This window comes from Lagenorhynchus albirostris, chromosome 3 (genome assembly GCF_949774975.1).
Source record: "Lagenorhynchus albirostris chromosome 3, mLagAlb1.1, whole genome shotgun sequence".
Classification (NCBI taxonomy): domain Eukaryota; kingdom Metazoa; phylum Chordata; class Mammalia; order Artiodactyla; family Delphinidae; genus Lagenorhynchus; species Lagenorhynchus albirostris.
The window spans coordinates 153,526,174-153,670,352 of record NC_083097.1 but is presented as its reverse complement, the minus strand read 5'-3'; the positions used below and the strand labels follow the sequence as shown (position 1 = coordinate 153,670,352).

Genomic DNA, 144,179 nt, shown 5'->3' with positions numbered 1-144,179 from the left:
GCAAATTTAATTTTTATCTGCATATTCTATGATGAAAATGAGTTACTTTTGTATTAAGAAATTATTTTACAAACACATATGTAGATTGTAGCAGTTTATTATTTAAAAACCACACATTAGAAGCATTTAAAATATTCAAGACTTGGGTTAAGTAATTATGATATAAATACAATAAACCTTTACGTGGTCATTAAAATTGTGCTTGCAAAAAATTTTTTAAAAGTTTTTAGCAGCACAGAAAAAATTTTTAAAGTTTTTAACAACACAGGAAAATCCTTATAAAATAAAAAATTAGGTATAATTTCATTTACACATTAAAATTTGGCTCCAATTGCAATGTGTGGAGGGTGGGGGTTTTCCCCACACCACCAAGCAATTCTCTGACAGCAACTGGGCGTCCTACAATTCAATTCAATTCTGAAACTATCTACCTGGAAATAGATTCCACAGTTTAAGAGCTCAGTCCCTCCAAACTACCCTCTGCTTCAGATGCCAGTTCCCAGTCTAGGTTGTTACCAGTACTTCTGACTGATTGGCTGCCATGCCACTTGTTGCAATGACCCCCTCCTTGGGCTGGATTAATTTGCTAGAAGGGTTCACAGAACTCAGTAAACTTGTTTACTCACTAGACTACGAGGTTATTACAAAGGATTTTAAAAGATACAAATCAACAGCCAATGAAGAGATACACAGGGGAGGTCCCAAATGAAGGAGCTTCTGTCTCCATAGAACTCAGCATGGTCACGCAGGAAAGTGTTCTGGTTCACTAACCTGGAAAAAGAGGAGACAGGCACAGAGGAGTAGGTGATATGAACATGGAGGCAGATATTGGAGTCACATGGCCACAAGCCAAGGAAGATATCATCAACCAACAGTTAGAAGAAGCAAAGAATGGATTCTCTTCTAGAACCTCAGAGGGGAGTGGGCCCTGTTTGGCCTTGGTTTTGGTTTTCTGGCCTGCAGAACTGCAAGAGAATAAATATCTCTTGTTTGTGGCAATTTGTCACAGCAGCCCTGGAAACTAATACATCTTCAGAGAGACACAACTGTTGGCAGGTAATCCTGCCCAGGCCTTCTCAGTCCAGAAGTCAGACCCCAGGCAGACTGATGAGAAGTTTTATTTTATTTATTTTATTCAAACCCCTCACCTTTTGGGTTTTTATGAAGGCATCATTACATAGGCATAGTTGATTAAACATTGGCTACTGGTGACTGATTCAACCTTCAGTCCCTCTTCCCTCCCTGGAAATCAGGAGTTGGGACTTAAAGTTCCAGCCCTCTTCCAGTTGGGTCCCTTGGCAACCAGCTCCCATCATTAGGTGCTTTCCAAAAGTCACCTCATTAACATAAACACAGTTGAGATGGAAAGGTACTTGTTATGAATAACAAGAAACCCATTTCAGCTTTATGAATCTGTTTTCAGGAACTGAGGACCAGAAGTCAAATATTTTAACAAAAGATGCTCCCATTGCTCTTATCATTCAGAAAATTCCAAGGGCTTTGGGAGCTGTGAGCCAGCAACCATGGACAAATATACTTTGATCATCATCTGAATGACCAAATACATATTTCTTATAAATCACAGTATTGAACATATGAAGTCAGTTGGACTCAATTTACGTAATCAAATCAACAGAGTTGAGGCCACAAATACCAAATGTCTGGCATGCAGTACACACTCTACCAGTATTGTGTCAATTAATCCGTTTCTCCAGCCAAATCAATTAACTGGTCTGGGCAATTGGTTTGTGGGAGGCTGGATTTGACTGGGGGAGGCTGATTAGGTCATCTGATTGGGGTTTGAAATGCCAATTTGTTAGATTACCTGTATTTGATTGCCTTTGTTTGAACATTTTGAGTGGTTCATGCAAATTGTGGTTAGACAGAAATGTTAGTTTATATGTGCCTAGGAACATACACTGAAAGAAATCCACCAAAGGGTAATAGTGGTTATCTCTGGATGATGAGATTGTGATAATTATATTTTATTTTTTATACTTGTCATAGATACTATTTTGTTCCTACATTTTTACTCTCTTTTGCCTGTGAGATGTCTCTGCCCATTGACTGTGACTCTACAGTGCTTCCCTCTAGGACAAGCATACTACCCAGCCCCACTGACATTGAACATGACATTGACTTGCTCAACCAATGGAGTGTGGGCACAAGTGACTTGTACAATGTCAGAGTAGAAACTTTAAAAGCCATTGTGTGGTTTGGCCAGATCTGTTTTTCTTGCTATGAGAAGAGCATGTCCCAATGAGACTGATCCTTCAGCCTGCATCCTGGAATGAAGATACACAGAACAGAGCCTGCTGACCCACTGCCAATATAAAACATGAGTGAGAAATATTGATAAATCTTTGTTACTGTAAGCCACTGAGATTTGGGGGATCATTTGTTACTGTAGCATATCTCAGTGAAAGCTGACTAATTCTTTCTACAAGTAATATGCATGAGATTTATAATCAGTTTCTAAAGTTATTAAAATACATATTACTCTCTAGGTATTTAGTGTTTTATTCTAAATCTTTTTATCTGTCCAGAGTCTGTGTTATGAAAAAAAGCCTTGGATAGTCTCACTAAATTAGAGTTTGACGATGACAGGGGTCTGAAATTTATCTGAGAATAATTCAAGTAAAGTAAAAGTTGTTCTGAGATCTTCTGCCAGCCTGACCCTCTGAGGATGCTCAGAAGGAGTCTGCTGGCCCTGAGTGGAGCTGAAGATGGTCAAGAAGCAAGACATAGGTATTAGAGGTTGGCATTATTTCTGCTTGCCCAGTACCCTCCCCACTTCTGGTAAAAATGCCCTTGTTTTTCCACAAGGAAGCAGCCCTCCTCTACAGTCAGCCCCAGAGGTCTGATGGGCTGACCCACTTCCCCCACTTCAGGGCTGAGTGTGTAACCTAGACCTGGCCAGTCAGAGCAGTGAGACCTCCTGGCCTTGGCAACTGGCTCAGGGAGTCATATAGCCCTCAGCAAGCTGTAATACTATGTGTTTAAAAACCACTTTATTCTCCTCCTGTGCCAGCTCTGGCCAGTGGAATACGGGCAGAAGTGATGGATGCCACTTTTAGGCCTGCACCCTAACACATCTCTCACATGGGATATTCTCTCTTTTGCCTTTCCCTGATAACCATAAAGTCTCACATTGAAAATGGTCACAAAATGGGAGGAGCCTGGACACCTTGGTGACTTAGAGCAAAGCCCCCATCCCTCAAACATGTTGGACTATAATATAAATAAGGAGTGACTTCAGGATTTACATGTTACCATGGCAAAGTCTAGCCTACTCTGACAAATATATGACCCAAACCCAGGCCAGACTATTAGAATTAGAGTCAGCTCTAAGGACTCTAGCTTGGAAAGAGTTACTCTCTTTTTCCTGGAATTGCTAAGCTACTATAGGATCTAAACCTGGAATGCTAAGCCCATCATTCATTCATTCATTCCACAAGTTTTTCTTGAACCCCTAAAATACTCCTGGCACCAGTCTAGTCTCATAAGCCAGGGCTACACAGTGGGGAACAGCAAGTCTGAGAATGAGGCTAACAGAAAAAAGCCAAGCTGAGAAACAGAGCATTGATTTAGACTGCTGGATCCACCCATATCGGTAACTACTTGCACTCTTTTTCTTAAACCATTTTTAGTGGGGTTTCTGACACTTGCATGTAATAAGTCATAACTAATTCAAGGGTAGTCCTGAAAAGAAAGCAATGTCACAGGTCTGTGTTGTCATCCAGATGGGCTCTTAGAGATAGGGTGCAGATATCGGCCCAGACAGAGCTTGCCAGAGCAGTCCGGTGGGCACACAAATGATATGGTGTGCAGGACTGGGCATGCCCTGGGTCACTGGAACACAGCCTCAAGGATGGGGGAGGGAAGAGCAGCCCTGGCACCGAAACTGCACCAAGATTTGCTATGACGCCCAGCCAGTGTTCCGACTGCTCAGGTCAGTTCCGCCAGCACTGACCTTGCTCCTGACCTCAGGCTTTCAGGCTGCTCTTTCCTGGGCTATGACTGACTGTGGGCTTGGATTTGACAAAAATCTGCAAGTCAAAACTGGAAGGGACAAAAATAAAAGTCAATTCAATTGCATCTAGCACATGCTTATAGTGCTCCTACTGTATTCCATTTTCATTACTGGTTTGGAAAAACTGTCTTAAACACTTTCTGCATGTTAAGGACTTTATCCTTTCTCCCTCCCTCCCTCCCTCCCTTCCTTCCTTCCTTCCTTTTTTCCTTTCTTCCTTCTTTCCTTTCTGCCTTTATTTTATTCAACAGTAACTGTACATAATCTCAGCCAGGCCCTGTGCTCTGTAGTGATCACTGAAAGATCAGTGGGACATAGGGGCCCTGGATTCACAGAAAGTGTGCTAGTTGTTAATGCTGTTTACTAAATATTTTTAGCTCTTCATCTTCTGGGCAGATGGTAGGGTCACACTTCCTCCCCTCCTTGTTTGAGTAGGTTTGAATGACTAATGAGTCAGACAAATGAGTTTGTGAATTTAATTGCTTATGCAGGATCTGCTAAAGCTCTTCTTCCCACTGTTATGGTGACTATTAATATTTCAAATGATGCCTGCTTCTTCAGTCTGAGTCATGGAGACAGAAAATACGGAGCAGAACCCATACATAACCCATTATAAACATGTAACATGAGAAAGAAATAAACTTTTGTTGTTATAATTCACTAAGAGTTTAGGGTTCTTTGTTATTTCAGCATGGCCTTCCCTATCCTGACTGATACACACATTTGCCAAAGTATGTAACATTGAGTAACATTCATGACAGAGATACTTCCATAGGGTAGCTCCATAGCTATACCAAGAATACCTCCTCAGAAACACTGGGTTCCTCCCTGGTTATAAGTCTTCTCTCCTGCTAGGGCCTCTGCCTGCATGCTTTTGCTCTTCCCACAGCAGATTGCAACTGACTTCTCATCAGTCTGCCTGGGGTCTGACTTCTGGACTGAGAAGGCCTGGGCAGGATTACCTGCCAACAGTTGGGTCTCTCTGAAGATGTATTAGTTTCCAGGGCTGCTGTGACAAATTGCCACAAACAAGAGATATTTATTCTCTTGCAGTTCTGCAGGCCAGAAAACCAAAACCAAGGCCAAACAGGGCCCACTCCCCTCTGAGGTTCTAGAAGAGAATCCATTCTTTGCTTCTTCTAACTGTTGGTTGATGATATCTTCCTTGGCTTGTGGCCATGTGACTCCAATATCTGCCTCCATGTTCATATCACCTACTCCTCTGTGCCTGTCTCCTCTTCTGTGTGTCTCTTATAAGGTCGTTTGTCATTGGACTTAGGGCCCACCCAGATAATCCAGAATGAGCTCCTCATCTCATGATCCTTAACTTAATTACGTCTGCAAAGACTCTTTTATCCAAATGAGGTCACATGCACAGGTTCTAGGGGTTTGGTCATAGACATATCTTTTGGGGGTCCACCAGTAAAACCCTACATGTGTCCCTAATCCCAAAGAGCAGGGTAAGGGAATGTCAGAGCCTAAAACAATGACTCTTTTGTTTGGTTTTTACATTTTTATTTTAACGGAATGTTTAGGCAATATAAAATAGACAGTGAAAAGTAAAATAAGCAAAGCCTCAGGACTCTATTGCTTGAAAGGACATGGGCCAGCATCTGCACTAGTTCTCTTCTTTCCACCTGAGTAGACGTGGTGTCCAGGGCTGGAATGAGAATGTTCACATTATCAGGGTGCTGTCTTTTCCCCCCAACAGTACTTCATGTGAACTCTCCATCTGTCCAAATAGTCCAAAACTTATGCCTTAGAAATGATTCTGACTACTGAATGTGAGTTCATTATTACCTGGGTTATTTTAAGAGTGCTTAATGATTTTTTTTTCTAATTTTACAAGCAATAATGCTCATTAGAGAAATGTTGGAAATGACCAAAAAGTGTATAAAAAACCTCCCCAAATACTACCATCCAGAATTAATTGGTAAGATTTTGTTAAATATCCTCTCAGTATTTACTCCAACCATATATTTGTTGCACTTTATTCCCAAACCAGATTGGGGACATAGGTTCTGGTGAAGATGGAATAAGCACACTATCCTACCCCTCCACTAAATGCAATGAAAACTTTGGACAGAATGAGTGGAGCAGCTTGAGGACTATGAAAAACAAATGAGATGCCCAGTTTCCAGCCTGGAATGTAAGGAGCTTGGAAGCCATCACTCCACCCAAATGGCAAAAAGTTAAACAAACTGAAAAATCAACAAGTCTTCTTAGATCTGTCAGAGAAATGAGGTAATAGGGCAAACCACTGTCCCCCAAATTAGACAGACAGACAGGTTGATACACAATCACAAATTACCAGAGTAGAAACTGCAGAGCAGAAACCTACAGAGGAACCAGCTCCTGAACTACAAATGACAAGTTGGAAGCACCGTGTGGACAAGTCTGAGAGTTAAAAGCTCCAGGCAAACCAGTCTTGCAGGGTGGGGGGGGGTTACCCATACTTTTGTGAGTTTTACCTCCAGGAGCTCTACTAGATTCTCACAGTGAATATCAGAGAAAAGTCCCCTTGCGCTTCCTGCAGAGAGAGGGAAAAGTAACCATTTTAAAATATGCCAGAACTCTCTGTTCTTCTTAAAAGGCCTGTCCTCAAGTATAATTATTTTGCCAGAGCCTTACCTATTGGAGTTATCTGACTGACCTGGGGGAAGGAAAATACTTATTTTCATCTCCCTTTAAGCCTTCTACCTGGGGGAAGAGAAATACCCAATTCTATTCCTCTCTAGTCATTCTGTCCTACCTAAGGCAGTGAAAAACTGAGAAGGACTTGTGAAGTTCACAGTCCAGTGGCACAGGCTCACTTAAAGACTGAGACCTAATCATAAGACTATGAAACACTTCCCTCTCCCCTCACACATTACTACCACATTATTAAAGGCCTATTTACCAGAATCTCTTTTACCTAGTCCATCATGTCTGGCTTTCAACAAAAAAGATTACAAGGCATACTAAAAGGCAAAAACACAGTTTGAAGAGATCAGACCCATACTCAGATATGGCAGAACAAGCATCAGACCCATACTCAGATATGGCAGAGATATTGATATTATCATACTGAGAATTTAAAGCAATTATGATTAATATGCTAAGGACTTAAATGGAAAAAGAGGACAACATGCAAGAACAGGTAGGCAATGTAAGCAGAGAGATGGAAATTCTAAGAAAGGGTAAAAAAGAAATGCTTGTGATGGAAATTGCTGTAACAATAATGAATGATTTTGATGAGCTCATCTGTAGACTGGATGTAACTGAAGAAGGTATCTCTGAGCTTGAGAATATGTCAATAGAAACTTCAAAAACTGAAAAGCAAAGAGATAAAATACTGAAAAAAATGGAACATAAAATTCAAGAACTGTGGTACAAACCATAAGAGGTGTAACATATATGTAGTGAGAATACCCAGAGAGCGGTCAAGATGTTAGAATAGGAGGACCTGGGGTTCACTTCCCCACAAATACATCAAGAATACATTTACAAGTGGAACAATTCACACAGAGCACCTGCTGAACACTAGCAGAGGACCAGACACCTAAAAGGACAAGAAAAGATCCCTGCATAACTGTGTAGGACAAAGGAGAGAAAAAGAAAAAAGGAAACAGGATGGGACCCGCCCCCCTGTAGGGCAGCTGAAGGAGAGGAGAAGTTACCGCAGATGGGGAAGCCCCCTCACTGGAGGTGCAATACGCTGAAATGGCAGGGGGTGGTGGTGGAGGGGCCTTCAGGGGCTATTGGAAGAAAGTGCAGTGGCTCGTCTGTGGCAGGCAGGAAAGAGTGAGACTTGCATGGACGGTCTGTACCAGAGCCCTGTGTGCCCCAGCCTGAGACAGGTGTCTGCCAATGCAAGTCGGGGTTGGTTGGGTGCTGAAGCGTGGGGTTAGGAGAGTGGACCCAGGGAGAGGACTGCTGTCGGCTGCGTGGAGATAGCCTGAGGGGATGGGACTGAAGAGTTCTGCAGGTAGGAATGCTCCTGGAGGAAGCGTGGACTGCCTTGGAAGTGAGGCGCCATTGTTGAGTGGCGTGCAAGGGGCGGGGCCACCATTGTGGCCACTCTCCCCACACGCCAGCCCCTGCTTCCAAGGGCACTGGGAGAAATTCGAAACAGAGCGAGTGTGCGCCCCAGTCATAGGCACCTTATCCCCCTCCTGCTTGAGCAAGCACGTGCGCCCCAATTGGTTGCCACCTCTGGCCCCTCCCACCTAAGCAAGGAAGTGTACCTCAGTCAGTTGCTCCCTTCGCCACCTCTCACCTGGGTGGGGAGCAGACGCTTGAGGGTGGTCCACACGCAGAGGTGGGGCCAAAACCAGGTAGTGTAGGGGATGGTACTGGAAGCAGGAATGTGTTGTGAGATTACTTAGAGGTAGGAGCTCAAAAAACCATCTGATTCCATAAAATTATGTATGAACTCCTGGACTCACCTCTGATCTGTACATGTACACACATGAATCTGACTCTAAACAGCAAATCTATAGCTTTGAGATCTGAACCATATAGTAGACCACCATCCAGGTCCCAGATTAGCCACTGGGTGGTGCATATATAGGATAGGTATAAATACACTGCAAAAGCCTTGAAAACTGAACTGAGATTAGAACCACAACCCTCAGAACACTGCTAAAACAAACAAACAAATAAAAACCAACAACATTCTCTACAGCATTTAAAAAAGACTTAGAGTCCCATAATGTAATATTCAAAATATCCTGGAGACAAAAGTATTTGACATATGAAGAACTAGGAAAATATTGACATTAACTCACACAGGACAATATAATCAACAGACTCCATCCCAGAGGTGACACAGATGCTGCTCCAAGAAAACTTTAAAGCAATGATCATATTCATGCTCCAGGAGGTAAGGGCGAACAACTTTTGAAATGGATGGAAAGAAAGTCTCAGTGGATAAATAAAAGATACTAAAAAGAACTAAGTGGAAATTTTAGCTTTGGAAAATGCATTAGCCAAAATAAAGAAGTTCCCTGATTAGAAAAGGAGCCACTGAACCTGAAGATAGATCAGTAAAATTTATCCAAAATGAACAACAGAGGAAAAAATGTAGAAAAAATGAATAGAGTCTCCAGAACTTATGAAGAAATATCAAAAGGTCTAACATTTATGTCATCACAGTCCCAAAAGGAGAGGAGAAACAATGTAGAAAAAATATTTGAAAAATAATGGCTGAAAACTCCCCAAGTTTGGCAAAAAAAAAAAAAAAAAAAAAAAATCAAGAAGCTAAGTGAATCCCAGACAGGAAAAACTTAAAGAAATTCACACCCAGATACATTATAATCAAACAGCTGAAAACTTATGTAGGGAAATATGTAGAGAAATATGTACATATACACACTAGCTGAGAGAAATAAAAATTCAAATGACTGCAGATTTTACATTAGAAACCATGGAACACAGAAGGTCATGGAAAGAATATTTTTATGCTGTTAAAGAGGCTGTCAACATTGAATTTCAGATCCAGCAAAAATATCCTTTAGGAATGAGTTGAAATAAAGACATTATCAGAGGAAAGAAAATTAAGATAATTTGTTGCCAGCACTAAAACAATTGCTGAAAGAATTTCTTCAGGCAGAAGAAAAATGAAATGAAAATGAAACCTGGAAAATCAGAAATAAAGTAAGAGTAACAGAAATGGTAAATACCTGGGTAAATATAATAGGCTTTTCTCTTAGTTTCTTTAAAATATGTTTGATGTTAAAAGTAAAAATTATAGTATTGCCTGATGGGGTTTCAATGTATGTAGATGTAGATGTAATACATAAGACTACAATGTAAAGGGAGAAGGTATGGTGAAGTTTTCTATATTTTACTTGAATTTAAAATATTAATTCTGGGCTTCCCTGGTGGTGCAGTAGTTAAGAATCTGCCTGCCAGTGCAGGGGACACAGTTTCGATCCCTGGTCCAGGAAGATCCCACATGCTGCAGAGCAACTAAGCCCATGCACCACAACTACTGAGCATGCACTCTAGAGCCTGCGAGCCACAACTACTGAGCCCATGTGCCACAACTACTGAAGCCCATGCACCTAGAACCTGTGCTCCTCAACAAGAGAAGCCACCGCAGTGTGAAGCCTGCACACCACAACAAAGAGTAGCACCTGCTCTCCACAACTAGAGAAAGCCCGAGTGTAGCAATGAAAACCCAACAACGAAGACCCAATGCAGCCAAAAATAAATAAAAATAGATAAAAAATAAATACATTTTTTAAAAAGAAAAAAATTACTTTAAAAAATTAAAAAATAAAATATTGATTCTGAGTAGACTGTGAAAAGCTAATTATATGTATCATAATCCCTAGAGTTACCACTAAAAAATCTATACAAAGACATATATAAGATAAATTAAATAAATATATTAAAATGGAATACTAAACATTTTCCAAATAATCCAAAAGATGGCATCTTTAGGCCAAAACCTCACTGTCTTAATTACTGAAGCTTTGGTATAAATCTACAAAACAGGGTTAGCTCTTCAACTTTGTTCTTTCCCAAAGTTGTTTTGACTATTCTAGGTCCTTTGCATTTCCATATGAATTTTAGAATCAGCTAGTTGATTTCCACAAAGATGTCTCCTAGAATTATGAACGAGATTGCACTGAATCCCTAGACCAACTTTGGGAGAATTGACATATGACAATATAGAGTCTTCCAATCCATGAACAAAGTATAGCTCTCCATTTATTTTATTTACATATTCTTTAATTTTCAGAAATATTTATTAGCAGAGTCAATATATAGGTTTTTCACATCTTTTTTCAGATGTCATATTTTAATACCATTTTAAATATTTGTTTTCAACTTTAATATCTGATTTTTCAATCCTAGTATGTAGAAACATAATTGATTTTTGTATATTGACTTTGAATTCTGCAACCTTGCTAAACTCATAAGTTCTGGTAGCTAGTAATTTTATATATTTCATCAGATTTTCATAGGGGATCATGTCATCTGTGAATAAAGTCAGTTTTTCTTCTTGTTTCCCAATTTAGATGACTTTTATTCCTTTTTCATGCCTTATTGAACTGCTTAGAATCTCCAGTACAATTTTGACTCTTGAGTGTGAACATTCTTTTCTTGTTTCTGATCATAGGGGGAAAGCATTCAATCTTTCACTATTACTATGATGTTAGCTGGAGGTTTTTCATTGAGTTAAGGAAGTTCTCCACTGTTCCTAGTTTGCTGAGATAGTTCTTATCAGGAATGGATGTTGGATTTTGTCAAATGCTTTTTCTCCATTTATCGAAATGATCATATGGTTTTTCTTTTTCAGTTTCTTAATATGTTGTAGTAGTTTCCCAATATGGTGTCCTAGTTTCCCAGGGTTTCTATAACAAATTACCACAAACTTGGTGGCTTAGAAACACGGAAATTTATTCTCTTACAGTAATGCAGTCTAGAAGTCTGAAATCAAGGTGCCAGCAGAGTCATACTCACACTGTAGGCTCTAGGGAAGGATGCTTCCTTGTGTCTTCTAGCTTCTCAAGGCTCCAGTAGTTCATTGTGTAGTGGCTGGATAGCTCCAATCTCAGCACACCTCTATCTTCACATAGCCTTCTACATGTTTGTTATGTGTGACCTCTCTTCTCTTCTTATAAAGATACCAGTCATTGGATTTAGGGCTCACCCTAAACCCAGGAGGATTTTGTTTCAAGTCCCTTAACTAATTACATCTGCAAAGTATTTCCAAATAAGGTCACATTCTGAATTTCTGAGTGGACATGAATTTTAGGAGACAATATTTCAACTCACTACATGTGATCAAATACATTGTTTGATTTTTGAATGTTGAATCAAACTTACAATTCAACACCCATTTATGATAAAAACCCTGCAGAACATAGGCATAGAGGGAACTTTCCTCAACATAATAAAGGCCATATATGACAAACCCACAGCCAACATCATCCTCAATGGTGAAAAACTGAAAGCATTTCCACTAAGATCAGGAACAATACAAGGTTGCCCACTCTCACCACTCTTATTCAACATAGTTTTGGAAGTTTTAGCCACGACAATCAGAGAAGAAAAGAAAAGAAAAGGAATCCAAATCAGAAAAGAAGTAAAGCTGTCACTGTTTGCAGATGACATGATACTACACATAGAGAATCCTAAAGATGCTACCAGACAACTACTAGAGCTAATCAATGAATTTGGTAAAGTAGCAGGATACAAAATTAATGCACAGAAATCTCTGGCATTCCTATACACTAATGATGAAGAATCTGAAAGTGAAATTAAGAAAACACTCCCACTTACCATTGCAACAAAAAGAATAAAATATCTAGGAATAAACCTACCTAAGGAGAAAAAAGACCTGTATGCAGAAAATTATAAGACACTGTTGAAAGAAATTAATGATACAAATAGATGGAGAGATATACCATGTTCTTGGATTGGAAGAATCAATATTGTGAAAATGACTCTACTACCCAAAACAATCTACAGATTCAATGCAATCCCTATCAAAGGGCTACTGGCATTTTTCACAGAACTAGAACAAAAAATTTCACAATTTGTATGAAAACACAAAAGACCCCGAATAGCCAAAGCAATCTTGAGAACGAAAAACGGAGCTGGAGGAATCAGGTTCCCAGACTTCAGACTATACTACAAAGCTATCAAGACAGTATGGTACTGGCACAAAAACAGAAAGATAGATCAACAGAACAGGATAGAAAGCCCAGAGATAAACCCACGCACATATGGTCACCTTATCTTTGATAAAGGAGGCAGGAATGTACAGTGGAGAAAGGACAGCCTATTCAATAAGTGGTGCTGGGAAAAATGGACAGCTACTTGTAAAAGTATGAGATTAGAACACTCCCTAACACCATACACAAAAATAAGCTCAAAATGGATTAAAGACCTAAATGTAAGGCCAGACACTATCAAACTCTTAGAGGAAAACATAGGAAGAACACTCTATGACATAAATCACAGCAAGATCCTGTTTGACCCACCTCCTAGAGAAATGGAAATAAAAACAAAAATAAACAAATGAGACCTAATGAAACTTAAAAGCTTTTGCACAGCAAAGGAAACCATAAACAAGACCAAAAGACAACCCTCAGAATGGGAGAAAATATTTGCAAATGAAGCAACTGACAAAGGATTAATCACCAAAATTTACAAGCAGCTCATGCAGCTCAATAACAAAAAAACAAAAAACCCAATCCAAAAATGGGCAGAAGACCTAAATAGACATTTCTCCAAAGAAGATATACAGATTGTCAACAAACACATGAAAGAATGCTCAACATCATTAATCATCAGAGAAATGCAAATCAAAACTACAATGAGATATCATCTCACACCAGTCAGAATGGCCATCATCAAAAAATCTACAAACAATAAATGCTGGAGAGGGTATGGAGAAAAGGGAACCCTCTTGCACTGCTGGTGTGAATAGGTACAGCCACTATGGAGAACAGTATGGAGGTTCCTTAAAAATCTACAAATAGAACTACCATATGACCCAGCAATCCCACTACTGGGCATATACCCTGAGAAAACCATAATTCAAAGAGTCATGCACCAAAATGTTCATTGCAGCTCTATTTACAATAGCCCGGAGATGGAAACAACCTAAGTGTCCATCAACAGATGAATGGATAAAGAAGATGTGGCACATATATACAATGGAATATTACTCAGCCATAAAAAGGAACAAAATTGAGTTATTTGTGGTGAGGTGGTTGGACCTAGAGTCTGTCATACAGAGTGAAGTAAGTCAGAAAGAGAGAGACAAATACTGTATGTTAACACATATATATGGAATCTAAGGGGAAAAAAATGCCATGAAGAACCTAGTGATAAGATGGGAATAAAGACACAGACCTACTAGAGAGTGGACTTGAGGATATGGGGAGGGGGAAGGGTAAGCTGTGACAAAGTGAGAGAGTGGCGTCGGCATTTATAAGCTACCAAACGTAAAATAGATAGCTAGTGGGAAGCAGCCGCATAGCACAGGGATATCGACTCGGTGCTTTGTGACCACCTAGAGGGGTGGGATAGGGAGGGTGGGAGGGAGGGAGACGCAAGAGGGAAGGGATATTGGAACATATGTATATGTATATACAAAGTTTCTGCTTTATTATAAAGCAGAAACTAACACACTATTGTAAAGCAATTATACTCCAATAAAGATGTAAAAAAAAAAAACAAAAAAAACTTACCTTCTTGGGCTAAACCCCAAGAAGGCTAAACCCCCCATTGGTCATGATGTGTTAATATTTTATTGTTAAATTGGATTTGCTAAACTTTTGTTTAAGAATCTTGCATCTATATTGATAAGGAATTTTAGTCTGGAGTTTTCTTTTCTTGCAACGTCTTTGCCTGGTTTTGATATCAGGATAATACTGGTCTAATGAAGTAGTTGGGAAACAGTCTCTTCATTTCAATTTTATGGAAGCGCTTGTATAGAATTGCGATGACTTCTTTCTTAAATGTTTGCCATAATTCCCCAGTGAAACCATGTGGGCCTGCAGTTTTCTTTGTGGGAACTACAAATTTAATTTCTTTAATGAATATAGTGCTATTTGGATTATCTATTTTTTCTTGAGTTAGCTTTGGTAGTTTGTGGCTTTCAAGGAATTTGTGTATTTCATCTAGGTTTTCAAATTTATAGACATAAATTTTTTTCATAATATTCATTTATTACTCTTCAAATACCTGTAGAAATCACTGATGATGTAAGCTCTCTCATTTCTGTTATTAGTATTTGAGTCCCCTCTTCCATTCTAATCAGTTTGGCTAGAAATTTATTAACTTTATTCCTCTGATCTATTGTTATTTTTTCACTTTATTGATTTCCCTTTGATCTTTATTATAACCTTTCTTTTTATTTTTGTTTAATTTGCTCTCCCTTTTCTAGTTTCCTCTTAAGTACTGCTCTACCTGCATCCCACAAGTTTTGATATGTTGTGCTTTCATTTTTATTCAGTTTTCAAAATCCTTTCTAATCTTCCTTTTGATTTATTCTTTCACATATGGGTTATTTAGAATTGTTCTATTGAGTTTCCAAATAGTTGGAGATTTCCCAGATATCTTTCTATCGTTGAATTCTAATTTAATTCCATTGTGGTCAGAGAACATGGTTTGTATAACTTAAATCCTTTTAAATTTATGAAGACATGAATCTCAAGGGTATTATATTGAATGAAGTTACACTCAAAAGGTTACAAACTATACCAAAACCAGACAAAGATGTCACAAAGAAAGAAAATTACAGGCCAATATCACTGATGAACATAGATGCAAAAATTCTCAACAAAGTACTATCAAACAGAATCTAACAGCACATTAGAAGGATCATGCACTATGATCAAGTGGGGTTTATCCCAGGAATGCAAGGATTCTTCAGTATATGCAAATCAATCAACGTGATACACCATATTAACAAATTGAAGGAGAAAAACCATATGATCATCTCAATAGATGCAGAGAAAGTTTTCAACAAAATTCAACACCCATTTATGATAAAAACCTGTGGAGAACAGTATGGAGGTTCCTTAAAAAACTAAAAATAGAACTACCACATGATCCAGCAATCCCACTACTGGGCATATACCCTGAGAAAACCAAAATTCAAAAAGAGTCATGTACCAAAATGTTCATTGCAGCTCTCTTTACAATAGCCAGGACATGGAAGCAACCTAAGTGCCCATGAACAGATGAATGGATAAAGGAGATGTGGCACATATATACAATGGAATATTACTCAGCCATAAAAAGGAATGAAACTGAGTTATTTGTAGTAAGGTGGATGGACCTAGAGACTGTCATACAGAGTGAAGTAAATCAGAAAGAGAAAAACAAATACCGTATGTTAACACATATACGTGGAATCTAAAAAAAGAAAAAAATATTGGTCAGAAGAACCTACGGGGGGAAAGGATACAGGGAGGGGGAACGGTAAGATGGGATAAAGTGAGAGAGTGGCATGGACATATATAAACTACCAAACGTAAAATAGATAGCTAGTGGGAAGCAGCCGCATAGCACAGGGAGATCAGCTCGGTGCTTTGTGACCACCTAGAGGGGTGGGATAGGAAGGGTGGGAGGGAGGGAGGTGCAAGAGGGAAGAGGTATGGGGACATATGTAGATGTATAACTGATACACTTTGTTATAAAGCAAAAACCAACACAACATTGTAAAGCAATTATACTCCAATAAAGATGTTAAAAAAAAGAAAAAGGATACAAACTGTAATGATTCATTTATATAACATTCTGGAAAAGACAAAACCATAGGAAGAGAGAACAGATCAGTGGTGGCCAGTAGTTAAGTACAGGGGCTGGGTTTTCTACAAGGGGGGTGGTGTGGGGGTGTTTTTTTGGCGTGACAAAACTATTCTCTATTCTAATTGTGCTTACGGCCAGACTTCCCCAAAGCTGGAAGCTGAACTTCCTCCTCCAATTACCTAGACATTAAACATGTCCTTATTTGACCCCTATGTGTGGGACTTGGCTGGGCAGTGTGGGGAACAAAGGAGGCCTATGCCCTGCTGCTTGTGGGGCATCAAACATGATTAAGTAGAGAAGCAAGGCATAAACACCACAGTATCCCAGTCTGATGTACCAAAGCCATGACTCTACATTCCATAGCTTGTGTTGATCTTTGACCTGAGACTTGTGGTGCAGAACCCCTGTCAAGCCGCTCTCAGGTAAAATTTTTCCAATTCTGTAATTTCTCAACCACCTCATGTTTTAAAACCAGTGCATTCATAGTTCTTCTCCCACCCTTCGGCCAGGGTGGCATCTAACTTCTAGGGTGCAGAGGTGATGGAGAGGAACTGATTTCAAGATGCCTACTGCAGTAGCCACTTTGGTTCCTCAGCCTTGGTGCCTTCTGCAGCTTTTGGGCCGCCCACACTCCCACACTGACCCAGCCACATCCCGCTTCATTTGGTGCTGCTCACACAGGCCTACCTACCCCCTAATCCCTCCTGGAGCCCAAGAACTCTGAGTAGTTGCCCACATGTCTCCCTAGAGGCTGCACTCAGGCCCAGAGCGCTTGCTGCTCTCTGGTCTGCAGTTCTAGACTTGACCTTCTTGGTGGACTCCCAGGTCCTTGGACTCGTCTGGGAAGCAAGACCAGGTGTCCTCTCTCTCAGTTCTGGCCCAGCCTGTGCTCTGGGTAGCCCCCTGGGAGGTAGGGGAAGTTGAAATCAGGGTCCCTTCTCAGAGGCTCATACCAGCTGGTCTCAACTATACTTGCCTACATCCCCAGGAGGCTCCATACCTGCCTGGGAGACCTGGCCTCCTCAGCATCCTGCCCATTAAGGGCTCACACTCTGCTTTGGAATTGAACATCTTCTGTCTTTTGTAACTGAAGGCCTTGCTCTAAGAACCATGGATGATCCTAGCCATTGTTTTGAGAAGTCCCGCAGTAAGTACCTGACAGCCCTGTGACTTCATTTGGTCATTTCTCCAGAAAACACCCACCTCAGAAGGCCATGAAGATAGACAGCTGCAGCACTGCCTGAACAAGAGATAGGCAGGGAGCAGGAAATACAGAGGAAAAAAATCCCAGTTATTCTGCCAAAGTGGTTTTGGAGACAATCGGTCAGAAATAGGTTTGAATACCTTACCTACTTCCTAACTTTGTGACCCCGGCAGCTTCCTAATCCTTAATCCTTGGACACCATCAGGGCCAGTCTGCAGTGAGAAGCAGTAGCACGTGGCCATCAGAGCCCAGCAGAGGAGAGGGACTCTACACGATGAAGGACTGCCCAGGTTTAGGGACCTGTGGGGTCAGACCATCTGCCGAGGAGCCATGTGACTTTTGAAAAGGCCCCATTCCTGGTGTGAGCCTGTTTCCTAATCTGTAATACAGGATAACAATACATAACTCACAGGGTCACTGTACAAATCAAAAGAGATCATGTAAGCAGAGTGCACCTGGCAGCATCATCAGCATATCACTCCTGCCCTGATGATGACGGTGATGATGGTGATATTGACAATGACAATGACATTGATGATGTGATGATGAGAGCAATAACAATGATGGAGATGGTGACAGTGATGATGACCAAAGGGATCTGATGGGCCAGGGGTGAGAGACTCCTGAAACCTAAGAGGCTGAGACAGAGGGATCCTCCTTGTCCTGATATGAACCCCCTGTGTCACAACCTTGAAAATCTCTGGCGAAAGGAGGCAAATGAATAATCCTCATTGCTTCTTGGAACAGAGGTGTGTGTCTGGTTAGAGACCCATTACCAGGGCGACCTGGGCTCCCTCCTTGGGCTTATCTGGGACGTGATCGGTGCTGTGTTTGTCTAGTGGGCACAGCCTGACTGAACCCTGGTGTAGGGAACAGACCCTGGGCAGATAGTTGGGGCCACTGGGAGGATCTCTGACTCTAGACTGGGCAGTCTGGTTCAGACCCCCAAGGTGGCAGGGAACTACTTTAAACACTTTTGAACAATGTGTTTATTTGTGCATTAAAGAGAACATTTTAAATTCAACTTCTATACAACTTACTATACACAGGTATGTACAAACAGAGAGGATGGGCATTCTCATGTCCTGGATCTGTCTTGATGCCACCTCCCTCACCCTTGCAGCCCAGATGAGGATCTGAAGCAGCTCCTCACCCTGTCCCACCTGGGCCACGGGGAGTCCCTCTGTGTGTGACAGGACCTCCCTGCACAGCTACAGGAATTTGCTGAGCTGTTAGTGTTCCACAGAGGCTATGTTCCTCATGCCCTTTCTTCCCTCTCCCACCTCCCTCCCCAAACAGGCATCCATTTCTAACCATATGATATCTAACCTTTCTTACCTTTCTCTCCACGTTCTATAATCAGACACACACCCAGGTTTTTTGTTTTTTTAATTAATTAATTAAATTAATTAATTAATTATTTTTACATCTTTATTGGAGTATAATTGCTTTACAATGTTGTGTTAGTTTCTGCTGTATAACAAAGTGAATCAGCTATACATATACATATATCCCCATATCTCCTCCTTCTTGCGCCTCCCTCCCAGTCTCCCTGTCCCACCCCTCTAGGTGGTCACAAAGCACGGAGCTGATCTCCCTGTGCTATGCGGCTGCTTCCCACTATCTATTTAACTTTTGGTAGTGTATATATGTCCATGTGACTCTCTCACTTTGTCCCAGCTTACCCTTTCCCCTCCCTGTGTCCTCAAGTCCATATTCTACATCTGTGCCTTTATTCCTGTCCTTCCCCTATGTTCGTCAGAACTTTTTTTTTTTTTTTTAGATTCCATATATATGTGTTAGCATATGGTATTTGTTTTTCTCTTTCTGATTTACTTCACTCTGTATGAGAGTCTCTAAGTCCATCCACCTCAGTACAAATAACTCAATTTCTTTTCTTTTTATGGCTGAGTAATATTTCATTGTATATATGTGCTACATCTTCTTTATCCATTCATCTGTTGATGGACACTTAGATTGTTTCCATGTCCTGGCTACTGTAAATACTGCTGCAATGAACATTGAGGTACATGACTTTTTTTTTTTTAACATCTTTATTGTGGTATAATTGCTTTACAATGGTGTGTTAGTTTCTGCTTTATAACAAAGTGAATCAGTTATACATATACATATGTTCCCATATCTCTTCCCTCTTGTGTCTCCCTCCCACCCACCCTCCAAATCCCACCCCTCCAGGCGGTCACAAAGCACCGAGCCGATATCCCTGTGCCATGCGGCTGTTTCCCACTAGCTATCTACCTTACGTTTGTTAGTGTATATATGTCCATGCCTCTCTCTCGCCCTGTCACAGCTCACCTTTCCCCCTCCCCATATCCTCAAGTCCGTTCTCCAGAAGGTCTGTGTCTTTATTCCTGTCTTACCCCTAGGTTCTTCATGACATTTTTTTTCTTAAATTCCATATATATGTGTTAGCATACGGTATTTGTCTTTTTCTTTCTGACTTACTTCACTCTGTATGACAGACTCTAGGTCTATTCACCTTATTACAAATAGCTCAATTTCGTTTCTTTTTATGGCTGAGTAATATTCCATTGTATATATGTGCCACATCTTCTTTATCCATTCATCCTATGGTGGGCGCTTAGGTTGTTTCCATCTCTGGGCTATTGTAAATAGAGCTGCAATGAACATTTTGGTACATGACTCTTTTTGAATTTTGGTTTTCTCAGGGTATATGCCCAGTAGTGGGATTGCTGGGTCATATGGTGGTTCTATTTTTAGTTTTTTAAGGATCTTCCATACTGTTCTCCATAGTGGCTTTATAAATTTACATTCCCACCAACGGTGCAAGAGGGTTGCCTTTTCTCTACACCCGCTCCAGCATTTATTGTTTGTAGATTTTTTGATGATGGCCATTCTGACTGGTGTGAGATGATATCGCTTTGTAGTTTTGACTTGCGTTTCTCGAATGATTAGTGATGTTGAGCATCTTTCATGTGTTTGTTGGCAATCTGTATATCTTCTTTGGAGAAATGTCTGTTTAGGTCTTCTGCCCATTTATGGATTGGGTTGTTTGTTTGATATTGAGCTGCATGAGCTGCTTGTATATTTTGGAGATGAAACTTTGTCAGTTGCTTCATTTGCAAATATTTTCTCCCATTCTGAGGGTTGTCTTTTCATCTTGTTTATTCTCTCCTTTGCTGTGCAAAAGCCTCTAAGTTTCATTAGGTCCCATTTGTTTATTTTTTATTTCCATTTCTCTAGGAGGTGGGTCAAAAAAGATCTTACTGATTTATGTTATAAAGTGCTCTGCCTGTGTTTCCCTCTAAGAGTTTGATGGTGTCTGGCCTTACATTTAGGTCTTTAATCCATTTTGAGTTTATTTTTGTGTATGGTGTTAGGGAGTGTTCTAATTTCATTCTTTTACATGTAGCTGTCCGGTTTTCCTAACACCACTTATTGAAGAGGCTGTCTTTTCTCCACTGTATATTCTTGCCTCCTTTATCAAAGATAAGATGACCATATGTGCATGGATTTATCTCTGGGCTTTCTATCCTGTTCCACTGATCTATATTTCTGTTTTTGTGCCAGTACCATACTGTCTTGATTACTGTATCTTTGTAATATAGTCTGAAATCAGGGAGCAGGATTCCCCCAGCTCCGTTTTTCTTTCTCAAGATTGTTTTGGCTATTCGGGGTCTTTTGTGTTTCCATACAAATTGTGAAATTTTTTGCTCTAGTTCTATGAAAAATGCCATTGGTAGTTTGATAGGGATTGCATTGAATTTGTAGATTGCTTTGGGTAGTATAGTCATTTTCACAATGTTGATTCTTCCAACCCAAGAACTTGGTAAATCTCTCCATCTCTTTGTATCATCTTTAATTTCTTTCATTAGTGTCTTGTAGTTTTCTGCATACAGGTCTTTTTTCTCCTTAGGTAGGTTTATTCCTAGATATTTTATTCTTTTTGTTGTAATAGTAATTGGGAGTGTTTTCTTAATTTCACTTTCAGATTTTTCATCATTAGTGTATAGGAATGCAAGAGATTTCTGTGCCTTAATTTTGTATCCTGCTACTTTACCAAATTCATTGATTAGCTCTAGTAGGTGTCTGGTAGCATCTTTAGGATTCTCAAACAGTGACAGTTTTACTTTTTCTTTTCCAATTTAGATTCCTTTTTCTTCTCTGATTACTGTGGCTAAAACTTCCAAAACTATGTTGGATAATAGTGGTGAGAGTGGGCAACCTTGTCTTGTTCCTGATCTTAGTGGATATGGTTTCAGTTTTTCACCATTGAGAATGATGTTGGCTGTGAGTTTGTCATATAAGGTCTTTATTATGTTGAGGTAAGTTCCCTCTATGCCTACTTCTGCAGGGTTTTTATCATAAATGGGTGTTGAATTTGGTCAAAAGCTTTCTCTGCATCTATTGAGATGATCATATGGCTTTTCTGCTTCAATTTGTTAATATTGTGAATCACATTGATTGATACGCGTATACTGAAGAATCCTTGCATTCCTGTGATAAACCCCACTTGATCATGGTGTATGATCCTTTTAACGTGATGCTGGGTTCTGTTTGGTAGTATTTTGTTGAGGATTTTTGCATCTATGTTCATCCGTGATATTGGCCTGTAGTTTTCTTTTTCGTGACATCTTTGTCTGGTTTGGGTATCAGGGTGATAGTGGACTCATAGAATGAATTTGAGAGTGTTCCTCCCTCTGCTATATTTTGGAAGAGTTTGAGATGATAGGTGTTAGCTCTTTTCTAAATGTTTGATAGAATTTGCCTGTGAAGCCATCTGGTCCTGGGCTTTTGTTTGTTGGAAGATTGGTTTTTTTATAAATTTATTTATTTAGTTAGGTATTTTTGGCTGTGTTGGGTCTTCGTTTCTGTGTGAGAGCTTTTTCCAGTTGCGGCAAGAGGGGGCCACTCTTCATGGTGGTGTGCGGGTCTCTCACTGTCGCAGCCTCTCGTTGCGGAGCACAGTCTCCAGATGCGCAGGCTCAGTAGTTGTGGCTCAGAGGCCCAGCTCCTCTGCGGCATGTGGGATCCTCCCAGACCAGGGCTCAAACCCGTGTCCACTGCATTGGCAGCCAGAATCTCAACCACTGCACCACCAGGGAAGCCCCTGTTGGAAGATTTTTTTGTTTGGTTTGGTTTTATTTTTTTGTGGTACGTGGGCCTCTCACTGTGTGGCCTCTCCCATTGCGGATCACAGGCTCTGGACGCGCAGGCTCAGAGGCCATGGCTCACGGGCCCAGCCGCTCCGCAGCATGTGGAATCTTCCCAGACTGGGGGACGAACCTGTGTCCCCTGCATCAACAGGCGGACTCTCAACCACTGTGCCACCAGGGAAGCCCTGTTAGAAGATTTTTAATCACAGTTTCAACTTCAGTGCTTGTGATTGGTCTGTTTATATTTTCTATTTCTTCCTGGTTCAGTGTCGAAAGGTTGTGCTTTTCTAAGAATTTGTCCATTTCTTCCAGTTGTCCATTTTATTTGAATATAGTAGCTTGTAGTAATCTCTCATGATCCTTTGTATTTCTGCAGTGTCATTTGTTACTTCTCCTTTTCATTTCTAATTCTGTTGATTTGAGTCTTTTCCCCTTTTTTCTTGATGAGTCTGGCTAATGGTTTGTCAACTTTATCTTCTCAAAGAACAAGCTTTTAGTTTTATTGAACTTTGCTACTGTTTCCTTCATTTCTTTATTTCTGATCTGATTTTTATGATTTCTCTCCTTCTGCTAACTTTGGGGGGTTTTTTGTTCTTCTTTCTCTAATTGCTTTAGTTGTAAGGTGAGGTTGTTTGTTTGAGATGTTTCTTGTTTCTTGAAGTAGGATTGTGTTGCTATAAACTTCCCTCTTAGAACTGCTGCATCCCATAGGTTTTGGGTCATCGAGATTTCATTGTCATTTGTTTCTAGGTATTTTTTGAGTTCCTCTTTGATTTCTTCAGTGATCTCTTTGTTATTTAGTAGTGTATTGCTTAGCCTCCATGTGTTTGTATTTTTTACAGTTTTTTTCCTGTAATTGATTTCTAGTCTCATAGTGTTGTGGTCAGAAAAGATACTTGATATGATTTCAATTTTCTTAAATTTACTAGGGCTTGATTTGTGATCCAAGATGTGATGTATCCTGGAGAATGTTCCATGAGCACTTGAGAAGAAAGTTTATTCAGTTGTTTTTGGATGGAATGTCCTGTAAATATCAATTAAGTCCATTTCATTTAATGTGTCATTTAAAGCTTGTGTTTCCTTATTTATTTTCATTTTGGATGATCTGTCTTTTGGTGAAAGTGGGGTGTTAAAGTCCCCTAATATGATGTGTTACTGTTGATTTCCCCTTTTATGGCTGTTAGCATTTGCCTTATGTATTGAGGTGCTCCTATGTTGGGTGCATAAATATTTACAATTGTTATATCTTCTTCTTGGATTGGTCTCTTGATCATTATGTAGTGTCCTTCTTTGTCTCTTGTAATAGTCTTTATTTTAAAGTCTATATTGTCTGATATGGGACTTGCTACTCCAGCCTTCTTCTGATTTCCATTTACATGGAATATCATTTTCCATCCCCCCACTTTCAGTCTGTATGTGTCCCTAGGTCTGAAGTGGGTCTCTTGTAGACAGCATATATATGGGTCTTGTTTTTGTGTCCATTCAGCCAGTCTATGTCTTTTAGTTGGAGCATTTAATCCATTTACATTTAAGGTAATTATCAATATGTATCTTCCTATTACCATTTTCTTAATTTGGGGGGGTTTGTTTCTGTAGGTCTTTTCCTTCTCTTGTGTTTCCTGCCTAGAGAAGTTCCTTTAGCATTTGTTGTAAGGCTGGTTTGGTGGTGCTGAATTCTCTTAGCTTTTGCTTTTCTGTAAATGTTTTAATTTCTCCATTGAATCTGAAAGATATCCTTGCTGGGCAGAGTAATCTTGGCTGTAGGTTTTTCCCTTTCATCACTTTAAATATGTCCTGCCACTCCCTTCTGGCTTACAGAGTTTCTGCTGAAAGATCAGCTGTTAACCTTATGGGGAATTCCCTTGTATGTTATTTGTTACTTTTCCCTTGCTGCTTTTAATATTTTTTCTTTGTATTTAATTTTTCATAGTTTAATTAATATGTGTCTTGGCATGTTTCTCCTTCGATTTATCCTGTATAAGACTCTCTGTGCTTCCTGGACTTGATTTACTATTTCGTTTCGCATATTAGGGAAGTCTTCAACTATAATCTCTTGAAATATTTTCTCAGTCACTTTCTTTTTCTCTTCTTCTTCTGGGACCCCTATAATTTGAATGCTGGTGCATTTAATGTTGTCCCAGAGGTCTCTGAGACTGTCTTCAATTCTTTTCATTCTTTTTTCTTTATTCTGTTCTGTGGTAGTTATTTTCACTATTTTATCTTCCAGGTCACTTATCCGTTCTTCTGCCTCAGTTGTTCTGCTGTTGCTTCCTTCTAAAGAATTTTGAATTTCATTTATTGTGTTGTCCATCATTGTTTGTTTGCTCTTTAGTTCTTCTAGGTCCTTGTTAAGCGTTTCTTGTATTTTCTCCATTCTATTTCCAAGATTTTGGATCATCTTTACTATCATTACTCTGAATTCTTTTTCAGGTAGACTGCTTATTTCCTCTTCATTTGTTTGGTCTGGTGGGTTTTTACTTTGATCCTTCATCTGCTGTGTGCTTCTCTGTCTTCTCATTTTGCTTAACTTACTGTGTTTGGGGTCTCCTTTTCACAGGCTGCAGGTTTGTAGTTCCTGTTGTTTTTGGTGTCTGCCTCCAGTGGGTAAGTTTTGTTCGGTGGCTGTGTAGGCTTCCTGATGGAGGGGACAGGTGCCTGTATTCTTGTGGATGAGACTGGATCTTGTGTTTCTGGTGGGCAGGACTGCGTCTGGTGGTGTGTTTTGGGGTGTCTGTGAGCTTATTATGATTTTAGGTATCCTGTCTGCTAATGGGTGGGGTTGTGTTCCTGTCTTGCTAGTTGTTTGGCATGGGGTGTACAGCACTGGAGTTTGCTGGTTGTTGAGTGGAGCTGGGTCTTAGCATTGGGGCGGAGATCTCTGGGAGAGCTCTCACTAATTCCTATTACGTGGGGGTGGGAGGTCTCTGGTGGTCCAATGTCCTGAATTCGGCTCTCCCACCTCAGATGCTCAGGCCTGACAGCTGGCTGAAGGCATCAAGACCCTTTTGGGAAGTTTGAGGTCTTTGGCTAGTGTTCAGTAGGTGTTCTGTAGGAGTTGTTCTACATGTAGATGTATTTTTGATGTATTTGTGGGGAGGAAGGTTATCTCCACATCTTACTCCTCCACCATATTGAAGGTCTTACTCACCCAGGGTTTTTTGTTGTTTCTTTTGTTTTGTTCACTTTACAAAAGTGGGATATTGCATTTCCTTCTCTGTGTCCTGCTTTTCTCATGGAAAAGTTTACCATAGAAGTCCCTCCAAGTAAATTGTCTTGAATTTAATTCATTTTTCTAAGCTGCTTAACCTTCCATGAAATAGTTGTGCCACACATTACTGTATCTCTTCCTTATCGACAAGCAATCTCTTTTTTCCCACTGCTTGTGTTATACTAATTGGCAAATGAAGGTGGGGGGGGCTGTGGTGGTGGAAGGTGCTGGAGGGAGAAGGTAGAGTTGATGAAGCTGGAGTTGTTGTTGGTGATTACGTTTCCATGTGCCAGGGACTGTATGGGGTCAGTCGCATGTCTCGTGTGTCACCTAGGATGAGCCCAAACTAGGATACAGAGCACAGCTGTCAGCTGAATTGCTGGCCAGGGGCCTTGTGCACTTATTTGCATGGGTGGCTGTCTTATTTGCACTTTTCTTAGTTTCTGGGGTTGCAGAGGCTTGGCGTGAGAGAAGGGTGCAGATGGAGGGAGTGGAGGATGTAGGAGGTACAGGTCTTTGGGGTTCCTGTGGGGAGAGGCAGAGGCTGAGTCTTCAAGAGACATTTTGTGAGAACTAAAGTGCGTGCTTTTCAGGTTACAGGTACCCAGTGAGGCAAGACAGGAATCGAAACAGGAGGCTGCAAACACATCAGTCACTGAAGACACGGGGGCCATAGTACCTGTGGGAACTGCTAGTGAGGGCTTGGGAGAGAGTGTCACTCAGCAGTCACAGGCTCAAACATGTAAGATGCCCCTGGAGGCCCCCAGAAATGCAGAGGACCAGGGCTGGTGTTTCCATACATGGGAGCCAGGCTTGCTTGGTGGGAAGGCTAAGGGGCAGTGTACAGAGTGGTGGGATGGCTGGAACCAGGGCTAGGCAGGAGCAGGAGCCAGGCCAGCTGGAGTAGGTAGCTTCAGCAGGGCACTGGGCTGTCTGTTCTCTCCTTAAACCCACAGGATTCAAAAAAAAAGAAAGAAAGAAAACCCACAAGATTCACAGCCCAGGAGGGCTGCTCCGATTGGCCATGCCTGCCTGGCCCTTGCTCCTCGAGGCCACGGCAGGCTGGGCCCATGATCAAAGGTGCCACTAAGACCCATGGGGCATGGTGATTCCCCAAGTGAAAGTGGAGTACCATGACTTGAAGCAGGAGGAATTGACACTGGGGCACCTGTACTTCATTATGTCCACTTTACAGATGGGGATATTGAGGCACTGAGACGGGGAGCCATTTACCAAAGTTTGCTGTCTCATTTGGTTTCCCCAGAAACAGACTCTGAGACAAGGATTTGTGTACTAGTGTTAATAGTTAACTGAGTGCTGCAGTAGGTTATTTGGGTGCAAGTTTGTGGGAAGCACTCTGAGGGAGTGAGGAAGGGAGAAACATCCATAAACAGTGTGTTAATGAGCAGGCTACTGCTGGGGCTCAGTCCCCTGGGGACCTTCCAGACACTTGGAGGCACACTCTTTGAGAGGTCCCACTGAGCGGCAAGGAGGCTGGGACACTGACACCCCCACTCTCATCCTGGGGGGGGGGTCACTTCCTCAACATCTCAGGCCTGCCCTACCCAGAGGCGGAGATATGTCTGGAATAATCAAATGACCTCATAGACCGAGACCTGGGCGTGCCATGTGACCTTAGGATAGGCCTTGGCTGTGGACAGGGCACCCACTGGCAGTGTCTGTACAGTTCCATTCCTGGAAAGGGGCGGACCAGGGGATGCAAGCGACAGCAATCAGCCTTACTCTGTTATCATGCCCTACTTCCCGCCTCATATCGAAGTATTTTATATATATCATGTAGTTGCTGGTGGGGGCCAGTTGGCACCTCCTCTCTGCAGGGCAGTTTAACAATGGGCCACTTTAGATGTGAGGAACAGATGTCCCCCCACAAGACTCAAGCCACAGGAGTGAACGGAAACCAAATTTCAGTGTCAAAGTTGTCAGAGGGCCTGAGAAGATGCTGAGCACCTGGGCTCTCTCTTCTTTTTTACTTTGCAGCTTCATTTGGTCAGTTAGTCCTGCCCCAGCCCTCCAGAGCCGCAGGAGCACCCACTTCAAGCTGCGGTCCAGGGTCCAGAGCATGAATCAGGAAGGAAGGTACCTTCTTGTGAGGGAGGAAATCTCTCCCCAGGCTCTGCCTCCAACGGGTGTCCCTGAGGCCAGATCTGGGTCTGTTCTGACCAAGGTGGTGGTGTTGGCTTGGGGTTGGTAGCACCTCCTTACACCCTGGCCACAACCTCGATGTGCACTGGACCTGGAAGAGTGACCCTAGACCGGGCCTGTGGCAGCCAATGCACCAGTGTCCCCAGCCCAGGGTTAGAGTCACCTCGAGACTTCTCCATGGCACAGGTGGACTGGGGAGCCCTTCCCAGCACACACTCAGCCAGAGTCTAGACCTCTCAGTCCCCAGTGTCCTTATCCTTGGGAGGAAAGCCAGGGAGAGAAGGCCTAGGGCAAGAGCCCCAGCCACTATGCAGGAGGGCCTGCTGCAGGCCTGGACAGGTGTTGGGAGCCTGGCACGTGTCCTTGTTTGCATTTCCCAGTGCTCGGGGTGCTAACCAGGGTCTGGGGTCCAGGGAGCTGTCCATCCTGGTTTCCTCTACCCCTGGAGCATCCCCAGTCCTGGCAGCCTCTATGCTGAGGTAACAGCAGCTACCACGAAATCTCTGAGCAGCTTGCCATTTATATTGTTAAATTAATTTTAAATACTCAGGTAATACATGAATACATTTTTCTTATGCAAATGAAATTATTTCAGTAAAGCCAAGACACCTTGACCACTTGCCCCTTGCCGAATCTCAGGCCCCAGGTAACACTGTTTGGATTTGCTGACTCTCCTTGCTGGTCTTCCCTATGCATTTACAGACGCGTGCATCCACCTGTAGCATATGCAAGCATCTCTGTGTGTATGTTATAAATAGCATAATCTGTTCCTATTTTTCTGCAGCTTGATTTTTTCAACATCAACCGTCTTGTCGAGTGGAGTATATGTTAGTGCATGCTTCTCTGCCGTTCATCTAATGGCTGCTGTACTCCCCAGTATGACCGACTGGCTGGTGGAGTGTTTCTCCTACTGATGGATATTTGGGGTCTGGGTAAGATTCTGCAGTTCCCTTCCTTGGGTTAGATGGTTTCTCCTCCATTATTGTAGGGCATCTCTAAACCCCTTTGGCTCCTTCTTCGCTACCTGCTCCATGGCTGGTTCCTCCACTGCCTTGCCGCAACTTTTATCTCTGTGCCAGCGAGCCCACATCTCCACCTCCAGTGGGAACCTTATCTGGCCACCTCTACTGGACTGCCTCCGGGCATAGCTGCCAACACACTAGCCTCTACATTTCATAAGGGACAGTGGCCAATAAACAATTGTTGAGCCAGACACTGTTGGTCATGCTGTGTCCTTCTAGAAGAAATTTTTTTTTTTTTTTTTTTTTTTTTTTGCGGTACGCGGGCCTCTCACTGTTGTGGCCTCTCCTGTTGTGGAGCACTGGCTCTGGACGCACAGGCTCAGCGGCCATGGCTCACGGGCCCAGCCGCTCCGCAGCATGTGGGATCTTCCTGGACCAGGGCACGAACCCGTGTCCCCTGCATCGGCAGGTGGACTCTCAACCACTGCGCCACCAGGGAAGCCCTAGAAGAAATTTTTAAGGGCAGCCTTAGGGGGGCATGTTTACACACCGAAGGTTTCCTCGATCGCCACTGTGGAGGGCAGCCAATGCCAGGGCCAGCTGTGATACATGACCCAGCCTGCACCTCAAGGAGGAGCCTTGCAGAAAGCAAGAAACCTGGGTCACATCCTGCCCTGCCTCTTCCCAGCTCTGGGCCCCCTTGCCAGTCAGGACCATATCTGAGCCTTGAGGGGGAGATAAAGATTCCAGTTAAATGACACTGCAAGGCAGCCCAGACAAATTGGGAAGGAGGGGACACTCTAGAGGATGACTCATCTGGCTCATGCAGTAAATCAAAGGCAAGAAAAGCAAAAGGGTGAGGAGCACTATAGATTAAAAGAAATTAAGAATTATAACATCCAAATATCCTGTATGGTCTTTGTGTGAGATCTTTTCTTCCCAAAAGAAAAGAGACTTTATTTCTGAGGCAACAGGGAAATATGATCGTGGATTGGGCATTAAATGACACCAAAGGCTTCTTGATTACTTAGTGTCATAATGGTATTTATGTAGGAAAATGTCCTTATGAGGTATATAGGGGATTTTAGGATTTTAGTTATTTTCTGTAAGATGTCTAATTACCAGTGGCCTCTTTATTCATCCATAGTGTAAGAATATTACAAGAAGCAATTTTTATTTCTAAAAATGGAAGAATAAAGCTGTTTGCAAAAAAATTGAAAAATTAAATAAGAATCAAAGTCAGTAATACCGTAGTGAAACCAAGTATATTCATTTACTGATAGTGAGAGTGTACAAGCATATGGGAAGATAATTTGGCAATAAGCAGCAAGAGCCGTAAAAATGTTTGTTCATATCCTCTAGCCCAAGAATCTCACTTCTGGGAATTTACTCTGATGAAATAATCCAAAAGAGGGGGAACCTCTCACAGCAAGGCGTGGCTGTTTGACTTACATACTTTGGCTTGATGGCGTTGGAAAGCAAAGTGCTAAGAACTGTGTCGCAACTTGGAGGCCTGAGCAATGCACTGTGATTACAGCCACACGAAGGCACGTGTGCCTGGGGTCCATGGCAGCAGAGAGCCAGGAGAGTGAGAGTGCTGCCACGTCTGGGGAAGGGGCAGCCCTGCTGGGAAGCAGGAGCTGGAGGTTTTTCCAAGCTGGTACCATGCTGTCTTGGCCACAAATATAACTTCCTTGGAAATGGATTGTGAGCCTGGAGTGGCTTGTGATTATTCCCTTGTTGAGAATCCAGCACAGCGACTTTCAATAGGGCAAAGCTGGGCTTTCAGGGGTACTGGGAAGCCCTGTCCTTGCCCCATTTCTCCCAAGAGCCCTTCTCCGCCAGTCTTGGAACTCTGACAGGCCTTCCCCACTAGGGTGAGATTGTCAGACCCTCTCCTGAAATCTTGGGTGGAAAAGGAGGGGAGGAGTGAGGGCCCATAGAGGGGAGAGGGAACAGAATAAAGTAGACTTACTGGTTTAGGTCCTTGGCACAAGTTATCCTGCTACCTCAAAACCTTAGAATGAGGCATGGCATAAAATCTCTCTTCACCATTTCTTCACCATAGTCTACAGTAGATATTATTATCCTCATGTCAAATGGGAAACATGAGGATACAGAGGAAACATGAGTCCACAGTAGATATTATTATCCCCAGATGGGGATACAGATGAGGAAACTGAGGCTCCAAAAGATTGGTAATTTCACTAAGTTTACTGGTTTCATGTGTAAAGCTGAGATGCTAACCCAGATCTGTGTCTTTGGGGTCAGGCTCTGGGGAGCAGGCACTGAAGATAAACAGACATGAAGAACCAGCCCTCACCAGGTTGTCTCTCTCTACGGTGTCCTCTGGGACTTCTAGAACAGGAAACTGAGGCCAAACCCTTACAGGCGTGCACAGGTGACTGCACTTCTAGCTTCCTCGATTCTTACCCCATAATCTGATTTCAAACCCTACTGTCAGGGTTCTGGGCCCTTATGTCCCATTTAAGTATGGATTTAAGGCTTACAGAGCTTTCTGCTGATCACACTTGTCATCTCTGAGGGTCTCAGAGAGGAGACTTAAGAGATGGGTCATGTACAGGGTCTTCCACAAGGAAGTGGAGGAACAAGGACTTGAGCCCTGACTACTGATCATGGAAGGGACGTATCATAAGATAGATTCGTATTTTACTTTTATTAAAAATTGTGGTAAAATACACAAAAATTTACCATTTAAGCCATTTTAAAGCATACATTTCAGTAGCAATAAGTATATTTATAATGTTCACCCATCACTACTATCTAGTTCCAGAACTTTTTCATCATCTCAAATGAAAACCCCACACCCATTAACAGTCACTTCCCATTCTTCCCTGGCTCCAGCCACTGGAAACCATTAATCACTTTCACCTGACAACCACTAATCTGCTTTCTATCTCTATGGATTTGCCTATTGTGGATTTTTCATTAAAATGGATTACAATATGTCATCCTTTGTATCTGGCTTCTTGCAGTTAGCATAATGTTTTTCAGGTTCATCCAAGTTGTAGCAAGTGTCAGCAATTCATTCTTTTTTTAGATGAATAATATTCCATTGTATTCATAAACTGCCTTTTGTTTATCCATTCATCTGTTGGCAGACATTAGGTTATTTACCCATTTGGGCCATATTGAATAATGCTGCTATAAACATTAGTGTACAAGTATTTACTTGAGTACCTGTTTTCAACTTTTTTGGGTATATACATAGGAGTGGAATTGCTGGGCCATATTACTGTATGACATTTAACTTTTTGCGGAACCACCAAACTGTTTTCCACAGTGACCGCATCATTTTCCAATTTCTCCACATACTCGCCAGCACTTGTTATTTTCTGTTGTTATTATTATTATTGCCATCCTAGTGGATGTGAAGTGGCATCTCATTGTGGTTTTGATTTGCATTTTCCTAATGATTAGGGATGTTGAGCATATTTTCATGTGTTTCTTGGCCATTTGTATACCTTCTTCTTCTTTGGAGAAATGTCTATTCAAGTCCTTTGTTCATTTTTAATTTTTTTTTTTTTTTTTTTTTTTTTTGCGGTACGCAGGCCTCTCACCACTGTGGTCTTTCCCATTGCGGAGTACAGGCTCCAGGAGCGCAGGCTCAGCAGCCATGGCTCATGGGCCCAGCCACTCTGCAGCATGTGGGATCTTCCCAGACCGGGGCACGAACCCATGTCCCCTGCATCGGCAGGTGGACTCTCAACCACTGCGCCACCAGGGAAGCCCCTTTGTTCATTTTTAAAATTGGATTGTTTGTCCTTTTTGTTGAGTTATAAGAGTGCTTTATATATTCTGGATATTAGACCTTTATCAGATATATGAATTGTAATATTTTCTTCTGTGGGTTGTCTTTTCACTCTCTTTTTTAAAAATTAATTTCTAAATTGAGGTTTAATTGAAAATTAAGAATTTTCTATACTTAAGATGATTAATTTAGATACAATTTGATGATTTGATATACACTGGGAAATAATCACCACATTCAAGCTAACATATCCATCTCTTCAGATAGCTAGCATTGTGTGTGTGTGTGTGTGTGTGTCTGTGTCTGTGTGTGGTGAGAACACTTAAGATCTAACCTCTCAGCAAATTTCAAGTATACAATCAAGTGTTGTTAATATGGTCACATTGTTATACTTTAGAACTTTAGTACTTATATATCTTGCATAACTAATATTTTGTACTCCTTGACCAACCATCTCCCCATTTCCTCATCCCCCATCTCCTGACAACTACCATTTTATTCTCTGCTTCTATGAGTTCAACTATTTTAGATTCTACATGTAAGTGAGATCATGCAGTATTTGTCTTTATATCTGGATTATTGCACTTAGAGTAATATCCTCCAGGTTCATTCATGTTTCTATGTTGTCACAAATCACAAGATTTCCTTCTTTTTTACGGCTTGAATAATATTCCATGTGAGACATATATATATATAGGTATCTGTATGTGTATATATATATATATATCTCACATTTTCTTTATCCATTCACTTGTTGATAGACATTTAGGTTGTTTCCATAACTTGGCTTCTGTGAATAATACTGAAATGGACATGGCAGTGCAGATATCTCTTTGAAATTCTGATTTCATTTCTTTTGTATATATACTCAAAATTGAAAGATTGCTGGATCATAAGGTAGTTCTATTTTTAATTTTTTGAGGAACTTCGTAATGTTTTCTATTAAGGCCATACCAACTTATGTTCCCACCAAAAGTGCACAGGGGTTCCCTTTTCTCCACATTCTCACCAACACTCGTTATCTTTCATCTCTCTGATAATAGCCATTCAACAGATATAAGGTGATAACTCATTGTGGTTTTGATTTGCTTTTCTCTAATGACTAGTGAAGCTGAACATCTTTTCATATACCTGTTGGCCATTTTTATGTCTTATTTTGAGAATGTCTATTCACATCCTTTGTCCATCTTTCAATTGAGTTATTTGGTTTTTTGTTATTGAGTTGTTCATGTTCCTTTTTTATTTTGCGTATTAACCCCTTATTAGAAATATGGTTTGCAAATATTTTCTCCCATTCCATGGATTGCTTTTTCATTCTGTTGATTGTTTCCTTTGCTGGGCAGAAGCTTTCTGGTTTGATGAAATCACACTTTCTTTTTGGTTTGGTTGCCTGTGTTTTTGGTGTCATTTTCCAAAAAATCATTGCCTAGACCAATGTCAAGAAGCTTTTCCTCTATGTTTTCTTCTAGTAGTTTTATGGTTTCAGGTCTTACGTTTAAGTTTTTAATCCATTTGGGCTTGACTTTTTGTGTATGGAGTGATATAACTATCCAACTTCATTATTCTGCATGTGGATATCCAGTTTTCCCAACACTACTTATTTAAGAAATTATCATTTTCCCATTTTGTATTCTTGGTACCCTAGTCAAAGATCAATTGACTGTAAATGTTTAGACTTATTTCTGGGCTATCTATTCTTTTCGTGGTCTATATGTCTGTTTTTAATGCCAGCATCATACTGTTTTGATTATTGTAGCTTTATCACATATTTTGAAATGGGGAATTGTGGTGCCTCCAGCTTTGTTCTTTTTGCTCAAGATTGCTTTGGCTATTCATGGTCTTTTGTGGTTCCATATGAATTTTAGGATTTTTTTTTCTATTTCTGTAAAGAATGCCATTAGGATTTTGATAGGGATTGCATTGAATTTCTAGATTGCTTTTGGTAGTATCACAATCTTAACAATATTGTCTTCTAACTCATGAGCACAAGTTGTCTTTCCATTTATTTATGTTTTTTTTAATTTATTTCAGCAATGTTTAGTAGTTTTCAGTGTGCAAGTCTTAAACCTCCTTGATTAAATTTATTCATAAGTATTTTATTCTTTTTGATGCTATTGTAAATAAAATTATTTTTCTTAACTTCCTTCTCAGATTGTTCAGGCTAGTATACAGACATGCAACTAGTCTTTGTGTGTTTTTGTTTGGGGGTGTTTTGTATCCTGCAACTTTACTGAGGTTTTTTTTTTCTTTAGTCCTAGCATGTTTTTTTTTCTTGATTCTTCAGGATTTTCTACACTTAAGATAGTGTTATCTGTGAATAGAGAGAGTTTTACTTCTTTTCCAACTGCATATCTTTTTTTCTTTTTCTTGCCTCATTTCTCTTGCTAGAACTTCTAGTATAATGTTGACTAAGGCAGCAAAAACAAGTTCCTTGGTCTTGTTCCAGATCTTTGGGATCAGTTCTCTGTTGAATATGTTGTTAGCTGTTGGGTCTCCATATATGGCTTTTATCAATTTGAGAAAGTTCCTTTCTCTTCCTAGTCTTTTGTACTACTGTACGGTCAGCATTTTTTACCATGAAAAGGTGTTACATTTTATCAAACACCTTTTCTGCATCAATAGAGATGGTCATTTTATCCTTTATCCTATTAATATGGTGTATTGTATTGATTTTCATACAGAACCATTCCTGGGACAAATCCTGCTTGATCATGGTGTAAAACCCTCTTAATAGCTGCTGAATTTGGTTTACTAGTACTTTGTTGAGGATTTTTGCATCTGTTTTCATAAGAAATATTGGTGTGTACTTTTCTTTTTATATCTTTATCTGGCTTTGGTATCAGTGTAATGCTGCCCTTATATAATGAGTTCAAAGTGTTCCCTTCTCTTCTATTTTTTTGGAAGAGTTTGAGAAGTGGTGTTAATTCTTCTCTAAATGATCAGTGGAATTTACCAGTGAAGACACCTGGTCCTGAACTTTTCTTTGCTGGGTGGTTTTTAAGTATTAATTCAATCTCTTTACTTGTTATAGGTCTATTCAGATTTTTAATTTCTTCTTTAGTCAGTTGTTTGTGTTTCTAGGAATTTGTCCATTTCATCTAATTTGTTGGCATACATAGTATTCATGGTACGTAGTATTCTTCTATAATCTCTTAAATTTCTGTAATGTTGGTAGTAATGTTCTCACTTTTATTTCTGATTTTAATAATCAGCGTCTTTGTTTTTCTTAGCTAATTTAGCTACAGGTTTGTCAATTTTGTTAACCTTTTCAAAGAAACAACTTTTGGTTTTGTTGATTTTCTATGTTGTTTTTGTATCTTCTGTTTCATTTCACTTCACCCTAATCTTTATTATTTCCTTCCTTCCACTATCTTTAGTTTTACTTTGTTTCTTTTCTCACTTCCTAAGGTTGAATGTTAGGTTATTGATTTGAGACCTTCTTTTTCTAATGTAGGTTTCTTTTCAGCTATAAATTTCCCTCTGAGCAGTGCCTTTACTGCATCTCATAAGTTTTGGTATTTTGTGTTTTCATTTTTATTTATCTCAAAGTATTTTCTAATCTCCTTGGTAATGTCTTCTTTAACTTATTGCTTAAGAGCATGTTGTTTACTTTCCACATATTTGTGAATTTTCCTTCTGTTATAGATTTCTAGTTTCATTCCATGTGGACATTCTCTGTCCTAGAGAATGTTCCATGTGCACTTGAGAATACTGTATTCTGCTGTCATTATATGGACTGTTATGTATATTTTCTCCTTGGTCTAGTTGGTTAATACTATTGTTTAAGTATAGTTGACCCTTGAACAATACAGGGGTTGGGGCACCAACCTTCCACACAGTTGAAAATCCACATATAATTTTACAGCCAGCCCTCTGTATCTGCAGTTCCACATCAGGGATTCAACCAACTGCAGATCATGTAGTACTGTAGTATGCATTTAGTGAAAAAAAATCCACATATAAGTGGACCCATGCAGTTCAAACTGAGGTTGTTCAAGGGTTAACTGTATGCTATTTATTTATTGATCTTCTGTCTCATGTTTCTATCATTATTGAAAGAGGTGTATTGAGGTCTCCAACTATTATTGTAGAACTATCTATTTTCCCTTCAATTCTGTCAATTTTTGTTTGGTATGTTTGGGGGCTTTATTGTTAGATGCATATGTGTTTATAACTGTTATATCTTTTTATTTTTACAATTTTTATTGGGGTATAGTTGATCCACAATGCTGTGTTAGTTTCAGGTGTAGAGCAAAGTGAATCAGTTATACATATACATATATCCACTCTTTTTTTTAGATCCTTTTCCCATATAGGCCATTACAGAGTATTGAGTAGAGTTCCCTGTGCTATACTATAGGTTCTTATTAGTTACCTATTTTATATATAGTAATGTATATATGTCAATGCCAACATCCCAATTTATCCCCCAACCCTTATCCTCTGGTAACCATAGTTTGTTTTCTGCATCTGTGACTACTTCTGTTTTGTAACTAAGTTCATTTTTACCCTCTTTTTAGATTCCAAATATAAGTGATATCATATGATATTTGTCTTTCTGTGTCTTACTTCACTAAGTATGATAATTTCTAGGTCCATCCATGTTGCTGCAAATGGCATTATTTTGTTCTTTTTTGTGGCTGAGTAATATTCCATTGTACCCACCTTCTTTACCCATTTTTCTGTTGATGGACATTTAGGTTGCTTCCATGTCCTGATTATTATAAATAGTGCCGTGGTGAACATTGGGGTACATGTATCTCTTTGAATTATGGTTTTCTCTGGGTATATGCTTAAAGGTGACATTGCTGGGTCATCTGGTAGTCCTATTTTTAGTTTTTTAAGGAACCTCCATACTGTTCTCCATAGTGACTGTACCAATTTACATTCCAACCAACAGTGTAGGAAGGTTCCCTTTTCTCCACACCCTCTCCAGCATTTATTGTTTGTAGCATTTTTGATGATGGCCCATCTGACCAGTGTGAGGTGATATCTCATTGTAGTTTTGATTTGCATTTCTCTAATAATTCTCTAATATTAGAGATGTTGAGCATCTTTTTATGTGCTTTTTGGCCATGTATGTCTTCTTTGGTGAAATGTTTATTTAGAGCTTCTGCATTTTTTGATTGAGTTATTTTTCTGATATTGATCTGCATGAGTTGTTTGTATATTTTGGTGATTAATCCCTTGCAAATATTTTCTCACATTCTGAGGGTTGTCTTTTTGTTTTGCTTACATTTCTATCATTATTGAAAATGGTGTATTGAAATCTCCAACTATTATTGTATTGTATTTTTATTTATACAGTATGCCTGAGAGCTTTATTGTTAGGTGCATAGGTGTTTATAATTGTTATATCTTTTTGGATAGATTTAAACTTTTAGCAGTATATAATGCCATTCTCTGTCTCATGTAAAATTTTTTTACTTAAAGTCTATTTTTTCTGATATTAGTAGAGTCACTTCAGTTTTCCTTTGGTTATTATTTGCATGGAATATCTCTTTCTATCCTTTCACTTTCAATTTTTATGTGTGTCTTTGGATCTAAAGTGAGTCTTTTGTAGACAACGTATAGATAGATCACTTTTTTAAAAAATCCATTCTGCTACCTCTACCTTTTAATTTGAGAGTTTAATTCATTTACATTTAAAGTAATAACGATAAGGAAGAACTTAATGTTGCCATTTTTCTGTTTATTTCCTTATGTCATACCTTTTTTGTTCCTCAATTCCTCCAATACTGCCTTCTCTTGTGCTTTATTGATGTTTTGTAGTCTACTATTGATTCCCTTTTTATTTCCTTTTCCGTACACCATGTAGTTAATTTTCTTAGTGGCTGCTTTGGGGATTACAATTAACATGTTAAAGTTATAACAACCTAGTTTTAATTAATACCAACTTCTTTTCAACAGAATACAGAAACTCTGCTCCTGTATATGTCCATCCCTCCCCTTTTATTATTTATTTATTGTCACAAATTGCATCTTTATACATGTGTGCTCACTTACATAGATTTATAACCATTGTTTTATGTATTTGTATTTTGAATCATATAGGGAAAAAAAGAGGAGATGCAAACAAAAAGTACAAATATACTACCTTTTATATTTACCTATGTAGTTACCTTTACCAGTGTTTTTTATTTCTTCATATGACTTTGACTTACTGCTTATGTCTTTTCATTTCAGTTAAAAGAATTCCATTTAGCATTTCTTGTAGGACAGTTCTACTACCAATGAACTCCCTCAGCTTTCCTTTATCTAGGAACGTTTTCTTTCATTTTTAAACTATATTTTTCTAGATAAAAAATTCTTGGTTGACAGTTTTTCTTTTCTTTCAGCATTTTAAATATGCCAACCTTCTGGTCTCCATGGTTTCTAATGGGAAATAACCTATTAATCTTATTGAGGTTCCATTATATGTGACTAGTCACTTCTGTCTTGCTACTTTCAAGAGTCTCTCTTTGTCTTTGTTTTTCAACATTTTCATTATGTGTGTCAGTGTGGATCTCTGAGTTTATCCCACTTGGAATTTGTTGAGTTTCACAGGTGTGTAGATTTACATGTTTTTATTAAATTTGGTAAGTTTCTAGCCATTATTTCCTCAAATATTCTTTTTGCTCCTTACTCTCTCTTCTTCTGAGACTTCTATGATGCATATGTTGGTATGCTTTATGGTGTCCCATAGATCTCTTAGGATCTGTTAATTTTTCTTCATTCTGTTTTCTTTCTAATTGTAAGACATTTAGTTTATTTGAACTATTTTTAAGTTCTCTTATTATTCTTCTGTTAGCTCAAATTTGCTTGGTCCCCACTAGTAAATTTTTCATTTTAGGTTTTGTGCTTTTCATCTCTAAGTCCATTTGGGCTGCCATAACAGAATATCATAGACTGGATGGCTTTTTTTTTTTTTAAGCATTGACTAATTTAATCCTCGGTGCCACATCCACGGTGGCATTAGTACTTTTGTTTTAAATTAATTTATTTATTTTTGCTGTGTTGGGTCTTCGTTTCTGTGCGAGGGCTTTCTCTAGTTGTGACAAGCAGGGGCCACTCTTTATCACGGTGCGCTGGCCTCTCACTATCATGGCCTCTCTTGTTGCGGAGCACAGGCTCCAGGTGCACAGGCTTAGTAGTTGTGACTCATAGGCCTAGTTGCTCTGCAGCATGTGGGATCCTCCCAGACCAGGGCTCCAACCCGTGTTCCCTGCATTAGCAGGCAGATTCTCAACCACTGCACCACCAGGGAAGCCCCTGGATGGCTTTTAAACAAAAAAAATTTAGGAGGAATTCCCTGGCAGTCCAGTGGGTAGGACTCCGTACTTCCATTGCAGGGGGTATGGGTTCGATCCCTGGTGGGGGAACTAACATCCCACAAGCCACGCAGCACAGCCAAAAACAAACGAACAAACAAAATGTACTTCTCACAGTTCTGGAGGGTGGAAGTCTGAGAGCAAGGTGTCAGCAGATTTGGTGTCTGATGAGAGCCCACTTTTTGTTTCACAGACTACCATCTTTTCACTATACCCTCACATGGTGGAAGGGGCAAGCAAGCTCTCCAAGGTCTCTTTTATAAAGGCAGTAATCCCATTCATGAGGGCACTCCTTTTCCTCAAAAGTTCCACCTCACATTGGGGATTAGGTTTCAACACGAATTTTGGGGGGACAAAAACATTGAGTCTAAAGCAATCTCTAAAATTTCTATTTGGTTCCTTTTTATATTTTCTATTTCTTTATCAATATTCTCTATTTGTTGAGACATCCTTCTCCTGGTTTCCATTCACTCTTTGTCCATAGTTTCCTTCTTTTTTTATTTTCCTTTGAGTATAGTTATGACAGTTAAATTAGTATTTTTCTAGTAATTCCAATATGTATGCTTCCTCAGGGACACTTTCTGTTAATTTTTTTTCTTGTTAATAGGCCATAGTTTTTGGTTTTTTGAATGACTCATTTTTTTTGTTGTTGTTTAAAAAAGTGGGCATTTAAAATACTATGCTGTGGTAATCTGGAAATCAGATTCTACCTCTTCATCAGGATTTTTTGTTGTTGCTTGCTGTGAGTTTCAGCTGCTTGTTTGTTTAGTGACTTTTTAAAACTACTTTTGTAAAAACTGTATTCTTTGTTATGTGTGGCCTCTCAAGTCTCTGTTTCTTTAAGTTAGGCATCAGCTAGTGGTTCAGTAGAAATTTTTTCAGATGCCTTGAGCTGAGAGAGAGAGAGAGAGAGAGAGAAAGAGACAGAGAGAAGAAAAAAGAACAAAATACTGTTCAGGTCTTTGCAGATTGTCTCTGTGTTGAGGCACCCTGTCAATGCTTAGCAAGGTCATTTACAACTTCATCTTGGCCTTCACTTCATGCTTTTGTGAAGCCTAAGGTCATCAAGAGGTAAAAGCTTAGGGTCTTCTCAGGAATTTTCTAAGCACAAATCTTTCCTTGGGTATACACAAGGTTTTTTAGGTCCCTCATTATATGTGGGAGCTTTTCAAAGCCCTTATTCTTCAGAGTATCTCATCTTCCAACTTTTCTTCCCAGGTTTCTGGCATGTCTATTGTTTGCCCCAATTGTTATTTTCTTCCTCAGGTGATAGCAACTTGGTTCACTTGCCTTTCAATGTTTTTGATGAATATCCTCAATGCAGCCACTTCTCCACCCAGAGAGTTTGAAGTTGGCAAAACAAAGGCAAGTCCCTTGCATTTGTCCTTCAGGGAACCTCATAGATACGTCAAAACAGGCAAACATACATCCTTGGGAACAGGGTTCACTCTGTTCCTGGATACCACACTGGGAATGCGGACTGCTGTTTTCAACTACTGCCACTCCAAGGAGGGAATTGGGAAAGGGTATGTTAAACTGCCACAAAGCTCTCCCATAATGTTTCAGTGGCCTTTCCTTTGGTTAGGTTTTTTCTTGGTTGCTGTAAATATTTGACTATTTTCTAGAGTTCTGATAAGGTTGCTTTTAGAAATTTTTGCCAAGTTTTTTCAGTGTTTTGGGGGAGGAATGGACCCCCAGAATTTCCTACTCTACCATTTTCTGTAATGCCACCCATATCTTACTTTTTAAGAAACTGTCAAACTTATTTCCAAAATTATTACACCATTTGACATTCCTACCAACAGTTTTGAGAGTTCTAGTGTCTCCATATCTCAGCCAACACTTGGTATGGTCAGTCTTTTTAATTCTAGCCATTTGTTCAGATTGTCTCCTATTCACCCTGTTGGCAAGGGAGGGAATCCCACCTCAAATAGCATGAGCTGGCCGAACACATGACAACTAACACTGGACAGATGAGACAGACAACAGTTTATTAGTCACATATACTCATAGCTCAGGGGAAGAGGACGTCATATGCCATGCAGGGCCACATGGGGCCTGCACTCAGGAGCAGAGTGAACCAGCAGGGGCTGTGGGACACAGGATTTGTAGTGACAAGAGGGTGGACTGACCCTTTGCTCCTGTGGGAGGCTGTGATTGGCTTGTTTGAATAACTTCATGGGCTAGCAGAGAGATGAAACCGCTTAGGCTGTGGACTGGGTGGAGTGTAGCTGGTCTAGCTGATAGAGGAGCTAGCTGGGTGGGGAGCTTTTCCCTCTGGATGGGGGCATGTCTGACAAGAGCAGGGAATTCACAGTTAGGCCTTTTGGTTCCCATGAGGCTCAAAGATGTCAAGTCCTTATAATACACCATTCAGTTAGGTGAGTGTTGGCATCACATCATAACTTTAATTTGCATTTTCCTAATGACTGATGAGGTTGAGCAACTGTTCACATGCTTATTTGGCACCCATATATTTCTTCTGGTGTAATGACTGACTGAATAGATCAACTCATTTTCCTACACATGAACAAGGTATATGCTTCCATTTAGTTAGATCTTTTAAATTTTTTGTCAGCAATGTATTGTTGTTTTCAGTGTACAGGTGTCATGCATCTTTTGTTTGATTTATTTGTATTTCACTTTTTTGTTGCCATTAAAAATGTTCCTTTAAAATCTTCAATTTCTCACTATGGAGGTTCTAGCCAGTTCCTTAAGGCAAGAGAAAGAAATAAAACCAATCCAGATTGGAAGAGAAGAAGTAAAAGTCTTTATTCAGAGACCACATGATTGTCTATCTATGTAAAATCTGGTAGAATCTATAAAAAAGCTACTGGAACTAATAAATGAATTTAACAAGGTTGTGGGATACAAGATCCAAATACAAAAGTCAATTTTATTCCTATATATTAGCAATGAACTATTGCAGATTAACATATTAATTCTCCTAAAATTAACCTTTAGATTCAATGCAATCTCAATTAAAATCCAGCAAGCTGGGAGTTCCCTGGTGGTGCAGTGGATAAGACTCCACGCTCCCAATGTAGGGGGCCTGGGTTCGATCCCTGGTCAGGGAACTAGATCTCACATGCACACCGCAACTAAGAGTTCATTTGCCACAACTAAGGAGCCCACATGCCACAACTAAGACCTGGCTCAACGAAATAAATAAATAAACTTTTTTTTTAAATCCAGCAGGGCTTTTTTGTAGAAATTGACAATTTAAAAAATTGTAAAATTTAGGTAAATATTAAAATCACACAAAATAGTCAAAATAACTTTGGTAAAGAAGAACAAAATTAGAATACTATCACTACCTGATTTTAATACTAGTTACAAAGCTATATAATCAAAATTGTGTGGTATTTGCATATAGAGAAATAGACCAATGGAACATAATAGGGTTGAGAAATTAGACTCACACATGTATGGAGAACTAATTTTTGACAAATATGTGAAGGCAATTCAGTGAAAAAAGGATAGTTTTTTTCAACAAATGTTTCTGGAAAAATGGGATGTTCATATTGGGAAGAAAAAAGCCCTCAACATATACCTCACATCTTACACATAAATTAACAAAAAATGGATCTGAGACTAAATGTAGAATGCATAAGTATAAAACTTCTACAAGAAAACACAAGAGAAAATATTTGTGACCTTGAGTTAGGCCTAAGGCTGAGTAATTAACTATTTTCCAGTTTTATATATTATAAATTAACCTAGGTTTTTAGTTAAAAATGCTAGCTTGACACACACATTAGACCTCTGCTCCATATAAACATCCCACTAAAATAAAAATAAGCAGGCTTTCAAAAATGCAAAGAATAGCAAATTAAACTCAAAGAACATAGGAGGAGGAAATAATACTGATAGGAGAAAAAATGAATGAATATAAAAGAAGCATACACATAGTGAGAATTTAGAAACCGAAAATATTAGCTATTAGAAGATTATGACATTTATAAACACCTAGAGAGATTGATTAAGAAAAAAAAGAAGACACAAATAACAAGTAACGAAAAAGGGAATGCTACAACATATTCTTTTTTATAAATAAAAATCATGTATATTTAAGGTATACAATATGATGTTTTGATATATAAATCATAGTGAAATGATTACTACAGTTAAGCTAATTAACACATTCTTCTCCTCACAGGGTTACCCGTGTGTGTGTGTGTGTGTGTGTGTGTGTGTGTGTGTGTGGTGAAAGCACCTGAAATTTACTCTCTTAGCAATTTTTCAGTATTCAATACAGTATGATTAACTATAATGTGCATACTTGATTTATTTATCTTACTTAACTGTAACTTTGTACTCTTTGACCAACATCTCATTTCCCCCACCACCGCCCTGCTTCTGGTAACTACTATTCTCTCTGCTTCTATATATTCAACAGTTTTAGATTCCACATGTCAGTGATGTCATGCAATATTTGTCTTTTTGTGTCTGGCTTATTTCACTTACCATAATGTCCTCCAGGTTCATCCACATTGTCACAAACGGCAGGATCTCATATTCTTTAGACATTAAAAATATCATAAGATGTTATGTAAAACTTTACGACAATAAATTTGAAAATCTAGATACAATAGATTCCTGAAAAAAGCACAACCGAAAATAAGTTGTGCTAAGTACAACTTAGCAAAATGGAAAGAATAAAGAATAAATAGAAAGAATGAATAGAAAGAATAGAAAGAATAAATAGAAAATATGAAGAGTTTAAATATTAAAGTGATTTAATCTATAATTTAAGACCTTCCTACAAAACATTGCAGGCCTAGTTGGCTTCACTGGTGAATTGTCCCACACATTTAAGGAAGAAACTGCAATCATCTCACTTAACTCTTCCAGAGAAAAAGAGGGAACATTTTCATAAGAAAAGGTTACAGCAGGTCTGGACCTCTTCTTCAGAGAAGTAAGCCTGCCTGGGAAAATGGCCTCAGTTGCCTTCCTCAGAGCATTGTTTCCTTGAAAGCATATGGAGTGTAGATACAGGTAGAATGCCGCTGTGCACCAAGAATTGATGACGGGCCCTGATTACTGCGGATCTTCAGTCTGTGTGACTGTGTCCGGATCAGGAGACCTGTGAATTGGCATGGAGGCCAAGGGCCCAAGTGACTGGAGGGAAACCAAGGCAGTGGCTTCTCTGTGTTGAAGTGTGATAGATTTGTATCGTGTCGAGTTAGCCAAACTAAAACTGTTTCCCAGAATTTCCATCCCTGCATAGTTCCAGGTTATCATGGGTCTTGTCTTGTTCTTCATGCACCGACCTCAGCTTGGAAGCCCTGGGCAGCTGGCACACTCTGCTTTTGGCAGAGATGGAGGTGGGCTGCAAGGACTAACAGGAGGGAGGAGAACCTGGGGCCCTGAGCCAAGGCCCTGCCCTGCACTCAAGATAAGAATCGACAGAGCTAAGGGGAGAGGGTGACAAAGGGGGCCACCCCATCCAGCTGTTGTGCAAGAAGAAAGGAATGTCTCTGGTCAAATTTCAGGGCTAATGGGAACTGTTTTCTGGTCCTGGCTCAGCCCCAGCAGGCCCCCTCCTCACTGGCCCAGAAGATCTGAAGTATGGAAGGTAAGAGAAGCATTTCTCATTGTCAGGGAGAAGACATTCTCACCCCAGTTTACAGACAAGAAAACTGGAACTCAAGGAGTCAATAAAGCAGCCAAAGGACCAGGCAGGTGGGAGCAGGCTGGAAGCAGCCCAGGGTTGCTAACTGCTGACACTGGGCTGTGGAAGGAGGAGCTGGATGGGCTCATGCTAGGAAAGGGCAAACCTCTGCAGCAGTTGTAATTACTGACCTGGAGAACAGGAGGTCTGAGAGTCGGGAAGGCCGACAGGAGTCAGGGGCACAGAAGCCAAGGTGAGCTTGGGCCAGCAGGGTCAGAGCTGTGCTGTGGACTGACCCAAAGGGCATGGTCAGGTCAGGAGGCAGGGCATCGGAGTGGCCCAGGAGTATCACCTGGATCCCACTCAGAGGCCTCTGGGGCTTCCTGGGCCCGACATGGTCACCCAGTGTTTGAGGTCCTCTGTGTTCACATCCCTGAACCCCTCCAGTCATTCCCATGATTCTGCCTTTATAGGTCAGTCTCTTCTCTCTCCATAAGCACAGTTCCATCTCATCTCACAATTGACCCCGCCTGAAATAGTCTGTACTTACAAACTACAGCTTACTAAAACCCTGAGCTTCTGTCCCCTACTTCCAGCTTTATCTCAGGAAGGGCTTCCAGGGATCATTTCCTGACCACTCCTACCACAGGAACCTGGAATTTCTCTGGATCCTGGAACATGTCAGTGAATCACTCAACACTGGCAGAAAAACTAGTGTATGCTGGGCACTCATGGAGAAAAGAGCACCCACCATCCTCACTTCTTGGAGCTGACAGTTGTGGGGGAGACAGACAAGCAGGGGAAGGAGCAAATATACCATGGCAACTTTGACATGGTGATGAAGGGAATGATCAGTGTGCTGAGAATGGAGATGAGAGCTGAGGCCTCTCTGAGGTGGGGAGGTGGGGAAGGAGCCTGCTACAGAAATCTGCTGGCATTCCTGAGTGGGCCTGAGATGCAGCAGGAAGGTAGGAGGCTGGTGCTGCTTGTTGAGGGGAGAGGTCCAGGCAGAGTGGGACAGGTTGCATGTGCTGAGGACCTGGTAGCACATTTGGGCTTTGTTCTTAGATCAATAGGAAACCACGGGTAGACTCCTGGGAAATGTGTAGGAACCATTTGCGTTTGGGAAACTTACTCTGGCTGCTGGGAGTGGGGAGAATGGGAGAGGTTAAGACTGGATCCTGGGACATACCTGAGGCCATGGCAGTCGTCTGGTAAAGATGACGTTCTTGGACCAGGGTGGTGGTGGTGGGAATAAGAAGCAAATGGATTTGGGGAAATCCTTCGGTGCTACCCACCCTTCCAGACGGATTTCATCTGCACTCAGGACTTAGCCATCACAGGTATGCTCCCAGTTCCCACACCCTGCACCTCTTGCCAGATCCGGACCTACTCCCAGGATCCTCCCAGACACTACACCCAGGCGTCCTCAGGCACCCCTGAATCCCATAGGGCCAAATGAAACTTACATAATCTTCCCCCACCCCCAACCCCCTGCTCACTGCTGGCTCCTGCTTCTCCTCTTGCATCCTCTATCAGGGTGATGTCACAAAAGCCAGAAAACTAGTCAGCACTCTAGACCAGGGCTTTCAGACTTTAAGGTACACATAAATCACCTAAATACAGGTTCTGATTCAGCAGTTCTGGGAGGCCCCAAATTCTGCATTTCTGACAAATCCCCAATGCTATTGGTCCTCGGAGCCCAGTTGGAAGAGGGTGGCTTTTGGTCTTCCCTCTCCCTCATCTCCCCCTCCACATTCTGAATACTTCCTGAATCTGTCCCCTCTCCCCTTCTCCTACCACACCTGTGTTCAGGTCCCATGGTCTTTAACCTGGATTGTTTCAGCACCTCCTGACCAGTCTTCCTTTGGTTCATGTTGCTAAGTAGTGTTCCTAGGAGAAATCAAATGTTCCATGAGAAGTATTACTTATCCAGGCGCCTTGGCCACAGTTGCCAACAGGGTTATGACCAAGGTCAGGCTGCTGTCCAAGATGCTCCTTACCACTCATGCTGTACAAGCCTGGAGGATGTGCACAAGGCGGAGTCCTGGAGGGACTATCAAGATCAAAGCCAGGAAATGGACTCTAATGGGGTCATCCCATCAACCCTCTGACAGTGGGCCTGAAGGTCCTGAGCCAAAGCAAGAGAGAGCCTTTTTTGTTTTTTCCATTTTTTGGGTTTTTTCAGTGTGGAAATTTAATTTATTTCCCTCCCAAGTAGCCAGAATATACATACCCTCTTAGCTCTGAGAAATGTGATAATGAAAATACCAACAGGATCGATCATACATTAAAAAAAAGAAAGAAAAGTACATACTGCACAGGAAACATCCCTCAGTCCACCCTAACCTAGTAGTGCAAGTTAATGGTATGTTTCTGGCATTGTCACCTTTCACTTGATTTATAATAATTTTACAGGACATATTTAAAGCAAAGATTTTTATTTTATTTTTTAACCTTAGCAGATTTTTTTAAAAAGAGGTTATATTAAATGACAATACATTCTGTTTTTTTTCTTTTTTTATTAATTTTTAGTGGAGTATAGTTTCTTTACAATGTTGTATTAGTTTCTGCTGTGCAGCAAAGTGAATCAGTTATACATATACATATATCCACTCTTTTTATTTTATTTATTTATTTATTTATTTTTTGCGGTACGCGGGCCTCTCACCGTTGTGGCCTCTCCTGTTGCGGAGCACAGGCTCCAGACGCACAGGTTCAGCGGCCATGGCTCACGGGCCTAGCCGCTCCGCGGCACGTGGGATCCTCCCGGACCGGGGCACGAACCCGTGTCCCCTGCATCTGCAGGCGGACTCTCAACCACTGTGCCACCAGGAAAGCCCTATTTCTTTCCTTTTTATGGCTGAGTAATATTCCATTGTATATATGTACCACATCTTCTTTATCCATTCCTCTGTAAATGACAATACATTTTGAATCGGGGTAAGAAAAAAATTTAAAACTGCAAACTTCTATCAGTTTACTCAAAATAAAAATACACATAGAATTATGGAAATATAGGTTGACTATTTCCACTATGTAAATTTTGAAAGGCTTGCAAATTATTTTTCAAGTTTTTTTTTTTTACATCTTTATTGGAGTATAATTGTTTTACAATGGTGTGTTAGTTTCTGCTTTATAACAAAGTGAATCAGCTATACATGTACATATATCCCCATCTCTCCTCCCTCTTGCGTCTCCCTCCCACCCTCCCTAATTTTTCAAGTTTTTAAAGTACATCTTAATCCCTCAGTAAAGTATACCTATATTTGCTGGGTGCTAGTTTCTGGGAGGGAAACCACCCCACGTGCTCAATCAGTGGGTTTCAGATTTTCGTAGTGTGGACTAAAATCACTTGTTAAAATACAGATGCCCTAGCCCCCAAAAAGATTCTGATTCTGTCTCCCTTGGGGAGTTAGTATTTTAAAAGAAAAAAACAAAAGCAATTCAGGAGATGCAGATGCCCACCCAACTTTGGTGCTGGCTGCTCTTCTTCACTGATGTCAATGGCCCCACCTGGCGGTCTTAGGGTGAGTTACACGCGCTCCTAAAGGGAGGTTACCAGTGAGTCCCCTTCTTGGACATGGGATAGGCTCGTTACACACAGTATCTCTTCTAATTTTCCCCAAAACTCCTTACATGTGATATCCTCATCCTGTTTCACTGATGGGGAAAATAAGACTCAGAGAATAGAGGTGACTAGCCTTATCGTGATGATCCTTTTGCACTATCTACAAATATCATTATGTTGTACACCTGAAACTAATATAATGTTATTTGCTAATTATACCTCAATAAAAGAAAAGGGAAAAAAAGGAAAGAGAGTGTTGACAGTTAAAGATTTCCACAGAGGATTCGGGAGTGTGTGAATTGGGCTGCAGCAGAACCTCCTGGGACCCTCAAGCCCACCCAACCCAGGGGGAGTTCGGGAGCTTAGCTGTCTGTGGGGCCCAATAGTACCAGGCTGGCCAAGGCTGGGGCACCTGCCCTCTCCCAGGACAAAGTCAGCTCTGTGGTGGCAGCTGCCAGCCAGCAAGCCCTGTGCACAATATACTGGTTGTTTCTTCCCTGTACATGCGAACGGAAGAACAGGAGCCACCTGGCACTTGAGGAAAAACTAATTAGAATCCTCATATTGCATTTTTTATCCTCACCTAAAAGATGTCCACAACTTGCTTTTTTCTCTCGGTGTGGTTTTTGAGATTTACTCATTGTAAATAAATCAAGTAATTAAGTTTTTCAAAATGCCTTTGTATGCACGTTTCACAATTTATTGAATGACATTTAGGTTGATTTGGTTTTGCTTTGTTTTGGTTTCTGCAATTACAAATAATGCTTAATAGCCCTGTGACTTTGGAAAGTTACTTTGAACCTCTCTGGGCTTCTGTTTACAGAAGCTAGGCTTATAGCTACTTATCTGTAAAATGGGGGTAGCAGTAGGTTTGTGATTAGGATTAAATGAATTCATAAATGTAAACAATGTGTCTCAATCAAGGGCAATTTTGTACCCAGGGAAAATTTGGCAACGTCTGGAGACATTTTTGGTTGTCACAACTTGGGGAAGGAGGCTGCAGCTGTTACTGGAATCTGGTAGGTAGAGGCCAGGGATGCTGCTAAACATCCTACATTGCACAAGACAGCTCCCATGCACAAAGAATTATCCAGCGCAAAATGTCAGTATCACCAAAGTTGAGAAACCCTGGAATAGTGCATGGCGCAAAATAAGCACTCAGTGAATATTAGTTATTTTTCAAGAGTGGCAGTGAAAATTCTTTTTCTTATTTTCTATATACAAGCATGAGTCTCTCTCACAGAAACAATCACTGCCTACAAGTACTCACGGAACACTTACCAAAATTGTTTTACTCAGCCATAAGGAGCACCTCAGTAAATTTTAAAATACAGCAATTGTGCAGAGTACTTTCTTACCAAGAAGCAATAATTGAGAATATAATTACAAAAAGAGAGCTTCTTCCTGCCCCACCCTTATTCTCTCATACCTACTAGAATTCCAAAGCCACCAGAATTTTATTTTTTGTTTGTTTGTTTGTTTTGCGGTACGCGGGCCTCTCACCGCTGCGGCCTCTCCCGTCGCGGAGCACTGGCTCCGGATGCGCAGGCTCAGTGGCCATGGCCCACGGGCCCAGCTGCTCCGCGGCATGTGGGATCTTCCCGGACCGGGGCACGAACCCGCGTCCCCTGCATCGGCAGGCGGACTCTCAACCACTGTGTCACCAGGGAAGCCCCGCCACCAGAATTTTAAAATTTAACAAGTAACTATTTTTTAAAAGGAGTAACATAGAGTGAAATATTAATTTATAAAGTAATATTAATAATAATATTATATATTAAAAGATATAGAGTACAACCAAAGGAAAACACAGGAAAAAAACCCACAACAATCTTATGAAATTTTATAAAATCCAGAAAATTTAAAACAAATGAGGTAAGCATTCACTCTAGAAAGAAAATAAATAATAAAATAAATACCAAGAGTAAGAGGAGGAAATTAATAAAAATTTAAAAAGAAATCAATGAAATAAGAAACAAAAATAGCCCCAATAAATAACTATTTTTTGAATGCCAGTAAAATAGACAAAACTCTGACAAATGCACCTTTAAGGGGGAAGAAGCTAGAAACAGAAATGAGCAATATTGGGAAAGAATATGACCTTAGATTTATAGGAGATTATAACTGTAAGAATTCTGTTTGGATAGAGTACTGTCTGTATGTATTTGATTTCACTGCCATGAAAACCACAATAAAGGGATGAAAAGAGGTAAATAAACCCACAAAAAGAAAAGGGGGAGAATTGAGAGGGAAAAACATCAATAAAAATTTGGAAGCTAGAAAGCAGATATTTGAATCATAATTGACTTACATTCCAGATAATCAAAACAATAAGCCAGGAGTGAGGAAAGCTGAGAAACTTGATTAAAACCTCAAACTAGATTAAAACCCTGTACCACAACATGGACCATGTGATCCACCAGCAGCTGCAGATCAGCAAAGCCCCTTGGTTACACCAGCTTCCACGCCACAACCAGTGCACAGATGATGGTGATATCTGCTTGCAGCAGCAGCAAAGTCTTGGTGTGTCCTGGATAACACTCTACAACCAGGGACTAGTTGGCCCTGCAATGGCACCACCAGGAAAAAAGCTATGCCTCCCTGCCCTTCACCTGGTGGCCTAAGGTGACCCAGGTCCAGTATCTTCTGTTGTAGACACCCAGAAATAGCAGGTAAACCCAGTAAGCACCTCCTGCCCCCACAGACGGCACCAGCCAGTGCTGAGCAGGAGCCCAGCAGTACCAGAAGAACAAAGCTGACCAGAATGCATGGCAGGGCTCAGAAAACTAAACTGTCATTGGAACTAAAGTCTACAAAAGTAGACAGAACCCACAGACAAACCTGGTGACTGCCTGATAGCATGGAAGATTGAATGGGACTGAGAGTTCCCTCACATAACAACCCAAATGGAAGGGTGCTATAGAAAGTCACTTGTCATACCAAGAGGCAGGAAAACCACTATCCAAATGAGAAAAGATAATCAAGTGAGGCCAATACTGAGATGAATCAGATGTTGGAATTATCTGACAAGGATTTGAAAGCAGCTGGCATAAAAAAATGCTTCAACAATCCATCACAAATTGTCTGGAAACACATGAAAAAATAGAAAGTTTCAGCAAAGAAAAAAGTTATTAAAAAAGAATCAAATGAAAATTGTAGAACTGAAAAATGCAACATCCAAAATTTAAAAACTCACTGAATAGACACAACAGTAGAGTGGAGATGACAGAAGATAGAATTAGTGAACTTGAAGACAATCTGAACAACAGAGACTAGACTGAAAAAGTAATGAACAGAGACTCAGGGACCTGTGGGTCTATATTAAAGGATCCATATAATCAAGTTTCCAGAGGAGAGGAGGAAGATGTGGGACCAAAAAGGCATTCAAAGAAACAATAGCTGAAAATTTCCCAAACTTTGTGAAAGACATAAACCTCCAGATTCAAGAATCAGAGAGAATCCAAAATATGAGAAACCCAAAGAAATCTACACCAAGACACATCATAATTATACTTCTGAAAACTAAAAACAGAGGAAAAAATCTTGAAAACAGCTAAAGTGAAATAATGTACTACCTACAAAGGAACAGCAATTCAAATGACAGTGGATTTCTCCTCTGAAACCATGGGGGCCAGAAGGAAGTGGCACAAAATTTTTCAAGTGATGAATGAAAAACTGTCAGCTCTGAAGCATAAATTTGGTGATACTGTCCTTCAGAAAATAGGAGGAAATAAAGACATTCTCAGATAAAGAACATCTAACAGAATTTACTGCCAGCAGGCCTATCCTTAAAGAATGGCTAAAAAGAGCTCTCCAGAAAGAAAGGAAATGATGACAGAAGAGAGCCCTCAGAAAGGAAAGAAGAACAATAAAGAACAATAAAATTAGTAAACAGAAGTAAGCACAATAGATTATCCTTCACCTCATGAGTTTCCTTTATTATATTTTATGGATGAAGCAAAAGTTATAGCACCACTGGGTGTTATAACTTTTAATATATCAACAGTTGCTTTAAATGTAAATCGTCTAAATACACCAATTAAAAGATAGAGCTTTGGGAAAAAAGACAGATATTTGGAAGAGTAGATTAAAAAATAATAACGCAACTATATGTTGTTTATAAGAAATTCATTTCAAACATGATGACAGAGGTAGGTTCAAAGAAAAAGGATGGAAAAAATAGTATCTCCAAGCCCAGACATTCTCTCATTGGAGTATTTTACGAAACATTCAAATAATTAATAACTGATTTTAATCTATTTCAGAAAATAGGAGAGGAAGGACACTTCCCAACTATTTTTATGAGCCTGTATTATTCTGATCCCAACATCAGAAAAGATAGCACAAAAAAGAAAACTACAGACCAATATCCCTCATGAATTTAGATGCAAAAGTCCTCAAGAAAAATTTAGCAAATTAAATACAAAAACATATAAAAAGACGATACACCACAACTAAGTGGGATTTTTTTCCAGTTATAAAAGTTGGTTAAATATTCAAAAATCAAGGATGAAGGTCATATGATTATTCCAATTTATGCAGGAAAAACATTTGACTAAATTCAACTACCTAACCATTCATGGTAAAAATTCTCTGGAATAAAAGGGGATTTAACCTCACAAAGAGCATCTACAAAATCAATAGCTAACATCATACTTAATGGCATGACCTTTCCTCTAAGACTGAAAAAACAAGGCAACGATGTCTGCTTTCACCACTCTTAATCAACATAATACTGGAATTTCTAAACACTGTGACAAGGCAAGAAAAGGCAAAAAAAAAAAAAAGTCATACAGATTGGAAAGAAAGAAATAAAACTGTCTCTACTTGCAGACAACATGATTGTCTATGTTGCAAAATTCCAAGGAATGTATAAAAATCATCTAGAATAAGTGAGCTCAGTAAGATGGCAGGATACAAAGTTACCATGAAAAAGTACTTCTATATACTGATGACACACAAGTGGAAGCCAAAATTAAAAATACCATTTAGAATTGCTCCAAAGAAATGAAATACTTAGGTATAAATCTAACAAAACATGCACAAGATCAGTATGGTAAAATTTATAAAATGCTGATGAAAGAAATCAGTGAAGACATAAATAATTGAAGATATATACCTTGTTCAACATTTGAAAGATTCAACACAGCAAAGATGCTAATTCTCCCCAAACTGATCTACAGATTTACCACAATCTCTATCAAGATCTTAACAAACTTTATTTTTATAGATACAGAAAGCCTTATTCAAAATTTTAGATGGAAAAGGAAAGGCCCTACAATAGCCAAAACAAAGTTTAAAAAGAAAAGTAGGAGTAATCATTCTTTGAGATGTTAAGCTTTTACTATTAGCTACAGTAATAAAAACCGTATAATATTGGCAGAGGGATAGTCATATAGATTAATTGAACAGATAGAAAATGAAGAAACAGACCTACACAAATATGTTCATTGATTTTTAAACAAAGGAACAAAGCATTTCAAAGAGAGAGAGATGAGCCTTTCAGTAAGTGGTGCTGGAGCAAGTAGGTACTCACAGCAAAAACAAAAAACCTTGAACTAATCCTCCAATTTTATACAAATTTTAACTCAAAATGGACCATGGACCACGAAAAATGTAAACCTTCTAGGAAAAAAATAGGAGAAGACCTATTCAAGACCTAGATTAGGCAAAGAGTTCTTACCTGAAAGCATGATCCATAAAAGGAAAATTTGATTAATTGGACCTCATAAAATTTAAAACTTTTGTTGAGAAATTGACCCTATTAATGAATATGAAAAGACACATTACAGACTGGAAGAAAATATCTGCAAATCACATATTTAACAAAGGACTTGTATCTAGAATATACAAAGAACTCCTCAAACCCAACATTAAAAAGACAATCCAATTTTTAAAATAGGCAAAAGAAATGTGTAGACATTTTATCAAAGATAAAGATATATGAGATATACAGTTGGAAAATAAGCACATGAAAAGATGTTCAACATCATTAGAAAAATGCCAAATAAAACTATGATGAGGGCTTCCCTGGTGGCGCAGTGGTTGAGAGTCCGCCTGCCGATGCAGGGGACGCGGGTTCGTGCCCCGGTCCGGGAAGATCCCACGTGCCGCGGAGCGGCTGGGCCCGTGAGCCATGGCCGCTGAGCCTGCACGTCCGGAGCCTGTGCTCTGCAACAGGAGAGGCCACAACAGTGAGAGGCCCGCGTACCGCAAAAAAAAACCCCAAAAAACCCCAAAAAACTATAATGAGACATCATTACATACCATTGAGAATGACAGAAATAAAAATAGTAATAACACAAATAATGGTGAGGATGTGGAGAAACTGGGTCCATCATACATTACTGGTGGGAATGTAAAATAATACAGTGTAATATAATTTTTAAAAATGCTGTCTTGACCCAGTTTTGAGGCCCTGGCTAGAGGTTGGTCAGTTCTCCTTCTTGAGCAGCCAATTAAGCCCATACTCCCAACTATTGAGTTTACTGGGCTTTCATTCATACTATTAGACACTATACACCTGCCCTAATCACCCCAAGGCCGGGTACCATACAACCAAGGACAGACCCTATGCCCCAGGGCTGACTGAAATTACTCAAATTATCCAGTGCTAAACCTGCTTACCTTGCCTGAACCATTCCTTCCTGCAGAAACCACAATAAATATGTTTGCCCACAATTCCCCCGTCCCTCTGCCTCCTAACTGACCCTAGTACTTCCTTGTGTGGCCCTGTGTGAAGTGCTCTGTTCTCTCCTATTGAACTTTGATTAACCATTTTTTCTCTCTTGACCTGTGTCTGGCCTCACCATATCCCACTCAAGGTAATATGATTAAAACATACAGGTACTCTGGAAAATAGTTTGGCAGTTTTTATTAAACTAAAAATGAAATTACCATATGAACAGCAATTAGTCTCTTGGGCTTTTAGCATAGAGAAATGAAAACTTGTTTTTATGCAGAAACTTCCACATGAATGTTCTAGCAGCTTTATTCATAATAGCACCAAAATAGAAATGACCCTAATGTCTTTCAACTGACGAATGTTTAAAGAAACTATGGCACATCCATACCATGGAATGCTATTCAGCAATAAAAAGGATGGAACTATTGATAACATGCAACATCTCAGATGAACATAATGGAAATTATACTGCACTAATCTCAAGAGGATACATACTGCATAATTCTATTTATATAACATATGTAAAAGAACATAATTACAGAGATTAGTGGCTAACCAGGCCAGGGCTGGCTGTGGAGGGGAGGATGTGACTGTAAAGGGGAGCACAACGGAGACTTGAAGTGATGGTACGGTTAAGTATCTTGATTACAGTGTTGGTTCCCTGAAGCTACACATGTGACAAAGTTGCATACAGCTACACATGCACACGCATGCATGCACACATATGCGCACGAGTGCATATACTAACTGGTGAAATCTGAATAAACTCAATGGTTTGTACCTAATGTCAGTTTTCTGGGTTTGATATTGTTCCGTAGTTTTGCAGGATGTAAATATCAGGGGTGGTAGGGTGAAGGGTGCATGGGACCCCCTGCACATTTCTTTGCAACTTCATGTGAATCTATAATTATTTCAAAATGAAAAGTTTTTTTTAAGGGGAAAGGGGACTCCTGTGAAGAAAAAAAAAAAAAAACTTCAAAATCTTCAAAGGTCTCAGAAATTGGCATCAGCTACAGCTGCATCTGAAATTTATACTTTTTTTTTAAGTGTAGGGGAGGATAAAATCAAGAAGGACGGGAGAAAGCACTTTGAGAGGAAATTAGACCTCAGATTCTCTCCCTCCCTCTGCTTAGCCAGGTGTCTGCCCCTCCCTACTCGGAGGGTTTGTTTTCTGTTGAGAGTAAAGCAGAGGGTTTTCTAGATATTTATTCCTACTCAACTCTAAGAATGCTGGCAAGTAAAGGGAGGGTGGGAAATTTCATCTTTGTGCTGGAAAAAGAGTTATCCTGCAGTCCTGGTACAACTTCTCTCTTTGGCCTCCTATATATCCATGTGCACCCTTCTTCCCATACACAGAGCACTCTCCCCAAGGGGGCAACATAGAGGCCAGTGTAGCTCAGAGTAGCCAGCAGGTCCCAATGTGGCTTCTTGTGGTCCAGTAACCTGGGAACTAAAAGACGACTGCCTCCAACACACAGAACATATAACTGTCGGTAGGAATAGGACAATTGTAGCAAACAAACAAACACAGTCTAATTCAGAAAGTGGGAGGATGGTAGACATACAGTAGTCACTGGTTCTTGCCCACTTGGTTTTCTAGGAACACCACAGTCTCCCTTCTCTGGAAGTAGTGTTATTGATCAGCCCACCTAGCAGTCTTTTGTCCACTGGCTTCTAAAGCTTTGTCCCTGCCTTCTGGCAGTTATATTTTCTTTCATGGTCACATAAGACTTGGGAATTAAGGCATCTGCTTCCTGCTGGTGCATGTGTGGGAGATTGGGCACATCTTTGGGGGTTAAAAGATTATAGAACTGTAGGTGGTCTCTTTGACATTTCCCTAAAAAACCTAGTAGGCTTCCAGTCTACTCTCATCCTATTAGTTCCATGTGACAGTACCCATAGCCAAAGGTCTGCCTGGACATAGTTTTTAAATTTTAAGACTTGCATCATCTGCCTTTGTGGTCTGCTCATTACCCAATTTCATGGCTTAATGAATCTGAGGCCATTTTTAAATTAATCAACTTAGTTTGTAAAGCAACACTCTCAATCTACTTTCTGCCAGCAAGCTTCTGGTTTCTGAATGGCAGGGCATCAATCTTATCTCCTGCCAAATATTACCATGATTTTGGAGGAATTCAACCTAGAACTGGTGTGGTGTCTGCTCCATGAAATGTTCAGAAACCAGGCTTCTTTCAGCTCCCTTTCTTATTCTGATATCATGGGCCTCATTCTCGTGGTCCAAGACAGCAGCTCCACATTCTAGGCAGCAGGAAAGAAGAAGGACTAAGGGGAAGGTTGCAGCAATGGATGGGGCCTTCTTTGGGGACAGGAAGAATAGGTGCCATTTGTTGGAAGAAGCATAAATGGGGATATTTGGTAGTCACAGGGGTGGATGGTGGCAGAGATATTTATCTGCTCAAAAAAATTCATTTTTTCCTTCCATTGTTGCTGAGAAGCAGCTGCTCAGATGGAACTAAGTTATTTCCAATCTTGTGAAAACCTTTCCCAAGTCTTCTTCACATTTGGTGGGGATATGTGACTAGTTCTTGCCAATTGAGTGTGAGGAGAAGTGCTGTGAGTGACTTGAGGTTGAGCTAGTTAAGAAGCATTTGTGCTTTCTCTGCATCTCTCCTCTCTTTACCAGTGGATACAGAGGTCTCCAAACCAAGGGCAGGAGTTCTTGACAGTTTTTATGATATGAGCCTCTTGGCAGACACCCTGTTCATAATAATGTTTTTTAAAATGATAAAATAAGGGGGGGAGGGATAAATTGGGAGTTTGGGATTGACATATACACACTATTATATATAAAAGATAACTAATAAGAACCTACTGTATAGCACTATTCAGTGCTCTGTAATGACCTATATGGGAATGGAGTCTAGAAGAGAGTGGATATATGTATATGCATAACTGAATCACTTTTCTGTACAACAGAAACTAACACAACATTGTAAATCAACTATACCCCAATAAAAAAATTAATTAAAAAAAGCATTAAATAAAATACTGGGTTGGCCAAAAATTTCCTTTGGTTTTTAAGTAAAAATAAAAGACGCATTTTTCATTTTCACCAAGAATTTTATTGAACAATATATTCACCATTTTGTTCCACTACCTTCTGCCAGTTTTCAGGCAACTTCATAATTCCATCTTCCCAAAACTTTTTATCTTTTTAAGCAAAGTACTGTTCCAGGTGCCTTTTACAGTCTTCCAGGGGATTGAAAGTTTTTCCATTAAGAGAATTTTGTAAAGACTGAAATAAATGGAAAGCCAAAGGTGCAATGTCTGGTGAACACGGCAGATGAATCAGAACTTCCCAGCCAAGCTGTAACAGTTTCTGCCTAGTCATCAGAGAAACATGCGGCCTTGTGTTATCCTGATGGAAGATTACGCGTTTTCTGTTGACTAATTCCAGACGCTTTTTGTCAAGAGCTGTTTTCAGTTGGTCTAATTGGAAGCAGTACATGTTGGAATTTAATCGTTTGGTTTTCTGGAAGGAGCTCATAATAGAGGACTCCTTTCTAATCCCAGCACATATAAAACATCACCTTCTTTGAATGAAGACTGGCCTTTGGTGTGGTTGGTGGTTGTTCATTTCGCTTTACCCATGATCTCTTCCATTCTATATTATTGTACAGTTCCACTTTTCATCAGCCGTCACAATTTGTTTCAAAAATGGAAAGTTTTCATTATGTTTAAGTAGAGAATCATATACAGAAATACAGTCAAGAAGGTTTTTTTCACTTAACTTATGTGGAACCCAAACATCAAAGCGATGAACATAACCAAGCTGGTGCAAATGATTTTCAGTGCTTGATTTGGATATTTTGAGTATGTCGGCTATCTCCCAGGTGGTAAAACGTTGATTGTTCTCAATTAATGTCTCAATTTGACCGTTATCAACTTCAACTGATCTACCCGACTGTGGAGCATCGTCCAGTGAGAAATCTGCAGCACGAAACTTCGCAAATCACTTTTGACACATTCGATCAGTCACAGCACCTTCTCCATACAATGCACAAATCTTTTTTTGCATTTCAGTTACATTTATACCTTTCTTGAAATAATAAGGCATAATATGACAAAAATGTTGCTTTTTTTCTTCCATCTTCAATATTAAAATGGCTACACAAAAATTCACCAATTTTGAGAAGCTTTTTTTAAATGCATTCTGATATGACAACTGTCACATACAACCTAACAAAATTGTTTCAAATGAAGTTAAAGACAACTAAGAGCTACCAGAGCCACCTTAAGGAAAAAAAACAGATGAACTTTTAGCCAACCCAATACAGAGGATTACAAAGGAAACCAGTTATATTGAAATAGTTACCAAAATATTTTAAGTGTTATGACATAATAGTATTTATGCATTTAAATAGCATGTTAAATGCATGTTCTACTGGTGGGTCTAATATCTACCACATTTTCAAAGTCGTAAATGAGTGAAAATGATATTTCTAGATATACCTAACATTTTCCTTTAAGATGATGAAACTGTTTTAGAAATAGAGAGAGATATGGTTGCACAACATTGTGAATGTAGTAAATATTACTGAATTGTGCACTTTAAAATGGTTAATTTTAAGTTATGTAAATTTTACCTCAATTAAAAAAAGAAAAAATGAAATTGGAGGAAATGATCTCTATTGTACAATTGTGAGAGGATATGAAAATATCAGGCTGAGGTTTGTCATTGGTTATAGTCACATCCTACTGTGGTTTGTTATTTAGACTCAAAATGGCAGGAAAAGCTAAACTTGACCCATCTGGGTTTGCTGCACCCCTCCCTGATTTCTATCCACAGATCTCTTGGGGGTACATGGACCCCAGAATGAGAACCCCTGTCCTAGGGGATGACAGAGCCGTAAGAGGAAAGGCCCCTGAGTCACTAGTAGGAAGAAAAATCACCTGCTGAATGGTTACATGAGCAAGAAATTTTGTATCTTTATTAGAGAAGCTAGTATTATCCTGAGCCAATACACTCCTATTTCTGCTTAAATTACTTCAAGTCAGGTTTCCAACACCCTATATCCCATAATAAGCAGCAAAGTAACAAAATATTTTTTGTCCAGGGCAGTATCAATGATTAATCTGCCTGTAGGCCTTAAATCAAACAGCCCTAAAGGCTGCCCTACATTTGGACTTTCAGTGATGGGAGTCAGTAAATATCCTTATTCGGTACGCATGTTTGAGAATGTTTTGGTTTGTTTATTTTATTTTGTTATTTAAGGCCAAAGCCTTGTAAACAATTCAAATCTTTGAGGAGTGTGGCTGGAGTCGGGCCAGGGATGAGACCTCCACTTTCTTATTCATGCCTTTCTGTAATTTAGTCTTTTTTTTTTAAACCATGACCACAAATTATTTTTATCACAATGAATAAGGTGGTTTAATCTTAGGGAAAAAAACTATATATGGACAAACTTCAGAGATATTTGGGGTTCAGTTCCAAACCACTGCACTAAAGCAAATATCACGTTAAAGTGAGTCACACAAATTTTTTGGTTTCCCAGTGCATATAAAAGTTATGTTTACACGGTAGTGTATTTAGTGTGCAATAGCATTATGTCTAAAAAAATGTACATACCTTAATTAAGAAATACCTTACTGCTGGGACTTCCCTGGTGGTCCAGCGGTTAAGACTTCACCTTCCAATGAAGAGGGTGTGGGTTCAATCCCTGGTGGCGGAGCTAAGATCCCACATGCCTCGCGGCCAAAAAACCAAAACATAAAACAGAAGCAATATTGTAACAAATTCAATAAAGACTTTAAAAAATTTTTTTAAAAAAAGAAATGCCTTACTGCTAAAAATTGCTAACCATCTGAGCCTTCAGCAAGTCATAATCTTCTTTTTCTAAAAAAATAATTAATTTATTTTTGGCTGCATTGGGTCTTTGTTGTGGTGCATGGGCTTCTCATTGCAGTGGCTTCTCTTGTTGCAGAGCATGGGCTCTAGGCGCACGGGCTTCAGTAGTTGTGGCTTGCGGGCTCTAGAGTGCAGGCTCAGTAGTTGTGGCGCACGGGCTTAGTTGCTCTGAGGTATGTGGGATCTTCCCGGACCAGGGCTGGAACCCGTGTCCCCTGCATTGGCAGGTGGATTCTCAACCACTGTGCCACCAAGGAAAGCCCAAGTCATAATCTTCTTGTTGGTGGAGGGTCTTGTCTTGATGTTTATGGCTGCTGACTGATCAGGGTGGTGATCGCTGAAGGCTAGGATGGCTGTGGCAATTTCTTAAAATAAGACAATAAGGAAGTTTGCCATATTGATTGACTTCCTTTCATGAACCATTTCTCTGTAGCATGCAATGCCATTTGATAGTGTTTTGCCCAAAGAAGAGCTTCTCTCAAAATTGGAGTTAATCCTCTCAAATACTCTTGCTGCCTTATCAACTAAGTTTATGTAATATTCTAAATCCTTTGTTGTCATTTCAAGAATCTTCACCAGGTGTAGATTCCATCTAAAAAAACCATTTTCTTTGCTCATCCATAAGAAAAAACTCCTCATCCATTAAGTTTTATAATGAGATTGCAGCAATTCAGTCACATCTTCAGGCTCTTCTTCTAATTCAAGTTCTCTTGCTACTTCCATAACATCTGCAGTTACTTCCTCCACTAAAGTCTTGAACCCCCTTAAAGTCTTCCATGAGTGTTGGAATCAACTTTCTTCAAACTTCCATTAATACTGATATGTTGACATCTTCTCATGAGTCATGAATGGCATCTAGAATGGTGAAACTTTTCCAGAAGGTTTTTGATTGACTTTGCCTTGATCAGACGAATCACTATCTATGGCAGTTATAGCTTTATAAAATCTGTTTCTTAAATAAGAAGACTAGAAAGTCAAAATTACTTCTTGATCCATGGGCTTCAGAATAGATTTTGTGTTAGCAGGCATGAAAACATTAATGTTGTACATCTCCATCAGAGCTCTTGGGTGACCAGGTGCTCATTGTCAATGAGCAGCAGTATTTTGAAAAGAATCTTTTTTTCTGAGCAGTAGGTCTCAACAGTAGTTTTTTCGGTAAACTGTGATTCAAACAGGTGTGCTGTCATCCAGGCTTTGTTGTTCCATTTATATAGCACAGGCAGAGTAGATTGAGCATAATTCTTAAGGACCCTAGGATTTTTGGAATGGTAAATGAGCATTGACTTCAAGTCACCAGCTACATTAACCCCTAATGAGACAGTCTGCCTGTCTTTTGAAGCTTTGAAGCCAGGCATTGACTTCTCCTCTCTAACTATGAATGTCCTAGATGACATCTTCTTCCAATATAATGCTGTTTTGTCTACATTGAAAATCTGTTTAGTGTAGCCACCTTCATTCATTATTTTAGCTAAATCTTCTGGACAACTTGCTGCAGCTCCTACATCAGCACTTGTTGCTTCACCTTGTACTTTTATGTTATGGAGACGGCTTCTTTCCTTAAACCTTGTAAATCATCCTCTGCTAACTTCAAACTTTTCTTCTGCAGCTTCCTCACCTCTTTCAGTCTTCATAGAATTGAAGAGAGTTAGGACCTTGCTCTGGATTAGGCTTTGGCTTAAGGGAATGTTGTGGAGGGTTTGATCTTCTATCCAGACCATTAAAATGTTCTTCATATCAGCAACAGGGCCGTTTCACTTTCTGGTCGTTCATCAGTTCACTGAAGTAGCACATTTAATTTCCTTTAAGAACTTTTCCTTTGCATTCACAGCTTGGCTAACTGTTTGGCATAAGAGGTCTAGCCTTCAGCCTATCTCAGCTTTTGACATGCCTTCCTCACTAAGCTTAATCATCCCTAGCTTTTGATTTAAAGTGAGAGATGTGTGACACTTCCTTTCATTTGAACACTCAGAGGCTATTGTAGGGTTATTAACTGGCCTAATTTCAATATTGTTGTGTCTCAGGAATTAGGGAGGACTGAAGAGAGGTATAAAGACAGAGGAAAGGCTGGTCAGTGGAGCAGTCAAAACACACACAACACTTATTAAATCTGTTGTCTTACGTGGGCCCAGTTCGTGGTGCTTCAAAACAATTACAAGAGTAACATCAAAGATCATTGATCACAGATCACCGTAACAAATATAGTAACAATGAAAAAGTTTGAAATATTGTGAGAATTATCAAGCATGACATAGAGACATGAAGTGAGCAAATGCTGATGGAAACTGATGCCAATAGACTTGCTTAATGCAGAGTTCCCACAAACTTTCCATTTGTAAAAAATGCACTATCCTTGAAGCACAATAAAGTGAAGTACAATAAAATGAGGTATGCATTTGCAGCTGGAGCTGTTAGAATCTAAGCCTGTAGATGCTAGTGGCCATCTTTCCTGCCTGGTTGCACAGTCCTTGTGAAGCCAGTGGGGAGGAAAGCTGAGTGGAGGGTGGAAGAGTGAGATTGGATTGATTCTTTTTTTTTTTTTTTTGCGGTACGCAGGCCTCTCACTGCTGTGGCCTCTCCCGCCGCAGAGCACAGCCTCTGGACGCCCAGGCCCAGTGGCCATGGCTCACGGGCCCAGCCGCTCCATGGCATGTGGGATCTTCCCGGACCGGGGCACGAACCCGTGTCCCCTGCATCGGCAGGCAGACTCCCAACCACTGTGCCACTAGGGAAGCCCCTGGATTGATTTCTGTTGATATTTTAAGATGTCTGAACTTTTCAGTTATGTGATACCTGAATACATAAATGACCTCTTTCTTCATCAAGCCTATTTGAGTTTGGGTTTTATAACTTACACAGGGAAGTCTTGCCTAATATGAGGGGCACTTTGATCTGGATCTGGAAAGGCATTTGGTGGGGTTCTCTTCAGATATTCAGAAAGAAGAGGATGTGCACAGGCAGGGCCACCATTGGTTCCTTCTCTGTGGTAGCTAGTCTACTGAGATGGCCCCAAATAAGTCTCTCCTTCCCTTTATGTGCATGCAGCTCCTGCACTGCTTATGTCCTCTTCTCTTAAATCTGGACTGGGCTTGTGACTGTTTTGACCAATAGAATACAGAGAAAGTGACATTCTTCAAAGGGTCTTCCACTTCCTCTCTCTTGGAGCCCTGGGTTGCCATGAAAGATGTTCAGGATAACCTGCTAGAGAGAAGCCACAAAGAAAAGTGGGAGGATAAAACACTACAAAGGGAGGGCTTGCTGGGGACATGGAGGTGCCAGAATCCAACCCCAGCCACCATCTCAGTAGAGGCATGAGAGACCCCAAGTGAGACCTGGAGCACTAGAATAATGAGATGTAATAAACTCATGGTTCTATGCAAGTTTTTTTGTTATGCAACTGGACTTCCCTGCCCCCATACCCATGGTACCAATCACAAAAAGTAGCTCCTTCTGGGCAGATGAATTACAAAAATTCACCCCTCTCTCCAGGCTGGAGCACAGGTTGCCAGGGCACAGCATTCTCATGGGGTGCAGAGAGTGCCACTGGCTCCTCCCTCAGTCTGGTGAGACTTTGTAGAGCACAGGGACTGCACAACCCCAGTATTCAGAAGCCTGGGGTTGGAGGCTGTGGAGGGATGCCCACAGGCAGCCAGTCAGTCTGCACTTGTTCTTAGCAACCCCCTACCTCTCCTGGGCTTTCATGTTACCCTGCTGTTGTCTAGTGTCCTCTGACACTAGAGCACTGGACCGTTGATGCTGAAAACTCAGCCTTCGTGCACTGGTGCTGAATTGAATCTTGGAGTTTTGGGTGAAGAGGAAAAGAATAGCTTTATTGCTTTGCCAGGCAAACGGGGGACACAGCAGGGTTGTGCCCTTGAAAAACTGTGTGTCCCAACCTGGAAGGATTTGGTGAGGAGTTTTATAGCAATGGTTCAAGGGCAGGGTTGCTGATAAGATTAGGGTGTGTGCAGGGCATTCACTCCTTTAATCTGGTCTCTGGTAATCTCTTGATGAGCTTCTCTGGTTCCTTTAATCTGGCCTCAAGTGGTCTTCTCTGGAATGATAATGCTGACATCTTCTATTTGTTGGGGGTTTTAGTTCTGTAAAGAGTTCAAAGATAGTTATGTGTATCCCTTGAGGTAGTACCAGGACCCTGCCCCAAGGCTGCACTATTATTTCTTGGCTGCTCCTCCCTTGTCTCTGCAACCCCTCCCTTCCCTGATTAGCAACCGTTTGAAAAGCTTCTGTGCCCAGGAGTCCTACGGTCTCAATCTTTTCCTTGCCCTTCTAGCCCTCCTCTGCCCCAAAAGCAGCCAACCATTTCCCATATCCTCTAGCCCAGTATAGCAAGAGAGGGTGTCTCATTTTCTTGCTATTGTTAGTTCCTGGAACCCGTTTCACTCTCATTTCTTCAGAGTTGATTTTCCAGGAAAGAGCCAGGAGCCCATCCTAGTTTGCCATGTAGGTGAGTGGACAGCTATTCCTTTTTCCTCAGGCCATGCCTGTCCTCATGCACCTCTAATGAGTTTTAACAGTCTGTTGAGTGTTTCTCTTGTCCCTAGGCTGTGAGCTTACTGAGGGCAGGCCGGGGCCTGATTCATCTCTTTGCCTTGGTCCCAGCACAGGGCCTTGACCACCAGTCAACTAATGTGCACTCATGCAAGCATCATCAATCCTTTCTCTGCTCATTTTCAATCTCCACCTGAATAGAACATCTTGCTCTTTGAACACAGCTGCGGACAGTTACTCCGGGCTAGGATCCCACCAGAATTGTCCCTGAATTTACTGGACTGAATGACCATTAATGGACCGAAACGTGCCATTAATTAGTTTTTTCTTCATATCTGAGGCAGGATGAATCAAGTCACTGTTCACGACTGCATGTCTTGTCTTTAGGCAGCTCAAGATACTGGCTAAGGGTCAAAAGTCTGAGAGCTTGTCCCTGTTTCCATGTAATAAGCGACACGAAAGGGAGGAAGATCAAGGAAATTGAGGGAAGAGAGGAACAAAAATGAACAGCGTGAGACAAAAAAAAAGAGAAAGAAAGGAAAAAAAAAAGAGCTAGTTGAAAAGCGTAGGAGCGTTAAGAAGATGAGAAAGTAGAAGCAACAAGGCAGGAAACGAGCGAGGAGAGCGGGAAGAGGAGAGGGAGGTCTGACCCTGGAGCGCGCCCGGCCGGCTCACTGCTCCCCATCGCGGGGGTGGGGGAAGAGAGGGACGAGTGGAGAGCGACCTCCCCGGATGCTGAATGGTCGCGCCCGGCGGCGGCGGCCAATGGGCGGCCGGGATGTTGGAGCGGCAGCGTCGGTCGCGGCGCTCGCAGGCTTGGGGTGGGTGGGGGGAGGGGGAAGGGGTGGGACGGCGGCCGCCGCCATGATGCTTGTTTGCTTTCAATGAAAACGAGGGGGGCGCAGAGGAGGAGGAGGCGGCGGCGTCGGTGGCGGCGGCGTCGGCTGCGCGAAGGGGAAGGCAGCGGTGGGTGCAGTGAGGAGGGTGAGGCCGGAGGCCGAGAGGCCGGGAGGCCGTAGTGGCGGCCCATCGAGGCGGCTGAAGAGGGCGGCTGACGCGGTGGATCTCGGAGGGAGAACAAAGAGCGGCGGCTGAGGCGGCAGAGGAGCGGCGACGGCGGCGCTGCAGCAGCGGGCGGGACTGGTATGGTGGTTCCACAGGTCAGACCCCGCTGCACTCACAGGGAGGAGGCGGCGGCAGCGGCGGAGGAAGGCGGCGCACCCCAAGAGGTGAGCGAGACCAGTCCGAGGCCCGGCTGGGCGCTGCTCCCCACACTGCTGCCCACGGGCCCCTCTCGGTCGTGTCCCCGGGACCGTAGCGCGGGGGACTCGAGCAAGAACACCTTGAGTTTTGCGTGCAGCGGGCCCGAAGACTGGAGGAGATGGTGGCTGTTGGGGGTCCCTAGACGCGCGGCTGTCGCCATCCAGTTGGTCCCCGGACCGCGCCCCCGCGCCGAGTCCGGGGCTGGGGGGTGTTGTTTGACGGCGGGGGCGGGGCCGCGCAGGGGGCGCCAGGGTTGGGGGATGCCCTGGCTGTCGACCCTGGCTCTGGTCACCCGGAGGAGGGGAGTTGGTGTCCGGGACTCTTGGCTGGGATGGGTGGCAACTTTGGAGAAGTGGCGGTGTGGGATTGCGCGGAGTAGAGTGTGGAACTTCGCAGTTACCGCAAAGCGGGAAACCAACTGTTTACCCCCTCCCCCAAATGTATTTAAAATTCAGTTTAACACAAATTTTTTGGGGGGTGGGGGGATGGGAATGACATGGTTAAAGAAACCCTTAGCACCAGATGAAGAGATTTATGATATTGCTGAGGACTCAGAGATAGTTCTAATTATTTTAAGTTTTGTGTAATAACCTGAATCGTATCTCTTTTCTTTTTTTCTAAACACCAATCATTATTTTCTTTGGAAATTTTTTTTTTGACTTTTTCTCCTACAGCTTCCCCTAAGAGCCTGCTAATGAACACCTGTAACCTCTTCTTGAACTGTTACTGCAAATGACAACATTGTGAATGGTCATCTTGCTTTTCCTTTTTGGATTTGTTATTGTGTTAAGCTGACGTTTAAATAATCTCCTTTAACATGAGTTCCCATACTTACCTGTTTTCCAGGTGGATTGCCCCATTAGTGGTAGTGTGGAATCTTGCCTCTTTGTGTCTGGGGGTTTTAATTTTGGAGAGGAAGAGAGTGAATATGAACAAGTGAAAAATAAAATGGCATATAATAGCACTTTGTGTTTTTCACAGTGCACTAGAATTTATCATCCCAAAACAGTTTTGTAGGCTTTAGGAGCTGTGTCCATTGATCAAAAGGTTTTGAAGACTTGTTTTATAATTGCTATCAGAGCAATTATCGCAGTCTTTAGAATGTGATGACTTGTAGAATAAAAATTGCTTAATATTTTTAGACCAGTGATCTAGTCCAGTCAACTTGCTTTAAACAAAATATTTGAATAGCTGCTGTTGAGGAAACAGGCCTAGAAAGGTTAAAGTGACTTGCCCAAGATATTACAGTTAAGAGGGAAAGGACCAGGTTTTGTGTAAATGGGAGAGCACATGGGAGTGAGGTACTTGATGGAGATTAGTTTTTTTGGGAGGGCGGAGTGCGTTTTAATGGCTGGAAGTTATTTGAGGTAGTTGAGTCTGGTCAGTTCTTAGTAGGTGAATAAGATACTTAATGAAATGGTCAAAAAATGAGGATGTGACAAAAGACAAAGTTTCCTGTGAGACTCAGAATATTTTGCATAGTTTCAGAAGTGTCTTGATCATTGGTAACGTAGATGAGGAAGCTCTTTTGAATGCCTGTTTGATTTGTAGGTATTTTCAGGTTTCTTAAACCTTGGTGGCAAAGTAAAACTTTTCAGACTCTTGAACAGATATGAGTTGGTTACAGAATTTGGTCCTGGCTACAAATAAAGGCATTTGCTTCTGTACTTATGGTTCATAAATAATGCATTTATTTTGGTTAATGTGTAGGCATTCCACCACGTTCATATTAGCCTTTTTTATATTTAAAGCATAAACCTTTTTCATATCATAGTGCAACAGAAAGGGATAATATATGGAAGGCATCCTGGAATAAATGGTCAAGGCTGCTCACAGCTGTAGCCTTTGGGCCATGAGAGGTGAGGGCCGTCTTCAGCACACTTGTAACTTTCCCATATGGAAGGTATACTGGTTGGGAAACTGCTTTTAAAGTGTTTATTTGCATGTAAGATGGGGACTCATTTAGACTGCCTTAATCTTACCCTTCTCTGGGCTTTACCTCTCCCTCATCCATTTTTATTTTCTTGGTAAGTTATGTGCAAGGAATAGTATATGCTGGACATAATGTTAGACCCTGGGAATTAAAAAGTGAATAACACTCATTTGCTGTCTTCTTGTTGTAGTCTTAGTAGGTGTACAGAGTGCTGTGGGGAGAACAGTAGAGAACGATGAAATTTGTAGAATGTGTGGGAGCAGTTTACAGAAAAGAGCACGGAATAGGTGTTTGTCAAACTGGAGAGATGGGGTCATTTCAGACAAAAGGAACTGTGGGTGCACTGAGGTGCCAAGTGTTGGGGTAAGGCCAATATCGATGTGTTACTGAAACAGGGAGAGATGAGACACTCTCTCATCTCTCCCTGGAGAGACTGGAGATGAGCCTGCAAAGGTGTGTCCATCCTAGATTTTGAAGAACCATACTTACTAAGCTAAAAGTGAGGTTTATATCTTTATTCTGTAGCAAAGGAGTGAGCCAAAATATTTTTCATAGGGGAACAAGGTGATTTAGAGATCATTTGGGCATCAGTGTGGAGAATTAAGTGGAGCCATACATATAAAAAAGTCACATTTGAGATACTGTGGAGTTAGTGACTCTGAATCTATTTTAAACTTGGATATAGGGTCTTTTGTGTCTGATCCATTTTATAGTGGGCTTGAGGGCTCGGTTCAATTGCTCTATAATACAGGGTAATTTAAAATCAAAATGTTTTGGAAAAAAGTTAAGAGCAATAAAAAAAATGAAACCCATATAATGGTACATGTGAAAGTTCAGGCATTCAGAACTTGTCTTCTGAGTTAGGCTTAGGCAGACTGTAGAGCTTAAGCTGGAAAAATCAACTCTCTGCTCACCAGAAATGAGAGCCACCAAGCTTAACGGTTATGGCTGTCCTAATGGTCTGTGAGGATATGGACTGTAAACATTTTGTGAAATTGGGGAGAGGGCAGAGTTTTTTCTCCTGTATATTATTGGAATTGAAATATTGAAAATTTCTTAAAACCTAAGAACTCCTCATACAGCTGTTAATTTATATAGTCAGTTCTGCTGTAAAGCAACATGTGAGTTCCTAAAAAGCACCATGATATGGAAAATTGTGCAGTAAAAACTACAGGCCTTTTGGGAAAAGTGGAACTAAAGCACAACACTCAAAACTTTGTCAGTGACTTATTTTAATAAAAAGGAACCTGGTGGGCTTCCCTGGTGGCACAGTGGCTGAGAGTCCGCCTGCCGATGCAGGGAACATGGGTTCGTGCCCTGGTCCGGGAAGATCCCACATGCCGCGGAGCGGCTAGGCCCGTGAGCCGTGGCCACTGAGCCTGCGCGTCCAGAGCCTGTGCTCCGAAATGGGAGAGGCCACAACAGTGAGAGGCCCGCGTACCGCAAAAAAAAAAAAAAGGAACCTGGTAAAAATGGTAGCATAGTTTTACACATGTTAAATGGTTATGGTATACATAAATACTACAATAAATGTGTCACTTTACCTTGAAAAAGACCTGGTTTGCTTGTGTTAATGGGCATCAGAAAGGTTGCTGCTTGTGAGTTACTGTACAGTGGTGGAAGGAGAGTTACCTGAAATCGAATGGAATGTTACAGTAACACCAGAGGTGGGTGGGTGTGGCTCAGCTCTTGTGCACACACACAGAGTGAACTGATGTAGCTGGTAGGTGTTTTAAGGTGTGTGTATTTTGTGTATTTCTATGCAGCTCAGTTCAGCTGGGGGCAGGTTTCTACCTTCGTCTAGTTTTTTTCACAGAAAAAATCACACATAAGCAAATGGGAATTTTGTGTTAAGCTCAAATTTTCTAATATATCGGTTACGTTGGAACAGATTATTTTCAGAATAAGTGATACAGCAGAACTGATTATACTTGAACACAGCATTTTAAAATAGGGCTAAAACTCAGTTCCAAAAATACTGGAAACACCCATGTGTCAGGCACCATAATAGACTTGCTCCTCTAATAGGTCTTATGCTCTTTTATTCTAAATGGGTTTATAATGGTATGGAGAGAAAAACAGATAAACCAATAAAGTGCTCATCAAGTTATATAGTAATGAGAAATACACAAAGCATTTGGGGCATGCTAAAGAAGGAGCAACTAATTCTGCTTGGGAAGCTTGAGGGGGTCATCTCAGAGGTCTTTGGGCTGAGCTTTGAAGGTTGAATAGAGGTTTGTTAGACTGAGTAGGACCTTTTAGTGAGAAGAAAGAACATGTGCAAAGTCAAGTTACGTACAACTTGGGCTGTGAAACATAGGATGCAAAGATGAAAGGGACAGGAGGAGTGACCAGAAACAGTCTGAATAGTCTTAGGCTTTTTCTTAAAGTGTTGAAACTTTCGTCTGTATATAATAGGGATTCATTGAGAGTTTAGGTGGATAGGGGTGGGGGAATTGTGTGTGTGACATACTTTTTCAGGAGACACAGTAAAAATGTGAAGGCTGGATGAAGGAGGCGGGGCCAAGAAACTGGGGTCAGAGAGTTCATTTAAGCCCTGTGAGAGAAATATTCTAGAGTTGTTAAAGGCTTCTTGATGATTTATAAGGTCAGCATTTCATGAATAATTTTCTTTCTCAGTTTTTAGGGGAAAAAAAGACTAGTGGGTCAAAACTCATTGCTACTATATTAGAACTTCCCAAAATGATTGTATACATGAATTAGCAGCTAGAATAAATGTTGAATGCCTCAAAAGGCCAAAATTCCAACTAGATAAGGGTAGCTAGAATACTGTGATTGTAAGAGTGGGAGGAGCAAATAGATTATGGTAACTGGCAAAAGATAAGAAAGAAATGAAAAGATTTCTGTTGGTAGCCATCATTGCTGAAGGTGTAACCTAGACGGCTGTTGCTTGTCTCATACTAAGAGAACAGATTTAATATTGATGGCTCCCTCTCCTTTCCTTTTTGATCTCGGTGATGTTTCATCACACAAATCATGGTTTGACTTAATGTTAGTAGGCCCTCAGCTTTGCTGGCTAGATCATAAATCTAAATTGTCCTAATATGTTCTTTTGTTCCATACTTTATATTTGACTTAAAATATAGAAATTAAAAATTTTAAGCTAAGAAGTGTTTGTGTTTTAAATTGAAATTTGTGGATGACCTATACTTGGTGTATCTTTATAGTTCTATTTTGAGTTAATTTATTGAGTTGAATGAAATTGCTAGTATTTGACCATTTTTGACCTTCAAAATTGGTAGTTTCCTGTGGTGTTGCAGTACACTCAGGCTTCTCTCTGACTGTATTTTATATTCACTTGTGTTATTAGGCACGGGCACATGATTAGAATTGCATTTTAACAGCAGTCTAGTAAACTCTTATGGGCTGTTGGTTATTGGCTGGGCACTGCGGATGCAGATGGGTATGCCAGTCTTCTTTTAGAGCTTAGACTAACTACTACATCTGCTGTTTGACTCTGTTTTGAAGGAATATTTTATCATAATTTTAAAATTTTTTTTCGCAGAGGTCTTACTGATTGGAAATTTTAGTTAAACCAATATGGACTTAAATTTATTCTTATTCTACTTGAGAAAAGGATTTAAGGAATTGAGATTTTGGGAGGCAGGAGGAGGTGGCTACAGAAACCTTAAGTTCTTAGAAATATTACTAAGATTATTTGACTTTTTCATTCTCTTCCTCTTATGAGTATACAGTGGAGTTTTCCAGAGAATGACAAAATGATATGTAATATCTGATCAGTTGAATTCAGAGCAGATAGGTGAATCCAGCTGTCTTCTAGCATGTCAAGACCTTAAAGATTTGCAAAAATGTAAGACAGTGTCACTCTTCTCACAAAATTTTACTTTTTTTTTTTTTTTTTTTTTGCGGTACATGGGCCTCTCACTGTTGTGGCCTCTCCCGTTGCGGAGCACAGGCTCCGGACACGCAGGCTCAGCAGCCATGGCTCATGGGCCCAGCTGCTCCGCAGCATGTGGGATCTTCCCGGACCGGGGCACGAACCCGTCTCCCCTGCATCGGCAGGTGGACTCTCAACCACTGCGCCACCAGGGAAGCCCTACTTTGTTCTTGAAAGTAGTTACTTTTCATAAAAATGTTAACATGTGATAGGTTTTATTATATTTAATGAGTAATACATATTTTAAAATTCCTTATTTCTAATTTCTAGTATGGTAAATGTTGATAGATATAACCCACACAATTGAAAGGTCTTTGAGGTACTTGAGTATAAGGGGCCTGAGATGATAGCATTTGAGGTCTGTTGTGTTAAGTATTAGGCAGAGTTTGGGAGTAGAGAATACAGGTAAAGAGTAGTTTGGAAAGGTGATACATCTGAGAAGGAAACTCAGGGGCTCATGGTCTTAGCAACATAATATTTGGAGAATGAACACAAGATCTTGGTTTCATCAGTGACAGAATTCTAGACTTGTGTGAGGCATTGGAGTACAGCTTTGCAGCTAGATTGTCCCAGGTTCACATCCTAGCTCTACTACCTACTAAGTGTGTGCAACCTTGGGCAAGTTATTTAAACTCAGAGTCTCAGTTTCCTCATCTAAAATAAAATGAGGATAGTGTCTGCTTCATGGATCGCTATGAGAATTAAATCGAGATAATTACCAGTAAATTATTGCATAGTGGTTGAAAGCATAGACTTTTGGATCAGACTTGGGTTAAAATCACAGTTGTGCCAGTAGGATCTCTGTGATCTCAGGTAAATGACTTATTTTCTGGACCGTTCTTTCTTTATGTATGGAGAATAATACAATAGTATTTACTCATAGGAGTCCTGAGGGTTAAATGAGATAATGCATGTGAAGGGCCTGCCAGTTGGAGAGTGCTCAAAACATGTTAGCTGTTATGTGCCTAGTTTAGAGTATGGCAGATAGGCACTCCAACACAGTTTTGCCATTACCCCCACCTGTTTGAGGTTTGCTCTTATTTTGCCATAGCATGTCACTAAGATTATGTTTATACAGTTTTACCTTTAAGTTTGTCCCTTTGCTTCATATCCCAGCCTATCCTAGAGCGAATATTCTCAGCCTTTGGTCACTTAGGTCCTTTCTGTCTGGTTTCTCTAGATTTTGCCTTCAAGAGGCCTATGTTAGTTTTTCTTACTCCTGGTAACATGGGCACTGCTTCTGTTAGCATACTTATCTCTTACACAATGTTTGCTTTTTTTACTGTCCCAGCTTATCCCCTTAATTCTTATAAGTATTCACCAAACACTATTTGCCAGGCTCTGAAAATATAAAAATATTTAAAATGTAAGTGCAAAGACCCTATATTAGAGTAGGTGAATGAGACATGTCAAAAAAAATTAAGGTGGGATTAAAGAATATAACATTAGAAATATCTTCAAGGTTCAGGATAGCTCAAAGCTGGGAATGATAAACTCCTGTGTTTATGAGGGGTAGGGAAGAAGTCCTAAATTAGAGTGATGTTTGTAAAAAGGGTTGTAGTGTGATTACACCGTTGTAAGATTTTTGTTTGCACTCCCCAGTAGATTAAGATCCAAGATCATGTACGTATTTCCTATTTATTATTTATTCCCAGAACCTGGCAGAGTGCTTGGCACATAGAGGCAGAAGGTGCTTAGTATATATTGGTTGAATGAATGATTCTGTAAAGAAAGCTCCCTTAAGGAAGCATGGTTTGGATGTATTGAATTGTTTTTTTTGGATTTTTCTTTGAAAACCTGATTTTGAGTCATGAAGGAATGTTTAGACCAGTTTATTAGTACAACGTGCTAGGTCTTACACAAGACACTGGGAGATACAAACTGGGGTGATAGATGCTGTAGTAAATGTATGGTGTGCAGAGGAAAGAGTAGTGAATTTGTGCCTTTGTTGGGAAGGGCTTACAGGGACTCTGACATCTAACCTGAGTTGCCGTGAAGCGGGTGAGTAGGAGTTTAGGGTGAAGGTTTCCTTTGGTGAAGGGATTAGCATGTGTTATTGAAAGACTATGCCCTAGAAGTAGGTTTGCTTTGATTAATTTAAGACTTTATAGGGTAACTTGTGTGTCAGTGGCTGAAGATGAGTGAGAAAATAGTTGGCCTAAATCCAGATTGTAAAGGACTTTAGCTAGGTAGGCAGAAAAGGCCATCTTAGATTTTTAAGCAGGAGAGTGACATGAGCAGGCATCTATCAGGAAGGTATAGAGAAGGTTGTTTAAAAGTTGTAGCTGAGAAATGAGGGTGTAAATTAACTTCAGTAGCTGTGAAAATGGAGAAGACAGGTTTAGAAGTCCTGAAGAGGTAAAAATCAGTGGGATTTAGTGAAAAATTGGATAAGACGTAGTGAAAATTTGGATAGGAAGAAGTAAATTGGCAACAAGGCTAGTGGCACTACCTTTTCATATATTCCATAACTTGTAGCTTTGTGAGGCTCCTGATCATCAAATAAAAGGATTTTTCTGCACATGAGTTTATTTCTTCCTTCTCCCCTCCCTTCCTTTCCTCTGCGCCTTTTCCTTTTTTTCTCCTTTGTATATGTAAAAGAAGTAAAGCACCAAGAATGGAGGAGAAAATGTAACAAGCAAGGAAAGGAAAAGAGGAATTTAGCATTTTATCTTGTCAGTTAAGATTGGCTATAACTCAGCCTCATTTCCCTTGGGAAAAAACCTGGCCAATACAATTTAAAATAAATTATTTAACTTCAGAGTGCCTTTTAACAAGAAATGTATTTTTGTACATTGCCAAAATAACATGATCTCATAATAATTCATTAATATTTCAAAATATGAACTAGGTATTAAATGTTTCTCGAACAGTCCGCAGAATGTCCTTTGTTGCAGATTTGTGGATCCTATATAGGGGCCATTCATTGCATCTCATTCTATATATCCCTTAATTCTCTTTAAGTCTAGAATAGTCCTGACACCAGCTTGTTAAAGGTAGCAGACCATTTACCCTGCAGAAAGTCCTGCATTCCAGTTGCTTCTTTGGTGTCATCTGGCTAGTTCCTCTAGCTCTTAATCAACATAAACATTGTTGGTGTGTATTTCATATTCTGTCAGATCCGAAGACCCACAGTATCTGGTTCTGCCTCCATCAGTGTTGGGAAGATTGATGAAGGGGGTAACAGTTTATTCCTCTCTTGAACATTTTCTACCCTATAATTAAAAAACAATCTGGGTGGTGGTGTTACCTTAGCATTATGCCAGTGCCAATGATTCATCTAATGGTTTTAACCCAGTTTATAAATCCTGTTTTAAAAAGGCTCATTAGGAATTATGAAATGATGTTGTTTTTGTTTTTTTTATTAATTCTTTAATTCTTCATTTATTCTTTTGTAAAATAGGACACGTTTTCACCTGGGGCTATTTGATGACTATTTACAGTACCCACTGAAAGGATAAAGACTTAAATCTTTCTCTTTAGTACCAATTTTCTTAGTTTAAAAGCTGCCTCAAATGGTGGCTGACTTGCACTTATGGTCTCTCCCCCGCCCTGCGCCCCCCTGCGTCTTCCCTCTTACCCCCCTCCCCTGTGTATTTTTTAAGCCATTTCATAAAATGTTTAATAATGAAAGCATATCTTTCTCTGCTGGTAAATAATGTCCTGTATTTCTTTAAGGTAAATAATTATTCTAAGATACTGAAAAACTGTTTCTCTGAGATCTAGATCAGGGACAGATTTTATGCTGCCAGGATCAGTAGTGATGTTTGGCACTGGATTGGAGGAATTAGAGATTGAATAGTCAGGGGCTGTATACCTGCTGACTCTGGCCTACCTATTTTTTAAAAGTCTTTTAATTCTACTTGACAGTTTTCAAGCCTCTTTTGGAAACATTTTATTCTTTTTAGGTAGTAATCTGCAGTGGCATACTGTATTTTTTAGAGAGTAAGATCTGCTTGTTGATTTCAAGCCTTGGGAAAAATCCTAAATTGTTTGTATTCTTATATCCTTTTCTCTACTTAGTTTCCAATACTATGTTCGGTTGGACTCCAAGAAAAATGGGTGGGGTTGCTCACTGGGCAGATAGGCTCCTCAGAAGGGCTTGATTGTCTAATTTGCTGCCGTTTCTTTTATTCTATCATATTCTTTTTTCCCCCCACTTCCTAATCTGCACTGTCAGGGATTTGGAAAATAAAGAAGATCTCCTCACTGCTTTCAAGTAATGAGCTGTCTCTTAAATTTTAAGGCAACACATCATATGTCATGAAAACCAAGAAAGGGCATGATTGGCCGCTTAGGCAGAAATCATGACTCTTTGATGGAATGACCCCAGGTCTAGGGCTTGGATTTCAGATTTCAGTTCAGTAATACTTGTATTTATTCTCTGAAGTGTGATCAAACTCCGGACATTGATTCACACTAAATAAGCTCACATGAGAGAGGTAAATCAGACTTCTGAACTTTCACTAAGAAGTCAAATGATTAATAATTAATAGTAACTCAAAATACTAACCTCAGCTGGAGAGAGCAGCTTACCATTATTAAATTCTGTTTGGAAAAGCCAGTGAAGATCACACGGTCGTAAGTAAAATCTAGTCAGAATAATGGCATTTGGGTGATCTTAAGGAATCTTAAGGGATGTTGTCATCAAGCTCTGGTAACCTTACACAGCATGTTGTTATTACTGGTATGTTCATATGATTCAGAATGGGCACTTGCTTCACCATATTGTCCTCTAGATGGAACAGGAACAGTTCTTGACTGTATAGCTTTCTCTGTTAGGTATTTTTTGTATTAGTCTAAAAACTTCAGGCACTGTATTTCTGTTTTGGAGAAATTAACGTGTAGGAGAACAGTTTTATTAACAGTATTTGACAAAACAAAAACGTGCTGTTTCTTATACAGATGATTAGTCTCACCATTTATATTTTTACTTTCTTCAAAAAGCTTTTCAGGATTACTTATCTCCTGTGTTTTGACTACATGGTCAAAACCATTTCTATGTTTGAAAGATAGCTCTACTTCTCATCATTAGAGGAGCAGCATAGCATAATGAAAGTTGCTTTAACTTTTTTCCATTTTTTTTTATTGTAGAAAATATACATAACATAAAATTTACCATCTTAACCATTTTTAAATGTAGCATTCAGTGGTATTAAATACATTCATAATGTCGTGCAGCCTTCGCCACCATCCATCTCCATAACTTTTCTTCTTGTGAAACTAAAACATCGAACCCGTTCAACAGTAAGTCCATTTGACGTAAGTGATTGCTGACTGGCTTACTTTAAATTCACATGATGGTAGGTTTTTCTCCAGCTTTATTTAGCTGTGTAGGTATCCAGAGTAGGTAGAGACTTGGTTAAAGCAGATTATGGCTCATCCAAACACATAAGGTGAAGTGAGACTGGAGCAAGGCGTTTGGGAGAATATGCAAGGAAGTGAGATTTCATTTCACCTGAATATTTCAGAATGTTTCTATAAGAATAAGAATTTAAAAAATAACCACAAGCAAAATGAACAATAGTCCCAATATCAACTTAGGTTTAGTTCTTCTTCAAATTTGTCCAATTCTCAAAAATGTTTTTTACACTTGATTTGGTCAGATCAGACCCAAACAAGGTCTATACATTTCATTTGATTGTTGTGCCTCTTAAGTCATTTAATATCAACTTCCTCTTACTCCTCCTTTTTCATATCATTCATTTGTTGAAGAAACTGGGTCTTCTGTCATATTGAACTTTCCATGGTCTGTGTCTGGCTGGCTGTATTCTTGTGGCATTATTTTAAAATTAAGAAAAAATTTTTTAATCATGGTAAAATTATAACAAAATTTACTATCTTAATAATCATTTTAAGTGTACAGTTCAGTCGTGTTAAGTATATTCACATCGTTGTGCCTCGTGTTATTTTTAACATGTTCCTCTGTCTCCCTTACTTAGTGTAAACTGGTACTAGATCTAGAGAGGCTGATTTGATTCAGGTTCAATTTTACTTTTAATTTTTTGGATGAAGGGGCAAGGGCATACATAGTGTTGGCATGTAAGTCTAGTTGTCCTAATACTGAGATCGATCCTTGGGTTGAGGTCTTACAGCCTGATCTATCTATTTAAAATTTTTTCATTGGATTTTTTTCACCTAATACTTTTATTAACCATTGATGGTCATCCATTTTTTCATTAGCGATTGTGAAATAGTGTTTTTTCTAATTATGTAACTCTTTTTACATTTATTAGCTAGAATTCTGTTAAGAACATTTCCTCATCTAGTTTCTGCCAGAAATGCAGGATAAATGCTTGATTCTTTCCCTTTATTTTCCAATTTTCGGGTGACTGCATATTTTTTTTTCTCCTGTTAAAGTTTTGGATTCATGCAGTTTGAAATGTAGTCTTTCTTTTGATGTTCAGATTGTCATGTTTGTGGCCAGTGGGACCTCTTCAAGCTGGCTCCTGTGTCCTTCACAGCCACAGCATCTTTCTTAGTGTCCAGGCTTGTTTGTATTTTTCCTATCTCAGACGTGAAATCCTCCATTTCTCCAAGGAGCTCCTAGTTCCTTTTAGTGGGAAATTGTGTTTAGAGATATAATATGGGTGTCTACTTTTAAAAAAGATGTTATTTTCAGTTATTGATTCTTCTGGGTATTGATTGGTTTCTTTTCTTAATTCAACAGGCATGCCCAAAGAAAAATATGAGCCCCCTGACCCTCGGAGGATGTACACAATTATGTCCTCTGAGGAAGCAGCAAATGGAAAGAAATCACATTGGGTGGAGCTTGAAATAAGTGGTAAGACATGCAAGCAAAAATTTATGGCATGGAAGTTAAGATATGGTAGAAAATTGTTTTCTAATGCTAATACACAAGGAAAGCAATGTTATGTTTTACCAGTGCTAATTTATCTTAGAAGCTGGAAGTTTCAGTAGAAAGAACATGGTTTGTGTCAAAGTTCAAAACCCATTCATTGCTTATTCTCTCACTATCAGTGTCCTTTTATAAAATGGGGATAATAATATCAAGGATGGAATGAAAATAACACATGTGAAATGCCTAGTGTACAAAGGTTTGTTCTGATACTTAATTCTCTAATAAAGTAGGATAGAGCTTTTACAGTATCAAATTACAGGTTTCCAATGAAGTGGGAAATGCCGGTTCTATTATAGGTTCTGGGATAGATTTGTTTCTCCTTATTTTCTTCATTTGCTTTTTCAGTCTTAGTCTCTGGGGACAGCCTTATTCAGAAACAAAATCTTAAAAGCGATTGGAACAGCTCTCAAAGTTCCCTTCTGCCTTTAATTCAGTCTTCAAAAGTGGCAAAGGGACATTATTACTTCTCAAGGCAACCAGTGCTAAAGAAAGTTTGTGTTCATGTTGGCCTCCCCATACTTTCCTTCTAGTTTGTCTTGGTTTTGCCTTCTGAAATAATACAGATCAAGTTTTCTCTTCTTTCACCTGACTGCCCTTGATTTTTCTTTTTTAATTAATGCAGCAAACATACTGAGTATATGTTATGTGTAAAACATTTTGCCAGATGCTATACTAGGCATATGGAAAATATATAGATGAAAAAAACATATCCTCTTTCATTCTGAAGCTTATGGCATATTAGGGAGTGAGAAGAAGGGAATAAACCAGTGTAAATAACTAATAGACAAAATATAACTGCCAAGTCTAAGCAGAAGGGTGCTATACAGAAAGCAAAAAGGAAGTAATGATGATAGTATTTCTCCCTTGTCAGCTTAAAAGTTCTGATTAATCTATTGAGTAAACCTAAACACCCTCCTCTGCAGCCATAGTAGAGGTTGGTGCCCACATGGGTCTCTCCTTTTCTCCCTCTTCGATTTTTGGAGAGCTGGTATGGTGTGATGGAGAGTGAAATTTCTCTCTTCTTTTGCCTCTCCTGTCAAATTTGATTTTCTATGTCAGGGGAGCCTTTGAAGCACAGGCAGTCACCACTCCAACTTCCCCTTTTAATTTCTGCCGCATTGGTATTTAACTATATTTTTCTTTTTTTTCAGTCTATATTAGCAGTTTTTGAATTACAAGTCCTTTGCTTCTAGAAAGTTTAGGTAATCTAGAAAGAGCTCACTTGGGTCAGTGAGATTGTATGTCTGAGGTTAAGGGGATTCTTCGCTCTCTCCTCCCTCTACCTCATGTTGGGAACTCCTTGGCAATTTTGAGTCACTGTTCTCTGCTTACTCTAAACTTTGGGAAGAAATCTGTGTACAGGATAGGAAGGAAGAGGAGAGATTCCTCTAAAGTAACATTCTTAACAAAGTCTTATCTTTACCAAGTATCATGGAGGATAAACTATTGATTGAATAGGTCTGTGGAACAAGACCTTATAATTAAAGCCACTATCAGGAAGGTCACTTTATTGTCTTAGTCAATCCCTAATACATAAACTCCTGTGTGTAGAAATTTTCAAGGCTGAGTTCATTTCATGCTAAGACAGTTATTTCATGAATATGCTCTAGCATCAGTTCCTTAAGATCTGTGATATAAAGTTCCAGGGATTTGAGGTCATTGAATCCTGGACCTGCAGTAATCTAATATACTCGTCTGGTTCTAGGGAGATGGGTGGTTAGATCCTTGTGCCATTTGGAGGTAACCAGATAAGCCAAATGACTATTAATCATTTACTTTTTAAAGAAAACCTTGTTTATTGTAAAATGAAACAGAGATAAAATGAAACAGAGATAAACAGAGATAACAGCCGGGAATTCCGTGGCTGTCCAGTGATTAGGACTCTGAGCTCTCACTGCCGAGGGCCCGGGTTCAGTCCCTGGTTGGGGAACGAAGATTCCCCCACCCCACCCCCCAAAGAGCTGCGTGCTGCAGTCAAAAAAAAAAAAAATCCTCAAGAAAACCACACAGATATATTAGTGAATTATTATAAGGCCAGAAGCCTTATAATACACAGGTCAAGAATTAGAAGTTTTTCACTTATCCCAGAACCCCTTCCACACCACAGCCAATCATAAGCCCTTCCCTGCTCCCCAAAAGTAACTGTTACCCTGACTTTTATAGTAATCACTTGTTTCCTTATAGTTTTAACACCAAGTTATGTACACCTAAGCATTTTAGTTTAGTCCCCCCCTTTTTTATTTGATGTGTCTTAATTTACATGTTCCCCCTCCATCCTTTTCTTTACAACTTATCTGTTGAACCTGAGCAGTTTGACCTGTTGTTACCCCACAGTCTATATTTTGCTACATGCATTTCAACATATTTCTCATCCATATGGGCAGCAGGATGCAGAGGCTTGGTCAGACTCAGAATTTAAGACCCTTGACAGGACTGAAGGTTGTGTTGTGTATGTGGTATTGTCCTTTTACTTCAGGAGGCAGATAAGGTAAAAAGGCCTTCTTTCCTACTGATGTTCAGTGCAGTGCCTAGAGCCATTAATTCTTTGAGGGTTGCAAAATAGCGATATTCTGTCTTTTTTTTAATTACGTGAGCTGCATCTGTAAAGAGATAATTTCCTTCATTTTTTTAAAATTTAATTTTTATTTTATATTGGAGTATAGTTGATTTACTCCCTCATTTACTAATTGATTACTCAAGGTACAATTTGTATAGGAAAGGCAGAAAAGAATGCTTATTTCTTTCCTTTTATTTACTAGTTTTCAGGATAAACTATTGTCCTTTGAGGGTGACCAATTAGATTTTTAAAGTATCATTATTAACTAGTATATTTTGGTTTCAAACATACGCCATGAGTTGTCATGATTACTCTTACTTTGTTGCTTAAAATTGTCCTGCTGTTGGCAAATGGGAGAGATTCATTAAATGACTTCTGGGTTCTTTGATGTAACCTTAGTTGTCTTTGGTAGTTTCCTTGCTATCTGGAAAGATTAAATGGCAAGATTTTCTTGCCTCATCTTGTATTTCCTGCCTCAAACATGAAGTATGTCATTTTTTCCCAAGGAAGAATTGGTTGTTTTACTTGGAAATGCTATTTCAAGACCATAATATCTATTGCTAGGAGTGCTCATTGCTACTGGGTTGGTCATTGTAGGTCTTTTCACTGGACAGTGCTAGGAAATTTGACATATATGTATGTGGTTATATACATTTATGATGAAAGATGTGATAAAAAATATATACGTACTTTTATGATAAAATATCTTTAAAGCTATAAAATATATTTGTATATTTAAAATTAAAATATCTTAAGAAAATATACTATTTTTGACTCAAATTCAGAATAACAGGAGTTTTAATTAACCTTTTTTATAATTACATCTATATCTTCTTTCATACTGAGAGTCCCAGTTCTCAGGGTCATGGGATGCTGGAGTTTGAGTATCCCATAATTACTTAATTGCTTTATCCCATATTACACAATAATCTTACAATAACAGAACTAAAAATACCGCCAGTAATATGAGTTTTTATCCACCTGCCCAATTAAATAGCTGTACTTAATCTACATTGTCATCGTATGTAGCCATTACATACTATCAGCTTTCCCATTTAACTTGCATAAACCCTCCCGTTTAGAATTAGTTTTGCAAGTAACTATATATTCAGTACCTCCTACCAGTTCATTTGTTTCCTAATCATTTTGGTTTTCTGGAAGCTTGTTCTGTAGATGTTTCCTTAGAAAGGGCTCATGGGAACAATATTCTGAGTTTCTTGCAAGTTGATAACAACTTGCAAGAAACTCATTTGAGAGTTTATATTTGAGAGTCAGTTTGGTTTAATGAAATTCCTTGGGATTAAGGAAATGTGAATTCTTTCCTTAAGTGTCTTAAATATGTTACCCCAGTTTTGCTGTAGGCTTGATGACAGTGTGATTTTTTTTTCATTATTAGTGATTTGCCCAAAGGATTTTTTCCCCTTAAAATAAGTAATTTTACTTGAATATATTTTGGTATAGGTTGTTCTGCCTTGATATTCTCAGGTATAATATACTCTTTCAGTGTGTAGTTTCAATTTTTTCTCTTTTAATTTCAGGAAAGTTTCCTTGGATTATAATTTTAGTATTTGTTCTGATCCCTTGCTTTAATTTTTCTTTCAGAGAGATTTATTCTCTGAATTTGAGTATTTCCATATTTGTCTCAGAATCACTTTTAAAAATAAAGTACAGGGCTTCCCTGGTGGCGCAGTGGTTGAGAGTCCACCTGCCGATGCAGGGGATGTGGGTTCGTGCCCTGGTCTGGGAGGATCCCGTGAGCCATGGCCGCTGGGCCTGCGCATCCGGAGCCTGTGCTCCGCGATGGGGGAGGCCACAGCGGTGAGAGGCCCGCGTACCGCAAAAAAATAAAAAAATTTTTTAAAAGTACAGTAAGTTCAGTCCCTTACTGTTGTACCATTCTTGTACAAGTACAGACAGACAGTCGTGTAACCACCATCACAATTACAATATAGAATGGTTTCATTCCCCCCAGAAAACTTCCCCCTGCTCCATTGTAGGCAGACCCTCCCCCCACTTTCAGCCCCTCGCAACTGCTGATTTTTAATTTTTTTTTTTTTACTAGACTATTTGTTAGAGCAGTTTTCGGTTTACAGGCACCTTTGACATAAAGTACAGTGCATGACCCCTCCACTGTCAACATCCCCCACCAGAGTGGTGCATCTGTTACAATCCATGAACCTACATTGACACGTCATTATCACCCAAAGTTCATAGTTTACATTAGGATTCGCTCTTGGTGTTGTACATTTTGGGGTTTAGACAAATGTATAATGACACGTATCCACCATTGTCATATCATACAGAATAGTTTCACTGCCCTGAAAATCCTCTGTGCTCTGCCTGTTCTTTCCTACTTTGCTCCCCCTGAACCCCTGGCAACCACTGATCTTTTTACTGTCTCCATAGTTTTGCCTTTTCCAGAATGCCACATCCTTGGAATCAAACAGTATGTAGACTTTTTAGATTGGATTCTTTGACTTAGTAATGTGAGTTTAAGTTCCTCCATGTCTTTTCATGGCTTGATAGTTCATTTCTTTTTAGTGCTAAGTAATATTCCATTGTCTAGATGTATCGCAGTTTATCCATTCACCTACTGAAGGATATCTTGGTTACTTCCAAGTTTCAGCAATTATGAATAAAGCCGCTATAAATGTCCACATGCAGGTTTTTGTGTGGATGTAAGTTTTCAACTCCTGGGGAAATGCCAAGGAGCACGATTGCTGGATCATATGGTGAGAATATGTTTAATTTTGTAAAAAAAAAAAACCCTGCCAAACTGTCTTCCAAAATGGCTGTATCGTTTTGCATTTCCACTAGCAATGAATGAGAGTTCCTATTGCTGTACATCCTCTCCAGCATTTGACATTGTTATTCTGGATTTTGCCCATTCTAATGGGTATGTGTAGTGGTATCTCGTTATTTTATTTCCCTGATGACATATGACTAAGAGCATCTTTTCATATGCTTATTTACTGTGTACGTATCTTCTTTGGGCAAGTGTCTGTTCAGGTCTTTTGCCCATTTTTTAATTGGGTTGTTTGTTTTCTTGTTTTAAGAGTTCTTTGTATAAATTAGATAACAGTTCCTTATCAGCTATGTCTTTGCAAGTGTTTTCTCCCAGCCTGTGACTTGTCTTCTCATTCTCGTAACAGTGTCTTTCATAGAGCAGAAGTTATTAATTTCAATAAAGTCCAGTTTACTAATTATTTCTTTCACAGATTGTGCTTTTGGTGGTGTTTGTAAAGTCATTGCAAACTCAAATCATGTAGATTTTCTCTTGTGTTATCTTCTAGGAGTTTTATGGTTTTGTGTTTTATGTTTAGTTGTATGATCTATTTTGAGTTAATTTTTATGAAGAGTGTAAGGTTAGTTTTTTGTTTTTTGTTTTTTTTTTGGCTTGTGGATGTCTGGTTGTTCAGCACCATTTGTTGAAATGAGTTTTCTCCATGGCATTGCCTTTGCTCCTTTGTCAAAGATCAGTTGATTGTATTTATGTGGGTCTATTTCTGGGCTCTGTTTCATGGATCTATTTATGTGTTCTTTTGCCAATACCACAGCCTTGATTACTGTAACTTTATGGTAAGTCTTGAAGTCAGATAGCATCCAAATTTTGTTCTCTCCTTCAATTTTGTGTTGGCTATTCTGTATCTTTTTCCTTTCTATATAAACTTTAGAATTAGTTTGTCAGTATCCACAAAATAATTTGCTGGGCATTTAGTTGAGATGGCATTGAATCTATAGATAAGTTGAGAAGAGCTGACATTTTGACAAAGTTGAGTCTTCCTATTCAGGAACATGGAATATCTTTACATTTATTTAGTTCTTTGATAGCTTTCATCAGAGTTTTACAGTTTTCCTCATATAGAGCATGTGCATATTTTGTTAGATTTATAACTAAATATTTCATTTTGGGAGGTGCTAATGGTATTGTGTTTTTAATGTCAAATTCCATTTGTTTATCTCTGGTATATAAGAAAGTGATTGGTTTTTTAATCCTTTTTTATTTTTTCCTTTGTGATTTAAAAAAATTTTTCTCTTTTCTAAAAGTGTTCTCTTGTGTGGTTATGCATTATTAAGTTCTTTGTAGTTTAGTTTTCCTTTACTGAGTTTTTCTAAATCTGATTTATGTTCTTTTATTGCATTATCATTTCTTAATACCTTTCAGCTCATTTTGAAATTGTAGGTGATAGTTTTTGGAGTGTGTTTGTGTTATGTTTTTGTTGCCTATAGGGAGTTATTCTAGTCCTTACACTCTTTTTTCTTATACTATCTTTTAAAAATATATAACTACTTTTACGGGATTTGACCTTAAAACTTTTCTGTTGTTCATTTTTATTTAAATTTAGTTTTTCTGAACTTCTAGTTGTGATTCAGGATACCTTTTCTAACTTCCGAGCTCCCTCTTCTGTGTTTTGTTTGTTTGCAGAGTGTTCACAATGTGGGAAATTGTTTTCTGAAACTTTCTGGTTCTGTTCCCTTCTCTCATTTTTATCTGGACCTTTTTTTCCCTTCATCTCTTTTTATACCTATCCTATTTAATTTTATTTCCATTTTTGGAGCTTTTTTTTCTCAGTGTGGGGCCTTGGCTGCTCAGTTTGGAGAATCTCTGGGGCCCAGACTACTTTCAGACTTACTGTGGACACTTTGCACTCATTACTGAATTGCACTAAATTCCTCCCAGTTGTGATAAAGTGGCTGGGTGGGTGGGAGTATTCTCTTCAGATCTCCAGAGCTTTCTATCTGTTTAGGGTGGGTGGGTGGGAGTATTCTCTTCAGATCTCCAGAGCTTTCTATCTGTTTAGTCTCTCCTTTCTGGCTCTCTGCCCTGTGAACTATAGCCACCTTGGCATCTTTGGACTCTCAGCTTTATCTCCTCAACTTACATAATATCGCCAGACTCCACCTGGTTTCTGTCTCCCTGCATTACTTTCTGGAAACTGTAGCAGTAAACTGGAACAGTCTTAAGGGCTCACCTTGTTTGTTCCCCATGTATCAACGATCACTGTCCTGTGCTGCCTGGTGTCCAGTGTCTGAAACTCAATTTTTCATATATTTGTCCGGTTTTTTCGTTGTTTTAGGTGGGAGGGTAAATCCAGTCCATATTACTCTATCTTGCTGAAAATATAAGTCTGTATCAATTTTTTAAAAAAATTGTGTTTGGTAACTCCAGTATCTGAATCTCCTAGGGGTTCTGTTTTGTTGTTTCTCTTTTTCTTCTGTTTTTCACTCCCTTGGTCTTGTAATTTTTATTAAATACTAGCAATTATATATGAATTGGTAGAATAATTTGATGGTCTGGATGGTATTCTCTTTCTTAGGAGTGAATTTGCTTCTGTGTTTGTCAGGCAGTTGTGATAGGAATGGGTGGGTGACCCTAATCTAATCAGGGATTCATTCATCTCATTTAAGCCTGGTGTTCAGTGGTTGTAAGAGTTGACTTACTGCAGGGTCAACCCTATTCCATTTATAGATGCCAACTGGAATCTTGATGGTTAACAGAGTCTAATTACTTGGTGGTTCTTCAGTTCCCATTTTGTCTTCCCAAATGTGTAAGAGGACTTAAAGTTGTGCTCAACAACTCAGTCTTTCAGCCCCAGCTTTCACCTCATCTACTTGCTTCTGCTGCTTGTGATTCAACATATTCTTCCAGAAGTAACGTGGTGGGATGTGTCTCGCTCATTACTGCTTGTGATTTAACATATTCTTCCAGAAGTAATGTGGTGGGATGTGTCTCGCTCATTACTTCTGTTTGCTTCCCTTTCCTCCAGGTTCTTTGTCTCTCACATCTTTGCTGCCTCTGTAGTCCTCCATTGCTTTTGAGCTCATTTTGGGGCGGGGGGGGGTTCTTCTATTTTTACCTAGTTTTTCTTTCCCCCAGTGGGATGATTGGTCAACAACAAATTACTCTCTTGTTATAGGAAACTGAAATCCAGATGTGCACAGATTTGAAAATTCTGCTTAAAGAATCTGCAGATACCAAACAACTCTCAGATTCCTCATTTGGTGGTGATCTTACTGCTTTTTCATTGTATGGGCGCAACACTGGTTACCTGGTTTTGAGATACATCTGTATTCCAGAACAACTACTTGTTCCAGGCTCTTGAAGTAACAGTGTAGGGCAAGGAGAATGTACTAACCAGAGCCACATCCAGGAACCTTCCAGGAAATAGGGGCTTGGGTCTGGACTCCTTGGTCATTAAATGATCTTTGAATCAGGTGCCCTGGCTGTAGGCTGCATATTAGTCTTTTCTACTTTGTGACATTTTCCAACATTTTGAAAGCTTGAGTTTATCATGAAAGTAATCTGTATTCACTCTTACTGTTTTTCCATAGGAGAGTGATAGACCATGTCTCTCAAATTCTGGATCAAATACTTCTGATTTTTTTAAAAAATTAAATATTATATTTGGCTCTGTTTTGGTAATGTGAGAAGTGTAGCTCCAGAGTCAGGTAGCTTTAGTTATGTTATCAGCTTGTGCATCTGCCCCCCACCCCCCGGACAACCCTGGTGTCTGCTATATGGAAGTTCATAGTGGGGGTGGGTAAACAGGGGAGGAGGGAAACCCAAGTAGAGATAACAGATACTGAATGGTGGCTCTGAGGCCATCATGAACTCATTGGAATCACTTACATGTCACTCATTCATTCATTTATTCTGAAACTTCTGATGGGATATAAGATTTCAGGAATCCAGCAGGCTATAGGAGGAAATTCCCACAATAAGGTAATTATCAAACCATGATAAATACAGGGGAGAAAGCTTGAACAATTTATCATCTTTAAGATTGTCTTAAACAGGGGAAATCATGGAAAGCATCCTTAGAATAGCTGACTCCTGAGTTAATGATGTTAGTCAGAGGAAGGCAGAGTTAACCACATCTTAGGAAGAGGGGACATTTGAGAATATAAAAAAGTATACAGTGGAAGTCTCTCATCCCCCTGTTAAACCTCCTAGCATGCACAGGCATGTGGCCATTCACATACAGCTTTATTAATTTCTTTTGCATCCCTTTGGAATCCTTCTGTGCATATACAACATAGATTCTTATTCCATACCTTATTTTTAATTCAAAAGGTAGTATATTATACACATATTTCTGCACTGTGCTCTTTTTTTTAATGTAACACGTTTTAGAGCGATTTCTAAATAAGTATATAGATAGCTTTCCTATATGTTTTTAGCTCCATAATGTTCTATCACATGTTACTGTAATTTATTTCCATGGTACAGTACTGATGGTCAGTCTGTGACAAACAGTGTTGTAGTGAATAACCTTGTAGGTTATTTTGTATTTCTGCTGATATATTTGTAGGTCAAATGGTATATGCGTTTGTAATTTTGACAGAAGTAATGTAATGACTCGTTGGGAAGAAATGTAAAACGATGATCTCTTTCTGTTTTATTATAGGGAGTCAAGTTTAAAAGTGAAGCATGCAGTTAAAACTATAAAGACTCTAACCTTTAATGTGTTTTAGAACTTCTCTTAAACTTAGAGGGATTTTAGAAAATCTTTTGTAGCAAAAGAAAAAGAAAAAAAAGTTTGAAGGTCTATATAGTTCCATTAGTTTTTCATTTTTCCTTTTATTAAATCAAATTAAAGAAGCATGTATAGTTCAGTCCATTTTGATTCCTATTTATTTTTTATATTAACAATATATTGTCCTATTTATATTAACAATATGCTGGGTGATAGAATTTTTTTTAATGGTGCTGTATTATTTAATAAGCATGTTCATCTAAAAAATGTTATGTTTTTAAGAAAAGTGTAAGATTAACTAGTTTAGATGTTAGTGACTCAGCTTTGCGAAAAGACATCTTCTTTTCTTTTTCTTTTCTTTTTTTTTTTTTTGTGGTACGCGGGCCTCTCACCGCTGTGGCCTCTCCCACCGCGGAGCACAGGCTTTGGGCACGCAGGCTCAGTGGCCATGACTCACGGGCCCAGCCGCTCCACGGCATGTGGGATCCTCCCGGACCGGAACACGAACCCGTGTCCCCTGCATCAGCAGGCGGACTCTCAACCACTGCGCCACCAGGGAAGCCCCTAAACATCTTCTTTTCTTAAGGGCAGTTATTAAGTGGTAGAGCTACTTAGTGGTAGAGCACAGAACTGTAAAATGTAAGTCCCCTGACTTTGAATGTGTCATTCTTTTCTACATCACACTGTGGTGGTCATTTTATTTTGAACTAACATTCTCCCCTTTCTCTCACTTTTTGTCTTCTTCCTAATATTTGGCCTTAGTCTTTCCATTCTCAGGTTCTAGGCTTATTACCTTCAGGTATAATCTTTTACTTATTAGATCTGTTTAATTTGAACAAGCTGCATCTCTCTGTTGCTATGAGGACATGAATTCCTTCCCACCACAGTTCAACAGATGTGTATGTACCTTTGTAATTGTGTTTTCCTTTATCGATCGAAACTTCCATTTGTTAACTCATATGAACTTAACACTTGGTGCATTAAGTTCATTTCCTCCCTGTCAACGCTGCTATTTTTAAACTAAGCATTATTGCTATATTTAATCTGCCAGATGTTTTCCTTAGCACCCTTTGTGTAATTTAATCTAGTTTCTTTCCAAATCTTACAACAGAGTCTTCCTTTTGTGAGGTTGCAGTTTCCCTTGCTAGGAGCCTGAAATCCTAGTCTTGAACTTCATCAGGAGTTGTGACTGGAGAAAAATTCAAATTACCACCTTTTCCAATTATAGTTGATTCTCATTATTCGCTGTAGTTATGTTCTATATAACTACCTGAGTTAGCAAATACTGAACCATTACTCCCAGAGGAAATAAAGAGTTAGGTTCCTATGAACCTCTGGTGGTAACATTTTTGTCAGCTGATCAATACTTAAGCTGTTTTGTGTGTTTCTATTTAAAGACACCTTGTTTAATGTATATTGTCACTCATTAAAATTAAACTCATGGCCAGCAGCCCTGTAACTTGTGCCTGAAGGATGCTTTATCTAAGGTACATCACACAACCTTGCATTCAGCACTACACTTGAGGGCCATTTTATACATCAGAATCACTTAGAAAGCACAAAAATGCAAAAACTGTGGCACTAAATAGTGAAAAAGATACTTGTTTACATTGTGAGAGCTGCAACAAGAAGAAAGAGTGTTGCCTTGTTGGACCTCAGCTGGAAACTTGAGCAACTCCAATTTTTACTACTCTGCGCATATTTGTGAATGACTGTGAAATCGTTGTAAGAATTGATTTGGGAATTACACATAAATTTGAAGGAGTGGGCAAATTGCAAATACAGAATCCAGGAGTAATGAAGATCAACTGTAATTCTTATTTCTTCTACGATGTCAGAGTTTTAGAGATTTAGTCAAGATTTCGGGTTTTTTTCTGAATCTGCAAATGTGGAGGTAGTGATCTCTTTGTAGGTAACCGTGATTACACCTGATCTCTTTAGTGCTTGCTAATCACCCCTCTCATTTTAGAGAGCACTAATTAGAGTCTTTCTGTCTTCTGATATTTAGCAATAAAGGATTCTGGGCACTTTAGAATGAAATTACTTATCAAAACAGGGCTCTTAACCTAGACCAGGATAATCCCAGCTTTTCTCAAGTCACTAAACTGCTTAAACTTGAATGCAGATTTTTGAGTGCTCATGAATATGTTCAGTTTATGGAGAAGTAAATAGATATCAGAACCTCAAAAGTTGTCTTCCTTGTTCATTGCCCTCTACCAGAAAATTAGGAACCTTAATTTCTTGGATAACCTAGTTCTACTAGTAGAGATTTATCTTTCTCTACAGTATGTTACATTCTTTTGCTTCTATAACCTTTGATCTTTTTTTTTTTTTTTTTTTTTTTTGGTGGTACACGGGCCTCTCACTGTTGTGGCCTCTCCCATTGTGGAGCACAGGCTCTGGACGCGCAGGCTCAGCGGCCATGGCTTACGGGCCTAGCTGCTCTGCGGCATGTGGGATCTTCCCGGACCGGGGCACGAACCCGTGTCCCCTGAATCAGCAGACGGACTCTCAACCACTGCGCCACCAGGGAAGCCCAACCTTTGATCTTTTAAACCAAATTTTTTTCAAAAATGGAGTACTATAATATAATGCTTTGAAATTTGCTTTTTTCCTACTTTCTTTTTTTAAAAAAAGTCTTTCCATATCAATGTATATAGCTCTACTGCATCCTCTTTAATGGCTGCAGAATTGCATTGTATGTGTGATCCAAAATTTAAGTATGCCCTATTAATGATCATTTATGTTATTTCAAATTTTTCCCTACTACTAACAGTATATATCTTGGCATACTTGAATAGCATTTTCATAAGGTAAACCTCTAATTGTGGAATTGTGGTGGGGCAAAGAATATTCAGATTTAAAATTTTAGTAGCTGTTACTACAGGATTAAAATATGGTTGTATTTTTCCCATAATGCATGAGTGCATCTCTTTTCCCCTTAGCCTTGTCATTACTGGGTATTAATCTTCTTTGCTATTTTCATAGGTAGAAGTGTTTTATTTAAATTTGCATCTCTTTCATTACTGAAATGAACTTTTTAAAATTACTGATCCTTTGTTTTTTATTGATTGATTTACTTGTTCTTATCTGTTGTTCGTTTTCCTATTGCTGATTGCTTTATTTTTTGTTTTATTGTTTAAAAATTTATTTCATTTATTTATTTTTGGCTGTGTTGGGTCTTTGTTGCTTCGCGCTGCTTTCTTTAGCTGCAGCGAGCAGGGGCTACTCTTCATTGCGGTGCGCAGGCTTCTCATTTGCGGTGGCTTCTCTTGTTGCAGAGCTCAGGCTCTAGGTGCATGGGCTCAGTAGTTGTGGCTCGCAGGCTCTAGAGCACAGGCTCAGTAGTTGTGGCGCACAGGCTTAGTTGCTCCACGGCATTTGGGATCTTCCCAGACCAGGGGTCAAACCCATGTCCCCTGCATTGGCAGGCGGATTCTTAACCACTGTGCCACCAGGGAAGCCCATACTTTTTGTTTTATTTTTTATTATGGAGCTCACATAAAAAATCCTGAGGGTAGGAACTTTGTCTTATTTACCATTCTGTCCCCACACCAGCATACTAGTCACTGAAAGTTGGCTGAATTAATGGATGTTATCTCTTTGGCTGCCGAACATGTTGACATCTCCACCATATACAGTTGACCCTTGAAATTACCGGTTTGAACCGCATAGGCCCTCTTATATGCAGGTTTTTTTCAGTAAATGCACACTGCAGTACTACACGATCCAAGGTTGGTTGAATCCGAGGATGCAGAACTGCAGATACAGAGGACTTACTGCAGGTTATGTGTGGAGCCTCCACATTGTTCAAAGGTCAACTGTAGAGGTTTTAAATTTTAATGAATTCAAACCTGACAGTGCTTTCATTGTTGGATTCTAGGATATGAGTTATGCTTAGATATATTCTCTTCCATTTCTTTTCTGGGTTTTGGTGTTTATAAATTTATTCCAGAACTTTTCTTTTTGGCGTATGGTAGAGATCTGAGTCTTCCCTTCCCTTCTGTCTCCAACCCCTGTATGATTGATGTATTTATACATGATTCCTTATACTTGACTTTTATTTTTCCCTTCCCTTCTTCACAGACTTTCTGGTTTTCTTTTAGGCTACCTTATTGTTTGAGAATTTTATATCCTTCCAATTAAGTTGAAGTATAAAAATACATTTCTCAAGTCCTTTTACCTTTTCTTCTTAAGTAGTACCTTGAGTGTAGGGGGCTGAAACACGTGGTGGGCTCTCAGTAAATAGTTTATTATATTTTAAGTGCTTTATTCATATTGAGTATTAGCTGTGTGTTTCAGTTTTATGACCTGAAAATTAAGTAAATCAAATTGAGTTTACAAATAGTCTGTGTCACAGATTCTACTCCTATTATACAGTAAGGAAAAACACCTTCTTAGATCAAGATAGATTTTATTACACAACTTTATTGAGGTATGGTTGACATGTAATAATTGAGTAATGTGATATATTTTGATCTATGTGTACATCTTTGAAACCATCACCACATTCAAGAATGAACATACCCATCATTCCCCTAAATTTGTAATCCATCCTTCCCTGCCACCCTCATTTCTTCATCCCCTCTCCCATACACAGGCAACCACTGTTCTGGTTTCTATAACCATAGATTACATTTTGTAGAATTTTTATGTAAATGAAGTCATAAGGTATGTACTCTTTTGTTTTTGTCTACTCTACTTAATTTGAGATTTATCCATTTTTGTTGGTCAGTACTTCATTCTTTTTATTATCGAGTATTGTTCCATTATTTGGATATGCCAACATTTGTTTATCATTCACTTGTTGATGAACATATTTGGATGATTTCTAGTATTTGGGTATTACAAATTAAGCTGCTGTGAACATTTTATGTGTAAGTCTTTGTGTGGGCATAGCTTTGTTTCTCTTGGGCAAATACCTAAGAATGGAACTGGTCATATGATAGGTGTATGTCTAACTTTTAAAAATACTGACAGACTGTTTTGCAAAGAGGTTGTCTCATTTTACATTCCTGTTACATGTCTTTGATCCATACCCTCACCAACACTTGGCAAGGCAAGTGTTTTTAATTTTAGCCATTCTTCTGGGTGTGCACTGGTATCTCATTGTGGTTTTAATTTGAGTTTTCCTAATGACTACTCATGTTGAGCATCTTTTCATGTGATTATTTGCCATCTCTATGTCGTCTTTGGTGAAGTGTCTGTTCACATCATTTACCTGTTTTAGGTTGTTTTCTTTTTATTGAGTTTTGAGAGTTCTTTATATAATTAGTCCTGAAATCAGGTAGTGTTGGTCTTTTAGCTTTGTTCTTTTTCAGAGTTGCTTTGGCTTTTCTGAGTCCTTTGAATTTTCATATGAATTTTAAAATCAGCATGCCAGTTTCAAACTTGTTGGTATTTTCATTGGGATTGTTGACTCTGTAAACCACTTTGGGGAGATCTAACATCTTAACAATATTGAATCTTCTGATCTGTGAACACTGTATCTCTCTTCACTTACTTAGGACTTCTTTCATTTCTCTCAGCATTGTTGTTCTTAGTATACATGGGTTCTGCACATTTTTTGGGTCAAATTTACCCCTAAATGTTTCATAATTTTGATATATAATACAGTAATTGTAAATGTTATGATTTTTAAATTTCAATTTCTGATTGTTCATTGCTAGCATACAGAAATACAGTATTTTTGTATATCGATCTTTTGTTCTATGACTTTGCTAAACTCACATATTGGTAGCATTTTTATAGATTCCATAGGATTTTTAAATAGATGATTTGGTATTTGCAAATAAAGAGCTTTACTTTTCCCTTTTCAGTTTTTAATTTTTCTTGTCTTCTTGGAATGGCTAGGACTTCTGGTATAATGTTGAATGGTAGTGGTGAGAGTAGATACTCTTGCTTTGTTTCTGACCTTAGGGAAAGGATTTATCCCTTAACCACTAAGCTTTTTGTAGATGCCCTTTATCAAGATTGAGGAAGCTCTCTATTCTTAGCTTACTGAGAGTTTAAAATTTTTTTTTAGTGTACAAGAGGATTCATTTTATTTTATTTTTATTAAAAATTTTTTTCAAATTTCTTATACAATCTTTAGAGGTTACACTCCATTTACAGTTATTATAGAATATTGGCTATATTCTCCGTGTTGTACAATACATCCTTGTGGCCTGTCTTTCACCCAGTAGTTTGTACCTCCCACCCGTATATCGCCCCCACCCTCCCACCACTGGTAGCTACTAGTCTGTTCTCTATATCTGTGAGTGTGTACCTCCTTTTTGTTATATTCACTAGATATATTTTTTAGATTCCATATATAAATGATATCATACAACATTTGTCTTTCTCTTTCTGACTTATTCACTTAGCATAATGCCTTCCAAGTCCATCCATGTTGCTGCAAATGGCAAAATTTCATTCCTTTTTATGGCCGAGCAGTATTTCATTGTATCTATATACCACATCTTTATCCATTCATCTGTTGATGGACACTTAGGTTGCTTCCATGTCTTAGCAATTGCAAATAATGCTGCTATTAATATTGAGAAGCATGTATCTTTTGGAATTAGTGTTTAAAGAGTGGAATTGCTGGGTCATCTGGTAATTCTATTTTTAGTTTTTTGAGAAACCTCATACTGTTTTCCACAGTGGCTGCACCAGTTTACATTCCCACCAACGGTGTAGGAGGGTTCCCTTTCCTCTACATCCTTACCAACATTTGTTATTAGTGTTCTTTTTGGTGATAGCCATTCTGACAGGTGTGAGGGGTATCTCATTGTGGTTTTAATTTGCATTTCCCAATGATAAGAGATGTTGAGCATCTTTTCATGTGCCTGTTGGCCATCTTCATTTCCTCTTTGGAAAACTAATCAGTTCTGCCCATTTTTTAATCGGGTTGGTTGTTTTTGATATCGAGTTTTATGAGCTTTTTATATATGTTGGATATTAATCCCTTATAGGTCATATCATTTGCAAATATTTACTCCCATTGAGTAGGTTGTCTTTTTGTTTTGTTGATGGTTTCCTTTGCTGTGCAAAAGCTTTTAAGTTTAATTAGGTTGCATTTGTTTATTTTGCTTTTATTTCCTTTACTTTAGGAGACAGATCCCCAAAAAATATTGCTGCAATTTATGTCAAAGATTGTTCTGCCTATGTTTTCCTATAGGAGGTTTTTAGTATCTGGTCTTAAATTTAGGTCTTAAATCCATTTTGAGTTTATTTTTGTACATGGTGTTAGAGAATGTACTAATTTCACTCATTTACATATAGCCGTCCAGTTTTCCCAACACCACTTTTTGAAGAGATCGTCTTTTCTCTGTTGTGTAGTCTTACCTCCTTTGTCATAGATTAATTGACCATAAGTGTGTAGGTTTATTTCTGGGCTTTCTGTCCTGTTCCACTGATCTATGTGTCTGTTTTTGTCACAGTACCATACTGTTTTGAGTACTGTAGCTTGTAGTATAGTCTGAAGTCAGGGGGTATAATTCCTCCCACTCTGTTTTTCTTTCTCAAGATTGTTTTGGCTGTTTGAGGTCTTTTCTGTTTTGATACAAATTTAAAATTTGTTTTTCTAGTTCTGTGAAAAATGCCATTGTTAATTTGATAGGGATTGCATTGAATCTGTAGATTGCCTTGGATAGTATGGTCATTTTAACATTATTGATTTTTCCAATCCAAAACATGATATATCTTTCCATCTGTGTTTGTTGTCTTCAGTTTCTTTCATTAGGGTCTAATAGTTGTTTGGAGTACAGGTCTTTTGCCTCTTTAGGTAAGTTTATTCCTAGGTATTTTATTCTTTTTGATGTGATGCAAAATGATGTTTCTTTCATTTCTTTCTGGTAGTTTGTTGTTAGTGTATAGAAATGCAACAGATTACTGTATATTAATTTTGTATCCTGCAACTTTACCAAATTCATTGATGAGCTCTAGTAGTTTTCTGGTGGCATCCTTAGAATTTTCTATGTATAGTGTCATGTCATCTGCAAACAGTGACAGTTTTACTTCTTCCTTTCTAATTTGATTCCTTTTATTTCTCGTCTGATTGCTGTGGCTAAGACTTCCAAACTATGTTGAATAAAAGTGGCAAGAGTGGGCATCCTTGTCTTGTTCCTGATCTTAGAGGGAATGCTTTCAGTTTTTCACTATTGAGTATGATGCTAGCTGTGGGTTTGTCATATATGACCTTTATTGTGTTGAGGTAAGTTCCCTCTATATCCACAACCTCTGGAGAGTTTTTTTATCATAAATGTATGTTGGTTTTTTTCAGAAGTGTTTTCTGTATCTATTGAGATGATCCTATGGTTTTTATTCTTCAATTTGTTAATGTGGTATATCCCATTGATTGGTTTGTGGATATTGAAAAATCCTTGCATCCCTGGGATAAATCCCACTTGATCATGGTGTATGATCCTTTTAATGTGTTGTTGGATTCAATTTGCTATTATGTTGTTGAGGATTTTTGCATCTATGTTCATCAGTGATATTGGCCTGTAATTTTTTTTGTTATATCTTTGTCTGATTTTGGTATCAGGGTGTTGCTGGCCTCATAGAACGAGATTAGAAATGTTCCTTCCTCTATAATTTTTTGGAATAATTTTAGAAGGTTAGATGTTAACTCTTCTCTAAAAATTTAGTAGAATTCACCAGTGAAGCCATCTGGCCCTGGACTTTTGTTTGTTGGGAGTTTTAAAGTTATTGATTCAAAATCAATACTGGTAATTGGTCTGTTCATGTTTTCTATTTCTTCCTGGTTAATTCTTGGGAGATTATACCTTTCTAAGAATTTGTCCATTTCTTACAGATTGTCCATTTTATTGGTATATAGTTGTTCATAGTAGTCTCTTATGATCCTTTGTATTTCTGTGGTATCGGTTGTAACTTCTCCTTTTTTCATTTCTGATTTTATTGATTTGGGCCCTGTCCCCTTTTATCTTGATGAGTCTGGCTAAAGGTTTATCAATTTTGTTTATCTTTTCAAAGAACCAACTTTTAGTTTTATTGATCTTTATTATTTTTTTAGTCTCCATTTCATTTATTTCTGCTCTGATCTTCATGATTTCTTTCCTTCTACTAACTTTGGGTTTTGTTTGTTCTTTCTCTCGTTGCTTTAGGTGTAAGTTTAGGTTGTTTATTTGAGATTTTTCTTGTTTCCTGAGGTTAGCTTGTATCACTATAAATTTCCCTCTTAGAACTGCTTTTGCTGTGTCCCATAGGTTTTGGATCATTGTGTTTTCAGTTTCATTTTCATTTTCACTTGTCTCTAGGTATTTTTGATTTCCTCTTTGATTTCTTCAGTGGTGCATTGACTGTTTAATAGCATATTGTTTGTGTTTTTTGCATTTTTTTTCCTTGTAGTTGATTTCTGGTCTCATAGCATTGTGGTCAGAAAAGATGCTTAATATGATTTCAGTTTTCTTAAATTTACCAAGGCTTGTTTTGTGGCCTAGCATGTGATCTGTCCTGGAGAATGTTCCATGTGCACTTGAAAAGAATGTTTATTCTGCTGTTTTTGGATGGAATGCTCTATATATTTATCAGTTAAGTCGTTTTGTCTAATGTGTCATTTAAGGTTTCTGTTTCCTTATTGATTTTCTCTCTGATGACTTATCCGTTGATGTAAGTGGGGTGTTAAGTCCCCTACTATTATTATATTATTGTTGATTTCTCCTTTTATGTATGTTAATATTTGCCTTATATATTTAAGTGCTTCTATGTTGGGTGCATATATATTTACAGTTGTTATATCTTCTTCCTGGATTGATCCTTTGGTCATTATGTAGTGTCCTTCTTGGTCTTCTGTAACAATGTTTATTTTAAAGTCTGTTTTGTCTGATATAAGTATTGCTACTCTGGCTTTCTTTTGGTTTCCATTTGGGTAGAATTCCTTTTTTCCATTCACTCACTCTGTGTGTGTCTTTAGTTCTGAAGTGAGTGTTTTGTAGGTAGCGTATATAGGGTATTGTTTTTGCATCCATTCAGCCACTCTGTGTCTTTTGGTTGGAGCATTTAGTCTATTTACGTTTAAGGTAATTATTGATATGTATATTCTATTTGCCATTTTGTTAATTGTTTTAGATTTGGTTTTTTAGGTCTTTTTTCCCTTCTTTTGTTCTCTTGTGATTTGATGACTGTCTTTAGTGTTACGTTTGAATTCCTTTTTCTTTTTTGTGTGTATATCTATTATAGATACTTGGTTTGTGGTTACCATGAGGTTTGTATAGCAGTGTATATGCATTCTAAAAACGCTGCATTTGTACTCTCCTCCCCTTACAATTAGTGTTTTTGATATCACATTTTACATCTTATTTTTTTGTGTATCTCTTAACTGCTTATTGTGGACATAGTGATTTTACTACTTTTTGTTTTTTAGCCTCCCTACTAGGATTGTGTGTGTGTATGATTTCCTACTTTTACTGTATGCTTGCCTTTACTGGTGAGCTTTTTCATTTTCATAACTTTCTTTCTAGTTGTGGCCTTTTATTTTTCACCTAGAGAAGTTCCCTTAACATTTGTTGTAAAGCTGGTTTGTTGTAAAGCTTAGCTTTTGCTTGTCTGTAAAGCTTTTGATTTCTCCAAATCTGAATGAGAGCCTTGCTGGGTAGAATATTCTTGGTTGTAGGTTTTTCCCTTTCATTAAATATATTGTGCCACTCCCCTCTGGCCTGTAGAGTTGCTGCTGAAAAATCAGCTGGTATGAGATTTTTAAAAATCAGGAATGGATGCTGATTTTGTCAAATGCTCTTCCTGCATTTATTTAGATGATTTTCTTTTCTGAGAAAACATTTTTTAAATTATATTTTTTGAATGTTCAACAAACCTAGCATTTTCTGGCACAAATCTTACTTGGTCATTATCCTTTTAATATATTGTTGGATCTGTTTTGTCAGTTTACATTTATGTTCATGAGGATGTCATTTTGTAACTTTCTTGTACTAGTTTTGTCTGGTTTTGGTGTCAGGATGATGATGACCTTATAGAATGAGTTGGGAAGTGTCCTCTTCAGTTTTCTGGATGAATTTGTGTAGAATTGATACTAATTCTTCCTTAAATGTTTGGTAGTATTCGCCAATGAACTCTTCTGGTTCTAGAATATTCTTTGTGGGAAGGTTTTTTTTATCAGATACATTCATAATGTTGTGCATCCATCACTACCATCCATCTCCATAGCTCTTTTCATTTTGCAGTTTGCCATCACTCTTGAAAGTTTTTTTCTGGGTTGCTAGGTCAATAGGACATTTTTCCTTCAGTGCATTAATGTGGAAATTTTTCTGTCTCTGTATGTGTGTGTCTGTCTGCCTCTCTTTTGGTGACAGCTGTAATTGGTAACAGTATAATTCACCCACTTAAGGTGCAAATTCAGTAGTTTTTATATATTTACAGAGTTGTGCACCCATTACCATAGTCAATTTGAGAACATTTTCACTGTCCCCTCAACACATTAGCAGTCATTCCGCATTTCCTCTTAACCATGGTGTTCAACTTTAGAAATTCAATTTGAGTGTGCTATCTTGTATCACTAGTTACTATGTTTAGCCTTCTAGCTTCTGACCATATGGAATGTAATTAAAGTAACTTTTAATGTCTGTCTACTAATTTTATCATCATTATCTTTTCTGGACTGGTCTTAATTGACTGACTTTTCATTATGTATGATATTTTCCTGTTTCTTTGCATACCTAGTAATTTTTAATTGGGTGCCAGATATTGTGAATTTTACCTTATTGAGTGATGTGTGAACCTGGGTGATGTGTGAACCTAGGGGTTGTTACCTTTACTCCTTTGGGTGTTTTTTTCCTCTGGCTCAGGCAATTTCTCACATACATATGGTGATCAGTACTCAGTTGACAACTTGAGGGGAACCTCAAATCTCCAGACCTTTCTGTTCATCTCTCTCCTCTCTGGTACTCTGCCTTTGTAAATTCTAGTCATCCTGGCTTCCCTGGACATTCGCTCTGTGTCCTGAACTTGCGGGAGATCAGTGTTCTTTCCCTGGAATCCCCTCCCTGTGCTGCTGTTGGCCTGTCTTGTTTGTTTTTCATCCTTCAGGGATCACTCTCCTGTGCCTATTGGATCAATCTCCTGATTGATCTCTGATATTTGTTGATTCATGTATATTGTCTGGTTTTATACTTGTTCAGGTGGGATAGTAAATTTGGTCCCTGTTATTCCATTTTGATTAGAAGTCTCTAGACTGCTTTTTCAGCCAATAGAAAATCAGTTTTCAAAGACTTACATTTTCATTACATCCATTTGTTTCATTCTCTCTCAGACTATAACCTGCACTATTAAAAATATTATGGGGAGGGCTTCCCTGGTGGTGCAGTGGTTGAGAGTCTGCCTGCCGATGCAGGGGACACAGGTTCGTGCCCCAGTCCGGGAAGATCCCATATGCTGTGGAATGGCTGGGCCCGTGAGCCATGGCTGCTGAGCCTGCACGTCTGGAGCCTGTGCTCCACAATGGGAGAGGGCACAACAGTGAGAGGCCAACATACCGCAAAAAAAAAAAAAAAAAAAAATATTATGGGGAAAATTCTTAGGTGAATTTAGAAACAATTGTCATCTTACCAGGAACTGCCAAAGTACAGATTTAATATTGCATTGAAAGAAATTATTGTTTCTAGTTACAACTCTTACCTCTTGAATCCTATGTCTGTTACTGTTTGATTATGTATAGTTATGACTTAATATCTGAAATGCTTCTGGGCAGGTGTTTTTCCTTTTAATTATACAGTACAGATTTGTCTAATTACATGATTATTGATGAAATTATTACTTTGGTACTCTTGGTTTTAAAAGTTTGCTAAGCTGAGAATATCTCACGTATCTTCTGTTTTTAGGCAAAATTCTTGTTTTCTGGAGTATAGATTATGAATAGCCTCTGAGATACTAGATTTGATTTTTTTTTGCATAAGTCCAAATCATTCATGTTGAAATATTGGACTTATCATTACTATAAATTATTCATACTTTTTCTTGTCATAGCTGAGGCTAATTTAAAGGATAAAGTCTTAACTATTGTATTCTTAAAAATAACATTGGAATCTAAATATTGATATATTGCCTTAAATGGGTTTTTTTTTTTTTTAGTCTGCCAAGTGGAGAGTTTATAACTTAATCATAGCAGTGAATTGTTCTAGAATCGGTAAGGTTTCTACTATTGACCCCTTTCTCACAATTTTTTGTGTGATAAGTTATTACTCAATATGGGACTTCCCTGGTGGCGCAGTGGTTAAGAATCCACCTGCAAATGCAGGGTATATGGGTTGAGCCCAGGTCCAGGAAGATCCCACATGCTGCGGAGCAACTAAGCCTGTGCGCCACAACTACTGAGCCTGTGCTCTAGAGCCCGCAAGCCACAACTACTGAAGCCCCCTCTCCACAACTGCTGAAGCCTATGCTCCTAGAGCCCGTGCTCCGCAACAAGAGAAGCCACCACAATGAGAAGCCCGCACAGCACAATGAAGAGTAGCCCCCACTCGCCACAACTTGAGAAAGCCCATGTGCAGCAACGAAGACCCAACACAGCCAAAAATAAATAAATAAATTTATTTTAAAAAAATTATTACTCAATAAAATATCTAAAATGTTACTTAATCCAGGGACCAAACTGTAGAGAACACTATATAATTTTTTAACATCTTTATTGTAGTATAATTGCTTTACAATGGTGTGTCAGTTTCTGCTGTTTAACAAAGTGAATCAGCTATACATATACATATATCCCCATATCTCCTTCCTCTTGCATCTCCCTCCCATCCTCCCTATCCCACCCCTCTAGGTGGATGCAAAGCACCAAGCTGATCTACCTGTGCTATGCAGCTCCTTCCCACTAGCTATCTATTTTACATTTGGTATAGAACACTATATAATTCTTACCCCATTTTTTTCTTCTTTTACAGGAAAAGTGAGAAGCTTAAGCTCATCTTTGTGGTCACTAACTCACTTGACAGCTTTGTATCTAAGTGACAATTCCCTGTCCCGCATTCCTTCAGACATTGCCAAGCTTCACAATCTGGTGTATCTGGACCTGTCCTCTAATAAAATCCGGAGTTTACCGGCAGAACTCGGAAACATGGTATCACTCAGGTATACAGATTCAACTTAGTACATAGCTATATACCCCCTAAAAGAATATATTATTATATTGTTAGGAAACACCACTTTGTTGGGAAACGACATTGTCAATTTAATGGTATTTGAACACAATTAAACATGACTATGTTCTTCAGGTAAAGTTTTCTGGGAAAATTGAATGTCAGCTAATAAGTCATTTAGATCCATTGCCTAAAATTTACTTTATTGCTGTTTTGTTTAATATACTTTATTTCTGAAACAAAATTTTTGGACAAAGTGGGGCAAACAAATAGAAGGCACTTGTATTATCCCATATATTCACTCAACTGTGACAGACAGTTGAGATGCTTTTCCCCCACTAAATTCTGGGGCCCTATACCATCCTTAATATGGGATCCAGGAAGCCATTGACAATTAATGATCCCATTTTGGCCATCCCAGGGCTTGTATGCATGACAGTAACAAAGCCAGGACTTGAAAGAAGCTAGAATTAGTGATTGAATATGGGGACCTATAGTGTGGGCTATAGGAGGTTGATACGATGTGGAGTCACACAGAGTTCAGGTTAGAAACCTGACTCAGTCATTTACAAGTTGTGTGATTTGGGGCAAGCTTCTTACAACCTTGCAGAGTGTTTCTTCATCCATGAAGTTGCTATGAGAATGACCCAACTAAGGATGAGATTAGAGATATTTGAGATAATGACTAAGAAACTACTAGCAACACTGCTTGGTACATATTGTATTAGTAAATGGTAATTGCTGTAACCTCTGTTTTATAAGATAGATGAGATCTACCCAGATTGAATATAAAGCCAATTTCCAGCTATTATGTTAATCCCAATAGAAAATCTTGCCCCATTTCATATTACCTCCCCCCCCCTTTTTTTTTAAATTCCACTGGCTTTTCTGCTGCCTTCTATCATTTGCTGCATAGTAAAAAGGAATAAGGACCTTGTGAGAGTTTCTTTACCTCTATTGCTTCCATTCCAGCCCTTTGACATTTTTTAGGCTTAATTATTGAGTGTATACCATGACTATTTTTAATCCCCTGAACCAAATTTACTTAAAGGACCTCCTTTCCTGTGTGATATATTTGGAAATAAACAGGAACCAAGTATTCAGAGTGAGTTTTTCTTATTCAGTTTATGGCCTCACCAACCTCTGGTTTACTCAGTGGTAACCAAGCTTCATTTAAATTCCAAGAACCAAGGGCTATAGAAGTATCAGTAGTTCACATTCACATGTAAACATTGACAAATAAAACTTATCATAGGGGCTTCCCTGGTGGCGCAGTGGTTGAGGGTCCGCCTGCTGATGCGGGGGACACGGGTTCGTGCCCCGGTCTGGGAGGGTCCCACATGCTGCGGAGCGGCTGGGCCCGTGAGCCATGGCCGCTGGGCCTGCGTGTCCGGAGCCTGTGCTCCGCAACGGGAGAGGCCACAGCAGTGAGAGGCCCACGTACCAAAAAAAAAAAAAAAAAAAAAAAACTTATCATAGGACATTGCCAATATCTTAATATTGGGTCTTTCTTTTTTTCCTACTGAAGATTCCTTTCATAGTTATATTTTCTATACAAAACAAATCATTAAAATAATCAGTAGTTATTAATATAGCTGCCATTATTTCTAAAGTAAAACTTTAGTATTATTAATCATAACATATTGTGCAACTACCATAAACTATTTTGATTTGGTACTATATGATCATTTAAATTTTCTTTTAACAATTCACATGTTAGGCTGCTTTATCATTTCCACTTTCTTAAACATGTGTATTAGACCTCCGTGTATGCTAGACCAGTTCTGCTCTCAGGGTGGTATCTGGACTGTGCCATTTTCAAAGTGTGTCACCAGCCTGCAGTGAGATACACAGCAAGTGTCTTTTGAATCCAATACCCTTAAAAAAATTGGGGCTTATATTTTGTTGGTCTTTTTTTTTCTCATCACATTTTTATAGTAATTGATTTTTTTCCTATGTTTTACAAATGTATTGGTCTGTGGCAGTTTGGGGTTTTTTTGTTGTGTCTTTTTGTTTGTTTTTTTAACCACATATGATTTAAGAAGCACTATACTAGACATTGGCATATAATACTAAATTTTGTATTCTTAGGAACTTACATCTTATATTCCTAGAAATTATATTGTTGATTTTAGCTGTTAGTTAAAGGTTAATATATCTTCTGACTTCCTGGAATTTTTACATCAACAGGGAACTCCATTTAAATAACAACCTGTTACGAGTTCTACCTTTTGAGCTGGGAAAACTGTTTCAGTTGCAGACTTTAGGCCTGAAAGGTATGACTTCCCATATTTGTGCTTCTTGTGGTTTGTATGTATGTCTTTTGAGTCTAAAGAAGCCATTAAAGGGAATCCTTTTGCCAGGGATTTGCAGGTTCACTCTTCCCCAGAGTTCATCATTTTGTTAGATACAGTCCAATGGTTTTCTTTCTTTTTCACCTATAGATTGTCTGCTAGTCTTCTTCTTATTTTTTGCTCCTAGCCCAGCCTTGCTTTTCTAGCCTTTCTTTTAGTCACCTCTATGTTTTGGTGATACATTCCTGACGTCAGACTTTATTTCATCATCCTGTAAAACAGCTTTTTTTGTTTGTTTTATGTTCAAATCTCAAAAAATGGAGATTCTCACAAAATGCAGAAAGCAAGTAGAAAATTTTGATCTGTTTGGATCCTCTAATAAAGACCAGTATTTAAGCATTTCTTTAAAACTCAAAAATAAAATTGATTTATAAGGACTTTACTAATATTTTAGAACTCGGAGACATAATTAACCTAGTAAGAACTATTGGGAAATATTTTTTTAAACCAGCAAGGTTAAAAGTCCCATTTTAATAATATGTCAAAACCTATAAATTTTTTTATCACATTGTGGTTCTTCACCAGTCTTGTAGATGTATCCAGCTTACTCTATAATTGATTCCTTAAAAAAGATCACAGGGGGACTTCCCTGGCAGTCCAGTGGTTATGACTCTGCCCTTTGCTGCAGGGGGCATGGGTTTGATCCCTGGTGGGGGAACTAAGATCCCACACCCACATGTGGTGTGGCCCCCCCAAAAAAATCACATGATGAAGTCTTCAGGAAGTGTACTTTTATTTCTTAAAAATACAGTTATAAAGTGAGGTTTTATTTCTGTAAATCCATTTCATATTATAAAAGTAATGGTATTGTTCACAAAAACAAATGGAAATTGCAAACAATACATTTACAAATATATGTAAAACCATGTTCAACAAACATCAGCTTTATAAATCATTCTTTGGAAAGTTTTTGTCTGTATGGGCTACACTGGCTGAGGCCTCTTAAAATGGAAGTCAGGGAAATGTGAGCTGCAAATGCCTTTTCTGTTGTATCTCCCTATGATAAGTCTAATTTATTCTTATTTTCCTATTTTGAAATTTGAAAAACAAATATATAAAATGTGGCAAAGTGTAATTCATATACAGACTACCAGAATTAACAATTAATATTTTTTCACTTTTGTGTCCATTTTTTAATGCAAAAGAAATAGAACATTACAGAACATTAAGGCCCTCTTTGTTCCTCTTCTAGTCTCTTTTTCGTCCCAGAGGCAGCTACTGTTGTGTGTCCCTCTGGTTCAAGGTTTTGTAATCTTACAGTATATATTTTACAAACCTTAATCTGTATTCATTTCTCTAAGGATTTACAAACTTTATTTGAAGTTAGGGTCATTGCTCACAAATTTTCACACTGATTTAAGTAAACGCTGGGGCCAGGTAGGGAAGTCTTTATGGCACATTTGTTTTTGATTAGTCCTTGGTCTTCCACTTCAGAAAGATCCTTTACTGTTCAACATTTATGCCTTTATGTTTCTTTCTTGGAAGTATAGTTTCACCGAGATAGTTCGTTTATCTCAGCTATTCTGTTGGACATTGTTACGTGTCTGTCTGCAATAGCAGTCTTTTCACTTGATTTCACCTTTTTAAGACAAATCCTATGTTATTTTCCTGACTTTGCAACTTACACTTTAATGCTGTGCTAGCTACTTCTTAAAACAGTTACATTTTCCTTGCTCTCTGAAAACTTCTTTAATGATTTCTCATGGCACCTGTTAATTATTTGGAAGAGAAAATGTATCACTTAGTTCAAAAATCATGTCTATTTGCTATTTTATCCATTTGTACAGAGCCAAAGTACTTCTGCCTCATGAATCAGTTCATATCATTTTCTTTAAAGTTGATTGCATAGGGCTAGCATGCGTCACTTTTTTTTTTTTTTACATTTTTCCATGTTCTTCAAAATTGTTCTACTGTGAAAGATAGGACTAGAACCTTAGATAGTGTATTCTTTTTTTTATTTTGAGATAAGAGATTTATGTGAACCTGTAAGAAATAATTCAGGGAACAATCCATGTGCCTTTTACCAATTTCCCCCCAGTGATAACATCTTTCAAAACTATACTACATAGACTTGCCTGGTGGCACAGTGGTTAAGAATCCGCCTGCCAATGCAGGACACACAGGTTCAAGCCCTGGTCCGGGAAGATCCCACATGCTGAGGAGCGACTAAACCCGTGCGCCACAACTACTGAGCCTGCAGTCTAGAGCCCGCGAGCCACAACTACTGAGCCCACGCACCTAGAGCCTGTGCTCCGCAACAAGAGAAGCAACCGCAATGAGAGGCCCACACACCACAACAGAGTAGTCCCCGCTCGCTGCAACTACAGAAGGCCCCCGCGCAGTAACGAAGACCCACTGCAGCCAGAAAATAAAAAACAAAACAAAACAAAAACTGTAGTACAGCATCACAACCAGGATATTGACATTGATACAGTCAAGGTACAGAACAGTTCCATCACCAAAGGATCCCTCATGTTGCCCTTTGATAGGCACACTTGCTTTCCTCTTGCCCCAGTTCACTCCTGAACTTCTGACAACCACTGATATGTTATCTATTTCTATAATTTTATTTAAAAAATAATATATAAATAGAATCATGCTGTGTGTAATCTTCTGAGATTGGGCTCCCCTCCCCATACCCAAGGTTAATTCTTCGGAGATTCACCCAGGTTGTGGGTGTTTGCTCCTTTATATTGTTGAGTAGTATTACTTGGTATGGATGTATCACAGGTTGTTTAATCATTGACCTATTTAAGGACATCTGGGTGGTTTCCAGTATTTTGCTGTTACAGATGAAGCTGCTGTTAACATTCTGTGTGCAGGTTATTGTGTGAATGTAAGTCTTCATTTCTCTAAGATAAATGCCCAGGAGTGCAGTTGCTGGGTCATAGGTTAATTTCATGGTCAGTTTTTTTTAAGAAACTGCCAGGTTGTTTTCCAGACTGCTGTACTATTTTACATTTTTACCAGTAATAAATGAGTGATCCAGTTTCTTTGCATCCTTATCAGTGTTTGGTATTGTCACTATTTGATTTTTTTAACATCTTTATTGGAGTATAATTGCTTTACAATGGTGTGTTAGTTTCTGCTTTATAACAGAGTGAATCAGTTATACATATACGTATATCCGCATATCTCCTCCCTCTTGCACCTCCCTCCCATCGTCCCTATCCCACCCCTCTAGGTGGACAAAAAGCACCGAGCTGATCTCCCTGTGCTATGTGGCTGCTTCCCACTAGCTATCTGTTTTACATTTGGTAGTGTATATATGTCCATGCCACTCTATCCCTTTGTCCCAGCTTACCCTTCCACCTCCTAGTGTACTCAAGTCCATTTTCTACATCTGTGTCTTTATTCCTGTCCTGCCCCTAGGTTCTTCAGAACCATTTTTTCTTATTTTAGATTCCATATATACGTGTCAGCATATGGTATTTATTTTTCTCTTTCTGACTTACTTCACTCTGTGTGACGGTCTCTAGGTCCATCCACCTCACCACAAATAACTCAATTTTGTTTCTTTTTATGGCTGAGTAATATTCCATTGTATGTATGTGCCACATTTTTATCCATTCATCTGTTGATGGACACTTAGGTTGCTTCCATGTCCTGGCTATTGTAAATAGAGCTACAATGAACATTGTGGTACATGACTCTTTGAATTATGGTTTTCTCAGGGTATATGCCCAGCAGTGGGATTGTTGGGTCGTATGGTAGTTCTATTTTTAGTTTTGTAAGGAACCTCCATACTGTTCTCCATAGTGGCTGTATCAATTTACATTCCCACCAACAGTGCAAGAGGGTTCGCTTTTCTCCACACCCTCTCCAGCATTTATTGTTTGTAGACTTTTTGATGATGGTCATTCTGACAGGTGTGAGATGATACCTCACTGTAGTTTTGATTTGCATTTCTGTAATGATTAGTGATGTTGAGCATCCTTTCATGTGTTCGTTGGCAATCTGTATATCTTCTTTGGAGAAATATCTGTTTAGGTCTTCTGCCCATTTTTGGATTGGGTTGTTTGTTTTTTTTGATATTGAGCTGCATGATCTGCTTGTATATTTTGGAGATTAATCCTTTGTCAGTTGCTTCATTTGCAAATATTTTCTCCCATTCTGAGGGTTGTCTTTTGGTCTTGTTTATGGTTTCCTTTGCTGTGCAAAAGCTTTTAAGTTTCATTAGGTTCCATTTGCTTATTTTTGTTTTTATTTCCATTTCTCTAGGAGGTGGGCCAAAAAGGATATTGCTGTGATTTATGTCATAGAGTGTTCTGACTGTTTTCCTCTAAGAGTTTTATAGTGTCTCTCCTTACATTTAGGTCTTTAATCCATTTTGAGTTTCTTTTTATGTATGGTGTTAGGGAGTGTTCTAATTTCATTCTTTTACAAGTAGCTGTCCATTTTTCCCAGCACCACTTATTGAAGAGGCTGCCTTTTATCCATTGTATATTCTTGCCTCCTTTATCAAAGATAAGGTGACTGGGCTTCCCTGGTGGCGCAGTGGTTGAGAGTCTGCCTGCCGATGCAGGGAACGCGGGTTCGTGCCCGGTCTGGGAAGATCCCACATGCCACGGAGCGGCTAGGCCCATGAGCCGTGGCTGCCAAGCCTGCGCGTCCGGAGCCTGTGGTCCACCATGGGAGAGGCCACAACAGTAAGAGGCCCGCGTACCGCAAAAAAAAAAAAAAAAAGATAAGGTGACCATATGTGTGTGGGTTTCTATCCTGTTCCATTGATTGATCTTTCTGTTTTTGTGCCAGTACCATACTGTCTTGATTACTGTAGCTTTGTAGTATAGTCTGAAGTCAGGGAGCCTGATTCCTCCAGCTCCGTTTTTCTTTCTCAAGATTGCTTTGGCTATTCGTGTTTTTTTGTGTTTCCATATAAATTGTGAAAAAAAATTTTTTTTTTGGCGGTACGCAGGCCTCTCACTGTTGTGGCCTCTCCTGTTGCAGAGCACAGGCTCCGGACGCGCAGGCTCAGCAGCCATGGCTCACGGGCCCAGCCGCTTCACGGCACGTGTGATCCTCCTGGACTGGAGCACAAACCCGTGTCCCCTGCATTGGCAGGCGGACTCTCAACCACTGTGCCACCAGGGAAGCCCCAAATTGTGAAATTTTTTGTTCTAGTTCTATGAAAAATGCCATTGGTCATTTGATAGGGATTGCATTGAATCTGTAGGTTGCTTTGGGTAGTATAATCATTTTCACAATGTTGATTCTTCCAATCCAAGAACAAGGTATATCTCTCCATCTGCTTGTATCGTCTTTAATTTGTTTCATCAGTGTCTTATAGTTTTCTGCGTACAGGTCTTTTGCCTCCTTAGGTAGGTTTATTCCTAGGTATTTTATTCTTTTTGTTGCAATGGTAAATGGGAGTGTTTCCTTAATTTCTCTTTCAGATTTTTCATCATTAGTGTATAGGAATGCAAGAGATTTCTGTGCATTAATTTTGTATCCTGCTACTTTATCAGATTCATTGCTTAGCTCTAGTAGTTGTCTGGTAGCATCTTTAGGATTCTGTATGTATAGTATCATGTCATCTGCAAACAGTGACAATTTTACTTTTTCTTTTCCAATTTGGATTCCTTTTATTTCCTTTTCTTCTCTGATTGCTGTGGCTAAAATTTCCAAAACTATGTTGAATAATAGGGGTGAGAGTGGGCAACCTTGTCTTGTTCCTGATCTTAGTGGAAATGGTTTCAGTTTTTCACCGTTGAGAGCAATGTTGGCTCTGGGTTTGTCATATATGGCCTTTCTTATGTTGAAGTAAGTTCCCTCTGTGCCTACTTTCTGGAGGGTTTTTATCATAAATGGGTATTGAATTTTGTCGAAAGCTTTTTCTGCATCTATTGAGATGATCGTGTGATTTTTCTCGTTCAGTTTGTTAATATGGTTTATCACATTGATTGATTTGTGTATATTGAAGAATCCTTGCATTCCTGGGATAAACCCCACCTGATCATGGTGTATGATCCTTTTAATGTGCTGTTGGATTATGTTTGCTAGTAGTTTGTTGAGGATTTTTGCATCTATGTTCATCTGTAATATTGGCCTGTAGTTTTCTTCTTTTGTGACATCTTTGTCTGGTTTTGGTATCAGGGTGATAGTGGCCTCATAGAATGAGTTTGGGATCGTTCCTCCCTCCGCAAATGAGTTTGGGATTGTTTGGAAGAGTTTGAGAAGTATAGGTGTTAGCTCTTCTCTAAATGTTTGATAGACTTTGCCTGTGAAGCCATCTGGTCCTGGGCTTTTGTTTGTTGGAAGATTTTTTTTTTTTAACTTATTTTTTTTTTGGGCCGCGTTGTGTCTTCGTTGCTGCGCACAGGCTTTCTCTAGTTGCAGTGAGCGGGGGCTACTCTTCGTTGCGGTGCGCGGGCTTCTCATTGCAGTGGCTTCTCTTTGTTGTGGAGCACGGGCTCTAGGCGCATGGACCTTAGTAGTTGTGGCGCACGGGCTTTCTTGCTCCGCGGCATATGGGATCTTCCCGGGTCAGGGCTCGAACCCGTGTCCCCTGCATTGGCAGGTGGGTTCTTAACCACTGCGCCACCAGGGAAGTCCTGTTGGAAGATTTTTAATCACAGTTTCAATTTCAGTGCTTGTGATTGGTCTGTTTGTATTTTCAGTTTCCTAGTTCAGTGTCAGAAGGTTGTGCTTTTCTAAGAATTTGTCCATTTCTTCCAGGTTGTCCATTTTATTGGCATATAGTTGCTTGTAGTAATCTCTCATGATCCTTTGTATTTCTGCAGTGTCAGCTGTTACTTCTCCGTTTTCATTTCTAATTCTATTGATTTGAGTCTTCTCGCTTTTTTTCTTGATGAGTCTGGCTAAAGGTTTATCAATTTTGTTTTATCTTCTCAAAGAACCAGCTTTTAGTTTTATTGATCTTTGCTATCGTTTCTTTCATTTCTTTTTCATTTATTTCTGATCTGATCTTTATGATTTCTTTCCTTCTGTTAACTTTGGGGGTTTTTTTGGTGTTCTTCTCCTCTCTAATGCTTTAGGTGTAGGGTTAGTTTGTTTATTTGAGACATTTGTTGTTTCTTGAGGTAGGATTGTATTGCTGTAAACTTCCCTCTTAGAACTGCTTTTGCTGCATCCCATAGGTTTTGGGTCGTCATGTTTTCATTGTCATTTGTTTCTAGGTATTTTTTGATTTCCTCTTTGATTTCTTCAGTGATCTCTTGGTTATTTAGTAGTGTATTGTTTAGCCTCATGTGTTTGTAGTTTTTACAGATTTTTTTCCTGTAATTGATATCTAGTCTCATAGCGTTGTAGCCGGAAAAGATACTTGATACTATTTCAATTTTCTTAAATTTACCAAGGCTTGATTTTGTATCATTCTACTTTGTTGAACCCAATTCTAGTTCTAGGAGTTGGTTTTTCTATTTTTTGTAGGTTTTTTAGTAATTAAAAAATTTTTTTCTATGTAGAAAATTAGTCACCTGCAAATAGGGAGAAGTTTATTTCTTTCCAATATGTATGCTTTTCTTTCCTTTTTCTTGCCTTATGGCACTGACCAGAACTTGCAGCTCTATGTTGAATAAGACTTGTGAGAGCAGAGATCCCCCCTTTTCCCCGACCTTAGAAAGTATTCTGTCTTCATTGTTCAGTATAATGTTAGCATGGGTATTTTGTAGATGCCCTATCAATTTGAGGATTTTTCCTTCTATCCTTCTTTTTCTGAGAGTTTTAAATCATGAATGGGTATTTAATTTTGTCAAATGTTTGTTCTCCATCAGTTGATATGTGATATATAATTTTTCTTCTTTAGCCTGATAATTAATTTTTGAATATTGAACCAGGCTTGCATTCCTAGAATAAAATCCGCTTGATCATGGTGTACAATTTGTTTATTGCTGGTAAGTGTATGCTAATATTTTAATGATTTTTGACTGTATTCATGAGAGATATTTGTCTGTAGTTTTGTTTTTTGTTTGTTTTATACTCACTTTGCCTGGTTTTGGTATCAAGGTGATATTAGCTTTATGAAATGAATTTGAAAGTGTTCCCTCATCTTCTGTTTTCCAGAAGAGATTCTGTAGAATTAGAGTTAATCCTTTTTTAAATGTTTAGTAGAATTTTTCAGTGCAACAGTCTGGGTTGATTTCTTTTCTGGTAGTTTTAAAATTATGAATTCATTTCCTTTACTAGGTGTAGTGCTATTAAATTATCTACTGGGTGAGTTGTGATGATTTGTGTTTTTCAGGGAAGTGGCCCATATCATCTGTGTTGTTAAATTTATGTATGTAGAGTTGTTTATAGTATTCCCTTATCCTTCTGATTTCTGTAGGGTCTGTAGTGATACCCTTATTCCCTTTCGTTGTTGATATTAGTAATTTTTGTCTCTCTTTTTCTTTATCAGTCTTGGTTAAAGGTTCGTCAGTTTTATTGATCTTGTCCAAGAAACAGCTTTAAAATTTTTTTCCTCCATTTTTCTGTTTTCAGTTTCACTGATTTCTGCTCTTTAGTATTTCTATGCTGCTTTTTCTTTGGGTTTATTTTACTCTTTTTCTCTTGGTTGTTAGGGTAGAAGCTTAGATTATTGAATTGGGACTTTTTTCTTCTGATGTATGCATTTAGTACTGTAACTCTCCCTCTTGGCCCTGCTTTAGCTGTGTCCAGCAACAAATTTTATTTTCACTAGCTCAGTGCATTTTGAAATTTCCCTTCAGACTTCCTCTTTGACCCATGGATCAGTCAGAATTTTCCAAGTGTTTGCACATTTTCCTATTGTCTTTCGGTTACTGATTTTTAGTGTCATTCCATTGTGGTTGAAGAGTACATTCTACATAATTTCAGTTCTTTTAAATTTGTGGATGTTTGGTTTTATGGCCCAGGATATGATCTATCCTAGTATTTGTCCCTTGGGCATTGGGCAAGAGCTTTGTATTCTGCTGTTACTGTGTAGATGATGTATAAATAGTTAGATCCAATATATTTGTCTGATATCTATTAGATTGATGGTTTGTGGACTTTTGTCTGGTTCTATCAATTTTTCAGAGAGGGGTGTTGACGTCTTCAGCTGTAATTGTAGACTTCTCTATTGTCCTTTCAGTTCCATCAGTTTTTGGATGGAATTGTTTTTGCTTAAAATATTTTGCAGTTTTGTTGTTTGATAGATACACATTTAGAATTGCTAATTCTTCTTGGGGGATTGGCCCTTTATCGTTACATAAGGCCACTCGCAGTGTGGTGATTTTCTCTGAAATCTACTTGATCTGATATTAATATAGTCACTCCTGCTTTCCTCTGACTAATGTTTGCATGATTTTTTTTCCATCCTTTTCCTTTCAACCTGCTTATATTGTTATATTTGAAGTGAGTTTCTTGTTGATAGCATATAGTTGGGTCATGTTTTTAAATCCACACTGCCAATTTTCTGTCTTTTAATTGGTCTATTTAGACCATTTACATTTACTATAATTGTTGATTTATTGGGGCTTACATCGGCCACTTTATTTTTTGTTTTCTGTTTGTTCTCCTTGCTTTTGTTTTTCTGTTTTCTTTTTCTTGCTTTCCTATGGGTTATTTGAGCATCTTTTTACATTTCCATTTTAATTTGTCTGTGATGTGTTTGAATTATCTTTTTCAGTGGTTGCTCTAGGTATTTCAGTATATAAACTTAATTTATCATAGTCTTCTGGTGTTACTACTTTACCAGTTTGAGTGACATATAAAAACCATAGCTCTTTTTATGACCTTTTATTTGCCTGTTCCCCCAGTTAACTGCCAAACAAGATTCAGAAAACTTGAGAAGGAAAGCCTATTATATTTGCCCCCCCTTTTATTAAACCATAATCTTTTTTTTCCTTCCTGATATTCCAGGGTTCCTTCTATTATCATTTCCTTTCCATTTAGAGAACTTTCATTAATGGTTCTCTTAGGGGAGGGTCTGCTGGCAACAGAGTGTCTTAGTTCTCTGTCATCTGAAAATGTCTTTGTTTCTCCTTCATTCCCGAAGGATATTTTCGCTGGATATAGGATTCTGGGTTGACAGGTCTTTTCTTTCAGCACTTGAAAAATACCATGCCACTTTCTACTGGTTTGTGATGAGAAATTTGTGGTTATTCATATTGTTTTTCCCCTACAGATAAGGTTGTTTTTCTCTGGCTGCCTTCAAGATTTTTTTCTTTGTCTTTAGTTTTCAGAAGTCTAATTATGATGTTGCTTGGTATAGATTCCTTTGAGTTTGTCCTGTTTGAAGTTTTTGAATCTGTAGGTTTAGGTTTCTTGCCAAATTGGGGGAACTTTCACCATTTCTTTAGTACTTCCTCAGCCCTGTGCTCTTCTGCTTCCGTTGCTCTGAGGACATGAATGTTAAATTTTTTGTTGTAGTTCCACTGGTCCCTGAGGCTCTCTGTTCATTTATTTTTTTCAATCTGTTTCCTTTCTGTTGTTCAGATTGCGTAATTGTAGTGTTATACCTTCCAGTTCGCTGATTCTTTCCTTTGACCCTCCATTCTGCTGTTGAACCCATCCAACTGAGTTTTTTATTTCATTTATCCTATTTTACAGTTTTAATATTTCCATTTGGTTTTTACATTTCATTTGTTTACCAAAACTTTGTTTACTGAGTCTTCTTATTTTTTTGTCATTTTATTTCAGGCATGTTTGTAATTTTTCATTGAAGCATTTTTATCATGCCTTCTCTGTTTTGCTCAGATCATTCTAATGTTTCTATCATCTCAGTATTGGGATCTATTATCTTTTTCATTCAGTTTGAAATTTTCCTGGTTCTTGGTATGATTAGTGATTTTCACTTGAAGCTGGACATATTCACATTATGTTATAAGACTCCGGATCTTATTTAAACCTTTTTTGCTGGCTTTCTCTATCACTGCTGTGGCAGGGAAAATGGAGAACACCATCTCCTTTCTGCCAGGGGAGGTAGGAGTTAAGATTCCACTTAGCCTTTGTTGACACCTGAGGGTCAGCTGGGTACAGGTGGCAGTTTTGGCTCCTTATGTGGTCTCCATAGTCACTGCATTGGGGTGACCTCATTACTGTTGGGAGATGGTAAAAGTCTTGACTCTACTCAGCCTCCTCTGACGTCATCTCCAGAAGGGAGGTGGAGGAGCACCTCATTACTGCGGGTTGGGGTGATAGTCCAGGCTTCCCTTCTTGGTCTCTGCAGACACCACAGGGCGGAGGAGGAGGTGCTTGTTACTGCCTGGAGGGGATAAAAGTCCCAGCTACCTTCTTGGCCTTCTCTGACCCTACCCTGCTAGGGGTGTTGGGGTACCTCCTTACTTCCTCATAAGGGTATAAGTCTAAGCTCCCTGCTTGGTCTTTGCTGGCATGAGTAGAGAGGATGCCATGTATGTTTCTTTGGTGTTTAGCTGTAGTAGAGCTGTTACTATCTAAAAGTTTTGTTTTGTTAGGCTGCCCTTTCCTGGCCCTTTGGCGTTTGTTGGAATTTTTTTTCTGTACCCATAGGTGTTTCTGTGTTGCTGGCTTCTTAGCTCTGTGTCTGGGATATATGAGACAAACAGTAAACCCAAGGAATTCACCACTGTGTTGTTCCTCAGGTCCTGAAGTCTCTGAACATTCTGCCTTCTTACCACATTTCAGAGTCTTACATTTCTTTACACATAATTAATGGGATTTTAGTTGTATTCAGCAGGAGAAATAGGGAAAAGTATGTTTACTTCATCTTTCCAGAAACGACTTCTCTCATTCACTTTTGTTCCTTAGTTCTGAGACTCAGTATCATGTTTTAATTCCAGAATTGTATTGTTAAGTTTACCCTATGTGTATTATTTTTCCAGGCAATGAAAAGTAGATTAAATTTAAAGGAATTCCAAAGAACAAGCAGATGTTGTGGGAAATATACCATTTGGCTTCATGCATTTATTAGAGAGTCAAAAATAGATGTTTGGGTTTGGGGATGGTTTTTAATTTTATAGAAAGATCTTAGAAGGGAGGATCACATAGTTATAAGTACTCAGCAGTTGCCTTTAAATATTTTTTGCACTAGAAAGTAGTAAAAATAACAGCAGTAATGTAGGTCTAGTTAGAATGGGATGCTTACCTGGTACTGAGAAGTTTTTTGGTTGACTTCATTTTCTCAAGATATGCTTAACAGGGTCCTGGTAACTTTGAGGTTATAGCTACCTATCTCATAGGATTGTGACTAAATGAAAATTTTAGGACTCTGGTATCTGTAAAGAACTGTACACATATGGGGAATGATACTATTGTTACTTGTCTTCCTACAAATATATACCTTGCACTTATAGGAGCATGTTTTTACCTTTACAGTTCTTAAAATCCTAACTTAGGATTCTTCCCATCCGTGTAATCCAGCTTTTAATGAAGGATACTTCACTACCTCACAGGTCAGGGCATTTCATCTTAAATAATTCTAATGTTTAACAAACACTTCTATTCTGAGCTTGGTCCTCATTCTGCCTTTTGAGTCTACTCTTTCACAAGAGAAAAGGAAAAAAATACTTTTTTCTCTGTGTGGTGATCATTCTTATAGTCCATACCTTTTTTTTTTTTAAATTTGGAATGGCTAAGATCTCTCATCATTTTACCTATCTTCCATCTATAGAATTTATTAGTCTTTCTTAAAATGGAGCATGGGTAGGAACTTTGCTTTTGAAACAGTGTACTATGCTGTTCCTTGTACATAAGAAGTCCTTCTGAGAGAATTTGAGACTATTAACAATACATGTAAATCATTGCATTAGCTTTCATTTTTGGCACTTACGAAACAGTGATTGAATTTACTGTTGGATCACTGCCCTGGGGTTTTCCCCTTCATTAGTGGCTTAATCTTAAACCAGGTCTGTCCCATCCTGTTACTTTATTCATTAGAATTTTAAAAAATCTAAGTGCTAGACAGCATTTGTCATTAGGATGTTTTCTTATTAACTTTGTAGCGTTCTTAAATTTTGATTCTGTGATTCATTATATTGGTTCTCACCTTTCCTTTGCCTAGTCCTTCTTCCAACTCTTCCCCAATCCAGTTTTACTCTCTTTTGATCATTATGAAAGTGTTGATGAGGCAGGGTCAGATGCAGAGCACTATTAGATATCTTCTAGATTGACATCAGTACATTAATAATCATTTTTTGGATACTTCTGTAGAATGTAGTATGAATCTTTTTTATTCTTCACATCAAAAGCTGAAAAAAAATAATATTCTAGTTTGGTATGTTGAGTTAATATAGTTTTTTATATACAGTTATATATGGTTAATATATATAGTTAATATACATTGTTATAGATGATCTGATAATTTTGGTATATTTTTCAGTTTTGAAATATTTTAGTATTTGTCTTGGTTTCATTTTACCTATTTAAAAAACATTTCCAGGAAATCCACTTACCCAGGATATATTGAACCTCTATCTGGAACCAGATGGAACAAGAAGGCTACTGAACTATTTGCTTGATAATTTGGCAGGTACTGCAAAAAGAAGTAAGTGGTCATTTGATTAAACCATTTTTTTTAGAAAGACATGTAAGAATATTGTTTAATTTTGTGTTTTATATTCAACTAGTTTCAACAGAACAACCACCTCCAAGATCTTGGATTATGTTACAAGAACCAGACAGAACACGGCCAACTGGTTGGTAGCCTAATTATTTAAATCTTATTTTTACTTTTTCTTTGTAAACCTAATAGTATTGTTGGTATGCTTTAGATTTTGGGCAGTGTTACAGTAGAATGCTTAAGGTTGATTTGGTTTGGGAGATAATAACGAAGACTTGATTACCTGGTCTCTTTACTATGCTACGGAAAGTTTGGTATAAAGCAGTACTTCTCAACCAGAGGCGATTTTATGCCCCAGAAGACATTTGGCAATGCCTGGAGATATTTTTTGATTGTTAACAACTGGTAGAAGTGCTCTTGGCATCTTGTGGCTAGAGATCAGAGGTGCTGCTGTTGAGGAACTCTGCTCTAAAGTATTGATCAAATTCAGTTATAATAAATACATGAAAATCTTTCTATACTGTAAGTTTCCAAACTGTACTGTGTTCCAGATGTAGTTGATAATACAAAAGTTTAAGATAGCCAAAACACCTACTTAAAAGAGAAATTGAACTAATGACCTCTAATCTCCTTTTAAAATTGTATGAAAATAGTTTGAGCACTTCTGTGATGTGTGCAACAGGATTTGGTCTATAATACCCCTTTTCTTTCATGTGAATTAATAGTAGTTGCTCTGTAGAAGAAAAGTAGAGATGCCTGTTAAGAAAACTACCTGTCAGGTTTCCACATTCTACATTAACAATAGTTGAAGTGGTGGAGGGAACATAGAAATGAGGAGCCCTGGTCTTAGAGGCTGAAGGACTTAAGATCGTATTCTGTTAGTTTTTGAACCTTCTGTGTGTACCTCTGTAGCAGGAAACACATTATTTATTTATATTATAATTTGTTCACGTATCTGTCCTTCATTTATTTTCTAACATTATTTATGCCATGTCTGGCATATAGTAGTTTTTCAGTGAATATATATTGAATAAATAAAGTCAAACTTAGCATTTAAGTGAAAACTATTGAAATTAATTATGTTTTTTTTTTTCTGCCACGTGTGTGAATAAGTAAAGTTATCTTTCCTACAGCCTTGTTTTCTGTCATGTGCTATAATGTTCTTTGTGATAAATATGCGACCCGGCAGTTATATGGCTACTGTCCATCATGGGCACTAAATTGGGACTACAGGAAAAAGGCCATTATTCAAGAAATCTTGAGTTGCAATGCTGATGTCATAAGTCTTCAGGTAAGTCATCAGAAGAGCACTTGTTTAAATTGAAGAAATGCCCCAACATTGATCAAGCAAGGAACAGCTTGGGAACGCATTACACTGACACATATGAAGTCCTAGCTTTAGCAGTTATTAAAATATGGACTTTTTCTGTATTTAGTGAATTCTGGGAGCATTCACTGCCAGCTGTGCTTTGTAGCAGTGTGCTGCCAAATTAAGCAGATGGGTTAAGCTGGGTTTTAAGTGTTTGCTATGACAGCTAAATGTTTACTTTTTCCTCCCTGATGCTCCTGTACACTATTTTTTAATTGGGTGACAATGTTACTAAAATTGTAACACTGTCAAGGTATAATTTTGCTTTACTTCCAGTGGTAATTGAATAGTTAGGTCAAAGTAGAAAGGGCATTGAACCTGGTGCACAGTAACTGAGTTCTCAGTCCAACTCTCATAATAACTTACATGACCTTGGGCAAGTCACTCTCCTTGTGGTGTGAAATTTGATCTGTGGAGTTCCTGTTACCTCTCTGATTTTTGTTCTACGCCAATTCTAAAATATAAGGAAAAATATATGCATAGGGGTATATGTCTTTCTATTCTTTACTCCTAAACAATAAAGAATTAACCTTATCAACTGGTACCTGTAAAATGACAGGTAGGTGTTCTGATTGGTTTCAGATAAATTACATCGAAAAAATGTAATTCTTCATTCTGCAGATCAGTCCTTTGAAATTCTTTTAAGTTCTTAAACTGTACATATAAAGGTAATGCATAGGACTGATTTTTGTCTTATGAAATAACTCTGCTATTTACAATTTTTCAGGAGGTTGAAACAGAACAGTATTACAGTTTTTTTCTGGTAGAACTGAAAGAACGTGGCTATAATGGATTCTTTAGTCCTAAATCTAGAGCTAGGACAATGTCAGAACAAGAAAGAAAACATGTTGATGGCTGTGCAATATTCTTTAAGACAGAAAAGTAAGTCATCTTCTTTCTTTCTTTCTTTTCTTTTTTTTTTTTTTGCTGAGCCACATGGCATGCAGAATCTTAGTTTCCAGACCAGGCATCGAACCTTGCCTCCTGCAGTGGAAGTGCAGAGTCCTAACTACTGGACTGCCAGGGAATTCCCAGTCATCTTATTTCTTAAAAAGAAAACTTTCTCTGTTTGCAGGATGGGGGCCAAGGGAATGGAAATTAGTTGGCAAATAAGAGAATGAGGCGTTTCATTATTACTCAAGAAAACAGTACTGTTGACTTAGAGGGTTTTGTTTTGATTCATCAGAAATAGTGTTTTGGAGGGCATGTTGAAAGTGCTGCTGTTTCTTCAGGTGTTTGCTAGGGTTTAACTCCAGTTGTTACTTTAAACACCTTGTAATTGCATTCCCTCTGGGATGGTGGAGAGATTCTTAAGCGTGTACTTAGGAAGAGAATTATTTTAAAATTATAAGATGGAATTTTCCAATGTGAAACCTAAACAGAAGATGACTACATTTTCTTAAGTTGTAAAAGTTTATCAAAATGTTATTTGTATCCGTAACAGACTGAGAACAACTTAAATGGACATGGGAAGCTTGGTGTTAAGTGTGGAGGATTTTCCATAATGTAATTTACATGCCATCATATCTGTTAAGGAAGTTGGGGAAAATTGCATTTTCCACAAAGCTAATGTCTTGGTATTCTCAATTTTATATTTGTGTGTGTGTGTTTGTTTTTGTTTTAGATTTACTTTGGTTCAGAAACACACTGTTGAATTTAATCAGCTAGCAATGGCAAATTCAGAAGGGTCTGAAGCTATGCTGAATAGAGTCATGACAAAAGATAACATTGGAGTTGCTGTACTGCTAGAACTTCGAAAGGAATTGATTGAAATGTCATGTGAGTGACTTTTCCACTTCCTATGAAATTGACCTCCAAAATTTAATAGAAAACAAAAAATTTGTTACATATTAATAGTCTTGTCTAACACCTGAAGAAACTCAGAATTTAAATCTTAGATTCTAAAACCTTATATCCATTTATCTCTACCGCAAAGCTCAAGATGAGGAAACATTGCCCAGAAAACTATGTCAAATCTTAAAAGGCTTAAAGCCAAAGGAAAAAAACAGCTTTCTTTTCTCCTCAAGAATTTTTCACATAAAATGCTGAAGTGTAAATATTAGTTAAAATGACTGCTCAGAGAGAAGAACTCCATACACTTACATAATTTCTTGGCAACAGGGATATTCTGTATGCTGACTTCTCTTCCTGACCTTTTTAGTCATTATTTTAAAGGTCTTGAGTTTTGGAGAAATGGACCACTTATTTCAAATTAAATGTGTGTTTAGAGTGACCTTCATGCTACGAACTGAAACTACTGTCACTTGAGGAACAGTTGGAAATGGGGATATTTAATCTGAGGGATAGAAAGATGAAAGATGGAACTTAATGACTATCTTAAACATATCTTAAGAAAAAGGGTGTCAATTTAATTTTATGATGCTCAATTTAGGACATCTAGAAGACCAGAAGTTTTAAGGAGATGGAACTATTTAAAAATCAAGCTGTCCCAAATAGAATGGGCTGTCTCTGTTCAAGTAGTGAATACCCTATTCTGGAAGTACTCAACCGAGAGGTTAGATGTCTATTTCTCAGGTTTGTTGTAGGGTAGATTCAGTCATCAGGTGGGAGATGGTTAACTAAATTTTAGACTTCTTTATTATTCCCAAGATTCTGAGATATTACTTGCTTTCAGACCCTGTGAGCATATATGGGGTTATGGACAGGTTTTGTTTGTTTCTTTTCTTTTTATCTAATATAGCTGGAAAGCCACATCTTGGAACAGAAAAACAACTTATTCTCGTGGCTAATGCTCATATGCACTGGGACCCTGAATACTCTGATGTGAAGTTGGTTCAAACAATGATGTTCCTCTCAGAAGTGAAGAACATCATTGATAAAGCCTCGAGAAGCCTCCAGTCCAGTGCATTGGGAGAATTTGGAACTATTCCACTGGTGTTGTGTGCAGATCTTAATTCTTTGCCGGACTCTGGTAAAAACAAAACAAAACAAAACAATGCTATTTTATATAGAATGCTTACTGACTTAAAATGTTTTTGTAATGTGTTGTTTCTTATAATTCCAAATTTAGTCAAAATGAAAATTCAATTTATAGTGGCAGCTATGAATCAGGTTAAAAAAAATGTGTTGTGGAGTAGGGGAACCATTTTGAAAATGAAATGGTATTATGAAAAACCTCAGGAGGAAGGATGTTAATCATCTTCAGTAAACACGTAGGTGATAACTTGAAGTAACTTATTAAAGAACATATAATTGTATTTCATTATCCCCAGGTTATATGTAATGCACACTCTGAAAAGGTTATTAAGACAGACTCTTTGGGATTCCAGCATGTGGTAATAAAATCCAGTTTAAATTTGACCGTATATTAAAGGATCTCCAGTTTTGATGGGCTTGATTAGAAAAATACACCTCAGGTGGAAATTGAGATTTTTTTTTATTTACACAGATCAGGCAAGTGATTTTAACAAAAAAAGATCAAGAATCTTGATTTTTAATCACAAAGTAGAAGAATACAGAAAGCCTTATTCTTAAATACTTTTCCATAGTTAGTACAGTGAGTAAAAGCCATAGTCCTTGTAATATCAAACTAAGTATTTCTTTTTGTCTTTTGGCTCCTTGTTTATACTTTCTCACATACATACACAAGAATACTTTTCCTTGGACTTACATGCATGCAAGAATGTGCACATTCACACATACACACATTCACACGCTCAGAGTGGTTAAATTCAGTAGCACATCACTGCTATCACAATAGATGAGAGAATAGATAATAAGTTAGAAACTATGTTAAAATTCGTTTTCAGGGCTTCCCTGGTGGCGCAGTTGAGAGTCCTCCTGCTGATGCAGGGGACACAGGTTCGTGCCCCGGTCCGGGAAGATCCCACATGCCACGGAGCGGCTGGGCCCGTGAGCCATGGCCGCTGAGCCTGCGCGTCCGGAGCCTGTTCTCCGCAACGGGAGTGGCCACAACAGTGAGAGGGCCGTGTACCACAAAAAAAAAAAAAAAAAAAAAAAAAAAATCGTTTTCGGGGAAATAAAGGTGTCTAAGATCCATAATTCTTCTTTCAAAGCCATCTGGGGATTACCGGCAATTTCTCTACATGCCTTGCATCCTCTTTTTAGCTACAAAGTATCTGAGGGGCCAAGAGAGACTCTTGTCAAATAATGCAGATCTTAGAACCTATTTCCATGTTGCAAAATACAGTATTTTAATAGCAAACACATGGGAAAATGTCCAGTCTTGTTAACTAATTAAATGAAAGTTAAATATTTGCAGAACCCATCGTATGCTTCGCATATTGGAAAAATACTGTCCAGGGATGCTGAAGTTGCTCTGTAACTCTTTCAGAGTTGGCTCTGTGTGTGTGTGTGTGTGTGTGTGTGTGTGTGTGTGTGTGTGTGTGTGTGTGTGTGTGTGTGTGTGTGTGTGTGTGTGTGTGTGTGTGTACATTTTTCATTTTCACCAAGAACTTTATTGAAACTTTATTGAACAGCGTATTCACCGTTTTGTTCTACTACGTTCTGCCATTTTTCAGGCAACTTCATAATTCCATCTTCCCAAAACTTTTTATCTTTTTGAGCAAAGAACTGTTCCAGGTGCCTTTTACAGTCTTCCAGGGGATTGAAAGTTTTTCCATTAAGAGAATTTTGTAAAGACTGAAATCAATGGAAATCCGAAGGTGCAATGCCTATTGAATATGGCTGATGAATCAGAACTTCCCAGCCAAGCTGTAACAGTTTTTGCCTGGCCATCAAAGAAACACGCGGTCTTGCATTATCCTGATGGAAGATTATGCGTTTTCTGTTGACTAATTCCAGACGCTTTTTGTCGAGTGCTGCTTTCAGTTGGTCTAATTGAGAGCAGTACTTGTTGGAATTTAATCATTTGGTTTTCCGGAAGGAGCTTATAATAGAGGACTCCCTTCCAATCCCACTATATATACAATATCATCTTCTTTGAATGAAGACCGGCCTTTGGTGTGGTTGGTGATAGTTCATTTTGCTTGCCCCACGATCTTTTCCATTCCACATGGTTGTACAGTATCCACTTTTCATCAGCCATCACAATTTGTTTTAAAAACGGAACATTTTCATTATATTTCGGTAGAGAATCGCACGCGGAAGTTGGTCAAGAAGGTTTTTTTCACTTATGTGGAACCCAAAAATCAAAGCAATTAACATAACCAAGCTGGTGCAGATGATTTTCAACGCTTGATTTGGATATTTTGAGTATGTTGGCTATCTCTCGCGTGGTACAGTGTTGATTGTTCTCAATTAATGTCTCTATTTGATTGCTATCAACTTCAACTGATCTACCCGACTGTGGAGCATTAAACATTGAGAAATCTGCAGCACGAAACTTTGCAAACTACTTTTGACACGTTCAGTCAGTCACGGCACCTTCTCCATACACTGCACAAATTTTTTTGCGTTTCAGTTGCATTTTTAACTTTGTTTAAATAGTAAGGCATAATATGCTGAAAACGTTGCTTTTTTTCTTCCATCTTCAGTATTAAAATGGCTACACAAAAATTCACCAATTTTGAGAAGTTTCTTTTTAAATGCACACTGATATGACTGCTGTCACAATCTAACAAAATTGTTTCGAATGAACTTAAGTGCTACTGGAGCCATCTTACGGAAAACACTGAAAGAACTTTTTGGCCAACCCAATGTATATTTAGGCACGATGAATCCTAATCTTGGTATTTTATACTAAGCATAGCAGAAACCTACATACTAAGATGTTGATTATAGTATTCTTTTTTTTTTTAAGGTAGAAATAACATGAATTTAAAAAAATAAGGAACTAGCTTAACAAATACTATACATCAGCCCAGTTGTATTATGCAATCATTAAAAAAAAATAATTGAGAAGACATATGAACATAAGTTCATGTGATACAGTATAGAATATTCAGTATACTATGATTAAAACCATGTAAAAATGGGTTTATACAAGTTTTGGCAAATGTGAAAAACTGAAACATTTTAGAAAGTGGGAATATGTGTGATTTAAAACTTTACTACCAAATTATGTTTTTAGTTATGTGTTGTACACTGTGTATTATACTTGACAGTGCAAAAAGTACATTTATTTTCATTATAGGTGTTGTGGAATATTTGAGCACTGGTGGAGTAGAAACAAATCATAAAGACTTTAAGGAACTGAGATATAATGAAAGTCTTACAAACTTCAGCTGTAATGGGAAAAATGGGACAACCAATGGAAGGATCACTCATGGTTTCAAGTTAAAGAGTGCCTATGAGAGTGGCCTGATGCCTTACACAAATTACACATTTGATTTTAAGGTGAGTTTTGAGATAATAAACTTTTAAAGCCTTCATTTCTTTAAAGTGTCTTATAACTTTATGATGGCTTTAAATGTTAATGCTCAGAATGGAATTAAGCCATCTCGAACTAGTTGACAGCAGCATTCTTTTATTACCGGCCTCTCCCATTGTGGAGCACAGGCTCCGGATGCACAGGCTCAGCGGCCATGGCTCACGGGCCTAGCCGCTCCGCGGCAGGTGGAATCTTACCGGATTGGGGCACGAACCCGTGTCCCCTGCATCAGCAGGCAGACTCTCAACCACTGTGCCACCAGGGAAGCCCTCTTTTATTACTTTTAATGTAGAATTCCATGTGATTAGAGTCCCATCTGTACTTTATAGATACCTATTAGAATCATTTCCAAGGTAAGAAATCAGATGAAATAATGATAGTAAATCCTGAGTTAACTGTCACCTTTTTGGGGCAATTATTTTTTTTTGTAGGCTCATTACTAACAGCTGGATATGCAGGGCCATCATATTTAATTTGCTGTCAAATTTGTTCCATCTCTATTTCAGTTTAACTGAAACTGTACTACTTGAGAACCGAAATGTCTTTTATTATTAGCCATTTTAAAATTTCTAATATATATATTATTTATATGCCTTGTTACACAATTAATGGATTACAATATGGAGCCTTTTCCTTAGTAATTCTCCTCATTTTTATTATCTGTGGTTGTTTAGGACTTGTGTTCAACTGTCCTTTTTAGCCACCTTTTGCATTTACGCTCTCTAAAATCCTAATTTTCCATTTCTAACTTGCTGAGAAAATAATCATTCAGGTTAGATTGTCTATTAGAATAGTGTAAATACTTGTGTTAACTGGTTCTTAATTTTAGAGGGGAGGTTGTTTAGACTCCTTTGAGAAACTGTTGAAAACTGACAATTTTTTTTTATTTGGCTTTGGAGGATCCACAGTACTGTAGATAATGATTTAACCCTGGGAACAGATGAGTGTGTAGAGTTGAAGAGAGACTGGAGTAGACTGGGGAAAACTAACATGTAAATGACAGTAACCAGAGAGGTGGAAAACCAGGACAGTATAGGAACTTAAATTAAGCAAGGAAAGAAAGCCTTTCTAGGGAAAGAGGTGTGTGTGTTAAGCTTCAGAAAGATATTGATAAGAGTTGTTTCACTTGAGAGCTAGTAGTCAGAGAAACTAGAATATGATGAGTTGGAGAATAACTGAGCAATGAGGTAGGAAAAACCAACTTTTAGATTCTTATTTCAAGCAGGTTGATTGAAGAAGAGGTGAGGGTGATAACTAAAAGGTGGGAGAGATTAGGGATTTTTTTTTTTTCCTCTTGTTCCTGTTCCTGATAGAAAGTTAGGAAGAAGACTCTTGAACATGCTTAAATGTTCTTGGCCAGGAGCATGTAAAGGAGAGTCTGAAGTTACAGGGAGGAAAGGAGCAAACCAAGAGTAACCTAGCTGTGTGCCAGATGCTGTGTCTGGGTACTGTTGAGGTTGTTGAGAGCAGAGACAGCCTGGCCCTCGTGGAATCATGTTCTGGTGGGAGAGATAGGTCTCAACCACACAAATGAGTATATAGTTACACCTTGGGGGAGTGCGTTAGCAAGGGAAAAGAATCAGAGGTGGTAGGAGCTATTAAGTGGGTGAGGGCAGGATTCAGGAAGGCCTTGGGAAAGTGATTAAACTTGGCACTTGAAGGTTGAGAAGGAGTTAGCCAGTTGACAAGTAGAAGAAAGTGTTCCAGACATGTGTGGAGGCCCTGGGGCAGGAAAGAGCTTGGCGCCTACAAGGAATGTACCCCACTTCACACCGCACCTCCCTACTCCCCAAAAAGGGCCAGTATGGCAATGGAGTAGTGAGCAAGGAAAAGTGTCACAAATTAAGTTAGGAAAGAGAAGCAGAGACCCTATCATGGAGGATTCTTTAGGTCTTGTTAAAGATTTTGAAAAGATCCAGATAGGAGGAAGAATGATTATCATCCCTAAACTTTCTTCATTCTCACATTTGGGGATGCCATTTGGTTTATGTAGTATTGCCTTTTCCTACAGGCTAATAAGTTTCTTTGTTTGACTCTAAGGATATGTCTTGAAAATTCTCAGTGTTCAAGTGTTATCTTATGTGGGGCCTTGTCTTTTTTTTCTTTTTGCCTTCTGTTTTTCAGGGTATAATTGACTACATCTTCTATTCTAAACCTCAGCTGAACACTTTAGGCATCCTGGGACCTCTGGACCACCATTGGCTAGTTGAGAACAATATCAGCGGCTGCCCACACCCACTCATCCCCTCTGACCACTTCTCACTTTTTGCACAACTGGAGCTCTTACTGCCTTTCCTGCCCCAAGTTAACGGCATTCACCTTCCTGGCAGGAGGTAGTCAAGTACCTTCAGAGGATGACCTCAGTTTCACTCGTAAACTCGTAAAAAATCTGAATATAGGGGAGTGAGGTATGGCCACTAGGGATTTTTTTTCCTTAATGATGATTTGAGTTTTCAATCTGATTATTTGATAAGGATATAGTATGAAAGCCAGGTGCTAGCAAACAGACAAATTCTGAGCCCGATATGCTTTATATACTGTTAGACAGGGACTGGTGTGTTTGCACCTATCTTTAATTTGTTACAAGTAATTTTCCTGTTTCTTCTATCCAATATAATATTTTCATGCCTTGAAATAGGAAAATGTTTGAACAGCATATTCTCTTTGCACAGAAATCTGTAGCACTACTTTTTTGAGGCCAGTAATAACATCCAGAGATCATTCTTCCATACTTTACTCCCTCCTTTTTCAGACTTGTTTGTAAAATATAGAATTTAAATTTAGCCTTTATGATTGTATATGATCCACAGAAGACCTGATTTATGAAATTTTGTACTAAAAAAATCAGATTTGGAAATGATTGTATTGTAATCTAAGGCTAAGTTTTTTTTACCTGTTTCATGTGTTATAAAGGCCAGCTTGTAAAAGAAGTTGCAACAGACTTTCTCTGCTGATGATTTGCACTGTTAGGGTTTTGTTAGCCCTTTTGTACTACTTTGTTTTTAAATTGAGAACATTGCTCTTTAAATCTAAATCTGTTTAAAGTTTAGGACATTTTCTTGGACCAGAGGCAACTTACCCATGAATTCCTGGGTTTTTACAAAAAACTATCTACCAGGACAGATAAGCTGAGCAGTGAATGATCTGTAGGCATTATGGACTGAATGTAATGGTTGATATATGTACATTCTGATATTTTTAAATCCTCAGCTTTTTTAAGTTACAAAATTACAGCTGCTTAGGGACAGCTTCTTAACTCCTTTTTGAGACACTTCCTGTCCTATCTCCACTGTGCCTGCCTGAATTTGTTCTCACCAAGCACTGCCTGTGCATGCAGAGAAAATCTGTGCATCCTCTTTTATATTTTTAAATACTGTTTAACATTTGTCAGAGTTTTATGAAAATGCTTTTGTATGGGCTGTGGCTTTTTTTCCATTGTGAAGCATTGAATATCACATTTTGGAACATGTTCATAGGGTGGGTCCCTGGGTCTTTACTCACCAGACCCAAGCACTGCTTCTTGGTGTCATTGCACAGTGCTGTTCATCACCCAGAGTACTAGTATCATGTGAATTCTTTTTGTTTTCTATGTATTCCTTAGTTTCCATGTTTTTTAGAAATCATTCCTTTAAAAAAAAAGTAATTTTCCATTTATGAAGCAGTATAAAATAAATGAGATGTATTTTCAAAACAGGTCCCTAAGACAATACTTCAGATCATTTTAAAAGTGACTAAGTCATTTTAACATGTCAACCAAGATAAAAGTTATATTATACCTTGTATTTTGCCCATAGTGCTGTTAGTAGAGATTAAAGCCAGCTTTAACTTTGCAAAGTTAACTCCTATATGTTCTGTTCTCATTCATTCATTCTCTCAAAAAAATCAAATGAATTCACAGGGAACTTGGTCTAACTGCTTTTGTTTCAACTGCAGGCAGGGGAGCAAAAGGACACCATGTATGTGAGCATTAAGAAAAGAAATTGTTGAATGTTAGTAACAGTTTTTATACAGAGAGTGAGTCATTTTGGATAATGACTTAAAATTTTATGAAAAATGTTTAGCACTTAAATGTGCTTATTCTGTTTTTAAGAGAAAATAAAATCTCATACTGTTTAAGTAAATGATTCTTTTTTTTTTTTTTCTTTTTCTTTAAAAAAAAAGAAAAAATTCTCCAAAAGGTTTTGATCTTGAATCTTTGTCTGGGACCTGGTTTTTCCTTTGAAGTTTTTTTTTTTTTTTTTAAACATTTTGTTGTGATGGTTTTTTATTTTTTGCTTTTTGTTTTAAGTTGTGCTGGCACCGAACACATCCAGTTTATAGTCAGTACATTGGAAAGCTGGTATTACTGATATAGAACCAATGCATAACTTTTATGGGGTTTCTTTTTGGGTTTTTTGTTTTGTTTGTAAAGTGTGAATAAAAGGTGTGTTTACTCATTTATCCTAAACACTGTGTTGGTAATGTGCATCATGACAATTTCCAGCAAGGGCAAGCTGGAGCTGGTTGGACTGATGAGATGAAGGAAACTGCTTTTCTTATGATCTGCATTATATAATAACAGGTCCAGAGAGCTTTATGGAAGGGGAAGGGGAGAAGCACTTACTCTGTTTATGGAGGATATATTCTTTTCATAGATGCTGGAACTAGAGTGCACTTGTTAGATGCTAAAGGTTTGAGCTTTACATAAAATGTTTTCATCTGTGTTTGTTACTGTCTACAAAATATTTGAATTTGGGGGCAGCATAGTAAGATATAATGGCCTGTTACGTCTTGAAAATATTTGTTCTTGCCTCTTCTAGGCAGACTGCATTCTGTGGCAGACTACCTTCTGTGGGTCAGTTTGAACAGCTTCTCTACCTTATTAGATAGTGATAAATTGAACCAAGAGTGTAGATTTACAACTGTAACCTTTAAAAGAGAGAAAAATATTTTAAGTCTACAGGGAATAAATGGTCACACCAAAATAGACTGATAAGCAAGATTTTGTGTTTTAAGTATCTTCTGTGTCCTGAATAATTTCCAATAATCCGTACTCCCTAAAATGCAATAAAAACTAGTATGTTTTCACAGTATAGGTTTTCTTCAAAAATTCTGTAACAAATATATTTAATGTGGTGTTGCCATAATGTAATTTCAGTATTCTTACTGGATAAGTCCATTTTATGAATGTTTTACAGAAAATTCGGGGTATATTTTCTGTTTTTAATGATCAGAAATTTGGAGGTGCTCAGTTCCTTGTAAATCTCTTGAAGTACAGTTTACTGTATTAGTGATAATTATTTATGCTTTAAGAATTTAAACAATGTTCATCAAAATTAATTTATGGCATAATTTAAAGTTGTAGAAATAAATTGTTGATTGCAACTTTAATAGTCCTAGAAGATAGGCAGGGAACATCTCCAAGAAATGTGCTTTTATTTTTACTTGATTTGGTGACAGCCAGGAAAACTTATTTTGAGTTAGCACTTTGAAACCTAAGGACATTATTAAATTGGGTAGAATGCACTTCTAAATGTTGAAATTAAAATTTCAAAGCTCTTAAAAGATTTCCGGTTTTCAATAATAAACTCAATTTTAGTATTCCATTTTTTACTATTTAAACTTATAGAATTTGTTTCCATAGTGACTTTTAAGGTTTTGGGGTCATGCTATATAAGTATAAAAGCCAACCTAAGCAAAGCAGTTATAGCAATTTGCTCTTTTAATGAACCAATAAGAATACCCGGTACAAATGCTGCAGATATTTCAAAGAAAACCTTTAGCAAGTGTTTCTCCCCTACTTGTAAACAGTATTTTGAGATGTTCACTTTGCTCTTCTTTTTGGTTACATAAATTTTAGTAACCAGTATGTTGAAGTAGTGTTTAAAATAGAATATCTAGTCTTTATTTACAATACATTAAATTGTGTAATGCACTGGACTAAGTTTTGTTTACCATTCATGTAACAAAACCCAGCACATTATCTGCACTAAGCTCAAAGAATGTCCCATTTGCCTAGGCAGCTCTTCGATAAGGGTAATGGGAAACTGAATATGACCTATGGACTGGTGGTAACAAGGGCTTTTACTCTTCTTTTCAGTGGAACCTTCTTGGTCAAATTGTAACTAGCTAGTATTATATTTATATACAGGGTCTCTTTTCTTTACCGATGTATTTTCCTACTCATAGTCAACCAATAAATTCAATTACCTGTTTCAAATATTTTTAAAGTGTAATTTGTATAGCTGTAGTATTGAGGCTTGAGAAAATATGTGTTAATCAGCAGACCACCTATTTAAAATTCTGAGTCATCTGGGACAGGGTTATAACTCACCCTTTGACAGGGAAGAGTGAACGGGGACAGTGCTATGATATAGGGAGATGGTGTAAACTTAAGGATCTCCTTATTGGCTGTGGTATTCTGTATAACACTCATATCTTTGCCAAAGTTCAATTTTATATTTAGGCAACTGATGATCCTTTTGTATTTAGGATTTTTGTTGTTGTTACCATATACCTCATAGTATAAGAAATGGGCTCATGTGTCTTTCATCCTTTGGAAGGAGGTTGACATATTTTGAATAAATGCTTTTAATACAGTAGCAAACATTGTATTGGTGGGGTTATATTAATTCATTAAATGTTTTAATTGTTACATGTATAGTTTGTTGTATATATAAACTTTAAAATTGTCTGACTTCCCAACTCTTCAGAGCATTGAGTCTATTTTTAGAAACTACTTCTTTAACAAATAAATGTAAATTTTTATATAGATGCTGGAAAAAAAATCCTTTAAAATCACAGCACAATTAGATAAAATGAATGTTTGCTGAGATGTCCAGTTTTTAAAGTAGGCATTTTCTACCTAATCCTTAATATATAATTTTATCTCTCTAACAGAAGTCTTGTTCTTCCTTATGATTGCCAAAAAAATGTTGTAGAAGTTAATGAAATATGCCCATATTTATAAATTCTAGTTCTGTAGAGGAACAAGTATCTAAGGAAACATGAACTGAAATATATATGCAATAAAGTTTTCAGGTTTTAGGTAAAAATGTTATATATATTGAGAATTCCCTTCTTTGAGTGTTATTTACATATTCAAATTTAAATTGAGTTTAAAATAAGCTTTCATAAATACTTTAAAGGCAATTTTAATATACAGGTTATATATTATAAGAATCCTTAGAAGATAGTTTTTACTAGAATTTTACAAGAATTTTAGGCTATTTCTGTAAGTTAATAATTTGCTCCAAATAATGAAAAATGTTCTAAATAGATTGTTCCTCAAATGAGTCTAACCAGCTAGTCTATAGCTAGGAATTGAGAAGACTGCTGGATTACCAGGTGACTTGAAGACCAGTTTCTGCAGTTACTTTAGCAACATTGACAGTTTAAATCAAATGAGTAGGGAGATGTCCATTTTCTCATTTTCTTTGAACTGCACACTTCAGTTCACTCTAATCTCAAAAGCTATTAAATTATTTTGAGCCTGTTGTAAGACACTTTGTTCGCTACACCAATGTGACTGGAGGTGGTGTCTCAAGAGCTCCTACTGCCATATACTTTTCAGGCTTACTAGCAAAGTGAATTTAAGCTGTGGGGTCCCAGAGAGCCAACTCAGCATGACTGCTTCATTAATTTATTAATGGCTTTTTTTTTTTCTTTTTTTGTGGTACGCGGGCCTCTCACTGCTGTGGCCTCCCCCGCCGCGGAGCACAGGCTCTGGACGCGCAGGCCCAGTGGCCACAGCCCATGGGCCCAGCCGCTCCACGGCATGCGGGACCCCCCCGGACCGGGGCACAAACCCGCGTCCCCTGCATCAGCAGGCGGACCCCCAACCACTGCGCCACCAGGGAAGCCCTATTAATGCCTTTTGACTGCCAACCCTATAACCCTGGTGATTTCAGTATCTCCGCTTCATGGCAGTCCTGCTAGTACTATTTTTTCCCAAGCTTTGTGTAATTCTTGAAAGCCTGATCCATGAAAGACATTGAAAAGGGACGCTGGTGTGATCAAATTCAAGGAGAAGAAAGCTGTAAAATGCAGGACTTGCTTTCCTTTTAATATTCATACTGATGCAGGTGGCTCCTTCTCAGGGCAATGATGTAGGTGTGAGGGGTATATGCTCACATTCTGAGCTTTATATAGGGAGTTACCATCTCCCCTCCCCATTAACATGATGCTTGCTAGTGGTGACTTTGAACAGACCTGATGAGTGGGAGGACTATATGTAATTAGTCCATTGCGATGAATCAGAGTTGTCCTTAATCTACTTTTCCTAGTCACCATACTGATCAATACTTATTTAGAATTTCTTCTTGTCAGACACTATGTTTAGATTGGAAATAGAGATTTATCAGACGTTCTCTGACTTCAGGTTGTTCATTGTTCATTATAATCTAGTGTTATAATGTGCTGAAGATACACCAGGTATGGAGGGAGCAAATCTCTGTCTACATGGGTCTATAAAGCCTTCCAGGTGACTGTAGAACTGGTTTTGAAGGACTAAGAACTTGTTTACTGGATGAATAATAGGAGATGTATTAAATGCCTTTGTGAAATGTGTATAGCTATGAATGGAATGGATTTTGAACATGATGAGGGTCTTTCAGTGGGAAGTGCACTAGTGGAGTGTCTGGAACACGGTGGGCACCTTTGAACTTTGAACCATGTACTAAAGTATGAACTTCATCCTGTAGGTGGTGGTAAAGAACCACACAGGGTTTTAAATGGGAGTAGCATTACCCAATTTGTGTTTAGAAAGGTCATTCTAGCAGTGTTGTGGAGGGTGGATTAAGACAATGACAAAAGACAGTGTTTTACAAAAATGAAATATCTTCAGTTAAGCCAGTAATTATCTATAGAATATAAGACCTTTCTAATAGTACTAAAGATTAGTTGATTCAGAATTGAAAAACTGAAACTATATTATCTTTAGATGAGCTGTGATGTAAAAGACACTGCCCAGTTAATACTTTGTATGCTTTGTATTAAAGGAGTTCCAATTTTACAAAAAAATATGAATTCTCAGCCTAAAAAACAAATCACTTGTGGCATGTTTTTGCATCTTTGACATCTGCAGAAGAATTTTGCTAGATACAAAGAAAAAAGTTACTATCACTACAGAAAGTGCTTCTGCTATGTTAGGTCAAAAATCTGGATCTCTTGGAATTTTTTAATGAGCCTGGATTTCTCTTACTGTTTTGTTTCACCTAGTGATGCTTATTGCAAATAAGTTTTCTGAAACAGACTCTTTGAAAAGTGTCACTGTTGTTAAAATTGATCAGTATATAGGTTCAAATCCAGGAACCATAACCAGTTTGTGATAAAAGACAATTTAACAATCTTGTCTTCCTTACTAATGCTCATTGGTTGAATTAAGAATTTTTAACAATGATTTACGTTTCTATACCAGTTTCAGATTTTCTTGCAACAAAAGGAATGCCAAGTATTCAGTAATCAAGAGCAAAACATGTCAGTGTAATACACACTTTCTTGCTGATATCACACTGTATATGAGTAAACCAAAATTAAAACTCCAAGGAAAGGAAAAGCTTGTCACCTTCACAGATAGGTACAAAAATTTATGTTGAAATTGAAGCATCATGATACGGATCCAGAAATGCTGATTTTGCATGGTTTCTGACATAAATTTTCATTGTAATTAGCATTTTGTAAATTTGCTGCAAAAGCTATCAGGAAAATTTGAAAAACACTTAGTTGATATTGAATAAGCTTAGAGTTGCTTTTGAAATTATGTAAATACCCCTCCCTTTGAATTTGATTTAATCTAGAGTTGACACAAGAATTAGTACTTAACTTGAGCAGAAAAGTTCTTAACTTGGAGAGAAATTGATAACCTTTTGCTAAAATGTTAAATAGGTTCATATAAAAACACTTTGTTGATATGGATCCAAAAAAATGTTTTAATGATTTTTTCAGTAGTTGATTCAGTTATGGGAAAAGAAGAATATTTGGAGCAATTTGGATATTTGAGTCTACTTTTTCAACTGTGAACTCAATTATGAAACTGCAAAAATTATGAAAGAAAATGTTACACTAGAAAATAGTCAATGCAAAAAAATGTATATAAGGAATAAAGGAACAGAAAAGACGTGAGACACAAGTTAAATGGTAGGCTTAAGTCTAATAATAACATTAAATGTGAATGGATTAATCCAGTCAAAAAATAAGGGATCAGACTGGATAAAAATAAACATGATCCAACTATGTGCTGTGTACAGGAGACACTTTAGATTTAAAGATACAAATAGTGAAAGTAAAAGGATGGAAAAGGATGCAAATAAACTATCAGAAAGTTGGAGTGGCTATACTAATAGATAAAATAGGCTTGAAAACAAAATATGTTAGAAATAAAAGGGCGCAGTCTATAATGATGAGCAACACCAATGATAAACAACCCCAAGCTACATGAAACAAAAACTGGAAGGGAATGATGCCAATTCAACAATGACAGTTGGACATTTTAATACCCTGCTCTCAGTGGATAGAACAACTGGGCAGATCAACAAAATAAGAGACTTGAATCAACACTATAAGGCAACTAGACCTAACGTGTAGAGCACATAACACCAGAATACACATTCTTCTCAAGTGCACATGGGACGTTATTCAATATTCCATAGGCTACATCATAAAACAAGCTTCAAAATTTAAAAGAACTAAAATCATACAGAGTCTATTCTCCAATCATAATGAAGTTAGATGTAAAGTTGAGAACTTTGGAAATATGTGGAAATTAAACAATACACCTAAAACCAATGGGTCTAAAAACTCAAAAGTGAAATTAGAAAATACTTTGAAATAAATGAAAAGACATACTAAACCTGGTGGGATGCAGCAAAAACTCCTTAAAGGGAAATTTATAGTTATAAATACACAGATTTATTAAAACCAAAACAAAAATCCTAACCTTCCAATTTAAGACACTGGAAAACAAAGAGCAAAGTAAACCCAAAGCAAGCAGAAGAAAGAAAATAATGAAATGGAGAAAAGGAACACAATTGAGAAAGGAGCAAGACAAAAGTTAGTTCTTTGGAAAGATCAGCAAAATCAAAAAACACTCAAATTGGGCTTCCCTGGTGGCGCAGTGGTTGGGAGTCCGCCTGCCAATGCAGGGGACGTGGGTTCATGCCCCGGTCCGGGAAGATCCCACATGCCGCGGAGCGGCTGGGCCTGTGACCCATGGCTGCTGAGCCTGCGCGTCTGGAGCCTGTGCTCCGCGATGGGAGAGGCCCGCGTACCGCAAAAGAAAAAAACCAAATTACTAAAATCAGGAATTAAAGGGGGACATTACTACTAACTTTACAGAAGAAGGGTTATTATGGAATACTATGCTAATGAATTAAATAACATAGACAAATACCTAGAAAGACACATACTACCAAAACCAACTCAAGAAGAAATAGAAAAAATTGAGTAAACTTAAAACAAGTGAAGAGGTTAAATTAGTAATGAAAAAAAACTATGGAAAGAAAAGCCCAGGCCCAGATGGCTTCACTGGTGGAATTCTAAGAATATCAATTCTTTACAAACTTCCAAAAACCTGAAGAAGGAACACTTCTTAACTCATTCTATGAGGCCAATATTACCCTAATATCAAAACCAGACAAAGCTATCACAAGGAAAGAAAACCACACACTAATGTCACTTATGAATATAGATGCAAAATTCTTAAAAAACTAGCAAAACAATCCAGCAAAATGTTAAAAGATCAGACACTATGACCAAGTGGGACTTATCCCAGGAATGCAAGCTTGGCTTAATATCCCCAATTAATGTAATACACTATATCAATAGTTTAAAGGACAAAATGACAGGATTATCACATTAGACATGGAAAAGGTATTTGACAAAATTCTACAATGCTTCATTTAAAAATAAAAACGCACTTGCCAAGCAAGGAATGGAAGAGAACTTCCTCAACCTGATAAAGTCATTTACAAAGAACCCACAGCTAACATCCTACTTAATGGTAGGTCCCCCTAAGATCAGGAAGAAAAAAAAAAATGTGCACTCTTACCACTTCTATTCAACATTCTACTAGATGTTCTAGCCAGGGAAATTAGGCAAGAAAATGAAATAAAAGGCATTTTTTATTGTTTGTAAAACCATATGGCATTTGTTGTTCTTTGGAAAGATCAGCAAAATTGATGGGCCTTTAACCATACTGTACAGAACAAAAAACAATTTACTAAAATCAGAAATGAAAAGGATGCATTACTACCAACCCTACAGAATAAAAAGGATTATTATGGAATACCATGAACAAATGTATGCTGATGAATCAGGTAACAGTGAAATTGATTGGAGAGGAAAAAGTAAAACCATATTTGGAGGTGACATAATCTTGTACATAGAAAATCTTAGAAGCTGTTACAGTTAACAGGTAAGTTCAGCAAGATTACAGGATAATAAGATCAGTATACAAAAATCAATTGTATTTCTACTCACTAGCCATGAACAATTCCAAATTAAGAAAATTTCATTTACAATAGCAATAAAATACTTAGGAATAAATTTAACAAAAGAAATGCAAGACTTGTACACTGAAAACTATAAAACATGGAAAAAAGACCTAAGTAAATGGAAAGACATTTCATTTTTATGGATTGAAAAACTTGATACTGTTAGGATGGCAATACTCCTGAAATTGATCTACAGAGTGAATGCAATCCCTCACAAAATCCCATTGGCTTTTTGTTTGTTGCAGAAATTTACAAACTGATCTTAAAAATTCATATGGAAACCTAAGGGACCCCAACAGCTAATCTTGAAAAAGAACAAATTTGGAAGACTCAAACGTCCTGATTTCAAAACTTATTACAAAGCTACAGTAATCAACACAGTGTGGTGTTGGCACAAGGAAAGCTTATAGATCAATGGAATTGAATTGAGAGCCTAGAAATAAACTCTTACATTGTTTAACTGATTTTGAACAAAGGTGCCAAGACACCTCAATAGGGAAAAGAATTGTGTCTCCAGCAAATGGTGCTAGACCACTGAATATGTACAAGTAAAAGAATGAAGTTGAACCTCTACCACACACCAGTTAACTCAAAAGTGAATTTTAAAAATCTAAATGTAAAAGCTAAAACTACAAAAACCCTTGGGAAAAGACATAGGTAAACATCTTCATGACCTTAGATTAGGCAATAATTAACTTAGATAAGACACATTTTAAAGCACAAGCAACCAAAGATAAAAATAGATTACCTGGACTTTATCAAAATTAAAAACTTTTGGGCTTTCCTGGTGGCACAGAGGTTAAGAATCCGTCTGCCAATGCAGGGAACACGGGTTTAAGCACTGGTCTGGGAAGATCCCACATGCTGCGGAGCAACTAAGCCTGTGCGCCACAACTACTGAGCCTGTGCTCTAGAGCCCATGAGCCACGACTGTTGAGCATGCCTGCCACAACTACTGAAGCCCACGTGCCTAGAGCCTGAGCTCCACAAGAGAAGCCACCACAATGAGAAGCCTGTGCACTGCAATGAAGAGTAGCCCCTGCTCGCCACAACTAGAGAAAGCCCGCAAGCAGCAACGAAGACCCAATGCAGCCAAAAATAAATAAATTTTTAAAAATTAAAAACTTTTGTGCTTCAAAGGAAAAAAAAAGACAACCCAATAATTGCAAATCATGTATGAAACTAGTTTCCAGATTATGTAAAGAACTCTTACAACTCAACAGTGAAAAGACAACCCAATCTAAAAATGGTTAAAGGATTTGAATAAACATTTCTCCAATGAAGAGTGACTTCTAATGGGTATAGTTTCTTTTGGGGCTGATATAAATGTCCTGAGATTAGGTAGTGGTGATGATTGCACTACACTGAATATTCTAAAACCTCTGAATTCACTTTAAAGGGCTGAATTTTATGGTATATGAATTATCTCAAAAATACATAAATGAAATCATTTTGTATGATTTTTTCTGCAACTTGAATTCTTTGGTCACTATGTTTTTGAGATTAATTCATGCTAATGCATGCAGTTGTAATATCTGTAGTTAATTTGTTTTCCCTGTAGTATGATATTGTATTGTGTGAATATTCCAAAATATATTTATTCATTCTTTGCAAGTGTCTTTGAGTTTCTAGTTTTCTTCCACTTTCCCCCAACCCTTACAAATCATTCTGCTCTGAGAATTCTGGTAGGTCCTGGAGTACAAGAACTTCTCTGGAGTATAAACTTGAGTGTTGGAATTGTTAGGTGATAGAGCATGCACATGTTTGACTTACTAGGTATGCTTAACTCTGTTCAAAGTGTTTGTTCCCATTTACTCTCCCACGAGCACTTTGTTTTTTCATTGTTCCACAACTTAACCTATGCTTGTTTTTGTCTGATTTTTAAGTTTTGGCAGTCTTGTGGATATAATAATATTTCATTGTGGTTTCAATTATATTTCAGATTCCTCTTATGATTTTATGCCTATTGAGGGTTTTGTCCTTTTCTGATTGATACGTAATTCTTTACATACTCAGGATACTTACCTTTTATCAATTATATGTGTTGTGTATATTCTCTCACTTTTAATCTTTTTATTTTTTTGACTTTGTATTTTGAAATGTTTCCAATGTATACTGAAGTCCAGAGAACAACTGAATGAACTCGATTCACCCATCACCAAGCTTTGATTACCATTACATAGCTAATCTTGTTTCAACTATCCCACATGTTGTGCACACCCTAGGTTATTTAAAAGCAAAGTCCAGACATCATATCTTTTAATCTGTAAATATTTCAGTACATATTTCAAAGTGATAAGCATTCTTTTAAAAAATACCAGTTTTCAGAATATTGAGTTAATTTCCTGTGTCTCTAATGGTTACCACATAGACTATTTTCCCCTGTATCAAAATCATATGGATTTGAACATATTTAGTGAATTTCATCCATTGTTTTTACTACCACTACTGATGTTCAAGTTACCCCATCTTTGGCCAGTGGGAGCTTTATTCAGACTGGTCCCTGTGTATTTTTGGCACAATCCCAATAGTGTTTGGTAGCCTCCTTCTATTCTGTATGGAAAGATGTTCCAGGTTCATCTTTCACATTTCCTGCTTCAGGCCTGGAACTAGGCATTCCTCCAAAGATTCTTGGTTCCTTTAGTGGGAAATGTTATCTAGAGGCCACAGTTCTCATTAGTCATGTTACAGGATTAGTCAGTTTCTTGGTCCTTTTAGGCGACAGAGATAAGAGGGGTTTTTTCCCCCTAAGGATAAAATACATCAGGATAATTATACTTCCAGTTCAAATTATACTTCCAGTTCAAATCTTGAGCTATAAGGTTTTTACTCTAATCATCTCATATCAGTATCTTCTTTCAACTTTGCCAGAAATCTCAGGTTTCAATGACACTAACATAATTACTCATTTGACTTAGAATATGCAAAGAATGACCTCAGTATGGCAATGACACCAACCAGAAAACTTCAGTTTTTACAGTTCTTCTTGTCCTTGGGGTACAGGATGCAGAGTTCCAAATTACTGTGCTTTTGTGTTACTTGAAATAGTTCCTCTCTGCTGATTATACCATCACTGAAAGCAAAGTTAAGTTTATATGTTACTTTAAAAAAATTTTTTAATTGAAGTATAGTTGATTTACAATATTATAAATATTAGTTTCAGGTGTACAGAAATAGTGATGCAATATTTTTATAGATTATAAAAGTTAAAGTTTTAAAGTTATCACATTGAAAGTTATTACAGAATGCAGGGGCACAGTCGAGATGGTGGAGTAAGAGGATGTGGAGTTCGCATCTCCTCACAAGTAGAGCACCTACGAGCTGGTGGGGGACCTCGGACATCCTAGGGGATGGGAGGAATCCGTGTGTGACCAGGTAGGACGTGCAAGAGAAGGAGGAGGGGAAGAAAAGTGGAGGCGGGACAGGACCAGCACCCCTGAGGTGGCGCTGGGGGAGAGAAGTTCCCATGATCAGAGGGGGCCACTCATGGTGGGGTATCAGCGGGGATGGAGAGGGACTTTTGGGGGACTGGGGGATCTGAGAGGATGCAGCCAGCATCTCCCCTGCCTACTCGGGCCCTGGTGAGTGTGATGGAGTCCAGGGCCTGAACACACACCCCCCACCCCCCATCCTGCTAAGGCCACTTCCAGCCACATGAGTCCCAGATCTGAGCCCCACCCCCACAAGGCCTCTTCCGGCTGAAGCCCCGCCCCCTGGGTCCCCTCCAGCTGCGTGGGTCCCAGGCCTGAGCCCTGCACCAGCTGGGGCCTCTTCCAGCCACATGGGTCCTGGTGGACCTGAGTACCAGCCCCCACAAAGCTGCTGTGA

The 144,179-nt window shown here is 38.6% G+C and overlaps 1 protein-coding gene across 4 annotated transcripts; it reads left to right on the top strand.

The window, feature by feature from the left end:
* Positions 1-67,155: 67,155 nt before the first annotated feature.
* CNOT6 (CCR4-NOT transcription complex subunit 6) lies at positions 67,156-134,080 on the top strand. Of its 4 annotated transcripts, none has more exons than XM_060144387.1 (12): positions 67,156-67,528; positions 80,085-80,198; positions 104,210-104,396; positions 106,595-106,680; positions 120,080-120,184; positions 120,267-120,335; positions 121,333-121,490; positions 122,296-122,450; positions 123,193-123,347; positions 124,270-124,500; positions 127,645-127,847; positions 130,042-134,080. In XM_060144387.1, exons 2-12 carry the CDS (start codon positions 80,087-80,089, stop codon positions 130,216-130,218), a joined length of 1,638 nt encoding a protein of 545 aa, XP_060000370.1. In that variant the 5' UTR covers positions 67,156-67,528; positions 80,085-80,086; the 3' UTR covers positions 130,219-134,080. The 4 variants fall into 4 exon arrangements, with proteins under 4 accessions (XP_060000370.1, XP_060000369.1, XP_060000371.1 ...); XM_060144386.1 differs by having other exon boundaries at positions 130,006-134,080; XM_060144389.1 differs by lacking the exon at positions 67,156-67,528 and adding an exon at positions 103,398-103,452 and having other exon boundaries at positions 80,104-80,198; positions 130,006-134,080.
* Positions 134,081-144,179: the final 10,099 nt, after the last annotated feature.

Bases quoted from the DNA above. Each gene is read 5' to 3' on its own strand.
- CNOT6 (XM_060144386.1), top strand. From the start codon at position 80,087: ATGCCCAAAGAAAAATATGAGCCCCCTGACCCTCGGAGGATGTACACA. The intron at 106,681-120,079 runs GTATGACTTCCC...AAACATTTCCAG, and splicing joins GCAGACTTTAGGCCTGAAAG to GAAATCCACTTACCCAGGAT. The intron at 120,336-121,332 runs GTTGGTAGCCTA...TCTTTCCTACAG, and splicing joins AGACAGAACACGGCCAACTG to CCTTGTTTTCTGTCATGTGC.